The 144,179-nt window shown below is 37.6% G+C and overlaps 1 protein-coding gene across 2 annotated transcripts; it reads left to right on the forward strand.

Annotated features, from left to right (window-relative positions):
* The first annotated feature begins 21,802 nt into the window (after positions 1-21,802).
* Positions 21,803-113,462, forward strand: UGT8 (UDP glycosyltransferase 8). Of its 2 annotated transcripts, none has more exons than XM_059923505.1 (7): positions 21,803-22,078; positions 46,799-46,827; positions 48,021-48,844; positions 102,318-102,460; positions 103,916-103,992; positions 106,540-106,759; positions 110,846-113,462. In XM_059923505.1, exons 3-7 carry the CDS (start codon positions 48,023-48,025, stop codon positions 111,207-111,209), a joined length of 1,626 nt encoding a protein of 541 aa, XP_059779488.1. In that variant the 5' UTR covers positions 21,803-22,078; positions 46,799-46,827; positions 48,021-48,022; the 3' UTR covers positions 111,210-113,462. The 2 variants fall into 2 exon arrangements, with proteins under 2 accessions (XP_059779488.1, XP_059779489.1); XM_059923506.1 differs by lacking the exon at positions 21,803-22,078 and adding an exon at positions 22,473-22,888.
* The last annotated feature ends 30,717 nt before the right edge of the window (positions 113,463-144,179 follow it).

Raw genomic sequence — 144,179 nt, forward strand, 5'->3', positions numbered from 1 at the left:
AAGAGACAGATGGTCAGTAACTTGTCTAGTAAAATGATCTAGGCTCTAGAAAACTAAGATTTGGATCCAGGCATCCTAATTCTAGAGCCTGAGCTTTTGACCAGGAAGATTTATTCCATCACCATTTGCTCAGTCTGTATAATCAAATTTCATACATATCAAACTGCCCTCAAGCAATATAAAATGTTAATTTAATGAGATGTCATCTGATAACTGTAAGACAGGACTGTCTTATTCACTTAAAGATCAGTATTATGGCGAATATGAAATCCATTGAAATATCTGATGATTGCTGGAACAGAGAACATAAAAATTATTTTTTGCCATATTACTTACAGGTGAAGTAATTCTGCAAGATGTTTAAAGAGCATGATGGAGAAAAAAGTATAGATGTTTTCCTGAAATGAGTTGTTTTGCACAAAGAAGTGGCTACAAACCAACAAATTACCAATTACAATAAAAATAGAGTCTGACTGCCATGGAGTCTATCCTACCATGTGTTCTGTAATGACTCAATTATCCTCCCACTTTTCTTTACTTGAACTACAGTAAGTCCCCTACATACAAACCTTCAAGGTGCAAACTTTCAAAGATGCGAACGTGAGTTCACATGTCCAATCACGTAAGTTAGTTCACGTGTCTGGCATACATTGTCACGTTCGTGCATCCTCTACAAGTGGTTGTACTTTTGTGTACTTTACTGTACAGTACTGCATAGAGTACAGTAGTACAGTATCTTTATTTCGAGCCCAGGATGTCCGGAAGCAAGCATAAAAGCAGCAATGATGTATTTGGTACTGCTAAGAAGTGCCAAGCAACAACAACGGAAACAAAAGTGAAGATAATTGATAGGGTAGAACGAGGTGAAAAAGAGATAGATGTCACTCGTTCTTATAACATGAATCATTCAACCATTGGCATAGTTCTAAAGAACAAGGACAAGATCATGGAACATGTGAACTCTGCTGTGCCAATGATGTCGACAATAAAACTGAAGAAGCATGGAAAAGTGATGAAGGAGATGGAGAAAATTCTCAGTGTGTGGATGCAAGATAAGCATCAGCGTCAAGTTCCGCTCAACTTAATGCTGATTCAAGAGAAAGGTAAAAGCCTTTATGAAGACTTGAAGTAGAAACACGGTGAAGAATCAGAGGGCGCATCTTTTAATGCCAGCCATGGCTGGTTTCATCAGATCAAGGCTAGAGCCAACCTTCACAACGTAAAAGTAAGTGGTGAGGCAGTGAGTGCAAATAAGGTAGCTGCCCGGGAATTTCCTGAAATGCATTGAGAAATTATTGATGCAGGTGTATATTTACCCTAGCAGGGTTTTAATGTGGATGAGATGGATTGTACTGGAAGAGGATGCCAGACTGAAGTTATATCAGTAAGGAGGAAAAGTTGATGCCAGGCTATAAAGCAACAAATGATAGGCTAACTCTGTTGTTTTGTGGCAATGCTTCCAGCGATATGAAGCTGAAGCCTCTCTTAGTTTATCATCAAGAGAACCCAAGAGCCCTTAAAAACATAACCAAGGGCTCTCTTCCTGTTGTGTGGAAGAGTAACCCCCAAAGCCTGGGTTACACAGGCCATTTTCCAGGACTGGTTTTTCCACCACTTTATCCCTGAGGTAGAGAAATACTGCTTAGAGAAGGATGTCCCATTCAACATTCTTTTGCTGCTTGAGAATGCTCTGGGCCACCCTCCATTCATGGACAACTTTCATCCCAACGTCAAAGTACTGCATCTGCCACTGAATACTAATGTCGCTCATCCAACCTATGGACCAGGGAGTTATAGTGATTTTCAAGAAATATTATTTATGTCACCCTTTTCATCAGGCAGTAAAGGTGAGTGACGCATCTGGAACAACCTTGTGACAATTTTGGAAGCACTATAACATCTACAAGGCCATAAAAAACATTGACTTTGCTTGACGTGAAGTTACGGCCATCACCATGAATAGGGTTTGGAAGAACTTTTGCCCGCAGTTTGTTCACGATTTTCATGGATTTGAGAAGGTGGATGAGGAGTCCAAAGAGGTCTTCAGCAACGTAGTGACCCTCAGCGAGAAGCTGAAGCTAGATCTACAAGAGGATGACTTCATTGAACTCCTTGCTGTGCAACACGAGGAGCTGACGAATGAAGACCTGATGGAATTGGAGGCCCAGAGAAAGGACGAAGAGAGACAAGAGGAAGAAGAAATAACTGAAGAAGTGAAGAGATTCATGACGCAGGAAATGACAAGGGGATTTTCTTTATTTGAGGAGACACTGTTAGTTTTGAGGCACAGGACCTGAAGGTAGAACCGTACACGAAGCTTGCAGCAGCCGTTCAGGATGCAATCCAGTGCTACCTTGTCATCTATGATGAGAAAAAAGAGCTACTACCCAGACATCACTGGATCATTTTTTCAAGAGGGTGGATAGAAATGAATCCAGCAAGGAACCAGAACCTGTGCCATCAATGTCAGGTGTGAGTGAAATTGCAGCTTGCCCTCCGTCTCCTACTGCTGATGATCCTTCAGCTCTACCATCTCCCACCTCCTCTCCCTCCTCCAGTCAGGAACTCTTCTTGCCTGTTCACTCAGTGCCAGCCCCTGTATGCCAGCTGTTGTACTGTACTACTGTATTTTTCAAGGTACTGTACTGTAAGATTAAACATGTTTTCTTTATTTCTTGTGTTTGTTTTTTATGTATTATTTGTGTGAAAAATATTATAAACCTATTACAGTACAGTACTATATAGTCAATTATGTTAGTTGGGTACCTAGACTAACTTTGTTGTACTTATGAACAAATTGGACTTATGAACGTGCTCGTGGAACAGAACTCATTTGTATGTAGGGGACTTACTGTACTGCAAAACTTTCCTTCCTATAGCATCCTGTGCTGTTATTTGGGCTTCATTTGATGATGAACACAACAGAAATGTGGGCACTAGGATAAAAGGTTGTCTTCCAAAAGCTACAGAATGCACTCAAATTAATTTTAATTTCTCATAGAGAATTCTAGGATGCCAAAGAATACATACCAGTTGGAGAAATTCTGGCCTAAATGAAAAACAGGCCATTTCCAGGAACACATACCCTGTTCATGAGATCTTAACATCACAGAGGCTACAGTAGAAGTAAGATGAGCAGAAATAAGGAAACAAGGGTCAAAAGAAAGTGAAATCTCCTTAAAGACTAGAACACAGCTTAATAAATTGCTCATGTATTTATCTTCCTGACTCAGGCCTTGCTCTTACCCCTAAAAGACTCAAGGGAATGGAAAGATAGAAAACCTATTGAAAGGGCACAACACAAAGGCTTTTAAAGCCTTCTGAATCACAGCCAAAGCTCCATCCTCCTAGCAGACTAGTGTTTGTTTTTTTACTCCTCAGAGGTGAAGGAGAAGGAGTGTTAGATCCCCCCTAAATTACTAGAGTTTAGAGTGCTGGTCTAAAGGTGAGTGAGTTAGGAAACAGACTATGTGGGGGGCGGTTAAGAGTCCTGGACTTCAATTCAGGAGGCATGGAAACCAGGCATTAACTCCTGGTGTTGACTGGAGGCAAATTATTTCATTTCTTTGTTCATCATTTTCCTTTTCTTTCAAACATGGCAGTTGGACTAGACCAGAGGTCTCTGTTGTCTAGTTCAGATTTGAGGTCTTATGATTCTGTGAGATAGTTGCAGAACATGATGGAGGAAATCACAGTCAGGATTTCACGGGATGTCCCTGGTGGTGCAGTGGTTAAGAATCCGCCTGCCAATGCAGGGGACACGGGTTTGAGCCCTGGTCCAGGAAGATCCCACATGCTGCAGAGCAACTAAGCCTGTGCACCACAACTACTGAGCCTGCGCTCTAGAGCCCGCGAGCCACAACTACTGAAGCCCGTGTGCCTAGAGCCCATGCTCCGCAAAAAGAGAAGCCACCACAATGAGAAGCCCACGCACCACAACGAAGGGTAGCCCCGGCTCGCCACAACTAGAGATAGCCCGCGCGCAGCAACGAAGACCCAACACAACCAAAAATAAATAAATAAAATAAAATAAATAAATTTATTAAAAAAGAAAAAGATTCATGGATTCAAGCCACAGTGCTACCCTGATGTCTGAGTTGTAGAATATCATTGAGGTATTTTAATAAGTAACCTTCTGCCCTCTTGGGTACAGTTTAAGACATAACCTCTGTTCTGCTGTACTCAGTGGGACATACATTGTGCTCCAGTTTAAGTTTTTGGAAGGTGGGTGGAATCTTTTCTTCTTGGGAACAGGTTGTTCCACTTTGACTTTTAAAGGGCTTTGTGGAAATGAATGTTAAGTTTAAATCAGGAAAGGCAATTTTAACACCACACCCTAAAAAAAAAAATCATCTTTCAGGGAAGTAATATTTCATCACGTTAGTCAAAAAGCAAATCTTATTAAGATAATAACTTGTCATCTGTGTGTTTAGTCCTTATTTCACAATATAAGGGTAAAAATGCTACAGTGTGTGTGTGTGTGTGTGTGTGTGTGTGTGTGTGTATTTAATGCAGTTGTCAGTGACAACTAAAAGTAGGCATTTTGACCCAGGAAATGTCAGAATCATCAATCCCAAATAAGAGAAACTTTATATTATCTATATTACAAACTATATATTTTGAAGTTAGTCAAATGTGCATAGTTATTTCTTTAAATAACTTGAAATATATCTTTGTGTATCAAATTTAATAACTTCCAAACTTTGTGTTCATAAGAATCACCTGTAAGCTATTGCTAAAAATACTGATTCTTGGTCAGTATTTTGACCCTTGATTTCTAAGATCATTCTCTAATCACTCCAACCTTGGCTGCACATTGAAATCACTGGGGAGCTTTAAAAAATACTCATGCCTTTGAAATAAGTCAGACAGAGAAAGGCAAATGCCATATGATCTCACTTATATGTGGAATCTAAATGACAAACAAACACAAAAGAGCTCATAGATATAAAGAACAGATTGGTGGTTGCCTGAGGTCAGAGGCGAGGGTAGGGGGTGAGGTGAAATGGGTGAAGCAGGTCAAAAGGTACAAACTTCCAGTTATAAAATAAGTCATGGGAATGTAACGTAGAGCATGGTGACTATAGTTACTAGTACTCTATTGTATGTTTGAAAGCTGCTGAGAGAGTAGATCTTACAAGTTCTCCTCACAAGAAGAACATCATTTGTTAACCATGCATGGTGATGGTTGTTAACTAGACCTATCGTGGTGATCATGTCACAGTATTTACAAATATCGAATCATTACATTGTACACCTGAAACTAATATAATGTTATATGTCAATTATATTTCAAAAATAAGTACAAAAAAATACTCACACCCAGGCCAAGCCCTAGAGATTTTATCATGTGGCCTGGATATCTGGATTTTTAAATGTTCCCCAGGTGATTCTACAGAGCATGAGAAGTTGGGAACAACTGTCCCAGGAGACAAAGCCAGGAATGATCTGCTTCACGAAGTTCCCCAAAGTTCCCTAAGCATCAGGCAGGTTTGTAGAACTTCAGATGATCATCTTGAATGACGATGATCCTCTTCCCAAGATGTTTTCAGAACCCATGTGGGGTTTAATTGACGTTATGTTCCAGATCCTGACCCCATATCACACCTGTCTTTGGTTCACTCTCACTCTGGTGCACCTAATTAATATTCTAAGCAATGATTCTGTTACATCAGAGCTTCCCAACTGGCAGTTGTTCTTGAAAATGCAGTTAGCCACACCTTAGACCTTTTGAGTGGGAATCTCTGAAGGTGGAGTTCAAAAATTTGCATTTCTAACAATTCAGAAATTTGTATTTCTAAGCCGCCTGGGTGGTACCTGGGTACGGCAAAAGTTACAGACTACGAGAGCAAGAGAAGACAAAGAATGGTGCGAGCACAAGAGGCAGATACTAATATCCTGCTCTCATTTCCTCCCGTCAGGGCACCTTTCATAGAGGCAAACTAAGCCCCTCTGTGGTAATACTAGAGAAAGCTTTTGAAAGTGTTTGGCGTGTCGACTGTGAGCATTGTACATATGAAAGGTAAATATGACTCACAAGTCAATGAAATCACACCTTGTTACTCCACAAACATACTTAACTCTGTGTAGACATTTAAGTGAGAACGTGGCCTAAAATTAGGGAAAGTAGGGTTGTCAATACACAGTCACTTTGTAGCTCCTTGTTCTTGCGAGGTTTCTGTGTAGCACAGACTTGAGATAATAAATTCATTTTCTAGAAAAAAAATCTTAAAATTTTGATTATTATCATCCAGTTGTATATTGAGGTATTTTCTTATGTTCACCAAAGATGCCCAGCCCCCCCAAAAAAAACCCTCAGAAATAAGTGACCTAAAGTTAAATACTTTTTATAAAATACATGTCTACCCCACTAGAATGTGGGGCAGTGCAGGAACTGCATATTCTGTCTTGTTTGCCATTGTGTAACTAGCCCTTGGCGCTCTACCTAGCATATACGTGATTAAAATATTTGATTATTTGAAGGTCAAATGAAGGCCATATATATCACGTGTTGAAAATTCTCCAAATAAGACAAGTTTATAAAAAAATTTCACTTAAACTTATAACTAGAATGGTGTGGAAAACAATAACAGCAGCAGCAGTGACAATCTAGTAAGTTTAAACTTGGAAATACAAAGTAAACTCACAGATTTCCTTATGGCATTTATTCTGGATAGGAAGTACAGACATTCTAATTATCTATTTTAGATGTGAAAAGTGATGATTCTTAACTCCCTCAGCAAACATCTCAAAGCCCAAATTAGGAGTTGGACTAGTTGGTATTTTTAGCTTTATATTAGCTATGTAATTAATATTAGCCTTTTAATATAGCTTTCTATCTATGTAGAGACCTATGTTTATATATCTACAGGTATAGCTGGTTCTCAAGCTAGCAAAATATATAGGAGGGGAGGAGGCAGGGCATAACCTTTGAAAGAATGACATAGCCCGAGGACATGACATAAACTGATTAGAGCCAAATAGATCCAAAATAGCAGACAAGTCGACTTTTTCCACTAGACCTTGAGCCTCAGTATACACTCACGTCAGCAAGCTAAATGACACACCCACAGGCGCCATGACAGTTCCAAGACCGACCATAAGGATCAGAAAGGGGGCGGTGGCCCAATTTTCTGGAAATCCCCACCCCTTCCAGAAATAGCTGGAATACTCCTCCCACTCATTAGCCTATGAAATTACCCACCCCTATAAAAACTGACAACCCCATATCCTGGGGCCTTTTCTCACCTTCTGAGATGGCCCACACTCTACGTCTGTGGAGTGTGTTTCTCTCTAAGTAAATCCACCTCTTTCCTATCACTTTTGTCTCTCACTAAATTCTGTCTGCAATGAGACGTCAAGAACCTGAGCTTCATTAAGTCCCCAAACCAGGTGTGTGATCTCAGTTGGAAGACTGTGGGTGTTGGCCGGCTTCGAGTCCCGGCATGTGGGTTCAAGTCCCAATCTGAGGTGCATGTTTTCATATCTATATATATATGGCCTATATGAGAAGTGAAAAGATTATTTAAAGAAGTCCATAGGGTTGCATGATTTAAATTTGACAATTTCTAAGTTTTATACTTAATTTGTTTTTGTTAATTTATTTCTTTGCTGGTATTATTATTTAGAAATTGATGACAATGAAATTTCATATAGGTTAGCATAGTAATAATAGTATTTCACATGAGATAAGAGCAGTGGCTGGTAGACTGGCCCAATTCTAGTTCCTGACTATCATTTAATAGCTGTACATATGACTTTGTATGGGTCAAGGTCCAGTCAGGACAGAGAACACCAGTAGCTTGACTGTTACTTCAGTGTAAGTTGTTATTTAAGTTAAATGAAGTAGAAGTCCAGATTTCTCAGAGGTTGCAAGTGCTGGAAGCAGCCCTCATCTCTTAATACTAGGGGAAAAAGAGACGAAGTTATTGAAATTTGGAACCACAGGGCATGGGACCCGGACCTCTAAGGAGAAGAGCTTAATGAAGCTGGTTCTGCAAGAGTTGCACAATTGCAAACTGGATTTTCATGCAGCTAGAGAAAGGACTTCTGTTGGAGTGAGAAACCTTCAGGGCTAATACCCATAGCACACACATGCAGACAAGAAGCCTAGAGGAATCCCACATGAAACAGGAAAGAGCATACGCCTTCTTCCTCCTCTCCCTCCTCCCCCTCCTCCTCCCCCTCCTGCCCCTCCTCCCCCTCCTCCTCCCCCCTTCCAGTCACCCTCACACACCCCCTCTTGGCAGAGACTAACATAGACACAGCTGGAGAAGCAGAAACATGGCTTCTCAGCCTGAGAATCACAAATCACAGGGGAGAAAGGTCGAGAGATAAGTTAATAACTGATGCGAGAAGCATAGTGATAAGTGTTGCATGGTAGATAAGAGGAGACTGGTAGGTTGCCCTAATTTAGTTCCTGACCTCATCACTTAATAGGTATGTGATCTTTGGTTACTTATACTTGATAAAATTAATTTGCCCTAGGTATAAAATAGGAAGAGTGTTAACATCTTGGAGTTGTTGTGAGAAGTAAATTCAATAATGAGGTAAACTCCTTATCATACAGGCACAGATGAGTGTGTGACAAATGTGAGCTATTATAAATTTTATTTGCATTATATAGCAAGATAGTACATTGATATATTTTGAGTAAAAACTTCTGACTTACATAACAGATCAGTGGTTTTCAACTTATGAGTCTTTAGTACCTGGGAAGGCTTGGATTTATAGTAACCTTCCTGAAAATTAATATGCATATTTCAAGCAATAAGATTCTGAAGGTATAACTACAGTCATTCATTAATTCATAATCTTCCCATTATGTGCTGTGTCCCTGTCACTGTAGAATTTACAGTTTAGCAGAGGATACAGACAACTGAACAATTACAATAAAGCAGTATAAAGGCCAGGATAGGGAAAGTATAGGGTATAACAGAGATGGGCAACCAACCTCAACAATGGCTCATAGGATATTTTCCAAGGAAGAGAAGCTTGAGACCTGAGTAGCCTAGCCAGGCAAAGTTTGCAGAGAACAGAAGCACTCCACATACTTTATAAAATTAAAAATAAAGAATTTATAAGCAAAAGGTTTTGCACCACTAGTGACAATGGAAAAGCTAGCATTCAAGGAACATATTAAGATCTTCAGATTGTACAGTGAGAATGTTTAATCCTATTTCTTGAAAGGCTTAAGACAATGTCATATAATTTTTTCAATCCTTCTAGAGAATTCAGTGGAGTGCTGAGTAGATAAAGCTCAATATATATTTGTTGGAAAGTACAGGTCTATAGTTTTGTACTGTTATGGCTCAGGGTCTGTCTGGTGAGATTGGTATCCATCATACACAGGGGTTATCAGCTGAGCACCCTGACATTTTAGAACAGAGATTACAAAGTGGGGAAGGAAGTGAATTGTGTTCTATTAATGCATTTAATAGTAATCCAGTTTATATATCATATATACATAATTTCAGAATTCTATTTTATATATATATATATATATGAATAGCTCTGAACTCCTACACACAACAGTAGTGGGCTTATGCTTCTAAGGCTGTTGCATCACATTTTTTTCCCTCTTGGTCCCTGGTTTTGATTGTACATCCATGTGTTATAGAGATCAAAGAATTATTGCTGCGAACATCTTGGTGGAGTTATTGTTTCAGTGTGAAATGACTCTAGATGTTCCTGACTTCTTTTTATAGTTGAAATAACAACTTGACTATACAAGATAATTTTTTGTATTCAGTTTTCATATATGACGTTATTTGTTGTACAATATCATTGGCCAGAAAACCTAGATGTCTTAGTTTAATTGCAGATCTGCCTTTAATGATCTCTTATTCTCTGAGCTCATAAGTCATACCTTGCGTTAGGCCATTATTTCTTTATAAAATACATGTGATATTTATCACCAGCCTACCTCCAAGAATTCTACAAATGATTAGTGAGACAATGATTTCAAAGCTGTCTGGTGTTCTCTGGGGAAAATACATTGCATGAAATTAGCATTAAAAAGAAGAGTTGCATCCATATACAAATGAGAAATAATGATAATCCTTTACATTTTGTGTACTCTTAAACCTTAAGAAGTCAACAGACTATTTTTATAATGTTCTCTATCAAGAGGGAAAACATGATGAAATAGAAATGTGTCTACATATGTGTGTATATATGTTTTGAGCAGAAACTAGCTTGGGGGAGAATAATTGGAAAACACAGAGATTCTTGATGCCTTAATTTCTGTAGAGACAGTACACACATGCAAAGTGGGACTAATCATAGGATACACAGAATAACCATAAATTGTTCAGTAATCAAATGAGGAAAAAAGACTCAGAAAGGGAAAGTTATTTTTCCAAAGTCACACAAATAGAGAGATGGCCAAGAGAGGATACTTTGCTCCCCTTCCACATTAAATCAATAAATAATAAGCACGTGCCAAACATCCTTTTTGGGAAATGCAGGAGTAAGGGACAGTTCCTCAGGAATATACAGTTTAGTATGGTTTCCAGCTCTTCATACATTTATATTGTATTAAGGGAAGCAATTTGAAGAAAGGCATGAATGAACTGGGGGTCCTTGTAATAAAAATACATCATTTTGAGACATCCAGAGTGATATGTTTTATATATTTATATTATATATATTATGTATATAATATATAATATCCTATATACATTGGAAAGTTAACTCTTTTGGGAGAACAAAGTAGGGAAATGCAACAGGTTAAAGGTGAACAAAATCTGTTATGAAGCATTTTTGCACTAAGAATAAATATTCATCAAATTAATACAAGCACAGTACACCAAGATACCATGTCAGTTACACTTTCAAAAAACCTGACCATCTTTCACTATTCTATATTTGTCTGTTTTTACAGTGTACTAAGTTAAAGATAGGGGTAGCTCTGCATCTAGAGGGCACACTCGCCTATACTAATATATACCTTTCTTTGTGGACTAAATTTCCCTTTTCACAGGTGTAGTTAAAATTAAGCCCAGTCATCTTGTTAGATAAACTAGTTACTGCTACTTCCGGGTAATTTCCATAAAGTACTGGTAAGACATAATTCGATACCTAAAGTTCTAAATGACTTAGTGGTCTAATTGCTTATCTTAGTGCTTAAGACATCTACAGGGGAGAGCAAAGCCTTCAAACCATTAGGGCTGTGTCAACTACCTTAGTCACTTATTTTGTAATGTTTTAATGGTTGAGATCTCTATTACAGGCCAAATCCACGGTCAGATTTGCAATCCTGATCTATGTAATCTGTATTGCTTCTAAAAACCTAGGCACTTATTCTATATTACGAAGCTTCTCTCACAGGAATGTATCTTTAAATATGAAAGTAGTAGGCAGAATGACAAATATAGGTTCTATTATGATACAGTTAAGTAGGCTATTCTTCTGTAAGCTCACTTTCTAAATACTCTGTGTCAATAGTAAGACTACGTTTACTACCAGATAATAATCATAAAATCACAATTAAAAAAACTACCATTTCCAAGCAAGTGTTCTTCAACCTATTATTCATTTAAATTGACTGAAACTCAAGTATCCAATAGCATTTATCAACTGCCTATTATGTTCTAAGCAGGACAAATGTATTTAATAATTGCAAATCTCGCTTCAAAGACACATTTTCCAAAAAAATTATATTGACTCATAGGTTTGAGGCTAATATTATTAAAAATTGATTTGATTTGAAAGTGGCTATACATATACAAACTGATTTTAAAAATACTTTCAAATGTATCTGCCTAAAAACACAGTTGTCCTTCAGCTGTGCTTTGGGATGCCCTTCAACTCTGTTTCTATTTCTCAAAGTAGATTTGAAATTTCCCATTTGGAACTGTTTTTAGAGCAGGTAAACAAGCCACATTAAACATGTAAGTGTCAAACAGTAATCAGTATCGAGGCTGCAAAGAACAAAAGAGCTTTATGTGGGGTCTTAAGTATTGCGATGTGAGAAACACAGATTTGGGTAAAATTGAAAGAGTGTTCAGGAGAAGAGAAAAGGTCAGGGTCTTATACAGACAAAAGCCACACGATTAAGGTTGTCTGGCAAGAACTGTGATCGACTCTGACACGAGTCAGGAAATATTTCTCCTTAAAGAATCATGAGTAATTTTAGGATAAGGGTCTGAAAGTATCTCGAGTTTCTGGCAGATGTTCTGGTTGCCTTCATTAGGAAAATAAGTGGTCAAAAGTCAGATTCTGAGATGTGTATAAGTCACCCTTTCTCAGTGGCCTCCCGACTCCATTTTAAGAGAACTCTCCTAGCAATGCCAACTTCATTTTGATTTTCCCTTTACATAAGATGTTTCTTAGTAGTCATGTTATTTTTTTTTTTACCAAAATATGACCTTACCATCTTGACTTGATCCAGTTCACCAGGTTTGCTTGGCTCAGAATAGCATTTATTTCCAACAAGCAAATTCATTCACAAAAGACAAAGATTTCTCATTATTGAAAATGCTCCTGAGAATTGTGCCACAGGCCGTGATGGCAACTTTTCAAGATTAGTTCTAGCTTTCCTTGACTAATGGCTACTGTAGACGGGTACACAGTTTCCCAAGGTAAGGGCTTGGTAGGAAATGATTTATTTGGATGTCTAAGTTCTGGTATTTTTGTTTAAACAATCTGTTTCATTAATTTATGTTACTCGATTAGGCATTGTGAGTTAGTGATTTTCTCTGCTATTTACGGTTATTTACAGATCCTATAAATTAACACAGCTCTTATTGCCACTTCACCCAAGCTTTGAAGGGATCATTTGAAACTCAATAATGAAGCATTAAAGGATTTTCAGGTATTTTTATTAATTAATGAAAACCAAGGCTAACAAATGTCTCCTGTCTATGTCTTAATGATCTTGTGTGATATTACAGACACTAATGGTTTCCTTTGCAAGAGTTAGTTAATGGTCTTATGCCTTTATTAACAGAATCCCTCTCTTCTATGAAACGACCAGAAAGTGCGTGTGAAGAAAGGTGGAATGCTTTAAGGAAATACTTAAGGGGAGGGGACTAAAAGAGAAAAGAAAGAAAGCAAGAAAGAATTTCTTATTCTTTTAAGAATGCATGCTTCTCATTAACTTCATGTACACTGCATGAATGCTAGCATGGTGCAGGAAAAATATTTCAGGAACAAACTTTAATACTATTAATGGGAGCTGATTCTGCAATCCACTCCATTTTTCATTACTATTTTAATGGTTTTAAAAATAAGCATTTGTTTAATTTGAATAATTCTGAAGGCTCTGGGGCATAGGACCTGTCCCTAGTTGTTACCCTGGGGAGAGTAGGCCTGGTGCATAGTGACCAGGGAATGTGGGAGCCTGATAACAGAAGTGGGCATAATGTGTCCTTAATCAGCTGCTCAGGAACGAAAACTGACCAGACTCTAGCCAGGACCTCCAAACTGGGTCAAGGCTATGCTTTTAAAATTTTAAATATAATTTTAATTATATTACAGTAGTAGATGCTTAATATATATTTATTGAATGAGTTGTTTAAAGTTGAATATTATTTATGGTGCATTTTTGAAATTGAAATTTTTTTCATGTTTTGTATGTTCTAGGACATAAATACAGCTTTATACATATGATTAGATTGAACATCAGCACAACTCTATGCAATACACTTACAGGTTATTAGTTTTCACAAATGGATATTCTCCTATGTCCACTCTTTCTAATGGACTTTAAAATAATTTTCTTGAGTGCCAACATTCCTAAAAAAAGATAAGCATTTGTTGTAATTAGCTACAATTATTATATGGCTATTTTTCAGTTATAACTACAGAATCCAAAAATCAGGGTTAATTCTAAGATATTGCAAATAAACTTGTAATCATAATTTACAACAATCATAATTTTAACACTTCTATTATCTCGAAAAATTATTAGAACTACACAAATGCTTACCATCAAATTGCCTCAGTTTTCTCACCTATAACATAAAAGGGTAAAACAATTGATTATTCTGAAATCTGGCTGATCAAAATAAAATTGGGAGCTTTTATTTTTAATGATTTTTTAAATTTTTGAATAATTTTAGACTTACAAAAAACTTGCTAAAATAGTACATCAAGGTTTCATACACCGCACATCCATTTCTCCATAATATTAACATCTCATATTAATATGGTACATTTGTTACAAATAATGAACCAATACTAATACATGATTATTGACTAAAGTCCATGCTTTATTCAGATTTTCTTATTTTTTATCTAATGTCCTTTTTCTGTTTCAGGACCCCATCCAGCATACATTACATTTAGTCATTATGTCTCCGTTGGCTCCTCTCTGCTGTAGTAGTTTCTTAGACTTTATTTTTCCAAGACCTTTACGCTTTTGAGAAATACCAAGTATTTTGTAGAATGTCCCTCTATTGGAGGTTACCTGATGCTTTTTTCATGATTAGACTGGGGTTATAAGCTCTGAAGAAGAATACTGGAGATTTTTTTAAAATATACATTTCTGTATTTATAATTTTGTGGATCTAGGATGGGGCCTGAGAATTTAAAATTTTTCAAAGTCTCCTCAGGGTTCAATCATTACTTCTGGTGGGTGCTATTTGCTCTGTCTAGTAACAACCAGACACCAGTTAAGGATTAAGATCTGAGAATCTAATCTTTCTTCAGTTCTGGAAAATTCTTAGCTATCAAAATTTCTTTTGATATTTCATCCTTTCTTTTCTTCTGAAACTCCAGTTACATGTATAATTGAGTTAATGCATTCTCTAGGTCTCTGAATGTTGGTGCGCACGTATATGTGTATGTTTTTCTCTCCTCCATCCTGAGTGAATTTCTCAGAACAATCTTCAGATCTACTAATTTCTCTTCACAGATGTATAGAATTTATTCCTTACAATGAATTTTTAAGATTTCTATTTCCTTTTGCATGTCCAAACTTTTCTTGAGATGTTTTTGCCTTATAAATTCAGAATGAATTTTTAATTTTGGTTTTTAATAGATGCTATTTCTTTATTAAGTGTATTTTAAAGTCGTTGTCAAATGATTCCATAAATTAACATAATTTACAAAGAATTCATGCTTGGAGCACTGAGGTTTTTGTTTGCCTTTTTTTAACCTTAGAGTTCTTCGTTTGTCTTTGGATTTTAGTATATATTTTATCCTGACTGGAGAGGGACAACTTTTTTCTCCTGGTCTCGCCTTTCTCATCTAAGAGTTTTCAGGTGCCTGTGATTGCCTTCACCTGGCACTCCTGAGCCACCAATCTAGAACCAAGTTTTATAACAGCATTTCAAGTCTCCTGCTCTGGGGAGATATTGAAGACACCAAAGGTCCATGCAACTAGAGTCAGCTAGCAACTTGATTTGATTCCTAGTTTTCGGTCCTCACACCCCCTATAACCACTGTTTTCTATGTAGCTAGGTTTCTAGCCTTTTTATTCAGACTCCATTCACATTTGTGGGAGTTCTGGTCCAGCCCTTAGTTCCTCTTCCTGTATGGAGTACTGAATTAGTTATCTATTGCTATATCACACATTACCACAAACCCAGCAGACTGAAACAAGACACATTTGTTAACTCACAGTCATGGGTCAGGAATATGAACATCGGTTACCTGGGTCTTATAACCAGGGATTCTCAAGGCTACACGCCAGGTGTTGGCCAGGTTGCCTTTTGACTGGGGAAGAATATACTTTAAAGCTCATTCAGTTGTTTGCAGAATTCACTCCCCTGCAGCTGTATGACTCAGGACCCCAACTTCTTGCTGGCTGTTGCTTGGAAGCCACTCTTAGGGCCTAGAAGCTGCTCTCAGTTCTTTGCCATGAGGACTTCCCCCATATGGCAGCTTATTTCCTCAAACCTGCAAGGAGAGTCTCTCCTCTCAAGAACGACCCTCTACTTCTTTTAAGGGCTTTCACCTGATACCCTTAAAGTCCTACCCACACAGAATAATCTACCTTTTAATTCTACATTACCAGATTTGGGGCCTTAACTACATAAAGGCCATATTCTAGTGGCCAGAAGCAAGTCAAGGTCCCACCCACACACAAAGGGAGGGAATTATAGAGAGCATGATGTCAGGAGGTGAGAATCATGGGGTTACCCTGGGGTCTGTCTGCTACAAGCACCTTTAGTCCCCAAACCACCATCGATGCATCGATGTCCAGTCCCAGAAGACACAAACCTTGGCCCCAGCTTGGCCTCCTGCTTTGCATTTCTGTTCTACTACTAGCTCAGGAAGATGTTTACCTTGTTCCTCACTTCCTCTATGTCTATCTAATTGGTGTGTTTTAGCCTTTTATATTTTATCAGGCATAAATTTGTGTTTGAAACAGAAAGGTTTTGTAAAAGCATAAACATATGAAGCCATCTTACTCCATCAAAAAATTTCTACCTTATCAGGGTTAGAACAAGTTTCTGAAACCCTGGGTATGTTTTGTTTTTTTTATATTTTTTAAAAAAATTTTTTGGGTATGTTTTAATGGTAAAGAAGTATTTATCCAAATGGTTTGGGGAAGATGGATTGGTAGACAGGATTATTTTTGGTGTGAAAGGATAGGGAATTGGTCAATATAACTGGGGCATTTAAAAATTAGCCATCACATTTTTAAAAACAATTTTAAAAGTAGTCTATACCTGCTTTACAGCTTCTAATTATACCCTGGAAAGACCCACTCAATCTTCATGTCCTCACACTATAGAAATAGTGCTGTTACTGACAAGGGTTTTTCCTACTTGGCTTGCCCTGTGTATGGGCTATTCCATCAGACAGTTTATTACACCATAGTTCTTTATTACACAAAAGTAAGGGAGGCAGTGAATGAAAAACAAGGCAAGAAAAGAGATACTCAGAACAGGATTCCAACCATAAAATTAAATACACTCAGGTAACATAATGATCTCAACACTAGGGTCAAAGTCCTTAGTGTTTATTGTTTTTCATTGATACAGAAACCTACTTTCTTTGCAGACCTTGGGAGGGTCAGGCTTAGGCCTGACACTTATGAACAAAAATATACTTAATAGTTTCATCTGGGAGTTAAAGCCTGACCTGAGAAAGTGACTATTTAAGCACCATGATTTTAAGATAACCATATTAAATAAGAGTCACAACATATTGCTAATACCAATCTGCCAGGGCAAGTCCTTTCTTTCTTTTCTGAAAATAATACAATTAGTTCTTTATGTTAAAAGGCAGAGTGTATAATTCTAAAACACTTTGTGGATTCTGGGGTTCTTCTTTAACTTTCCCAATAAATGCAAGTTGACTAGGCAGACAAATTAACGTTTACTTAGGGAAGCACACAGACCATGGTACCAGGGGGACATAATCTAGGTCATAAAGTTATGATATTTTAGAATCATGTTCAGTGGATCTGAGAGCCACTGTACAAGGGTGATTAATAAAAAAAATATGGATGAAGATGGGTATCTATGAAAGTATAAAGCAGATATGGTAAACATAACCTCATTCACCTAGTGCTGGAACATTAGAATTAGTTGGTATTGCCTTGAGTTTGCAGGGTATTTAGGTCAAATAAATTATGATGCTATAATTGTAATATATTATGCAGCTCTTTATTCCCAGGAGGCACCACAGGCTGAACATAGAAAGGCTGTACTTTGTAACACCTGCAAAATGGGTGGGAAAGGAAGCTGTTGCGGACCCAGGCTTAGCTATGTATGATGTCATGTAGTACCACCTGTTCTCTTGTAAAATCTTGGCTGGTATCACCGACAGAGACTCAATATAGGGCTACCTAAGAATCCAGGATAGCAAACTTTCCAGTTATGAAAGGCCAAAGGCCTTAAGACAGATATTCTATCTCCATAGTTTCCCACAACTAACTCTGAACAGGGTTCATCATGAAGTTTCAGAAATTATTTTAAAAGATTTAACTTACTGGGTACTAGATTAGAGAGCAAAGTTTTATTGATGACATTTTCTAATCATGAAAAGAAATACTGCTTCAGAAGAACATACAGAATAAGCTGGTGATGTCTAAGCTAGTGATGTCTATAATCATGTAAGCAAAATTATTAAACGTACAAGTTTTTTTTTTTTTTTGGCTTGCCCTTTATATCAGGTTTTCCTTTAGACAATTCAAAAAATATATCTTTTGATGAGAATCGAGTAGTTATCCATCACTTCCACAATTCTAGAAATCCCTCTTTGTTTCTCCAATCCTTCTGTTACAATTTGATCCATAGATCAACATTTTCTAAAGAAACCTATAATGCATAATAAAACAGAATTAAGATGAAAAATGAAAAAAACTGCATATATTAAAACTTATAAAAATGAAAATATTTGCACATATTAAAAAAATGGGATATGGCACTAAGTAGAGTGTATAGTTGAAACTGAAAGCAAGAAGCTGATGTTTGCAAGAAAATAAGAGATGATGGAAAAGGAAAAAGGAAAGAGCCAAAAGGAGAACGTGAAGATGTGATAATCTGCCTACTTTTATCTTATGGACTTTGTGTATGATCTTCATTCTGTTTGTCCTCAGGTTTAGTGTTCTTACAGTAAGTCAGAGTCTATAGGAAACAGGAATTAAACAAAATAATGGCAACAATTTAAAACTGGATACACAGAAAATTAAGCCCCTCTCATCACTAGGTACCTTTGTACTGTGACTTGCCTATTTAGCAGCTGTTCTGGGGTAAAAGAGGAGACACAGCCGGGCAGACTGGGTTTATGTGCTTTTTGAATTCCAAGGGTTCCCCAAATAGTCAGGTTGGATTTATGTACTTCAACATTCTCTCTGACCAAGACTTGAACTCCACTATGCGATCTAGTCTGAATAGACGTAGTGGCTCAGGGCATGATCTTTGACTCAGAATTCAATTCAGTTCCCAGTTTTGCCACTTTCCAGTTTGACTCCCCAAACTTCTGCTACTCTGTCTTCAACAGGAAAAAATAATAGTACCTACCTCCAGGATTTTTATGAAGATTCAATGAGATCACTCATTAACTTAGCATTGTGCCAGGAATTACACTTTGAAAACTCAAGTAGGAGCCATAATAATCATTATTATTATTATGGAGAGCAGCATCAAATTAGGCCTAAAGAGTTTTTGTGTGCATTTAGACTCTCTATGCTCCTCAGAGCTCCAAAGTAGATAATCACATTTCTTGGGAACTAAGCAGAGCTCAAAGGCCTAGTTTGTGAAGTCAGTGATGTTTCCAGTCATAAGGTACCCCACTGCAATATATTCAGATATTTGGGACTATTAGCAAAGGGGTTTTGGAATGTACAGCCACCCATATTTCTCCCCATGATTAAACTTTAATCCATTCTGCTGTATTCTATACTATATGGTCTATATTACAAGGCAAATGATATAAAACTGTACCATTTATAACTGATTGAAGTCCCAGAGTTCATGGTTAATAATCACCAGGCTAAGCTAGTATTTCTCATAAGTTATTGTTTATCTCCCAATAAAATCATACTGGCCCAAATGACTAAAGAACCAAAAGCATTTTTTAAAAATTAAAAATTTTTAAATTTAATTTTTTAAATTAAAATTAAAAATTTAAAACTTATCAGTATACTGATACACTTGGTCTACCGAAATAATGAGGGAATTTTAATATCACATTTCACATTGGCTAGAACTTCCTTACCACAGATATGCTGTTCAATTCAACATTCTATAAACTGAAGCTGATAGGCAGAATTTTGTGTGAATCTGGATGGGAGCTTGGAAGATGGATTAAATATGAAAAATACGCACTCTACCTTCAAGAGAAGGAGCAAATGCTTTCATTATTTACTTTATCCAGCCATTCAGTCAATAATATGAAGTGCTAAGTGCTGGTAGATTTTTTAAAAAAGAGAGAGACACTCACCAATTTTCTTTATACTTTCAAGCTCCCAAAATGCAATTCAACTATTTATACAATGACTGACTTAACTTGTTTTAAATTATGGGATGTCCTTTGTGTGCAGAGCTGTGAGAAATTCGATAATCATTATATAAAGAATGTGGGAGGCAACAGAGAAACCAAAGAAACAACAGACATGGACGTATCCACACATAATAGAGCAATGCATTTTCTTCCCAAAAGTCTGCCAAAATCTTACACAGTGGTCAGTTTACATGACTTTATAAGCAAAGAAATGTGACACAGATTTAAAAAAATTTTTCACACAATAAAAGTTAACGTTTTCACTTAATTTCTAGTAATTTTTTGACCATGAATTTACAAGTGCATTATGCAACAAACAGCTTGCAACTGCTTGAACAAGTGTTTGAAGCTTGACACTTGAGAGAACAGAGCTTTCAAAGTAAATGCTTAAATTCTCTTATGTTAGATTGTTACCTATGTTCACATTTTAGGTTTTTCTAATGAAATTAAATAAAAAATAGAGGACAGTAATCTCCTTGGATTAGGTACGAAGGCTGAAAAAATATCCCCTGTGCTTTTCACAATATTTCAAATTTCTGATCTGCAAAGAAAGTAAGCACATTCTTTTCTGAAATCCACATTTGGAAGTCTATCGGTGAACATTCTTTAGTATAGGACTTCGGACCCTGCACTTATTAAATATAGTCATAAGTAAAATGAGAAATACAGTGTATGTTAGATTTTTCCCCCACTTAACATTAAGTAATACTATATACAATAAAACATAACTTCCGTTTCCTTTTCTAAGGGCACAAAGTCCCAATCTATTTTTGAAATTCGGTTTGGAGCAAGAAAAGGATGGCCTGACTTGGCATTTTTCCCAATTCCAGTGTTTAAACGTATAACGTTCACGTGCAGTGGCGGCATCTTAGCTTCTGGAGCTTACACCCGACATGATTTTTGCTTTTCTGAAAGTTATGTCGTATATATATTTATCGAATACATTACCAATCATGCTCAAAGGAAAAGCCAACAACACTGTTAGATTTTCCTGGTTCCCAGGAAGCTCGCACCCTAGGGTCAGACTCTTAAAGGCGCTTGGGCTCTCGGGTCTGAGGCGCCACAGGAAGGGCCGCTCCAGCAGGCCTGGGTACGCAAAGGTGCTTCCTGGCTGGGACGCCAACTTGGCGAGGATCTGCTGTTGGCAAACACAGATTAGTCAGGATAAAGTCGCCACAGACTCAACCAAGCAAAGCATAAATGGCCCTTTCAGCACAAGCCTGAGAGGAGGGATGTTACCGAGCGCAGCAACCCAATTTCTTTTCTCCGGGATCCCCAAACTCGTGTTTTCGAACGCTTTCCGATTCACGAGGCAGGTGGCTTGATCACCTAAGTGCCCCTCCCCCGCTTTCCTTCGCGTATTTCCTCCCCCTCCTAGCCCAAGTTTGACTTTTTAATGGATTCGGGAGGTCTGAGGCAGACTAGGAGGCTGGGAAGGGAAGGAAGGCGCACGACCACCACACCACGCAGATTCGCGCGGCGCTGGCGTGATGAAAAAAGGCGGGCACGGGGACCAGACGGGAGGTGCCGGAGAGGACACAGCGCACGCCTCGCCGGGGGAACAGGGGGCGGGGCCACGTGCCGGTTCCAGGGTTCCGAGCTCGAGCGACGGAGGGCTCGCGAGCGTCGCAGCCTGTCCGCCGCCCGCCGCTCCGCCCGCGAGCATCCCAGTCCCAGGACTCTAAGCCCTCGCTCAGCCCGCGAGCGCGTGGCACGAAGGCGCGCCCGCATCCATGCCCCAGCCGAAGGAGCTGGAGGCGCTCGCAGCCCCAGGCGTCTGATGCGAGACTGAGCGCGTGGCTGACCTCGTCGTGCCCCGCTGAGCCAGGCGCGGGAGGAGAGGGGCGCGCTCCAGCTCTGCTAGCCGCGCGCGAGGCGGGGCGTGGCGGGGCGTGGCGGGGCGTGGCCGGGGGGACGCGGCCGCCCGCCGAGAGCCGCGGAAGAGCAGGCGCGCCGCGGACCTGAGGGAGGACACGGTTAAAGCTTTGCCATCAATTGTGAGTCCGGAGAGCCAGTCCTAAGCTAACACACTAACTCTGCAGCCTTCCTCACGACCCCAAGCCACCGAAGGCGGCGACACCTGATCCAGCACACAAACGGGTCCCTTCTGTCCCCGGATACAATTTCGCGGCGGAGACACACTCAAACTCACGCGCGGCAGCCAGGAGCGGAGGTAAGCGGAGGGACCACGCCGCTCCAGAGGGCGGGAGGGGGGCGGGGCGGCAAGAGGAGAGGGGCGTTGTTTGCTCCCGGAGGTGAGTGCCGGGCGGATGGCTGCGACCTAGGGGTGGGGGGGTAGGGAGCAGAAAGTGCGGATGGGGTTGGACTGAGGGGGTTAGGCGTTGGGGGTGGGTAGGCTGTGGGGCGGAGGGGTGTAAAGGAGATCTTTCCTTGCTGCCCTGCTCGCGCCCGTGCTCCTTTCCCTGCCGTATGGCGCCCGTTTGAGGGTCCTCTCGCGTTTCGTGCGTGTAGGCTGAGAGAGGGGATCACCCGGCGTGGATCTGGCCAAGGACCTTGCACTTGACCCTGGAGCTATGGGCACCGCGGAGCCCCCGCCGCCAGCCAGGGATGGGGGCCCGGGAGGTGCTTGGGAAACTCGCAACTCTCCTCTACTTCGTTCTCTCCTGAGGGGGAACTAGACCTGGGTGTATTGGGGGTAGCGCGTGTCTTGGGGCTACACACGCACACGCACAGACACAGGGACCTTTCAGTGCCGGCAAGCCTGTGCGACCCCCGGGAATGGACAGTGGTGGCAGGGTCTCCGCGCGGATGCGGTAACCATATGACGTACCCTTGCTTTAGAGAAGCGTGTGCGGATTAGGAGGCGAGAGAAGGACGCGCTGCAGGAAGTAGGGCGCCTTCCACGGGCCGGAGGAGCGTCGAGGGGCCTGGGATGCGTGGTTTGGAGTTGTACGAGGCAAACTGCATCGGAGTGCGACAGGGCGAAAGGACAGTCATGCGTGGCGAGGGGGTTACTCAATCTGTATGTGTAAATTCGCTGGTTTAATGGAGGGTTTATGAAGTTGAGTACGGGGAACGTGCCACTCTGCAGCACTTCCTTAGGGAATGTACCACCTCTGTACCTCTACCTCTGGTTCCCATCGCCGAAAAGCAACCCCAAGGGGTTGAGGGGGCGGTGAGGAGGAGAGAAAGTGAGAGAACTTCTGAAAGTACTCTAACTCGGAAGGCTAGATTGTGTTAACCAGTCATTCTCACGGGGGAGAGGGCGTATCACAAGGGGGAGGAGTGGGTAGCATTCGAGTCACCTGCATTATGAACCAGTTTTAGCAGTAGAGACAGCCTTTTATTTCAAGTGGGTTCCACCCAGAAACGATAGGAAAAACACTACTCTAAAAACCTTCGGTTTCCCTTGGGCTGTCGTCTCGTACAATGAGTTTTTTAAGATTAATGAAGGTGTGGTAGTTTGGCTAGATGTCAAGTGTGCTGTTGTTTCTATTTATGATAATTTCATGTTCAAAGAAAAAAAAAGTTTCCGCTCGGAATTGGTGTAATTGGTGTGCTTTATTTCCACTTACTCCCAGAAAAAAATGCCACTTGAAGGAAGGCTAGGAAGTGCTTTTTAATTGGTATGTTAATAGTGTTAGGAGTAATCACATTTTATTCCCTGGAGAGTTTTAAATTAATGGAAGAGCCATGCACATCAATATTGTATAGTGAGGGAATCTGAACTTTGCGTTAATTGAATTAGATCATAAACCAGACTATTTTTTCTGTCTCAGAGAGAAACTGTGGACTAGTTTTCTCTTATGGAAACTATCTCCAGGCAGTTTGAGATAATTGCTTTTGGACTGTTTCTGTTCGGCAACTATTCTAGATAATTCTAGAGGGAAACACTCAAGTGCTATTTGATTTGCCTGTCACCCACAAGGTAAGGTTGACATCTTGTGTTGTGTGATTTAGTGCTATAGCAGTGTTTAAAAACTACAATGAAGCACACTTCCGTGATATTTAGTAATAGCTTGATAGTATATTAGTAGCTCGGGCATAACTGGGTAAAAACTGTACTTGTGACTTTCTCTTGATAATACTATTGTAGAGATTCAAACTCTTTTTAAGTCTAAAATTTCCAGAGCTTTATGCTTGTTGTACTAATGCCTGGTGCGCATATTAGAATAAGTAAACCAATGGAGTAAAAAATATTTGTAAAAAAATTTATTTTTTGTAAAATCTTTTTTGTGGGTAAAGAGTTTGACAGTTCACATTTGATTTAAATTACTTAAAACATTTCATGGTACCTTATGAATAACTATCAGCTTAATTACCATGTAAATATTGATGACAAAGGAAGAAAATAACCACACTCAATTGTCAGACTCCTTTTCAAAGTTATTTATGTGCTTATTTATAAGATAGTATTGACTTGATGCTGTTTAATTCACATTAGATTTCCAAAGTACACCAGGAGAGTAAGAACTTTTGATTGTTTTTGCAGTATGTCATAATATCTCATTTATTTGACACTATCTGGGTTATTACTTATTTACATAAGCACATTTTCAAAATAGCTGACCCCTCACACCATTAATTACTGACACTTTAAAAAGTTAGCTATTAAAACAAGTAATTTCTAAATATTACACTCTTACTTGCTCCCTAGGATGTAAGTTAATTTTTTTTGTTGGGCTGTCTTTATGAACATGAATTCATAATGAATTGAATAGTGCTATTCCTTGAGGTGTATAGAGCTGTTTTTGTTTATAGTAAATGGCCTCAGCCTGCCTGGTTGAAATACTAGATTGGGGACAGAAGTACTATTCTTTTTTTTTTATGGTTTTTCTGGGTCCTCTTTCTGTTATCAGCTATCACTTTCTGCTGCTGTCAGGCTGTGAGCGGGCCCTGCTGCTCTATTATGTGTTGTCTTTTTCTTTTTTTTTTTTCTGAAATGATGTGGGCTGTTGCTCGAGTATAAAGCCTGTGTAATTTGTGACAGGTACTTGCTGTTCTCATCCTTTGTTTCTGGGCTAGATAGTGAGCTCAATGGCTGAGGTTCCTAGAAGGGTAACTTCTATATAAATGGTTTTAATGTGTTTTTTTAATTAGAAAATTTTGTATATGAGATCTTTAGAAGGGTGTCTTGATTTCAGACATTCAGTCTTCTGGAAGATCTTTGCTTTTCCGAGAAATTGAAGCAGGCTTTAAAAAAAGTTTACTTTTCTTATGGTAGGCCCAGATTGTCTTTGTTCAGGAATACGTGTACGATGATATTTTACATCCTGCTTTCTGCCGTTGAAATTGACTAGCTGTATGTAATATTGGCACTGTTTCTCTACTCTGGAAGCTAGGAATAAGAAGTGTGATTTAATAAGCCTGGTGCCCATACTTGAAGCTAGGTGAATCATTTCAGTATTACTTTGCATACCCACATATGGGGTTGCATAATCAAATGAGTTTGAATGAAGTTGTTTAATTTCGTGTTGAAAACGGTGATAATCATATCTTCCTAATCTAAAGCATTTCACAAACATCCTTCTTTTTTTCAGCAAATACTTATTAAAAACATACTATGCATTGGGCACTATGGTCCTGTACACTGGGGATATGCAGACACATAAGACCATGGGACGACTCTGGGTTTAAGAGGATTAGATAGATAGAAAACAAGTTGGTTTCAATAAGTACAAAATAGTGCTATATGTTCTTTTTTTTTTTTTAATTTTTATTTATTTATTTATGGCTGTGTTGGGTCTTCGTTTCTGTGCGAGGGCTTTCTCTAGTTGCGACAAGTGGGGACCGCTCTTCATCGCGGTGCGCGGGCCTGTCATTATCGTCGCCTCTCTTGTTGCGGAGCACAGGCTCCAGACGCGCAGGCTCAGTAATTGTGGCTCACGGGCCTAGTTGCTCCGTGGCATGTGGGATCTTCCCAGACCAGGGCTCGAACCCGTGTCCCCTGCATTGGCAGGCAGATTCTCAACCACTGTGCCACCAGGGAAGCCCAGTGCTATATGTTCTTGAGTGCTTTGATAGAGAAATGCAGAGTGCCCTGAACAGGCATTTGGAAGTGGCCAGTTCTATGTGGGGACAGAGACTAAAGAGGCTTCATAGAGAAGGTGACAACAGAGGAGTCAGTGTAGACAAGGGCAAGATCATGGAGGACTGTTTACCATCCTACGGCGTGTGGACCATTTTCTCTTCAAGGTTGTTTTAAACAAAGGAGTGGGGAAAACACAGCTCTCCCAGCAGTCTAGAAGGATGGATCTGAGGTGTGAGACAGGAATAACAGGTTAGAAGGTATTGGGGTGATCTTGCTAAGAGAAGTTGAGGAACTTACATCAAAGTGGTAGCAGTGAGATGAAGAAGAGACTTTGGTCACACAGATGTTAAGGTGGTAGAATCTCTCAGATTAGGTGACCGGTTAGATGGTGGGTGGTATGGGAGGATGAGATAGGGACTTTAAAGGAGAAGCCGATTTGAGGACCAAGGATGATAGAGTTCAGCTTTGGACATGTAGAATATGAAGTGCTTATAGAAAATCCAGCTGGAGATGAGTGTCCGATGGATCATTGCACAGAACTTCTGAGCAGAGAGGTCTGGGCTAGATAGGTAGGTAGATAAATGGATAGATTAACGGATGGGTGGATAGACTGACTGCTTTAGCCATTTTCAACATATAGGTGGTTGCAAAAAAAAAAAAAAAAAAAAGGAAGTCAGTAGATCTTCTAGGGTAGGTTCAGAGAGTAAGATGAAAAAAGAGGCCTGGGGAGATTCTAAAATCAAATTGTTGGCTAGAGATATAGGGAGCAGTAAAGAAGGAAAAGGTACAGAGTGAAAGTCGGGAGGAAAATTAGGGGAGAGTAACTTTTAGTAGCTGAAGGAGGAAAGAATTTCAGGAAATGAGGGGCTAAGTACTAAAGTGAGGGGTATCAGACAGTCCTGGTTCTGCACCTGACTAGTATGTGACCTTGAACTCAGAATTTAGTTCCCTTTCCTCATTTACATAATGAAGATCAAAGTGTGACCTCCCAGGGCCACTGTGAGGATCAAATGAGATAAAGTCTGTCAAGCTCAGTGACTGGAAGTTATCTGGTTTCTGTTCAATAAGTGCTAGCAGTGTTTATGGAAAACAGAACTTGGGTTTGGTGATAGGTCTGTAGAGACTACTGCTTTCAGCAGTACTCGCTCTCAGGGTTTAGGGAGGGTGATTAAAAGATATGTTTCAGATGGAAACTTGATCATATTTATAGCCTTTGAGGAGGAAGCCAATACAATAGGGGCACTTGAAAATTTTAAAGGGAAAAGAGAGAGCCATTGGCACATGTTCCTTGGCTAGGGGGCGGGGTTGGCCCAAGAGCTCTGGGGAGATGTTAGCTTCCTCAGGACAAGCCATGCTTCCACCAGCCTGGAGGGTCCACAGCATCTTTGTTGCTTTTTAAAAGCATCTGGTAATCAAAGCATAGACATTTTTAACGTCTTATTTAAGGTTTCTTGGTATTTAAGTGAGTTTAAGTGAGTTCTAGTTTCTTAGATAATCTAATAAGGACAAAGATTATTCATTTTAAAAGACTCTGAAAACAAAAACAAGATAGGTGATATTAAAACTGAGCACAGTGTAATTTAATGTTTAATTCAGAAGGCATTTCCATGTCTAAGGCATGGAAGGCATTTCCATGGGGTCTTAAAAGTCAACACCATGGAAATCAAGTATTAATCTGTGTAATAGGGGAAGGACTGATTTGTAGATTTCTTAAAAAATTGAGCTGACCATAGTAATATTTTAAAATATCTACTTTTGGGGCTTCCCTGGTGGCGCAGTGGTTAAGAATCCACCTGCCACTGCAGGGGACACGGGTTCGAGCCCTGGTCCAGGAAGATCCCACATGCCACGGAGCAACTAAGCCCGTGCTCCACAACTACTGAGCCTTCACTCTAGAGCCCGCGAGCCACAACTACTGAGCCCACGTGCTGCAACTACTGAAGCCCATGCGCCTAGGGCCTGTGCTCTGCAACGAGAGAAGCCACTGCAATGAGAAGCCCGCGCACCACAATGAAGAGTAGCCCCCCGCAACTAGAGAAAAGCCCACGCGCAGCAACGAAGACCCAACGCACACAAAAATAAAAAAGTAAAATAAAATAAAATAAAATCTACTTTTTTCCTTAGGATTTTCTCTAGTTGGATGAAGTAATGCTTTATATTAGAGATAAACATCTAAAATTAGATTTCTATTTTAATATGTATATATTTTTTTACCCTGTAATTAATGGGTATTTTGAAAAATAACTTATATATGTGAATTGGTTTGGGAACCAATCAACAATTGAACATGGTGCATAATGTTTACTAGTTGGTTTTTAGGCATATTGGTGATTAATTGGTTATAAATATCTATTCCTTTTTAGTTCAAATTAGTAAGTCTGTTTCAATACATGCTTATCAATATTCACTACTTACCATTTGTTTATATATATATATATATATTTTTTTTTTTTTGGCTGCACAGTGCAGCATGCAGGATCTTAGTTCCCTGACCAGGGACCAAACCCATGCCCCCTGCAGTGGAAGTGTGGAGCCTTAACCACTGGACCGCCAGGGAAGTCCCTCATTTGTTTATATAACATGTAGCATAGTACGTAGTTTTTAGGACACCCAATAAATGTTTTCTGAGTAAAATGAAATTAGATGTTCAGTATTTTTAAGGTGAACTGAAGTCCATCATGTATGTGGTTTTTAATCTTTGATGACGTTCTTTCCCTGAAATTCTCTAGCTACATTTTTTGTTATCAGGACCTCTCTATTTTGGAGTTGAGTTTCAGTCTGTTATGCTAACTCCCTCACAGTGTATGGTCCCACTCTTGCAAAACATAGTGGTCTGTACGGGTGATTTTCAGTTTAGGACTTCTGACAGTTCCATGTTACATATTCACCAACTCAGTTCTGGACTCTATACTGTCCTGCTCAGGACTCCCTTACAGAGATGACAGGTGCCACATTGAAATTAACTTAGACGTGAGGTCAGCATTTAGGAGTGCAGAGCCCACACAAAAACAGAACCTTTGGATTTGTGAATGGCAGGGTATGTAGGACAGCCTAGGTCAGTTCCTACTCTGGTTGGAAATTTATGTAAGTATTAAAACATTTGGATTAGATAGAAAGAGTGTGTAGTTAGGAACATTTCAGAGATACTGTGTATTTTGCTAATAGCTTTGTGCTATTTGTCTGAATTATTAACAATAGAAACAGTCACTATATTGGAGGTGTAATTTCCCTTGACTTGATTTAGAGAACAGAAATGAACCTTTAGGGATTCCAATCCACTAAATAAATTTACATTGTAACTGATTTGGTAAATATTTGCTTGATTTGGGAATATTATGAATACAAACATATGTGTAAAATTATTTTGCACTTTTCAATTCTATTTCAAAGAAATTTAATACTTGACACATTTTCAAGAGTTATACTTTTTTAGCTATTACATTGGCTATAACTTGCTTTAATAATAACCATGGGGCTGATTTTCCTTCAAGTGGTATATTTTAGTGTAAACAAAATGTTCCCATGGATTTAAAAACTTTTTAAAAAGTAGAATCAAGTGTACGAATATGCTGTAGTTTTTTATAATATGTTCCTGAAAAGTAGTATAAAATTCAGTTTTTATAAATTGAATCATATTTATAGAATTTAAAATTTTCAAAGCACTTGAAAGGCAAAATTTTAGCTCTTAAAATACAGGTGACGGGTATACAGATGTTTTCTATATTAATCTTTATACTTTTCCATAGGTTTGAAATAGTCGACAGTCCAAAATATATGGGCAATGATTTCAAAGCATATCCTATTTTAAAGGTACCCAGAGACTTTGCTTATTTAAAGCAGTCTCAAAGTCCACCTCTCTATAAAAGGAATCCCATTTTGGTTAATCTGTTTTGCAAATTCAGACTTTCCTAATGGACTTAAGCAAACACACACAGCAACAACAACAACAAAACTTGGGGACACCTCTGTACCACATTGTAAATATAGTCACATCCACCATCTTAAGCGTGTAACATACAGGCTTAATCTGATTCTAGACCTCATCCCCACCTTACTATCCCTTATTCAGAAGAGAAGGCATTGACAGGAAGAATTTTTTTTTTTTTTTTAACTAGCAATGGAATAAGCCATCCAGTGGTGTTGCCTTCCTGCTTTGAGAGAGCTGCCCTGAGACTGGGCGGATGACACAGGCCCTGCAGCCCCTTGGCTGTGGCTTCTCCTTCTGAGGAAGGCCATGTGCTTTACATAGCCTTTGCATGTGTGCTGCTGTACCTGTGGTTCACATGTACTCGTCAGCCAATCAGGAGAGCGGGGCTTAGAGGAAAACTAGTCAAACAGGTTTGTCTGTCTACTTAGAAGGGCGGGGGGAGGCCGGGGAGGGCGGGGGGGGGGCAGTGAAATTTGTGGATAAGGTCAAGGGTGAAACTATTTTAAGGAATATTAATGCTAATCACTGACTCTATTTTTTCCTGGTTTTGAAAATACTTCGGGGACATTTGTGAGAATATATCTTAATGGAGCTAAAGTGAGAGTAAGGGAAACTGGAAGGAGAAATATTTAAGAAACAGGGAATTAGAGCAAGATGGAGAGTGGGCAAGGAAAGACAGTAGTGGAGGGGAAGAAGAAAACAAGAGGAAAAGGACAGGTGTCTCAGTGGCGTATGTGGGCTTTGTGTGAACCTGGAGCATCATAGCAGGAAACCATAGTATTGATCTGAGCATGAATTTAATTAAAACCAATAGCTGTGATCCTCAATATCCCAAAGAAGGAACAGTCTACTGGCTCAGGGCTGAGGTTTACTAAGGATGTTGGTGGGAAAATGTAGTTACCATCTCAGACACTACCTTTATGTGGGAAATTCTCAGTTCCTTTGAACAACAGTAAAATGTTACATTCATACAGCTTTTTTGCAAATTGCTGACTCATACATTCTGTCATTTTATCCTCATTCTGCCCCTGAGCGTTGTCCGGTAGGTAGTCACATCTTACAAACCATGACCTGGGGGTGCAGAGCTCTGAAATCACCAGGACAGTCGGCAGGGGATTTGATGTTCGAACCCAGGCTCCTGGCTATTCATTTTCCCATGGGAATCCTGGCTTTCAGGACTGTCTATCGTCCGGCTGCCTTTTGATCACCCTTGTTTACTTCCTCCTATGCCCAGCATGGTTCCATTTATTGGGTTCATTTCTCTCTTTAGGCATTTGCTGTAGGATACCCCACACCTGAACTGTTCTACTTTTTTTTCGTCTGTGCTTTCACATTCTCATCCTTCATGGTCTCTATACTTGTCGCACCTCAGACTGTTGCTTCCCAGTTTCTTTTGCTTTTCCTTGACTTTCATGTCTACATTTGTCCATGATATTTGAACACTTAGTTACGTTAATTCTCCCTCTAAGAAGAGTATGCGCAGTTAGAGTGTGGACTTTCACTCTTAGTTTCCCTATAAGGCCTTGGACAAACATATTAATCAGAGGTAAGATATTTAAATGTAATTGAATGATACCTTCAGTGACTCATAAAGCAGGCAAGGAGGTAAATTCTCTAAAATGCTGTATGTATATTGATGCTTTTTTCCTTTTGTTTTTTTTCAAAACCACATATTCAAACTTGAAATGTTCCCTTCCTTTGTTTTTAAATGAAATGTTCTGTATAGACTGCTGTATCATTTAGTTACAACAGAAGAAAACAGTTGATCTGTAGAAAGGTTATATATAGTTCTTTGAACTCTTCATTATAAAATTTATAATGGTTTAGTAGATTTTTCTTTTAAAATTTACCTGGGGCTTCTAATGGATGGAAGTATATTCACAGCTAATTCTAGGAAAGGCTAGTAAGAGGAAATAATGACAGAGATAATTATTTAGTTTTTAATTTGTATTTATATTTGAATATAAATATGTCTGATGTCAAGGAATAGTAGTTGGAAAAGAGAATGATTACACATATTAGGAAGCTCTGACTTCAGAAGCATTTAAATGCTCCCTTCTCCCCCCACCCCCCAGATAAGACCTTTTATATCGATTAACCAAAAGCACAGGCCGAGTTCTTTTCCCTCTTACCAAAGTTCTCTGGTTTAGAATGTCTCCTCTTCCATCTCTTCTGGGCAGGGCAGTAGGAGTAGGAATAGGAATAAGAATAGATTTTAAGAAATCTCTTCAAAAAAAGGAAATTAATGGGTTAGATAAGACTATTATTAATAAGAAGTGATGCCTGACTCTTATTTGCCAGTTTAAAATAATTCTTGAGAGCATTGAGAGGTGACTGTTATTTTAACCAGCATATGCTTTAGAGTATACTTTTTGTTCACATTTCTAAACAATGCTAAATATGCAGAAACAAGGTCCTCTGGCTGTCCTGCTCCCTCTTTTTGCTGTCTCACTCTTTCATTTGTCTGCCTCTCTGGAGATAATGTCCTTGCCTTTGGTGGGGAGTTCAGAAGAGAAATCCCAGTGACTGGCTTCCAAATTGTCAGTAAGGATGTGGGTAGAGGTGTGTTTGGGGGGCTGGGGGAGGGTGGTAGAGTCTGCCCATCACTAGAGTAGGATCTGGTCATTTTATTCAAATCAGCCTGTATAGTAGTTGTCCAGCCTCTATACGAGCCCAACTGCTTTATGCTTTCTCATCATTATTTTTACCAGTAAAAGTAATTTAGCTTATCATTTTGATACTACATAAATGCAGTCCTACTCTTATTCCTACTCTGCTCACAAGGCATGGAAGGGGAGACACTTTGAACCAGACATGTTGAATTCCTGGAGGTTTGTCTAGTGAGCATCTGTAACATAAGAATTAATCCAGGGACTTCCCTGGTGGTGCAGCGATTAAGAACCCACCTGCCAATGCAGGGGACACGGGTTGGATCCCTGATCTGGGAAGATCCCACATGCCGCGGAGCAACTAAGCCCGTGTGCCACAACTACTGAGCCTGCGCGCTAGAGCCCGCAAGCCACAACTACTGAGCCCACGTGCCACAACTACTGAAGCCTGCGGGCCTAGAGCACATGCTCCGCAACAAGAGAAGCCGCCACAATGAGAAGCCCGCGCACTGCAACAAAGAGTAGCCCCCGCTCACCACAACTAGAGAAAGCCCGTGTGCAGCAACAAAGACCCAACACAGCCAAAAAAATAAAAAATGAAAGAATTAATCCAACCATTCGTTCACAAGCGGCCTATTATATCATAGAACTCCTCTGCCTTAGAGCCAAAATATACGGTGATTTTTCAAATCTAGTGTAATATTGAAAGGTTTTTATGTATAAAAGTGTAAGAAGGTCATTAGTAAGGCTTTTCAAAGACTGCTGATTTGCTTTGTGGATCCCAGAATTCAAGAAAAAGCCTGTTATCTGACATGTGGCAGTGGCAACTTTGGAGAGTCTTTATGTGGTATAGATAAGAGACACTGGATTAGGACCCAGGAAACCTGAGTGCTAGTTCCGACTCTGCCAATGAGTAACTACGAACTAGCCGAGTGATGCTTGGCAACCACCCGCAGGAGACCTTGTCCCTTTCTCTACAAACGAGAGGGTTTGGACACAGTTATCTTTAGTTTTTAAATTGGGACTCTGATTTATTTCATAAAATATGAAAATACATATTTTAAAATATAATTGGCATCATTTCATAACAAATATATTAAGTACCAATATTTAAGCATATTAATATTATGTTTGCAAGACTATTAACAATGGCAATGATATACAAAAAGACTTCTTTAGACTTGCTTTGTTGTGTTGACTATCAAGTCTAATCCTAGATGCTTAGAAGCCACAAAACTACATTTTTACTTGTTTGTAAGGGAGTATCAGAGAAATGCATTCTCTGCCTACCAAAATCTTCCTCTTCTGGAGAACAATGTAAGGTTGCTGTTTTATCTAATACTCCGTAACAACCTTCTCTTTGTGATTTGACTAGCGTTTTATGAGACAGCAGTGGGGAAGTTTGCTATTTGTTCACTCTACAGAACTTGCAAGGAATTGAATAGGGATATATCCAGAATTATTTTAAGTTTGTTTTTTGGTTATATTTGGCCAGACATTTTTGGTCGTAAAACATGTTTAAGATATCACATGGGGATTTATTTTGTGACTCTTAAATAATGTTAATGTAGATAATGTTAAAAATTCGCTTAAACTAGTGATATTAAAGAAAGGATATTATTAATAATAAGAGAAACAATCCCATGATCTTTTGTGATCCTAGTACATTTTTGAAGCCTGAAGATTCTCTAAGAAATGGTGTATTGAAAAGCTGTTTCCCGCACAGGTGATTTTGTCCCATTGTGGGAGAAGATAATTTGATCTGCATTTCCTCCACGTTCATTGTGGTATTCTGCTAATTAAATCCCAATGAAAGAGTTATAAAAAGTCCTAATGAAACATTTTAAAACATTAATCAAACATCAGTTTTCTTAAGAAAGCATATACCTATGAGAACCTAAAGCCTCATACAAACTCAGTTGTACGATTTATGAAACTTGTCTCATTTGTTTAAGGATGAGATCAGAACCAAAACAAAGAATTTCCTTATTGTTTGCTGAATGTTGATCACATGATGCAGAAGCCTGGAGATAACTGGTACCAGGCTGGTCTTGAGGAGGTGCAGAAAAAGAAATCCACACTGTATCTGTGGATATGGATATGGATATCTATAAAATTGCGGTTTTTAAAACCGCAGACTTTTTTCTCTATCAGTGATTCTCAAAATGGTCCCTGGAACAGCAGCATCAACATCACCTGGGAATTCGTTAGATGTGCAGATCCTTGGGCCCCTCCCAGATCTACAGAATCCGAAACTGAGGACAGGCCTAAAAGTCTGTTATAACAAACTCTTCAGGTGATTCTGCTGCATGCTAAAGTTTGAGAACCACTGATCTATGATACTAAATATAATCAGTTCCAATTTTCTCATGTGATGAAAAAATTTCTTATCATTCTAGGGACAAAAGAAAAATCTAGTGTAGATTTCAAAATGTTTTCCTGGTTAACACTTTTCCTGGTTAGTTTTTTTTTTTTTTTTAATTAATTATTTATTTATTCATTTTTGGCTGTGTTGGGTCTTCGCCTCTATGCAAGGGCCCTCTCCAGTCGCGGCAAGTGGGGTCCACCCTCCACCGCGGTGCGCGGGCCTCTCACCATTGCGGCCCCCCCCATTGCAGAGCACAGGCTCCAGACGCACAGGCTCAGTAGTTGCGGCTCATGGGGCCAGCTGCTCCGCGGCACGTGGGATCCTCCCAGACCAGGGCCCGAACCCATATCCCCTGCATTGGCAGGCAGACTCCCAACCACCGCGCCACCAGGGAAGCCCTCCTGGTTAGTTTTTATAACCTAAATTCATGATACTGTATTTTATTTACTAATTGGTTGTTTAGGGTTATTCAGGTATTCTTAGTTTTGCCAACACACACACACACACACACACACACACAAGCTCCTCAATTTATTAAAAGACAACAACAAAAAGTGGGTTGGATTAGTTTACTTTTGTGTATTTTGCTATGACTTTGTGAAAGTGCAGCTCACTGGTTCTCAATATCATAATCCCTTGGGAGCATCAAAAAGAAAACAAAAAACTCTTAAGACCTAGGTAGGCCTCACCTCCAGAAATTCTGATTTAATTGATCTAGGTTGGGAGCGGCAGGTTTTCAGGTGTCTCTAGTTTTCACAGGCTCCCCAGATGATTATAATGAGCAGTCAGACTTGAGAGCCACTGGAGTGTAGCTGTGTGTTGGAAGATTGGCTCACCTACCAAATATCAGTTCCTTAAAAAAATTGCATATTAAGTCCATTAGGTCCTTTCATTATTTTAAGCAAATTGTCTTTTGTTTATGTGTGATTGAAAAATAATTTGTTTTCCAGTAGGTTATTGGTATTGTTGACTGGTTGATCTCATTATTGATCACGTTTTATTATTCTTCGTTCTGCCTCTCGACTTGCCTCTAAATCTTTGCTTACTCACAGTGCGGTGTGCACACCTACAGCATCTCATGTCACCAGAGAGCTCGTCAGAAAGAAATCATTTGGGGCCCCATACCAGACATACTGAATCAGAATTGCATTTTACAAGTATCCCTATGAAATTTGTCTTCACAGTAAAGATTCTCTAGAACATAAAGTTTAAAATCAGGGTGAATTTCATTTTTCTTCATTTTTTTCCTCAGCATCCATTGATCTGGTCTTAATTACTTTTGTGAACCAAATCATATCAGTCTCATTAAACTTATTCTTAATCCCATTTTTCAGTAAGCTTTAGAACTGTAAGCGATGTTCCAGACCATCTAATTTAATATTTTCACCTGGCAGGTGAAGCAAATTAGGTGCAGAGAAATTAAATAACTTGGCCTAAATTACAAAGGCTGTGGATTTGGGCATCCATAGATGCATGCCATATATATATTTATTTTTTTCCTTTAATTATAGGGACTTCATGATAGGGTCACTTAAAATGATTTTATTATCATAATATAAACAACTTGAAATGTGAGCTACCTGAAAAGACAATCTTAGGTTACCTAAATATGACACATATCCAAAACACCAAAATTTTAAATACACGTTGACATTTATTTAAAGTATCTATCCAAAGGGACATTGCTAATACTTTACTAATACACTAATATTTCAAATTATCTTATAATTTGTATAATTTAGTCATAATGGGAAAGTAGAATATGTGATATTAAACTGAATGCAAATTGAAAGGTACCGCATGTCTTTATAAATTACTAAAACTGTATTCACACGCTCCTGAGAGACTGCAGGCACTTTGTCACAGGACATTTAAAAATATTTGGGGAGTGTTTATTTGTTTATTCTGGGTTCCTCAGGATCTGTGGTTGGGCATTGTCATTTTCTGAATCCCCAGGACAGTTGAGCTTTATCAGGTCTTTAAATTTCAGATCCACACGTCCACTGCATCACTTGTATTTCTCTTATTGCACATAAGGATTAAGTATGAGATCCTTGTCTCTCAATCTGGTGGTTGAATTGCATCAAAATCTCCAGCTGCTTCTTACAATTGCAGATTTGGGGATTTCTCCCCAGACTTCATAATAGCCTGTGTGTTGAAAAGACCCTGGAATCTGCATTTTTAGTTAGCACCATGGGTGTTTCTTTTGGATGTGAACATTTCAGAATCGTTTCATTAGGCGATTAAATTTGTGCTTAATATAGTTAAATTTAATCACCATCATTGAGCATTAATTGGATACATATAATTTACTAGGTACTGAGTGCAATGTCTATTGGTATCCATATGATCCTATTTTTCTTTTCTCTCTTATTTTCTTGCTTTTTATCTTACCTTCCCACCTGATGATTTCAGAGAAGGATCCCAAGTGGGGCCTGGGCCAGCTATCACTGTTAAGCGAATAGCATCGAGTTTCTCATTACAGCTTCACCACCCGTACTATAGATGTCTGGGAAGAGGTAACTGCAAATGCTGGCAGTGTAGACAAGTGGTAAGTGCAGCTAGCCTGGAGTGTTACAACAGCAACAGCAACAATAAATGACAACAAAAACATTCCTTACAACTTCTCCTTCAAAAGGAGGCTTTTCCTGTACCCCTTGGCACTCATCAGAGGACCAAGTGCAGAAATGAATTTTTTGAACGGTATTGCTAATGGTTTATTTCCTTCAGTAGTTTGCATTTCTCTAGTTAAGCTGTGCACTTCCAAACAAATAAATGTCTTTAATTTTTCTGAATGAATCAAAACCATTAATTTGATAAAGTGGCAGATTTTTAAAATCTGTTCTCTCTCTTTATTAACTGCCAACAGCCAACCGAATGTAGGGTTTTTACCCAGATTGCCCTCTTGATTAATTAAAGATGCCAGGCTACTGCCAGATCACCCTTTTTTTCCGGTGGGAATCATTAACCAACAGCAGGTGGCCTTAACTTCCTGAATTATCTCTCCCCATCACCCACCCCAAGTCAAGGTGTTCCCACTTCACAGTGTGATTTTAGGGGACTCCTTGCTTTCATAGTTTAATTGCAAATAGATGGTCATAATTAACTTCAGAACACAAGATATTGTTTACATATGAAAGATGAATGTTTAAACCTGGGCCATTTAACAACTCTATAGCAATAAAGCTGAGTTTTCCCCCAGTGTGACCACAGTTACAATATGTTTTTTCAGCTTTGTTTTCTTCCTCTCTTCGCGTGGTGGGATGAAAGTGGATTAAAAATGGATATGAAGCTCTGCAATATACTAGATAATTTCTTATCTCAGTCTTACTCTCAATCATATTCTCCTCATCTGTAAATGGGAACAACTATTTTTGCCTTTATCTCAGTATAAAACGAGATAATACTCATAAAGCCTGTGATGCAGGGAAGGTACATAATACAGCTCTTTTTACAGGCTGCTGTTTATTGATAGTTTTATGTTAGGATATAGATTTCAAGCTATGGGGTGACCAGCTCCTTCTGGTTTGCCCAAGATGTTCCCAGTTTTAGTGCTGAAATTCTACATCCTGGAAATGCCGTCAGTTCTAGGATGGTTGGTCACCCTAGTGCTGGAAACAGTGTCAAAATAACAATGACTCTAAGAAGGTAGTTGAGTTGTCTCGCAGATGATGGTTACAATGGGCAGAAGCAGGCAGAGCTGATATTCTGGTTCCACAGTGTCAGGTGTCTTTGTTGTTACACCTTTCCTGGTTTGTATTTCTGTCCCGTGGTCCAGGATGTTAATCATTACCACGTCCTCATTCCAGCCAGCAGGAAGGTGAAAAGTGAAATCTCGAAGTGTATAAATTAGAATTGCACCTATCACTATGCTTCCATCCCATGCCCATTTACTAGAACTTACTCACTGTGGCTAAAACTAACCCCTAGAGAGGTTGGGAAATGTCGTCGTTAGTCTTTTTGGCTATGAGCCAAGCTAAAGTAGAGGATTCCATTACTCGAAAAGAGAAGGAAAATATATGCCACAGCTCTCTCTTATATGCCCATACATGGCATCCAACAAATTCCAGTTTCCTTTCGTATTCTAATTGTTATTTAATAAGTGGTAATTTTCTTGGCCATTCACAACATTGCTGTGAATGTGTAGGAAGTTAACAAATAAGATGAAAAAAGACCCCTAGACTTAAGGAAAAGCTGTAATGAATCTGTGCTTTAACTTGATAACTTTCTCCAACTGCAGTATCCATTACCCCAGAAATTTTCTCCATGATTGAGATGTGTAACTAACTCCAATGCCTCAAGCCAACCAAAGCTTTTGATTTAGAATTTTATTCAGAAGTAAGGCAATAGATATAATTATAAGTTCGTTCATTTAAAATTAAAGGACAAAAGCGAGGCCATTAGTGGAGGTGCCTGTGGTCCAACTACATATCCTGGTTCAGAATCACAGTCGCAGTCATTCATTCAGTAAATCTTTATTGAGCACTATGTCGTTAGGCAATGGGAATAAAACAGTTGTCAACTTTTACTACAGTTTCTACCCTTTCGGAGCTTAAATTGTGCCAGAGAAAAATAGATTTTTAAAATAAAATTTACATTTATTTAAAAGCACTAGTAATGATGCCCAATTAGTTTTTACTTTGCTGGATTTATTTTAATTTTACTAGATGGCATTTTTCCAAGGCTTTACTTGTAGAAGGTGCTTTGAAGAGAGATGAAATTACTCAACAATATTTCGTATACTACCAAGGTCAACCTGTGGTGGCAGTTGTGACTGATATATTTTCTCTTATGGCAGTCCACATAATACTAAATGCCAAGGAAACTTAAAAGCACAAAGAAATTCAGCTGTTCAGCTTGCTAGACTACGTAATCCGCTTTGAGGACTGTCACTCACTTCATTTTTCTAAATAGCCCAATTCACCACGTACCGACATGATCTTAAATTTCCCATTAGCTCTTGTTTTGTTTTTCCTTTAATGCGAAAACACTTTGATTAATTCTCGTTTAAAGTGATAGACTGTGAATCGCTGAGCTGCTGGGATGGTAGGCTGTCAAAACCTAAGTTCTTTCCTTTGGTTTATGTGCTTGTCATTTTTTCTTCCTATATAGTTCATCCTCATGTGTGCTCAGTTCAGAGTTATTAATGATCCAACTTCAAATAGAAAAAACCAGAGAAATGATTCTTTCAAATGGTGGCCAAAGGTGATGCCCCCACTTTTTTTAAAAAAATAAGGAGATGGAAATAGTAAGGTTGCCAGAGGTCTAGTATGGTGTTAGGCTCTGGTGTTTGCGAAAATGGGAGCAATATGGATTCATGAAGTCTATCTGTCATCTTTAAAAATCTCAGTGGTGTGCTGCGGTGTTCCTGTGTTAAATGTTAACGTATGTGAACCATTGTTGCTTAGGAGCAGGAACAATATATAGCTAATCTGATTTTTTTTCTGGTGCTCTTAAGGGTTTACAACCATTTTGGGGGGCTTTGGAGGGATCACTTTTGCAAATAAGTGTTTTGCACATGCAACATTTAGGTACACCCCGACATCTGTGTTGTTTTGCCCCAGTTAATTCACTCTTAAATGTTGAGTGGCTTCCATATAGTGAGGGGTGGGCACACTTATTAAACTTGGCATTGTTTCTTGTCTTGAATGCAGGCCTAGGAATAAGTTTTATGTAAAGAAGGAAGGGCAGACCGATGTGCAAAATGAAATTTGTTTAGAGTCTTTGCATTGTGGATTTTCTTCAGTAATCTGGCAGTGAGGTACCGTCAAGTAGCCGTAGCATCTCAGAAGCCAAGAGAGAATTTGGAGCAGGTAGGGGATCAGTAGTATTTAGGATGGGAGAGAAGTCCAATCAGATAAGTGCCGGGAAAAAAAGGGCATTTGTGTGAAAGTTAGGAGGTATTTAGTGCCCTTGGCAATGAGTGTGCAGGCAGAGTTGTGGGGCAGCCAATGGCAGGCTGTAATCATCTGGAGAGTAAGTAGGGCCCAGCAAACAGAGACTGATGTTTTACGACACTCGACTCCAAAGGGAGAGTGAGTGTAAGGCATGATCAAGGGGCATGTAAGTTGAAGGAATGTGTCATAAATATTATATATTTTTGGTAGAAAACTTCAAAATCTGGAAATATATAAATAGGAAAATAAAACAATATCACTCAATCTGACAATCCAAATTTACTCTTGATAACAGTTTGATATTTACTTTGTTGTCATTATAATCATTTTATGTATGCATATATCGAGTATATGCATGTAAAATTTTGTTTTCTTGCTTTCTTATTATGTTATATATATATATTATGTTATAGGCATTTTCTCAAAACTGTTTTGCAAATCATGGTTTTTGATGGTTCTGTGGTTTTCCATTGTAAGATATACCATACTTTGATCAATCCTTTACTGCTGGATTCTTAGTAGTTTCTGCCTGTTTGCTGTCGGAAGTGAATGCAGGGAATGTCTTCGTACATACTTGTTGGTAATTCTGATTCGGGATAGTTTCATAAATGTAAAATAATGTGCCAGTTGTTTTTCAGAACACTCGTGCCGATTTACATTTTCACCAACTGCGTAAGACTGTGCTATCCCTTTGCAAGGACTGAGCCTTATCATTAAAAATGACATCCTTGCTGACTTCATGAAAGAAGAAATCTCGTTTGTTCATTTGTTCAACCATTCAGCAAGTTTTAAGCTCCTTGGACTAACTGGGAGGTTGAGTTCAGACTGCGTGTGGAGGGGTGGCGTGCCCAGTGCCACCTGTAGGGCGCACGGGCGAGGAGCCGTCTGCCACCTCCCATACGCCAACATTAGGAGGGTTTTAGCCCGAGTTATCAGTTCTCACTGCTCTTTAGGCAGGTTATCCACTTTTTCTAGAGAACTGGTCTTCATTTTTACTTTTGGGGGTAAATGCAGCAGCCCCTGCTTTGCCTCTGCAGGAGTGAAGGGGAGATGTGATGGGTGGGGAACTGGTTCAGTTCCTCTTTAGAGAGCGCCTCCCCTTCATTTCTTGCTCTTCCAGTGTCCTCTCAAGCTCTCAGCCATTCTGGAAGCCGTTTTCATCCCTGCTGCAGGCTTTCCCTCTGTGTGCCTGGGCCATGACTTCCTGCATTCTTTTCTCTCAATAAGCTATTTGTCAATTTTTGACACAAACAGTGTCACAACTCCATTCCACTGATGACTGTAGTTTTGCCCATACCTCACCTCCTCATGTCAATTCTCAGAGATATTAGGTATTTATTCCCTTTTATATTCTTTACTATAATTCCAAAGGAGCTTTGGGAGGAAAGGAGTAGAAACACTTGGGTTCAGTCAGCCCTCTCGGGCTGGAAACCTCTGCACCAGATGTTTTAAACATTCTAAAAATATTTAATGATTATGTAATAGAATCAAATAATAGTGATTTTTTTCCTGTGCTTTATGCGCAGAATTATCTTTCTCTTTCCAGAGATCATTTAAAGCTCAACACTCTTAACGGCTTTATTAGAAAAAAATTTTTTGACGTTATTCTGTCTGATTTACTTTGGGGAAACTCTAAGGTAAAAAATTTAGTGATTTTGTTTTGCAAATATAAAGCCAGTTTTTAACACTTCATATTGAGTGAGTTGTTCTTTCTTCGTTTACTTGTGGTACTTCCTTCATCTCATATTATGTTCATATTCAAGAAATTCTTACAGGCTACCTACTCTGATCCATTGATTTGAGTTAGGATTCTGGGGCTAGTTCCGTAGTGTTTTTATTTTATTTTATTTTTTTATTGAAGTATAGTTGATTTACAATGTGTTAATTTCTGCTGTACAGCAAAGTGATTTAGTTTTCTCTCTCTCTCTTTCTATATATATATATATATGCACATCCTTTTTCATATTCTTTTCCATTATGGTTTATCTCAGAATATTGAATATAGTTCTCTGCGCTATACAGTAGGACCTTGTTGTTTATGCATTCCATATATAATAGCTTACATCTGCTAACTCCAACCTCCCACTCCATCCCTCTCCCACTCCCCCTCCTCCTTGGCAACTGCAAGTCTGTTCTCTATGTCTGTGAATTTGTTTCTGTTTTGTAAATAGGTTCATTTGTGTCATATTTTAGATTCCACGTATAAGTGATATCATATGGTATTTGTCTTTCTCTTTTTGATTTACTTCACTTAGTGTGATGATCTCTAGTTGCATCCGTGTTTCTGCAAATGGCATTATTTCATTCTTTTTTATGGCTGACTAGTACTCCATTGTATATATGCACCACACATATACATAGAGTGTTTTAATTACAAAATGTATTTTAATATTTACCTTTCTGTCCCAAGTCATTATTGTTTCTTTTTCAAAAGTGTATTCTCTCTTCTTGCCTGTTCTAACCAAGAAACATGGCTATAGTTTGGTCAAATTCCAAACAAAACAAAGCCATCCAGTGGAATTTTGAGAGGAATTTATTCAGTCTATTTATAATATGGGAAGGATTGGCTTTTTTAGAATATCGTATTCCATTAAAATAATATAGTTTTTCTATACACTTAGTATTATTTGCATGTATATCTTCAGGGAAAGGCTTGCCATACTTAGTATAGCCAAAATATATATATCCTTTTATATTAATTTTAAAGGTATTTTATGTACTTTATTGTCACTGTGAATGAGATCTTTTTTCATCACATATTATTTTTAAAAAATACTTCCCATTATTTTTATTAAGAGAAGAGTAACATGTGTCCAATGTAGAAAAAGTTAAATTAAAATCCCTTATAATTCATACTATCCAGAAAAAACCACTGCCCTTTGGTGTTTAGCATTCCTATGTATATATACATATATATCTTTTACAGAGTGCTACATGCTATAAGCATGTTTAGTAACCTAATCTTGAACATCTTTCCGTGCCGTTAAATGTTCTTTTACAGGGTTGTTTCGGGGCTGCATTGTATGCATGAACGACAATTTATTTAACCAGTCTCCAATTGTTGGGAATCTAACGTACCTCTAAATGTTTGCAATTAGTAACAGTCTTCTCCTGCCCTAAATAATGGCTTCATGAAAATGCTTATAGAAGTTAAATGTCTATTATGTATATTGCAGGCTGTTTTTCTAGGATATCATTTATCATTTACTTTTGTTTATAGTGCGTTTAATACATCCACATCCTTTTTTTTATCATCTAGTTTATTTTCTTTTCATTATTTTTTTTAGGTTGCTTTAAAATTTTTTCTTAAACTAGTAAACTTTACTTTTTAGAGCAGTTCTAAGTTCACAGCAAAATTGAGCAGAAAATGCATAGAGTTTCCATATCCTCTCTCCCCCTGCACATGCACACCTCCCTCCGCTATCAACATCTTGCACCACAGGTACATTTGTTTTGATCAATGAATGTTGGCACATCGTTATCTCCCAAAGTCCATACTTTACAGGGTTCATTCTTGGTGTTGTATAGTCTGTGGGTTTGGGTAAATGTATAATGACATGTATCCACCATTGTAACATCTTACAGAACGGTTTCACTGCCCTAAAAATCCTCTGTGCTTCACATGTTCATCCCTCCCTCCCTTGCAACCCTTGGCAACCACCAATCTCTTTAGAGATTGCCTAAATCTCCATAGAGATTTGCCTTTGCCAGAAGGTTATGTAATTGGAATCATACAGTATGTAGCCTTTTCAGATTGGCTTCTTTCATTTAATAAATATACATTTTAATTTCCTCCCTGCCTTTTCATGGCTTCATAGCTTATTTCTTTTTTAGTGCTGAGTAATATTCCATTATATAGGGGAACCACAGTTTATTTATTCACTTTACCTAAGGTGGTGTACTTGGTTACTCCCAAGTTTTGGCAATTGTAAATAAAGCTGTTATAAACATTCCTGTGTAGGTTTTTGTGCAGACATCTGTTTTCATCTCCTTTGTGTAAATACCAAGGAGCACAATTGCTGGATCATATGGTAAGAGTATGTTTAGTTTTGTAAGAAACCGCCAATTTGTCTTCCAAAGACTGTTTTGCATCCCCACCAGCAATGTATGAAAGTTCCTGTGGCTCCACATCCTCTCCAGTATTTGGTGTTGTCAGTGGATTTTGGCCGTTTTAATAGATATGTAGTGGTTTCTCATTATTGTTTTAATTTGCATTTTCCTAATGACATATGATATGGAACATCTTCTCTTATGTTTATTTGCCATCTGTATTTTCTTTGGTGAGGTGTCTATTAAGATCTTTGGCCCCTTTTTATTTATTTATTTATTTATTTATTTTATTTATTTATGGCTGCGTTGGGTCTTTGTTTCTGTGCAAGGGCTTTCTCTAGTTGTGGCAAGCGGGGGCCACTCTTCATCGCGGTGCGCGGCCCTCTCACTATCGTGGCCTCTCTTGTTGCGGAGCACAGGCTCCAGACACGCAGGCTCAGCAATTGTGGCTCACGGGCCCAGTCGCTCCACGGCATGTGGGATCTTCCCAGACCAGGGCTCGAACCCGTGTCCCCTGCATTGGCAGGCAGACTCTCAACCACTGCGCCACCAGGGCAGCCCCCCTTTGGCCCCTTTTTAAATCAGGTTGCTTGTTTTCTTATTGTTGAGTTTTAAGAGTCCCTTCCTTACGTATCTTGGATAACAATCCTTTTTTCAAATATGTCTTTTGCAAATATTTCTCCCAGTCTATTGCTTATCTTCTCATTCTCTTGACCTTATCTTTCTCAGAGGAGAAATTTTAATATTAATGAAGTCCAGCTTATCAGTAGACACATTCTGATACTTCTGGACTAGCAAGAATCTCACCGTTTGTTGGTAGTTGCGTTAGTCATTCTGTTATCCATGAAAGTGATAGTTCTGAGATTAAAGTGCTGTTGTAATCCTTCATAATGAACTTTGTATTTGAACAGCGAATAACACGCTTGTGCAAATGATGCTTCTTTGTTGGTGATCAGTCTTTTTTCATGAAGACATGTGCAGGCCTAGTAGACATTATTTTTAGAAGATATTTTATCACATGAATATTGGTATTTCTGAATAGTTACTTTTAGAATTTTTATGTACAGAATCTATGTACTTTTTCTAACCTTATTTTGGTACAGTAGCCAGTAGTAGTAATTTAAAATCAGTTCCTCAGTCACACTAATCACATTTTAGCTGCTCCCTAGAGGCTACCATATTGGACAGTAAGGAGATAGAACATTTTCATCATCACAGATCGTTCTATTAGATAGTGCTGCTCTAGAATGTAAGCAGTTGTGCATTAAATCGTCATTTTGTGCGATTTCTTTTTACTTTGCAGTAGTTACTAAAATAAAATAAAAGGAAAAAAATAAGAAACATGGTAAAAGGATTTGTTTCCCTACTATTATTTTTTGTTTTCTTTCTTAGTGATTTATGATAAAGTAATAGTTTTAACTGCAGCTGAAGGAACTGAGTCTGCTCAGCTAAATGCAAAACACAGTCAGCAGAGCAGTTGCCTACCACTGGTCCATCATCCTGCATGTCTTCTTGGACATGCATGTAGTAACAGGCACTATTAATCACAGCAGTGGACAGTTCTGCTGTAATAGCTGTTTCTACATAAATCTCACTCCTAAAATTAATAACATGTCTACTTAAATTCCTAATTTTTCCTCCTTGGCATGGGAAGGAGGCTACACTAGGGAGACACATTGGAGAGACAACACAGGAGAATAAAGACCTGGAAAGTTTTCTCCAAGATTGGCTACTTAATTTTCTTCCTTCAGTGACCTTGTAATTATAGAATAAACTTACTTTATTGCTACATAAACAGTGTTTTCTCCAAATTTATTTTTTTAAAGCCCTCACATTAATTCAAGCAACATTTAGCATAGACTTTTATATGTTTATAAAGCATATTACTTCCGTTTACTCTTAATGATGTAGTATCATTTAGAAATGGTTTGAAATTTTCCTTGTAATGAGAGAGGGAAAAAGCACCTGGAAATATTTATAGTTTAATCTTGGTATTGGAAGAATCTATCATTGCCTGCTATTGATTTCTTCTTTTTTTTTTTTTTTTAGGTTGCTTGCAGTGTTTGAATGTTGAGAAGGTATAGTTGTTTAAACTGCATTTACGTGGTGGGAATTCGTACAAGTAGGATGATTAATATATGATAATGAGTAAAAATAGATATTGATTTGGTGATTGCATATAAATCTATTTTGAGTTGTTCCTTGAAATAAAAGTGTCCAGTTCTCTTGGGTAACTATTGTTCAGATCTTTCCCTATTTGGAGGCTAATTTAGAGTCTAAGTAAAACTTATTTTGGATAGGTAGGGGGAGTTTGCACACTCTATGGCCCCCATAGGTATTATTTCTAAAAAATGATAGAGGATGAATCTATCTATTGTATATACTCTATTAACACAAAAGAATAGAAGAAGCATTAGCCCTCAAGGATACAGCCATCATCTGACTTGCCCTTTGCACCTGAGTTACAGGTACAACACAGGAAGTGTAGTCAAGGACATAGTCATTCATCAGTCACTTCTTTCACAAACATTTAGTGAGATCCAGTTAAATTTCTTGAACTTTTCTATTAAAAGTTTCTCTTGTAGATAATGCCCTGAAATGAATCAGCAAATTGATATAAATTACATAAACAGAGTCTGCCAGGATACTTAAGGGTATTTAGATAAAGGAGAAAGTCACATTCAAGGTCATCTTTTCCTGTGGAAAAATGTATTTTCTATAGAATTACTACTTGAAATAGTTGTTTTCTAAAACATAATCTTTCTTTGGTGTGCTTTAGTCATAACTGGGAATGTTACTGCTGTGATAAAATGATTTAAAAAGAGATATACATGCTGATATACCTGGAAATAAAAAGTCTTGGCTCTTTTTCCTGGGATTAACAGTGATGTTCAATTAAAAGATAAATAGATGTTTCATAGATACCTCATAGCTATTATTCAAAGAAGAGAGATCTTCTGTCATTCAATCTTACAGGTTTCATTTCAAATTTAAAAAAAATTATTTCTCCATTATTGATGCAATTGTGTGTTCCAAAACTGATACATTTTAAATATATTTCAGTTTATGCCAGTTTTGCTGTCAATTCTATACTTTAAAAAATACCTTTCAAAAATAAAGAGGCAACTAGAACAAACATTGGGATAATTTTTAAAAGCGATCCTTAGGCAAAGTACTGGATCAGCAGATACTTTGAAAAAGTGTCTTTATGGTTGTTTTGAATGGTAAGGGTTGCATTCTGTTTTCAGTAGTTTTCTGGTTGTCATTTCAGCTATGAAGTCTTACACTCTGTATTTCATGCTCCTGTGGAGTGCTGTTGGGATAGCGAAGGCCGCCAAAATCATCATCGTGCCGCCAATTATGTTCGAAAGCCATATGTACATTTTCAAGACACTAGCCTCTGCCTTGCACGAGAGTGGGCACCACACAGTGTTCCTCCTCTCTGAAGGCAGAGACATCACGCCATCTAATCATTACAGCCTCCAGCGCTACCCAGGGATCTTTAACAGTACCACCTCGGATGCTTTCCTGCAGTCCAAAATGCGGAATATTTTCTCTGGGAGATTGACAGCAATCGAACTGTTTGACATACTGGATCACTATACCAAGAACTGTGATATGATGGTTGGCAACCGTGCCCTGATTCAGGGTCTAAAAAAGGAAAAGTTTGACCTGCTGCTGGTGGACCCCAATGACATGTGTGGATTTCTGATAGCTCATCTTTTAGGGGTTAAATATGCTGTATTTTCAACTGGCCTTTGGTATCCTGCTGAAGTGGGTGCTCCTGCCCCATTAGCTTACGTCCCGGAGTTTAACTCACTCCTCACAGACCACATGAACCTGCTGCAAAGGATGAAAAACACCGGCGTTTACCTCATTTCCAGATTAGGGGTCAGCTTTCTGGTTCTTCCCAAATACGAAAGGATAATGCAGAAGTACAACCTGCTGCCGGAGAAGTCCATGTATGACTTGGTCCACGGGTCCAGCCTGTGGATGCTGTGTACAGACGTAGCACTGGAGTTTCCGAGACCCACTCTGCCTAATGTTGTCTATGTAGGAGGGATCCTCACCAAACCGGCCAGCCCACTACCAGAAGTAAGGTTTGCTGAGCTCCTTGGGAATCTTTTCTAAATATAAATGTCAATTTGTCAGCTTTGAGTTTTAGAAGAGATAAGAGTTGGGCATTGTCGGGTAACAAATGCTATTCTAAAAAGTGGTTAAGACACAGAGCCTACCAAGGTCCCTTTATCTGTGGGTGCCTCACTCCCCTGGAACGCGTTCCTATGTCAGAGGAGCATTTCGGTAATCCCAAGAGGCCACTCTGCCATATGGTCAGTAGACTGGAAAGTAGAGTTTTGATTAAGTTATAACTGTACTATAACAGAGAATGTAGTTAGATAGTTCGTTTTAATGAGTGTAAGTGATTTTGCTTTTAATTAAACACAGAGATCCTTCTGATCTCCCCCAGAAAGCACAGACACAGTTGCCTGCATCTCGGTTAGGTCCCGTGAACTCAAATAAGTAGGATGACATGAATAGTGGTTCTTCTTTCAGCCGTCCTGACCACTAGAAAGTTTATATCCAGCATTGAAAATGAGGTAGTAACTTCCATTAGCCTAGGAAGCTAACTAATTTTAAGTTAGTAAGCAAATGTAACTGTTTAAAGAAATCATGCCCCATCGTGATTTCATTTCAAAGATGGAATTAATTATGTTTTAACAAAACCCTTCTGCTCTGAGTCAAACCTGAATTCTTTTTGCTGGCTGAGCTGTCAGCACACACCCTTGTGTTCTGTTCTCCATCCTAGTTTGTTTTTTAATGAGGTATCTCAAACTGACAGGAGCCATATTGCGTATCGGTTGTTGTAGGGGGTTTTCTAACCTCAGGTTGACTCTGGATTTAATCTCAACATCTAATGGCATTTACCAGAAGTGTAGGGCCTGTTCTATGATTTTTGCTATTGCAACCATTTCTACTCTTAAAATTCTTAAAGTAGCCACTCACAACAACTGTTAAATTGTTCATCCCTAACTCTGGTCACTACATTTAAGAAAAAATCTGCCAGGGCCTTGATGAAGAGTAAATCTAGTTTTTCTCCTATAGGTATCAGGTAAGCACAATCACTAGGCAGAATTTTCTCATGGGGAAATAAGGTGATTGGAATATACAGCCTGTACACTTCTTTAACACCTCCATTAGAAGCATGTTTAATAAATAATACTTTGATATAGTTCACGCAACATGAAGAAATAGAACTTGCCAGATCTTTGGCCCATAAACCCTAGATGCCGCTGGTAGACGCTGTGAGAGTGAGCTCAGGCTTTCTCTCTGACACAAGCTGTGAAGGATAGGGGTTCGTCTCAGCATGTCTCAGCCATTTGTGAATTTTACTTAAGCCCACTTTGAATCCCAGATAGTCTCTGCCAGAGTCACTGTGTGATGTATTATCCCTTTCCTAAAGGTAACTAAAATCAAACTTCAGAATCAGCTTCCAAGAGACCTGGAAGCAAGTCTGCCTCTACTTTAACTGAGTCATTCGTAATGTCAGGCAGATCAACCGTACTCCCTCAGATCTTCATCTTTTCCCAACCAGGGTACTGCCCTTCTGCTTGCTCCTTTGGGTTTTTGGTCGAATGCTATCTCCCTTCTTCAGGTTGAAGAAGGAACCAATGATAAGGAATCTTCTGATTGCCTTTTTTTTTTCCTTCCATCCCTGTACATTTTTCTTGAGTTGCAGCAGCTTGAACTGTATAAGTACAGAATACTATTGTACGCTTAGTCAAATAGCTTAGGTCCTTATGCCTGTTAGTTTCACTATGGTAGTCCCCCCTTATCTGCAGCTTCAGTCATCCTCGGTCACCCACGGTCTGAAAATATTAAAATTCCATAAATAAGCAATTCATAAGTTTTAAATTGCACATCAGTTGGAGTAGCGAAGCTTGATGAAATCTCACATAGTGTAGCTCTGTCCTGCCCAGAATCCCGAGCCCTGCACATGGTCTGCTCCTGACATCATTGCCATCGTCCTGGCTCCATGATCCAGCATCGCTTGGAGCAGATGATCCTCCTTCTGATGTGTCATCAGAAGGTCAGCAGTAGCCTAACTCTGTGTCACAGTGCCTACGTCATTCACCTCACTTCATCTGATCACGCAGGCATTTTATCATCTCGTGTCCTCACAAGAAGGGTGAGTAGAGCACAATAAGATATTGAGAGAGAGAGAAACCACATTCACATAATTTCTATTACAGTATATTATGATCTCTTTTATATTAGTTATTGTTAATCTACTGTGCCTAATTTATAAGTTAAACTTCATCATAGGTATGGATGTATAGGAAAGAACATGGTATGTATAGGATTCAGTACTATTCAAGATTTCAAGCACTCACTGGAGGTCTTGGAACGTATACTCTGTGGATAAAGGGGGGGGGGCTACTGTACCTTGTTTTACTTTAAAAGCATCTTTTGTGTGGTTTTTGGAGCCTCATATAAGGTTATTACCCAAAATGTTCTCTGATTTGCCATGATTTCTAGTTTGACACTGGCTTGACCTACTTTGTGGGCTTTCCTGTTCTTTTTTCCTCTTTGGGCTTTTTGTAATGATTCTTTTGAAAATGTGCTCTTTATTTACAATTATTGCTTTAGCTGTGACAGTTAGGTGTCACACTCAGATACATACACATCTGGCATGTGCATGTGTTATGTATGTGGACCAGATAAGTATATTATTATCATGGAAAATCTGTTAGGTTATAAGTGTGAAGGGCCTTTTTCACTTCAGTGTGCCATTTACAAAGTTCTTCAATAGGGAGTATTTTGAAGAATGATGTGTCTTTTCCTTTCATATATTCCTCACACTAATGAGGCTTTATATGTGTAGGAACACGTGTGTTCCTATTGCGATTTCTCTAGTAGATTTGTCTGATACAGTAAACTGTACCTCAGGTTTCTAAAAGTTAATGAGTTTCTCAAGTGCCTGTATTACTTACAGGTCATGGTTGTGACACTAAAATAATAGAGCCCAGCAAGTGGCCTCCTAGAACACATGATTCACTAATAACAGCTTAATTGTTAACTGCCTTGGTATCTTACACTGGCAATGGATTAAATTTTCCAGATGTCTGGAAATGATTTGACAGTGGGATTTCATTTCACAACCTGGGATGAAAAGATAGAGAAAATGTCTAAAAGACATTTTCCAGGAGCTTTCATAATGTTTGAGCCCAAAGAAACTCTAGAGAGCATCTAGTTCAGCTCTATTTTTCCTCCTCAAAATATAAAAATTCGTTTGTCACATAGGCGATTAAAAGAATTTGAGTGTTTTGTCCAGGCCAGAGTTTGTGGCACAGCCAAGTGAATTGTTTTGCTATTAAACAAAGCCAAGTGGATTGTTTTGCTATTAGTTAGATATTTTGTCAAGATGCCTGCATCTCTTGTCACTCATTTTACTCATTTACACATTTATAGTGTATACAAAACTATGCAGAGACAATTTTGCTAATCTTGATTTGCTGTCTCAAAGATTGTGAGGACTTAATATAAGAGTCACATTACACCATTTGGACTCTTCCTTGTGCTTTAGAGATTTAATGATAGAAATCAGGCAGAATCCAAATGCTTTTGATTACAAAATGTTGCATTGGTGTAGAGTGAAGAAATTGTCTGCCTTGATAATAGAATCATTTCTAAATGCATGCACCTAACTTATCATACTATTTACTACTGGGCTGCCTACAGTAGGAGGCCTTAAAATGTCCTTAAGGGGGAGAGGTTTAGTTTGGATTATATCCATATAGTGGCTTATCTCTATCTTTACAGGGTGGTAGAGAATATGGAAACAAATTAAAAAAATAAAAAGCTTTTCTTAGGTCAGGAAGGAGGTCTGTAAATAGATCCCTATTTGATTAGGTCCTTCAAGTATTAAATGTGAATGAAATAATAACATCTTATAGGGGGTGACTGTAGCTTTTAGTGGTTTGATTAAGGGGTAATAACAATAATACTACCAAAGAATAGTACATTTACTTAGGGAGTCTTTTGATGATTAAAATTCACATGTTTCAGGTGATAATTTTTAGATGATTTACCATTGGTGGGAAGTGGTCTAGCCCTGCCAAGCAGTTGACCTCAGCCCCTTTTCAGCTTCGATAGCCCTGAACTGTAATTGCACCTAATGGATTGTACCTTAATTATTGGTTTTTCACATGGCTTTCTCCCTAACTAGGGTGTGGATGCCATAAAGGGTGGGCAACAAGGTGGGTAACCTCTGTACCCTGAGTGCCTGGAAAATGGTAGCCACTCAATGAATGTTTAAAATTAAATGAATTGCATCAAAGAGAAATAGTTGCCAAAAAATAGGTGATTGAACTAGTACAACAGTGTCGTTAATATTATAACCATTATTTGTTTATTCCAAATTATGTCCAGATGCCATTGCAGCCATTAAGTAACCAAACATTCCAGGTTAAGTTATTTTAATGAATTAGAATAGCCACTTAATGATACTGATATTGAGAAAAGGAGATCATCATACATTACCCAACTGGTGAGCTAAATGGGCTCTACTGTGTTCCAAGTATACATGTGAACAGGGCTAGTAGTGCAAGTCAGGCCAGCTGTTGCTGTGTTAAAGATGATTTGGGGTGGTATGGCACTCATTTGGTGGACCTCAGAGGTGCTTTATGGCCAGGCTAGGGGTATGAAAGGCATTTTCGTTTCACCATTTGTAGAGACATTCTTAATTTAGGTAAACACAGTCCTGGGGAAAGATACAGATAAGAGATAAACAGATAAGAAAGAGCAAGAGACCAACGACAGTGTCATGAGATACTCACTGTTTTGTCATTTTGTAGTTTGCCTGAACTCCCTCACAGAGAAAGGTTTGGGGGGAAAAAGAGATATTGTGCAATGGATTCATTAGATTAACCCCCTTGTGAGCAGATCAGGTTATGAGAAGAAGAATAAATCCAAGAAGCAAGACAGTGGCTTTTTTATTTAGTTTTCATTGAGTCACCTAGAAGCCATTACTTATTATTACATATGGAAATGGAAAGCTGACCTCCCCAAGAGTGAATGGATGTCTAAGCTGAGTTATGGGACCAGAGTCCTTGGGGCTAACAGATTGATCCAGGGTTGCACAGCAGATGTGGAAAATTAAGGCCATTTTAATAGTATGTTGCATATAAGTTATCTCTTGAAATATAAAGCTAGAGATAAAATTATAACCATTGTATCATATTGATTAAAATGTCCCCTTTTAAATAAGTATCATTTAATCAAAATATATGTCTTTTATAGTAAGTTCCTTATTTTGGATACCATCACTCACAAAGAATTTTTTAGGATGTCTTCATCCATGCAGTACTACTGTGCTATATTGGTAGCTGTGCAGGGATCAGAAAATTGAGAACTCTAATATTTGGAAGAGATGAATGATTTAATTCCAATTACTGATTCTTAGCTTAAATATTCACCACAACATGATAGTTGGGCACAAATAATAGATTCCCTATGGGAACTCAGTAATGTAAAATGTTGTTGCAGATATTTCTTGCAGAGGTTTTGTAGGTTGATCATATATTTTTGTCTTTATTTTGTAGTAAGAAACCAGATTACCTGGCTAAGTGAATCTATCCAAGAAGTAAATCAGGCACTGTTGCAAACATCAATAAGTTACTGTTTAGTTCACTGATGTGGTAATTTTCTAAGAAGCACTGTAGTTTTAAATAGCTTATCAATTGCTTCTGTAAGCATCATAGGCTTACAAGGGTTTCCTGATACATTAGGAGACCCGAATATAATTGAAATTGCAGAGTCTGACATGATTTTTAAACACCTTCCTCCCTCTGCTGTTAAGTATTTAAGCTTTAAGATGCCCTGCAGAATTGTTCATTTAGATATTAATTCAAATGCTGGCGATGTCAAGGGAAATATTTTTTAACTGGTCATTTTTTTACAAATGATAGTTCTCATAATTAAATTGCTGTTGGCACCAGTTTTTAGAATGATATTCTTCACAAATAGTCTCATTCCAAGCCGAACAGTTCTAGTTTTGAAATTAAAATTGCTACTGTCAATGAGTTTGTCAGATCTATTCCTGAGTGCAGATTTTGACAGAGAGGATGGAGTGGGCATGACCTTCTGAAGAAGCAGTGGCACTGGAGACAAGCTACCTATTTCATAGTTTGTTTACGGAATTTTTTATACCAACTTTCCAGGGGCTGCGGCAAAGTAGCAAAGTGGAAAAACATGGGCCTTTTCAGCCAAATGGTCCTGGCTTTTAGTCCTGGCCTTCATAAGACTCTTTCGGACAAGGGAGGGAGTCAGCCTCATTAAAACGAGGACAACAGTGCTTACCTCAGAGGGTTTCCATAAATGAGCGCAATGGCAATAACTAGTGGTGGTAGTTGTTGCTCTTATTATTGTTGTGATAACTCGTTATTTAAGATGCGCTATAGTTACTGAATCACTGTCACTTGCTGTCGTCCACCTGGCAGATAGAAGAATGGTTTCAGAGGCGTAGGGAGTACGTGGAGGAAGTGTCTATGGCGTCACCTCTACTCATTTTAGGGGTTGGCACTTGGTACTTCTACTTCCATCTCGGGGATGTTTATTTCCCTTTCTTTCATTGTCTTTCTCACTGAAGTAGAATGAAAATGACAAGTGAGATAGGTGCCCCTTAGACCATCTAAGTGTCTTAAGAAATGAGCAGAAGCTGACAGGGATGTGTTGTAAGGGCAGGAGAATTAAGGAAGTAGCCCTCTGGTACTTGCGAATGCTGGCTTCTTCAGGTTCAGTGATCCTATCTGTGGTTTTTCAATCCTTTAAATGGAGGAGCAGGGATTCCAGCCCCTCTTCTGCTGCCTCCAGGCTTGTTCCTTCTCCTTCTGGGCTTCTCATTCCTGAGGGACCTTTGGGGAAGCTCCAGACAAATAAATACCTGCCTTCTAGACAGAGATTCTACCCAGATTCTCCTCCACGCTCAGGCCCTGCTGAATTAGATTATTAGATTAGATAACCCATAACCCTCAAAAAAAAAAAAGTTTGAGATTTTCTTCTAAGATCTAGAGTGCAGACTGCAATCAACCTCAGTGTTTATCCTTACTTCTTCCTATATCTCTATAGCCTGCCCAAGTTGTAGCTTTTGTATACTGTAACTCCTTCACTCTCCGCAGTATTGTTTAGATCAGAATCTCATCACATTCTTGTTAAAACATGGATTGTAGGGCCAGTTAGGAGATCTGGGATGGGCCTACTAATCTGTAACAAGTTCCTGGGTGATGTTGATGCTGCTGTTTAAGGACTAACCACACTTTGGGAACCACTCATTTAGATTCAGACAGTAAGTGTGAACTGTACATTTTAATTACATTATGTAATATATTTTGTATGAGAGTCATTTTTTTCCTGATCATTATAGATTTTTTCCTTCTAGAAAATTATTTTCAGTATAAATTGTACCACCATAAATGTATGTACACATCAAGATTTCCCTTGCTTTAGGAAGCAGATCTACATAGAATATCCATGTGCAACCATGTTAATAATAGGTAAGGTCTTCAGTACTAAAGTCCTTTAACTTTTCTCCCTATTTTCCTTTATCTCTATCACTGTTTTTTGTTTTTTTTTTTAACATCTTTATTGGAGTATAATTGCTTTACATTGTTGTGTTAGTTGCTGCTGTATAACAAAGTGAATCAGCTATACGTATACATATATCCCCATATCCCCTCCCTCTTACGTCTCCCTCCCACCCTCCCTATCCCACCCCTCTAGGTGGTCACACAGCACTGAGCTGATCTCCCTGTGCTATGTGGCTGCTTCCCACTAGCTATCTATTTTACATTTAGTAGTGTATATATTTCCATGGCACTCTCTCACTTCGTCCCAGTTTACCCTTCCCCCTCCCTGTGTCAAGTACATTCTCTACGTCTGCATCTTTATTCCTGTCCTGCCCTAGGTTCTTCAGAACCATTTTTTAATTTTTTTTTTAGATTCCATATATATGTGTTAGCATACGGTATTTGTTTTCCTCTTTCTGACTTACTTCACTCTGTATGACAGACTCTAGGTCCATCCACCTCCCTAAAAATAACTCAACTTCGTTCCTTTTTATGGCTGAGTAGTATTCCATTGTATATATGTGCCACATCTTCTTTATCCATTCATCTGTTGATGGACACTTAGGTTGCTTCCATGTCCTGGCTATTGTAAATAGTGCTGCAATGAACATTGTGGTACATGACTCTTTTTGAATTATGGTTTTCTCAGGGTATGTGCCCAGTAGTGGGATTGCTGGATCATATGGTAATTCTATTTTTAGTTTTTTAAGGAACCTCCATACTGTTCTCCATAGTGGCTGTATCAATTTACATTCCCACCAGCAGTGAAAGAGGGTTCCCTTTTCTCCACACCCTCTCCAGCATTTATTGTTTGTAGATTTTTTGATGATGGCATTCTGACCGGTGTGAGCTGATACCTCATTGTAGTTTTGATTTGCATTTCTCTAATGATTAGTGATGTTGAGCATCCTTTCATGTGTTTGTTGGCAATCCGTATATCTTCTTTGGAGAAATGTCTGTTTAGGTCTTCTGCCCATTTTTGGATTGGGTTGTTTGTTTTCTTGATACTGATCTGCATGAGCTGCTTGTAAGTTTTGGGGATTAATCCTTTGTCAGTTGCTTCGTTTGCAAATATGTTCTCCCATTCTGAGGGTTGTCTTTTCGTCTTGTTTATGGTTTCCTCTGCTGTGCAAAAGCTTTTAAGTTTCATTAGGTCCCATTTGTTTATTTTTGTTTTTATTTCCATTTCTCTAGGAGGTGGGTCAGAAAGGATCTTGCTGTGATTTATGTCATAGAGTGTTCTGCCTATGTTTTCCTCTAAGAGTTTGATAGTGTCTGGCCTTACATTTAGGTCTTTAATCCATTTTGAGTTTATTTTTGCGTATGGTGTTAAGGAGTGTTCTAATTTCATTCTTTTACATGTAGCTGTCCAATTTTCCCAGCACCGCTTATTGAAGAGGCTGTCTTTTCTCCACTGTATATTCTTGTCTCCTTTATAAAAGATAAGGTGACCATATGTGTGTGGGTTTATCTCTGGGCTTTCTATCCTGTTCCATTGATCTATATTTCTGATTTTGTGCCAGTACCATACTGTCTTCATTTCTGTAACTTTGTAGTATAGTCTGAAGTCAGGGAGCCTGATTCCTCCAGCTCTGTTTTTCTTTCTCAGGGTTGCTTTGGCTATTCGGGGTCTTTTGTGTTTCCATACAAATTGTGAAATATTTTGTTCTAGTTCTGTGAAAAATGCCAGTGGTAGTTTGATAGGGATTGCATTGAATCTGTAGATTGCTTTGGGTAGTACAGTCATTTTCACAATATTGATTCTTCCATTCCAAGGACATGGTATATCTCTCCATCTGTTTGTATCATCTTTAATTTCTTTTATCAGTGTCTTATACTTTTCTGCATACAGGTCTTTTGCCTCCTTAGGTAGGTTTATTCCTATGTATTTTATTCTTTTTATTGCAGTGGCAAATGGGAGTGTTTCCTTAATTTCTCTTTCAGATTTTTCATCATTAGTGTATAGGAATGCAAGAGATTTCTGTGTATTAATTTTGTATCCTACTACTTTACCAAATTCATTGATTAGCTCTAGTAGTTTTCTGGTAGCATCTTCAGGGTTCTCTATGTATAGTATCATGTCATCTGCAAACAGTAACAGCTTTACTTCTTCTTTTCTGATTTGGATTCCTTTTATTTCTTTTTCTTCTCTGATGTGGCTAAAACTTCCAAAACTATGTTGAATAATACCGGGGAGAGTGGATAACCTTGTCTTGTTCCTGATCTTAGAGGAAATGGTTTTAGTTTTTCACCATTGAGAACAATGTTGGCTGTGGGTTTGTCATATATGGCCTTTATTATGTTGAGGTAAGTTCCCTCTGTGCCTACTTTCTGGAGGGTTTTTATCATAAATGGATGTTGAATTTTGTCGAAAGCTTTCTCTGCATCTATTGAGAAGATCATATGGTTTTTCTCCTCAGTTTGTTAATATGGTTTATCACATTGATTGATTTGCGTATACTGAAGAATCCTTGCATTCCTGGGATAAACCCCACTTGATCATGGTGTATGATCCTTTTAATGTGCTGTTGGATTCTGTTTGCTAGTATTTTGTTGAGGATATTTGCATGTATTTTTATCAGTGATAATGGCCTGTAGTTTTCTTTCTTTGTGGCATCTTTGTCTGGTTTTGGAATCAGGATGGTGGTGGCCTAGTAGAATGAGTTTGGGAGTGTTCCTCCCTCTACTATATTTTGGAAGAGTTTGAGAAGGATAAGTGTCAGCTCTTCTCTAAATGTTTGATAGAATTCGTCTGTGAAGCCATCTGGTCCTGGGCTTTTGTTTGTTGGAAGATTTTTTTTTTTTGATGCATTTTTTTGTTTTAGAATTGGTCAATTATTATTATTATTTTTTAAATTTATTTTTGGCTGTGTTGGGTCTTCGTTTCTGTGCAAGGGCTTTCTCCAGCCGTGGCAAGCGGGGACCACTCTTCATCGCGGTGCACGGGCCTTTCACCGTCGCGGCCTCTCTTGTTGCGGGGCACAGGCTCCAGACGCGCAGGCTCAGTAGTTGTGGCTCACGGGCCTAGTTGCTTCGCGGCATGTGGGACCCTCCCAGACCAGGGCTCAAACCCGTGTCCCCTGCATTGGCAGGCAGTTTCTCAACCACTGCGCCACCAGGAAAGCCCTGTTGGAAGATTTTTAATCACAGTTTCAATTTCAGTGCTTGTGATTCGTCTGTTTATACTTTCTGTTTCTTCCTGGTTCAGTCTTGGAAGGTTGTGCTTTTCTAAGAATTTGTCCATTTCTTCCTGGTTGTCCATTTTATTGGCATATAGTTGCTTGTAGTAATCTCTCATGATCCTTTGTATTTCTGCAGTGTCAGTTGTTACTTCTCCTTTTTCATTTCTAATTCTATTGATTTGAGTCTTCTCCCTTTTTTTCTTGATGAGTCTGGCTAATGGTTTATCAATTTTGTTTCTCTTCTCAAAGAACCAGCTTTTGATTTTATTGATCTTTGCTATCTTTTCCTTCATTTCTTTTTCATTTATTTCTGATCTGATCTTTATGATTTCTTTCCTTCTGCTGACTTTGGGGTTTTTTTTGTTCTTCTTTCTCTAATTGCTTTAGGTGTGAGGTTAGGTTGTTTATTTGAGATGTTTCTTGTTTCTTGAGGTAGGATTGTATTGCTATAAACTTCCCTCTTAGAGCTGCTTTTGCTGCATCCCATAGGTTTTGGATCATCGTATTTTCATTGTCATATGTTTCTGGGTATTTTTTATTTCCTCTTTGATTTCTTCAGTGATCTCTTGGTTATTTAGTAGTGTATTGTTTAGCCTCCATGTGTTTTTTCCCCCTGTAGTTTATTTCTAATCTCATAGCGTTGTGGTTGCAAAAGATGCTTGATGCAATTTCAATTTTATTAAATTTACCGAGGCTTGATTCATGACCCAAAATATGAACTATCCTGGACAGTGTTCCATGAGCACTTGAAAAGAAAGTGTATTCTGTAGTTTTTGGATGGCATGTCCTATAAATATCAATTAAGTCCATCTTATTTAATGTATCATTTAAAGCTTGTGTTTCCTTATTTGTTTTCATTTTGGATGATCTGTCCATTGGTGAAAGTGGGGTGTTAAAGTCCCCTACCATGATTGTGTTACTGTCTATTTCCTCTTTTATGGCTGTTAGCATTTGCCTTATGTATTGAGGTGCTCCAATGTGGGTGCATAAATATTTACAATTGTTATATCTTCTTCTTGGATTGATCCCTTGATCATTACGTAGTGTCCTTCTTTGTGTCTTGTAACAGTCTGTATTTTAAAGTCTATTTTGTCTGGTATGAGAATTGCTACTCCAGCTTTCTCTTGATTTCCATTGCATGGACTGTCTTTTTCCATCCCCTCACTTTCAGTCTGTATGTGTCCCTAGGTCTGAAGTGGGTCTCTTGTAGACAGCATATATACAGGTCTTATTTTTGTATCCATTCAGCCAGTCTATGTCCTTTGGTTGGAGCATTTAATCCATTTACATTTAAGGTAATTACCAATATGTATGTTCCCATTACCATTTTCTTAATTGTTTTGGGTTTGTTATTGTAGGTCTTTTCCTTCTCTTATGTTTCCTGCCTAGAGAAGTTCCTTTAGCATTTGTTGTGAAGCTGGTTTGGTGGTGCTGAATTTTCTTAACTTTTGCTTGTCTGTAAAGGTTTTAATTTCTCTGTTGAATCTGAATGAGATCATTGCTGGATAGAGTAACCTTGGTTGTAGGTTTTTCCCTTTCATCACTTAAAATATGTCCTGCCACTCCCTTCTGGCTTGCAGAGTTTCTGCTGAAAGATGAGCTGTTAACCTTATGGGGATTCCCTTGTATGTTATTTGTTGCTTTCCCGTTGCTGCTTTTAATATTTGTTTCTTTGTATTTAATTTTTGATAGTTTGGTTAATCCGTGTCTTGGCGTGTTTCTCCTTGGATTTATCTTATATGGGCCTCTCTGCGGTTCCTGGACTTGATTGACTATTTCCTTTCCCATATTATGGAATTTTTCAACTATAATCTCTTCAAATATTTTCTCAGTCCCTTTCTTTTTCTCTTCTTCTTCTGGGACCCCTATAATTTGAATGTTGGTGCATTTAATGTTGTCCCACAGGTCTCTGAGACTGTCCTCAATTCTTTTTTCTTTATTTTGCTCTGCGGTAATGATTTCCACTATTTTATCTTCCAGGTCACTTATCTGTTCTTTTGCCTCAGTTATTCTGCTATTGATTCCTTCTATAGAATTTTTAATTTCATTTATTGTGTTGTTCATCATTGTTTGTTTTCTCTTTAGTTCTTCTAGGGCCTTGTTAAACATTTCTTGTATTTTCTTCATTCTATTTCCAAGATTTTGGATCATCTTTACTATTATTACTCTGAATTCTTTTTCAGGTAGACTGCCTATTACCTCTTCATTTGTTTGGTCTGGTGGGTTTTTACTTTGCTCCTTCATCTGCTGCGTATCTCTGTCTTCTCATTTTCCTTAACTGACTGTGTTTGATGTCTCCTTTTCGCAGGCTGCAGGTTCGTAGTTCCCATTGTTTTTGGTGTCTGCCCCCAGTGGGTAAGGTTGGTTCAGTAGGTTGTGTAGGCTTCCTGGTGGAGGGGACTGGTGCCTCTGTTCTGGTGGATGAGGCTGGATCTTGTCTTTGTGATGGGCAGGACTGTGTCTGGTGGTGTGTTTTGGTGTGTCTGTGAACTTATTAGGCAACCTCTCTGCTAATGAGTGGGGTTGTGTTCCTAACTTCCTAGTTGTTTGGCACAGGTTGTCCAGCACTGGAGCTTGCTGGTCGTTGAGTGGAGCTGGGTCTTAGCGTTGAGATGGAGATCTCTGGGAGAGCTCTCGCCGATTGAAAATACGTGGAGCAGGGAAGTCTCTGGTGGACCAGTGTCCTCAACTTGGCTCTCCCACCTCAGAGGCTCAGGCCTGACACCCGGCTGGAGCACCAAGACCCTGTCAGCCACATGACCAGGTACGTGGTGAGTTTCTTGCCTTTTGGGAAGTCTGAGGTCCTCTGCCAGCGTTCAGTAAGTGTTCTGTAGGAGTTGTTCCACACGTAGACGTATTTTTGATGTATTTGTGGAGAGGAAGGTGATCGCCACATCTTACTCTTCCACCATCTTGAAGGTCGATCCTCTAGGGACTTTAACATTTGTTATTATGGTTTTTATTTTTTAATCTTCCAATCTTTTTGCTCATGAAGGGAAGACGCACACAGGACCTTAAGTATGCGGAAGAAGTGGCAAGATTTAGGTATTGCCAAATTTGGGGGACTATCCTTCTGGAGAAGATGAAACTATCACTGTTTTTTTTTTTTTACAACATTCTAAAAATACTTTATCTCAGGTTAATATACAGCACTGGATCAAAACAGGCTATGATTTTAAAGTCATATTACAGAAATGCCTATTTCTAAAATCCTAAGAAGTTATATGCTGAAATTGTTTTTGTTCTTATGTACAATCTTATATCTGAAATCTAGTAGCAAGCAGAATGTCATTTACTTTATGTAGCATTTTATAAATGCTCACTACCCATTAACATTTCTTTGTATTTATAACATATCAATATTATAAATATAACAGAATGAGAAAGGGTTTGTTTTTTAGTGTCCAGTCTTTACATTAGCTTGCTTACTCAGAAAATACAGTTCACCCTTGAACAACACAGGGGTTAGGGACATTAACCCTCCTTCCTCTCAAAAATCCCTGTGTAATTTACAGTTGTCTCTGTATACACAGTTCCTCTTTATTTGCAGTTCCTCATTCGCGGATTCAAGCAACCATGGATCGTGTAGTACTGTAGTACTTACTATTGAAAAAAATCCATGTGTAAGTGGATCCATGTAGTTCAGACCCATGTTGTTCAAGGGTCAAGTGTATTTTTACGCTGCGACAACCACTTTTATGTTTTTACTTTGAAGGCATCTCTCTTGCAAGTTAACAAACCCTGAGCATGCACGTAAGGCAAACACTGGCCCCTGCCTGATAAACCCAGTATTGTCCTGGAGCTGAGAGTTGCTTTGTAAGGGGTATTTTTGTAGGAAGAAAACAGGACAGATAGCCAGAGAGAAATAGGCATTGAAGTAGTGGGATGGAATTTTTCAGGTACTTCTTTTTTTTTTTTTTTTAAAGTATTTATTTATTTATTTGTGCCTGTGTTGGGTCTTCGCCTCTGTGCGAGGGCCCTCTCTAGCTGTGGCAAGTGGAGGCCACTCTTCATCACGGTGCGCAGGCCTCTCACTATCATGGCCCCCCTTGTTGCGGAGCATAGGCTCCAGACGCGCAGGCTCAGCAATTGTGGCTCACGGGCCCAGCCGCTCCGCGGCACGTGGGATCTTCCCAGACCAGGGCTCGAACCCGTGCCCTCTGCATTGGCAGGCAGATTCTCAACCACTGCGCCACCAGGGAAGCCCTCAGGTACTTTTTTTTTTTTTTTTTTCATTGCAGTAGTATTTTTTTTTTTTTAAATATCTTTATTGAAGTATAATTGCTTTACAATGGTGTGCTAGTTTCTGCCTTACAACAAAGTGAATCAGTCATACATATACATATGTTCCCATATCTCTTCCCTCTTGCATCTCCCTCCCTCACACCCTCCCCATCCCACCCCTCTAGGTGGTCACAAAGCACCGAGCTGATCTCCCTGTGCTATGCGGCTGCTTCCCACTAGCTATCTATTTTACATTTGGTAGTGTATATATGTCCATGACACTCTCTCACCCTGTCAAATCTCACCCCTCCCCCTCCCCATATCCTCAAGTCCATTCTCTAGTAGGTCTGTGTCTTTATTCCCGTCTTGCCACTAGGTTCTTCATGGCCTTTTTTTTTTTTCCTTAGATTCCATATATATGTGTTAGCATACTGTATTTGTTTTTCTCTTTCTGACTTACTTCACTCTGTATGACAGACTCTGACTCCATCCACCTCATTACAAATACCTCCATTTCATTTCTTTTTATGGCTGAGTAATATTCCATTGTATATATGTGCCACATCTTCTTTATCCATTCATCCGATGATGGACACTTAGGTTGCTTCCATGTCCTGGCTATTGTAAATAGAGCTGCAATGAACATTTTCGTACATGACTCTTTTTGAACTATGGTTTTCTCAGGGTATATGTCCAGTAGTGGGATTGCTGGGTCCTATGGTAGTTCTATTTGTAGTTTTTTAAGGAACCTCCATACTGTTCTCCATAGTGGCTGTATCAATTTACATTCCCACCAACAGTGCAAGAGTGTTCCCTTTCCTCCACACCCTCTCCAGCATTTATTGTTTGTAGATTTTTTGATGATGGCCATTCTGACTGGTGTGAGGTGATATCTCATTGTAGTTTTGATTTGCATTTCTCTAATGATTAAGGATGTTGAGCATTCTTTCATGTGTCTGTTGGCCATCTGTATATCTTCTTTGGAGAAATGTCTATTTAGGTCTTCTGCCCATTTTTGGATTGGGTTGTTTGTTTTTTTTTGTTATTGAGCTGCATGAGCTGCTTGTAAATCTTGGAGATTAATCCTTTGTCAGTTGCTTCATTTGCAAATATTTTCTCCCATTCTGAGGGTTGTCTTTTGGTCTTGTTTATGGTTTCCTCTGCTGTGCAAAAGCTTTTAAGTTTCATTAGGTCCCATTTGTTTATTTGTGTTTTTATTTCCATCTCTCTAGGAGCTGGGTCAAAAAGAATCTTGCTGCGTTTTATGTCATAGAGTATTCTGCCTATGTTTTCCTCTAAGAGTTTGATAGTGTCTGGCCTTACACTTAGGTCTTTAATCCATTTTGAGTTTATTTTTGTGTATGGTGTCAGGGAGTGTTCTAATTTCATACTTTTACGTGTATCTGTCCAATTTTCCCAGCACCACTTATTGAAGAGGCTGTCTTTTCTCCACTGTATATGTTTGCCTCCTTTATCAAAGATAAGGTGACCATATGTGTGTGGGTTTATCTCTGGGCTTTCTATCCTGTTCCATTGATCTATGTTTCTGTTTTTGTGCCAGTACCAAACTGTCTTGATTACTGTAGCTTTGTAATATAGTCTGAAGTCAGGGAGCCTGATTCCTCCAGCTACATTTTTCGTTCTCAAGATTGCTTTGGCTATTCGGGGTCTTTTGTGTTTCCATACAAATTGTGAAATATTTTGTTCTAGTTCTGTGAAAAATGCCAGTGGTAGTTTGATAGGGATTGCATTGAATCTGTAGATTGCTTTGGGTAGTAGAGTCATTTTCACAATGTTGATTCTTCCAATCCAAGAACATGGTATATCTCTCCATCTATCTGTATCATCTTTAATTTCTTTCATCAGTGTCTTATAATTTTCTGCATACAGGTCTTTTGTCTCCTTAGGTAGGTTTATTCCTAGATATTTTATTCTTTTTGTTGCAGTGGTAAACGGGAGTGTTTTCTTAATTTCACTTTCAGATTTTTCGTCATTAGTGTATAGAAATGCGAGAGATTTCTGTGCATTAATTTTGTATCTTGCTACTTTACCAAATTCATTGATTAGCTCCTATAGTTTTCTGGTAGCATCTTTAGGATTCTCTATGTATAGTATCATGTCATCTGCAAACAGTGACAGCTTTACTTCTTCTTTTCTGATTTGGATTCCTTTTATTTCTTTTTCTTCTCTGATTGCTGTGGCTAACACTTCCAAAACTATGTTGAATAATAGTGTTGAGAGTGGGCAACCTTGTCTTGTTCCTGATCTTAGTGGAAATGGTTTCAGTTTTTCACCATTGAGGACAGTGTTGGCTGTGGGTTTGTCATATATGGCCTTTATTATGTTGAGGAAAGTTCCCTCTATGCCTACTTTCTGCAGGGCTTTTATCATAAATGGGTGTTGAATTTTGTCGAAAGCTTTCTCTGCATCTATTGAGAAGATCATATGGTTTTTCTCCTTCAATTTGTTAATATGGTGTATCACGTTGATTGATTTGCATATATTGAAGAATCCTTGCATTCCTGGGATAAACCCCACTTGATCATGGTGTATGATCCTTTTAATGTGCTGTTGGATTCTGTTTGCTAGTATTTTGTTGAGGATTTTTGCATCCATGTTCATCAGTGATATTGGCCTGTAGTTTTCTTTCTTTGTGAAATCTTTGTCTGGTTTTGGTATCAGGGTGATGGTGGCCTCGTAGAATGAGTTGGGGAGTGTTCCTCCCTCTGCAATATTTTGGAAGAGTTTGAGAAGGATAGGTGTTACCTCTTCTCTAAATGTTTGATAGAATTCGCCTGTGAAGCCATCTGGTCCTGGGCTTTTGTTTGTTGGAAGATTTTTAATCACGGTTTCAATTTCAGTGCTTGTGATTGGTCTGTTCATATTTTCTATTTCTTCCTGGTTCAGTCTCAGCAGGTTGTGCATTTCTAAGAATCTGTCCATGTCTTACAGGTTGTCAATTTTATTGGCATAGAGTTGCTTGTAGTAATCTCTCATGATCGTTTGTATTTCTGCAGTGTCAGTGGTTACTTCTCCTTTTTCATTTCTAATTCTATGGATTTGAGTTTTCTCCCTTTTTTTCTTGATGAGTCTGGCTAATGGTTTATCAATTTTGTTTATCTTCTCAAAGAACCAGCTTTTAGTTTCATTGATTTTTGCTATTGTTTCCTTCATTTCTTTTTCATTTATTTCTGATCTGATCTTTATGATTTCTTCCCTTCTGCTAGCTTTGGGGTTTTTTTGTTCTTCTTTCTCTAATTGCTTCAGGTGTAAGGTTAGGTTGTTTATTCGAGATGTTTCCTGTTTCTTGAGGTAGGCTTGTACTGCTATAAACTTCCCTCTTAGCACTGCTTTTGCTGCGTCCCATAGGTTTTGGGTTGTCGTGTCTCCATTGTCATTTGTTTCTAGGTATTTTTTGATTTCCTCTTTGATTTCTTCAGTGATCACTTCGTTATTAAGTAGTGTATTGTGTAGCCTCCATGTGTTTGTATTTTTTACAGATCTTTTCCTGTAATTGATATCTAGTCTCATAGCGTTGTGGTCGGAAAAGATACTTGATACGATTTCAATTTTCTTAAATTTGCCAAGGCTTGATTTGTGACCCAAGATATGATCTATCCTGGAGAATGTTCCATGAGCACTTGAGAAAAATGTGTATTCTGTTGTTTTTGGGTGGAATGTCCTATAAATATCAATTAAGTCCATCTTGTTTAATGTATCATTTAAAGCTTGTGTTTCCTTATTTATTTTCATTTTGGTTGATCTGTCCATTGGTGAAAGTGGGGTGTTAAAGTCACCTACTATGATTGTGTTGCTGTCGATTTCCCCTTTTATGGCTGTTAGTATTTGCCTTATGTATTGAGGTGCTCCTATGTTGGGTGCATAAATATTTACAATTGTTATACCTTCCTCTTGGATCGATCCCTTGATCATTATATAGTGTCCTTCTTTGTCTCTTGTAATAGTCTTTATTTTAAAGTCTATTTTTTCTGATACGAGAATTGCTGCTCCAGCTTTCTTTTGATTTCCATTTGCATGGAATATCTTTTTCCATCCCCTCACTTTCAGTCTGTATGTGTCTCTAGGTCTGACGTGGGTATCTTGTAGACAGCATATATATAGGTCTTGTTTTTGTATCCATTCAGCCATTCTGTGTCTTTTGGTGGGAGCATTTAATCCATTTACATTTAAGGTAATTATCGATATGTATGTTCCTATTCCCATTTCCTGAAATGTTTTGGGTTTGTTATTGTAGGTGTTTTCCTTCTCTTGTGTTTCTTGCCTAGAGAAGTTCCTTTAGCATTTGTGGTAAAGCTGCTTTAGTGGTGCTGAACTCTCTCAGCTCTTGCTTGTCTGTAAAGGTTTTAATTTCTCCATCAAATCTGAATGAGATCCTTGCTGGGTAGAGTAATCTTGGTTGTAGGTTTTTCTCCTTCATCACTTTAAGTATATCCTGCCACTCCCTTCTGGCTTGCAGAGTTTCTGCTGAAAGATCAGCTGTTAACCTTATGGGGATTCCCTTGTGTGTTATTTGTTGTTTTTCCCTTGCTGCTTTTAATATGTTTTCTTTATATTTAATTTTTGACAGTTTGATTAATATGTGTCTTGGCGTGTTTCTCCTTGGATTTATCCTGTATGGGACTCTCCGTGCTTCCAGGACTTGATTAACTATTTCCTTTCCCATATTAGGGAAGTTTTCAACTATAATCTCTTCAAATATTTTCTCAGTCCCTTTCTTTTTCTCTTCTTCTTCTGGGACCCCTATAATTCGAATGTTGGTGCATTTAATGTTGTCCCAGAGGTCTCTGAGACTGTCCTCAGTTCTTTTCGTTCTTTTTTCTTTATTCTGTTCTGCAGTAGTTATTTCCACCATTTTATCTTCCACGTCACTTATCCGTTCTTCTGCCTCAGTTATTCTGCTATTGATCCCATCTAGAGTATTTTTAATTTCATTTATTGTGTTTTTCATCGTTGCTTGGTTTCTCTTTAGTTCTTCTACGTCCTTGTTAATCAGGTACTTCTTAATCCAGAATGTATTCTAATTCCATCTGAAATCATGGAGTATAGAAAATTCCTCCTCACACAGTGTAGAGGGTGGCAGGACACTCACAATGCCTGTACTCAGTAATAGAAATTGGCACCAAAATAAAAATGATAAAAGTATGCAGACCAGAACTCTGAGTATTTGTGGTGGAAGGCCTGTTCCTTAAACCCTGATCACGAAGCAATTGCAGCCCAAGAGACCTTCTGTACAATTAAAAGCAGTTGTGCTGCTAGATGGGCACTGAATGGACCAGAGTGGGATATACATACCTCCACCATTTTCTTTTGGCTTTCTATCAAGGTATATTTGTGTAAAGCAACATTTATTGCTGTTGTAGGAATCACTTTTAGTCGGAGATTTAAGAATTCTGATTCTATCAGTATAAATGTAGTCAGTTAATTAGTCTCTTAACAGAGCATTCATTCTAGAAAGTGCTGTGAGAGAGAGGCATGTCTTCTTTTTTCCTAAAAAAGTTTGCTTCTGAGAAGAGTGCCTGTTAAAGTTAATACTTAGATTATTTCACATGGGTGGCTTTTTGTCAGGGTGGCCTTTGGGAAAATTGGTGTTCAAATGCAAGAAGGGAAAACTTAATGCCATGTTCAGGATATTATTTATTTCTCCTCGATTTACTTCTCTTCTTTTCCCCTAGATACATGATATAGTAAAAATAAACCTGTCAAAGTAAGCTGACCTCATTTTATACATCTTTGAATATAGCAACTACTTAATAATTGTCTGTTGCATTGAATTGTTTTATGCTCAATTAGATCTCGAGAAAAGTCCTTTTGATAGTAACTGAAAAGATTTCATCTGCGTAGATCTTTAAGAAAGTCATTAGGCTCTGAAAAACTGAAGACCTTTCAGAAAGAGTAATGCAAGAAACTCTTTGACAGCAGTGCTCTCGGCTCAGTCATCTTTTATATCCCACCCACTTTCACACCTAGTATTGCAGCACTTTGCGAAGTATAGGCCCTCATACATACATTTTGAATTAATATAATTTCAAGTTGTAAAAGCTGATGCATTTGCCCAATTTATTTTGCAAAAGTGGGATAAAATTGTTTTTACATTGTAAATTGCCAGAGTTTTTATCAGTGAAAAGCAGCTCAAATGGCTTGATAAATATTATTAAAACCTTGAGGCTAATAACTAAATTCCCTGCCTACCACTGTCAGCCCGGTGTGAGGAACAGCTAAACCAGCTTGATGTTTTCTTTTTCACTGCAAAGTCCTTTGAGAACTTTTCCCTGCGTGTGGAAGGGAAAAGGTTTTGCAAAACACAAAGGGATGGCCACTCATAAAAAGGATAGATAGCTATTTAGTTATATATTCAGTGCATGTTTATTGAGTTCCTAGTATGTGCCTGGCACCGGGATAGTAATGATAAGTGCTAGTTAGTTTCTTTGTGCTGCTTATAGTCTAATGGGAGAAATGACTAGTAAAGATGTAGACAGATTAATAAGATGTATAATTTCGATGCTGAAGTGCTGGGAAGGAAACCAACAGGGTGCAATGACAGAGAACAAGGAGACGGGGTAGGGCCTTAGGAGAAGGTGGAGCCAAGGGGAGGGAAGCTTTCCAGGCAAAGGACACACCCGTCCTCAGGGTGGAAGGCACTTGCACTTTGAAGACCCCAGAAAAATCAGTGAGGCTGAAGAGCTGAAGGCGTGAGGCTAGGGCAGTGGCTCAGCTGGGTTTGGAGAGGTGAGCAAAGATCCTGCCACTAAAAGGGGCTTGGATTTCACTAAATGAGTTTAAATGTGATTGGATTTGTGTTTAGAAAGACTCCCTCTGGATGCTTTGTGGAGAAAGTATTATAGGAGAGGAAGAGAGAAGACAGGAGGACCAAATGAGTGCATGTTGCTGTAGCTCAGGAAAGAGGTGGGTTGATGGATGCGGAGGTGGTGAGCAGAGGAATGATTCCAAGTATACTGGGAGGAAGAATTAACCGGGGTCGAATTTGGGGAGTGGGGATACTTCGAAAACAGGCAGATTTCTTGCTTAAATAACCAGTAGGTGTCATTTCCTGGATGGGAAAGAGTGGGGGATGAACAGATTTTTGAGGGAAAATGCATTGTTCAGGTCGGGACATACTGAATTTGAGAAACCTGTGGATGTCTTAAGTGCAGATGTTCAGCTGACCTTTGAACATGTGAGCATGTAGTTGATAGGAAAGGCCAGGGCTGGGTATTCAAAGGTGGGGGTGATCTTCCAGAAGACAGTACTAAAGTGGTGGGAATAAATGAAATTACTTACGGAGAAGTGTAGAGAAAGAGGAGGACTTAGGTTTGAGCACCTGACACTCTATCATGTAGCAGCTGGGTAAACTCAGAGGAGCCTCCAAGAACTCTGAGAAGTCAAGTGGTGTTTTAGAATCCAAGGAGTGGGTGTTTCAGGAAGGGAAGGTCCATCAGTTATCATTGCCACCAAATCAGATGTTTCCATGTGTTAGTTGGGGACATTTACATGTGGTCGTATGTCACCGGACAACTTTAATTGTTGCTAAGTAGATAATAGCAACAAAAGACTTTAAATTCATGCTCCCCTTTAATAATCAGGCTTCCATCTGCTGCATCAGTCCATTGGTAACGTTGAAAGAGCACCCACTGGGAACCGGACGAATATATACAGCTGACCCTTGAACAACAGGGGTTTGAACTGCATGGGTCCACTTATGCGCTGATACGGAGGAACCGTAGATACAGGGGGCCAACTGTAAATTATACTGGGCTTATTGACCACGGGGAGGGTTGGCACCCCTATCCCCCAAGTTGTTCAGGGGTCAGCTGCGTATTCAAAGTCTCTGGCTAGGTCCTGGAGAGATCGATTTCTCTTTGTGGGCTCCTGTTTCTTTATCACTAAGCCGTGGGTGGGTGAGTGGATGGGGATTGAACTGGTTTTTAAAGGTTTTTCCACTTCAGTGATGGTGTGAAATCGAACATTTTGAGCACCATACATACATTAAAATCCAGACTTAGATTCTTTTTTTTTTTTTTTATAACTGCGCCTTTATTTATTTATTTATTTATTTATTTATTTATTTATTTATTTATGGCTGTGTTGGGTCTTCGTTTCTGTGCGAGGGCTTTCTTCTAGTTGTGGCAAGTGGGGGCCACTCTTCATCGCGGTGCGCGGGCCTCTCACTATCGCGGCCTCTCTTGTTGCGGAGCACAGGCTCTAGACGCGCAGGCTCAGTAGTTGTGGCTCACGGGCCCAGTTGCTCCGCGGCATGTGGGATCTTCCCAGACCAGGGCTCGAACCCGTGTCCCCTGCATCGGCAGGCAGACTCTCAACCGCTGCGCCACCAGGGAAGCCCCAGACTTACATTCTTAAATTAAAACATTTTTACTTTTGGTGCAATTAATGTTGACAGAATCAAAGTCAAGCAGACGTCTCTGTAGGTGTGTTTTAAGTCCTAGTTCATGGAAGTGGAGGCTTGCAGAGAGTGGACAAGGGATAGGAATGAAAGAGGATTGATTTTGCAGTTTACATATGGTGAAGCTTTGATTGTCTGGTAAATCATAAAGAATAATTAGAAATAGTATTAAGAGAAATAATTTTTGCTTTTTAAAAAGCTGATTAAAATTCAAATCATCGTTTGGTTTTATTTTGCACAATACACAAAATGCATTTTTTTCAGGGAATATAATTGAATTACCACTTTTATTGAAGGATATTTTCCTGAAGTGTAATCTTAAAGAGAATTTTAAAACACATCAAGTCATACACATAATATGGTTTCTTCTCACCTTAAAGATTATATCTTTTAGTTTTTTATGAAAATTTGTGAACAGATTTTGTAAAATATCCTTCTCAAAGGCAAAAATTGAAATGATAGGAAAATGCTTAAAGCCTTTGCAAATTTGATTTCATTTTGGTAGAGTTCATACTTAGTTGAATATCATGGAGAGCAGTAAAAAAAAGGAAGGAATTTGCCCACTATGTTGCCAAAGCTTAGATGCATGAAAACTTGGGTTAGTTATAAATAGAAATACGTGTAAGATTGAGAACTGTCCGTCATGGGAGGCACGAAACAGAAACCTGTTTTCTGTTAACAATGCCTTTACCAAATAAGGTGTTTTTTTTCTCTTTACAACTTATTTCAATAGAGTTTTAAGTAACTTGCTTCATAAATAAAACTTCAAACGAGGTTTATTTACTGGATCTTTACAGATTGAAAGGGTAGAAATTTATGCTGACGTGTAATTTGGATCACTTTTCTATTATGAAGATAGAAAAGTCTCCATTGTTTTAAACTATTTAGATAGGTAGATGTTATAAGGACTAAAGTTAGGTAAAGATAAAAAGTGGAGTTATTTATCTACTAGTTTATTATGTACAACTTATTTTCAGTTGAACGTAGAAAAATTCGTTTTATTCAAAAAAGTGTATAGGTTTCCTATAATAATGTTTGAATATTTATAGGTTATCCCTCTAGACTTGCTTAGTAATTAAGTCTTTTTAAAACTGATGATTTAATGGCAATCATATATAATATGTTATTTATGTGAGTTAAACTAAACCAGCTACTTAGCTTAGGCTAATTTTGTTCCTAGTCCAAATAACTTTTCAAGAGATGAAAAATAGTACATAGCTATTAGCTTTATGCACACATTGTACATAAACAGTGCTTATATTGATAACTTTACTTCTTTCAGCTGAATAGGGCCTCAAAAATTTTATATCCAGTATTTGAGTACTTTTGTTTTTCTCTTTAAAAAGTCAGTATTAGGCACTACTGGTTACTACCAGCTGAAGCCTCACACAGCTGTGTATTTAGCATTTAATCATGCTAAGAATTGCTAATTAGAACATCAAACTGGACAAAGCATACCCAGTGGAGTCGAGACAATGCCATTTTTGTTTGAGAAACATAAATAAATAATCTTTACGCAGTAGTGGTTTCATTAATAAGCTTTTGTGCCGAGTATGGAAAGTAGGCAATCTTTAGCAAAATGTTTTAACCCGCTGGGAATACTTTATCAATATCATCCTTTCACAGAAATCTATAATCCCTCTAAAATGTGGCCAGCTTTAGTCAGAACTGTCAAGTTTACATGTGGCTTTTCGACTTCTCTTTCTATTCTTCGCTTTCCTTATTCTGTTCCCTTTCAGTAACACCCCCCAACCTGACAGCCACCCCCCACTAAACACACACTGACTTTCTACTGCTCTCCTCTCCTCTGCTGTGTTTTACCTCTGATTTGAACCCCGCTGTAGCCCCTTTAGTCAGCCTTACTGTGTCTCAGGCTGCCCAATGTTCCCAAATCAATCCCCTTCTCCTTTTCTTTTTATTAAAAAACACCTTGTTTCCAAAACTTAGATGCAATTAGTTAGCTGTAGTGTAGATGAGAACTAAGAAGTTTATTCAGTGCTGTGTTAATGGCTGATAGCAATTTAACGTATTACCTTTCTAGGAGTAGTGAATATTTTATACTGAAATCGGAGGTCTCGTGTCAGTAAGACATCAAGTCAGATGAATCAATACCAGCAGCATAACTAGTCTGGTTAGGAAAAGGGAAAGATAATGGTTCCAGAGAATGAGGGGCACTTGCTGGGTGTTTTACCCACTCACGTGGGTGATTATACTCTTAAAAGTTCTAACTTATTCTGGGAATGCAGCCATTTTAGCTCTTTACGGCACTGGATCTCACAGTCCTCGTTAGTTAAGTGGTAATAGGAGCGTTTCGGGGCCTGATGTGGTGCTAATACAATGGGTGCTTAACACTCTTGTAGATTTCACAGATTAAATAAGCCAGACAAATACTATGTTGAGAAGCAAAGATGTGCAGAAAATATTTAAATGCATCGAAAATGTTTAAATGGCACAGATTTTGTTGAAAACATTTCCTGGTTTAGAAGGATGCATTCGGGGAAGTACTGAAGTTATGATTGTCTGAAATTCAACTAATACATACTTCTTAGTTTTTTCTGTTGTTTGTTTTTAGCCTTTGCAGACTAGCTCTGCTCCACTAATTCATATTATTAAACCTATGTCCTTGTAAGTAGCTGAAGAGTTCTGGAATTCGAGAGACTGAAGTGTCCCATGACTGCCACTTACTAGCTTTGTCACCTGAGCTTTCCACTTGCAGTTATTTGTAAAAGGAGGGGGATAATAATATTTTTGTCTATGTCAAAAATGTTCATTGAAGATCTGTTGAAATGGTATTTGTATCTATAAATTACAGAGCATTATATAAAAGTAAAGGATTATTGAGCCATTTTATGGGAACTATACATTATGGATTTTAAAAGATATATATTAAGATGAGCTGCATTTTTAAGAGAACATTTAGTGGAGAACCAAAGATCTGAGTTTTAGTGCCATGTCCCCCACTAACTTCAATAACAAACAGGCTTTTTCTGGCAGTTTTGCTTATCTGGATGAAAACCAAGAGCTAAAATCTAAATCAAAAAGACATTTGGGAAGCCAAAATGTCTGCCAAAATGTCCGGGAACTAAAATTCATACACTTGACTCACAGTAGATACCCTTAGACCTTCTTCCCCCAGAGTTAATTCACTCTAATTATATACCTGTAAAACAGCTGGATTATTTTATTTCTAAGACTATGGAAGATTAAAAAAGCAAAAAAATTTTTCGTGTTGGCATGCTGAAAATAGTGAAAAATAACAATCGAATAATCTGGCAGAAAAAGGAGACCCCTTCCGAAACAACTAGAAGAAGAATATAAGTAACTCAAAGAACGTAACCCTCTTGGGCCATTTAGTGTTACAGACGCTAAGGACATCACTCTGTTACAGTGACACAAAAACAAAATTAAGTTCATATGTTATATATTCTCTGCATAATCAAAGAATGAAGTGTGCATAGCACCTTTGTAAGTCCATCCATCAATAATAGGCTCTAGCTATCATGTAAACTAAAGTACCCAGAAAGATGCAAATTCACAACAGGCTTCATTCAGATAGCTTGTATTTGTACTTAGGTTAAGGGATCCAGAACTACTTCATCAAGATAGGCCCAATGTATTCATTTGCAAAATGAAGAGCTTGGGCTAAACTAACCTTTAGAATTACAAGCTAAATATGTAACCTCATCTATCTCTTCTACCAGAATAATATTGTATACTTTAAAACTCAGCCACATTTCTTGAAATCAATTCTTACATAAACTATATATATATATATATATGATAAAGACAGAATAGCATGCAGTACTTGCTTTATTCACTTAAAAACACCAAAAAATCCTTTTATCTTTAAGATCAGACCATAAAATAACACTTAAAAATTTTTAGGTTGTTTATTCATTTATTTAACAAATATACATGAAGCACTTTCTTAAATCCAGAGACTGTGTTAGCTCCTGGGAATAAAAGAAAACTTAAGTGTGGTGGAAGAGACAGATATTAAACTTCTAATCACATTAAGAAATACTTGGAAATGCTATGAAGGAAAACATAGGTACCTAAAGAATGTGGCATTAGAACCTAGGAATAACAAATAGTTGTCCATTAGGAGCTTTTTACCTGGGAGTCCCAAGGATAGTCCACTGCAGTTTTTCTATCCCTGGGTTCTGGATCTGTGCTATGAAATGCTTACAGGATAAGACCACTGCCTTATAATAAGACCCTCTGGGGAACGCAGAACTAAAGCTCCTTCAAAGGAGTAATAAGGAAAACGTCAGGCTGAGCAGATTTGGGGGCATTCATTTCTCCTTCCCTCCCTCCTTCCTTCCTTCTGTCACTCTTTTCCTTCTCTTGCCATTCTTTCCATAATTTATTGAAGGTCACCATGTGTGAGGCACATTTTAAAACTCATCTCCTTTGACAGGAGCAAGGACCTCCTTCTGCCACCACTGTGGCTGACATTTTAGGTCTTTTTTTTTTTTTTAATTTTTATTTATTTATTTATTTATTTATGGCTGTGTTGGGTCTTCATTTCTGTGCGAGGGCTTTCTCCAGTTGTGGCGAGCGGGGGCCACTCTTCATCGCGGTGCACGGGCCTCTCACTGTTGTGGCCTCTCTTGTTGCGGAGCACAGGCTCCAGACGCGCAGGCTCAGCAACTGTGGCTCACGGGCCCAGCCGCTCCGTGGCACGTGGGATCCTCCCAGACCAGGGCTCGAACCCGTGTCCCCTGCATTGGCAGGCAGATTCTCAACCACTGCGCCACCAGGGAAGCCCCCTTTAGGTCATTCTGACCTTTGATTCATGCTGAATGTTCTCTACTTATTGCAAAGTTACTCCTTCCCACTAGCTGCTTGTTTGTCATTTTTCAATTTCACTAAGTTTAACAGGTTGGCTGTCACCAGCACATCCATGCTTAGGTCCAGCGTCATTTTTAGACTTCTCTTACTGCAGAAGGTCTTCCTGAGCTTCCATCCCAAGCTCACTGAGGATCTCTAAGGCTCATAGACTTTCCTACTCCGATGGGGATCTCAGCTGAGGACATTATTCATCCTTATAAAAGAAAATGCCCAGTTCCTTCATACCTATAGCCTTTGTTTATTCACTCCCTCACTGATGGAGCAGTATTTGTTGAGCTCCTGCCTTGTGCAGGACAGTCCGTTAGATGCTGAGGATTCAGAGTAAAACATCATAGGCCCTAAACCTCCAAAGGGTCTTACATGTAGTCTGTCAGTTTTATAGCCCATTGGGATTTCCATGCTGGTTCCACTTGTGAAAGAAAACCCTGAGTGGAAGGAAGTAAAGGACAGCAATCTCTAGCTCTCTGTCACCTTCTTTATAGACTCCATTCACTTATATCATTCGTTCATCAGTTCTGTCAACAAATATTTATTGAGGGTTAGACGTTATTCTAAATGCCATGGCCAAGTAGTATATGAACCATGCCCTCCATTAAAGGAACTGGAAGAGGCTGCCATCCCCAAACCTGACCTTATGGACATTCTGGTGTCCCAGCTCTCTTGCTGAATAAGGATTTTCATATCCCCATTATGCCTAGGCACACAGTTAAGGCAAAGAGTAGGATTGGGATTATGCACTCAGAAAGTGGTGCCAGGAAAGGCAGCCTCCTGTTAATACGGAATGAAGAATCTTTGCCCTGTAATCTTTACCATGTGTTTGCTTTGCCTTTTTTTCTTTTATTGTCCCTTGACTTTTCCCATAAGATCCAAGTACCATTCCATTTGGAAACCGTCTTTGTTGGAACTGATGGAAGGAGGCCTCCTGCTACTAGAATGGACTCAGGCTTTAAGGCCAGGCACTATGTTTTAATCATGGTTTCCCTGTTACTAGTCTTAGGTTATTGGGCAAGTTATTTAATTTCTCTGAACCTCAACTTTTTTAATCCATGAAATAAGAAAAATAATTCCATTGTAAAAATAAACGTGATAAGTTGTAAGTGCCTGGCACATGTAGACTTATTTTTCCTTGGTTGCCTAACATTGTCTCCCAGAAATAGAGCTGATAGGAGGCAAAGGGGATCACAGGTAAGCACTGAACTGGAACAGAGATGACAGATGTTTTATTGGATTCATTGTTGACTTTACTTTCGTGTGGCACTTACTGCACTTTGGTTTTCCCTGTTTTGATCTCAGATGGATCATTTTCATGTATAGAAACATTAAAAAAGTTTTTAAGAATTTTCCTTAGAAGAGAAACATTCCTTAGGTTCCTACATCTATAATATTCTTTAGGATGAATGCATTTATAGCTGTTGACTCCAGTAGCTGCTCACTGCCATCTAAAATAAATAAGAAAGTGTTTAAAAACATAGTGTTAAAAAAAAATATATATATATATATATAATGTCCTAGAGCCATATATTGCTGGATTATATTTAATTTGAAGATGTAGCCTAGAAAATACCACCAAAAAGACAGGATAGTCTCACCTTAAAAGTGAAGCCCTAATTTTTCTGGCACTTTAATCATTATTGTTAATCTTAGAGTAATTTCTGTGGATAAATTCTGGTAAACTTTTGACTGTCACTGTGTTCAAACATGACAGGCAAAATCTAAATTTAAAAACTAAATTAATAGCCTTTAGGAGGTCTAAGGATGAAGTTTGAACTAAAAATTTGCAGTGAATCTTTGTCAACTAATAATCAGTTGCTAAAAAAGGGATCACAAAAGCCCTACTATTGGTGGCATTGTTGTCTTCATAGGTAATAATGTTACTTTAAAATACAGCATCATTTTTAGTTTATTCCTTCCTTTTCTTCCAACCAAGTAAGAAATCTGTCCCTCTTTGCTCAACCTCATTTTGTTTCCATTACTATAAACAAAGCAGTACTTGACTTTGGATCATATTAAATTTTTGTCTGGTGACTGTTCTCAATGACCCAGTCATAGATTCCAATTCATATGAGTGATGAGAAAGCTATGTCTTACGTAAAATATTTGGTCTGGAAATTTTTCATAATGTTAATTAAAAAGAAGAAAAGAAAAAAAGAATATTTGATGTCTGTAAACCTCAGTGGATGTTAGCTACAGCTTTATTCATATACATTTATATGACTGGTGTTACGAGATTAAGACCCCGAGTGTTTTGACAATATTTACTGATTCATTAAATGAGAAATTAACCATTGAAGTAAATTGATAGGAAAATGAGAGAGGAGGATGGAGAAAAAAAATTATTAAATTTTTCAAAGACTTAATTTTTAAGAGCAGTTTTAGGTTCACAGCAAAATTGAGATTTCCCATATACCCTTGCTCTCCCATTATCAACACCCCCCGCCAGAGTAGTACGTTTATAACAATTGATGAACCTTGTGTCACATCATTACATCATAACCCCACAAAGTTCATAGTCTACATTAGGGTTTACTCTTGGTGTTGCACATTCTGTGGGTTTTGACAAATGTATAGCGACGTGTATTCATCGTTATAGTGTCATACAGTATAGTTTCACTGCCCGAAAGTTCTGTGCACTCCACCTTTTCATCCCCCCACACCAACTCCTAGCCACCACTGATTTTTTTTTTTACTGTCTCTATAATTTTGCCTTTTCCAGAATGGCATATAGTTGGAATCATGTAGTATGTAGCCTTTTCAGATTGGCTTCTTTCACTTGAGAATATGCATTTAAGGTTCCTTTATGTCTTTTCATGGCTTGACAGCTCGTTTCTTTTTAGTACTGAATAATGTTCCATTGTCTGGATGGACCACAGTTTGTTTATCCACTTACCTACTGAAGGACAACTTGGCTGCTTCCAAGTTTGGGAATTATGATTAAGCTATAAATACTTATATGCAGATTTTTGTATGGTTACAAGTTTTCGACTCTTTTGAGTAAATACCAAGAGTAATTGCTGGATCAGATAGTAAGAATATTTTTAGTTTTGTAAGAAACTGCCAAAACTGTCTTCCAAAGTGGCTGTATTATATTTGCATTCTCACCAGCAATGAATGAGAGTTCCTATTGTTCCACATCCTCGTCAGTACTTGGTATTGTCAAGTGTCTGGATTTTGGCCATTCTGATAGGTGTGTGGTGGTATCTCATTGTTTTAATTTGTGTTTCCTTGACAATATAGAATGTGGAGCATCTTTTCATATGCTTCTTTGCCATCTATATATCTTCTTTAGTGAGGTATCTGTTCAGGTCTTTGTCCCATTTTAAAATCAGGTGGTTCATTTTATTATTGAGTTTTAAGAGTTCTTTGTATATTTTGGATAACAGTCCTTTATCAGATGTGTCTTTTGCATTTTCTCTTAGTTTGCAGCTTGTCTTCTCATTCTCTTGAAATTATTTTTTATAGAGCAGTAAGATATTAATTTTAATGAAGTCCAGCTTATCAGTTCTTTCTTTCATGGATCATACCTTTATCGTTTTATCTAAACAGTCATTGATACACCCAAGGTCATCTAGGTTTTCTCCTATGTAATTTTCTAGGGGTTTTATATTTTTGTCTTTTACATTTACATTTGTGATCCATTTTGAATTAATTTTTGTGAATGGTGTGAGGTCTGTGTCTAGATTCATTTTTTTTTGCATGTGGATATCCAGCTGCTCCAGCACCATTTGTTGAAGAGACTGTCTTTGCTCCATTGTGTATGCCTTTGCTCCTTTGTCAAAGAGCAGTTTGTGTGTCTATTTCTGGGTTGTCTGTTCTGTCACATTGACCTATTAGTCTATTCTTTTGATAATGCCATACTGTCTTGATTACTATAGCTGTAAAGTAAGTCTTGAAGTTGGGAAGCATCAGGTTTCCAATTTTGTTCCTCTTCTTAATATTATGTTGGCTATTCTGGGTCTTTTACCTCTTTATATAAACTTTAGAATCAGTTGATATCCACAAGATAACTTGCTGGAATTTTGATGGAATTGCATTGAATCTATAGATTAAGTTGGGAAGAGCTAACATCTTGACAATATTGAGTCTTCCTGTCTGTGAACATGCAATATCTCCTATTTATTTAGTTCTTTGATTTCATTCATCAGAGTTGTATACTTTTTCTCATATAGACTTCATACATATTTTGTTAAATTTATACCAAAACATTTCATTTTTGGAGATGCTAATTTAAATAATATTGTTTAATTTCAAATTCCATTTGTTCATTGCTGGTATGTATATGGGAAAGTGATTGACTTTTGTATATTAACCTTGTATCCTGAAACCTTGATATAGTCACTTATTAGTTCCAGGAGATTCTTTTGGCCTTTCTAATCATCATGTCATCTGTGAACAAAGACAGTTTTATTTCTTCCTTCCCAATCGATATAATTTTTATTTCCTTTTCTTATCTTAATGTATTGCATCCCCATACAGTGTCAAAAAGGAGTGGTGAGAGGGGACATCCTTCCTTTGTTCCTGATCTTAGTTGGAAAGCTTCTGGTTTATTTCATTTAAGTATGGTGTTAGCTCTACAGTTTTTTGTAGATATTCTTTATCCTGTTGAGAAGGTACTTCTCTATTTCTAATTTACTAGCAGTTCTTATCATGAATGGGTGTTAGATTTTGTCAAATGCTTTTACTGTATATATTGATATGATCATGTGATTTTTTGCTGTTTTAGCCTGTTGATGTGATAGATTAATTTATTTTTGAATGTTAAACCAGCCTGGCATGGCTGGGATTTTATTAGATTTTTAGAACCTAAACTAGATGCAATTAAGTTTGAAGAAATGACAAGATCTAGATTTCTCCATTGCCTGAATTAGTCTTCTCATCTTCATTTGCAATTTGACAGAAAAAGGAAAAATTGGTAGTCATTATTTTTCCATCCATCTGTGCATATTACAACATGAAGGATAGTTTAAAAAGTGAATTTGAAATGTTACAAGATGAAATTTAATAGTTTTTAAGCATGTGGAAATTTCTATTAAAGGGAAAGAAATAAACATCAATAAGAGGAGGAAATCGGCTCATTATGTTTTGTAAGGGAGTATAGGGGAGTTAGTGCTACCATCAAGCTGAGTAACAGCCTTCTCTTGTTAAAATTGGTAACTTGACCCCCAGGTATTTAACAGAATTGTGAGGTCAGATGCACTAATGGCTGGCAGAAAGATCATGAGCTTTTCCAACTTACATTAACCTTGGTGGAACTTTTTTAAGCCATTTATATCTTTGAAATACTGGCACTTTGAGCCTGCAGGTTTTTCATCTGTATTAAGGGGAAACTAGCTACCTTATAGTGGTATTTTGCAGTTTAAATAGGATAGTAGAGTAAGTAAAGCACATTATTTCATGCCATGCCCAGCATATACTAGGCATGCAATAATCAATAGCAATTAGCTTAAAGCAAGAAAAACATACTGTTACAATATTTTAGTTCAAACTTTATTGATGTATACTTTTCAATATGAGATTCTTTAGCTAAACCTGTTCTTTTTACCAACTTATTGGGCTATGAATATTTTGCTTCCTGAATTCACTTCTCCATTTTCACTTGAATGAGCAGCTGTAATGAATCACCCAGTATGGACAGCTGAATAAACTAGCACTCAACAATTCAGTAAATAAAACATCATTTTATTTCTTTTTTCTCTCTCATCTGCTTTAGTTTGTAAGCAACAGGATTTAAGTTTGCTGTTTGACTTTCTGTTGGTATAAGAGAAAAATGTATTTATTTTAAAAAAAATATGTTGTTTTAAAGTCCCGTAAAAAGATAACTTATAGAAAAATTAATAGGTTGGAATTGTCTAAAGACACTATTTTCCTCTTGCATTTAGAGAAATTCCTTTTCTTAAAAATTTTTTTTTAAGTTTATTTATTTTTGGCTGCATTGGGTTGTTGTTGCTGCGCGCGGGCTTTCTCTAGTTGCAGCGAGCGGGGGCTATTCTTCATTGTGGTGCGTGGGTTTCTCATTGTGGTGGCTTCTGTTGTTGTGGAGCACAGGCTCTAGGCACGTGGGCTTCAGTAGTTGTGGCGCACGGGCTTCAGTAGTTGTGGCACACGGGCTCTAGAGCGCAGGCTCAGTAGTTGTGGTGCATGGGCTTGGTTGCTCCATGGCACGTGGGATCTTCCCGGACCAGGAATCAAACCCGTGTCCCCTGCATTGGCAGGCGGATTCTTAACCACTGCGCCACCAGGGAAGTCCAAGAAATTCTTTTTAATGCAGAATATGGTGTTTTCTTTTGTGTATATTACCGGTGGCCCTCTGAGATAAGATGTGATCTCTGATATGTATCAGACTTTAATCAGAACAGAATTAGAAACAGCTGACCCTTTAAAAGATTGTTTTTCTCCAAAATGGGAAATCATTTTGGGGGGGTGCCTAAAAGAAAAACAAGTTTGCTTTTTGTTCTTGTTATTTTAATGGTGTTTTAGTTTGTAAAATTGTGGCTTAAGGTCCAAGGTAAAAACTGTGAAATGGCAGGACCCAGTACTTAAGATGCACAGTCACATTCTCTCTGACTTTTTTGTTTAAACATTAAGTTATGAAACCAATTCTGGATGCAAGATGATGGCAGTGGCATTGAAAGCAGCTTCTAGGCCATTAGGCACTTATGTTCAGAAGGATGGAAAGAAATACTATAACCGTTAAGTTTAAATTTTAATAGTTACACAGTATTGGTGAATGATAAAGCACCTAAGTAAGGTGCATGACACCTAACTACAGTTGAGACAATTAGTTGGGAAAATCCTTGGGGGCAAAAAAAGTCCTGAGCCATAAAATAACATGTAGAAGTAGTTATGTGTTTTGTGGTATTCCATTCGGTACTGATAAAAAGGCCCTTGTGGGGCTTAGAATAAACGTTATCACGTATTCCTGAGTGAGGTTAGTATTACTTGACTTTTAAATAGCTTCTTCCTGCCATTATTGTAGAGTAAGGTACTATTTCACAGATAAATCATTCAAATTTATTTCCTTCTGACAGTGCTGAGCTCGGTATTTGGCATATACAGAGTAGGTCCTCAGTGGATCTCTGTTGGATGCATGAACACACTTGTAACTTTTATGTTAGTTGCTTAGATGGAAACAAAGACTTTAAGTATAGTACCTACGGAGTTATAGAAAGGGAATCACTTTGGCTAACTTAGGCATTCTTTTTTGTTTGTTTCTTTTTTTTGTTTGGTTTTCAACCAGATGTTGTATTAGAAATATACACCAAACTCTAAATCTTGCACAATAGCCAACCAACCACATGCATTCCTTTTTAATATTCTATTGAAAGCTCTTGAAAGCCATGACACATCAAAAATGAAATAACATATTTCTTAAACTACTTCAATGCATCTTTCTTTCTGGTTTCAGCAAATACTGGTGGTTCTTCCTTGGATATGTTTTCTGTCCCTTTCTGTTCCATTTTATTTTTCCATTCCCATTTTCTGCAAATTGTAATGACCTCATGTGTGACAATTACAAAGGCTGCTCACCTTTTTCCCAGACTTCACCCTTCAGTCACAGTGTCCTTCTTCCCTGAACCTAATCTACCCTAAAAACAATGACTAATTAATCTTCAAACAGTACAGCACTGGTATTTCTCTCTTGATAAATTCTGTGTGGTTCCCATACATAAATGATTAAGTTCAAAAACCTGATACTTGCAGTCAGGACTACCTGCTTACCTTTCTAATTTTATTTCTCACAATTCACTCACAGCTGATCTGGTCCCCATTTTTAACATCACTTCACTTGAAAGACTTCCTGAACCCTTAGATACTTTTATCAGAATTCCATAGTCTGTGTTAGCACATCATATTGAATTGCAAGGATTTATTTACTCATCTTTCCCTCACTAGGCTACGAGCGTGCTGAGGTAGGCATCTTGTTTCATCATTTTGGTGTCCTTGGAGTTGGAATATTATAGGCGTTTCATAAATGTGCACCAAAAGAACGAGTTAATGCAACTTATAATTTGTGGTCTATGCATTTTTAAATCTTTTCCTGCCTAAGATGTCCTATCCTTGCTTTATGCCTATTTAAATCCCATATCTCCTGCTTTCCTTTGTTCAGTTAAAGCTTATTGAGTGTTAAGTATCTGCAAGATACTCTACTGGGTACTGAGTATGCAGTGGTGAACATGCTTCTCTGCCTGGTCCCTCTATAGCTGAAAGCAGTGTGCTTGCCTCTTCCATTAACAATTTGATGTGCCCCTTTACTGGGGCTCATCACATCGCTAGTTATTTATTTGGGTCTTTACATATTAATATTGCTAACGTGCTCTTAGCTCATTAAAGTCACGTCAGCTTCTACTATAATTAAATATTCATAAAACACCTACTACATACAAGGCTCAGAGATACAGACTTCCTAACCATCGTCAAGAACTGAAAGTAAATAAGGATGCTTTGTGGAAGGAATTCAGACTGTATTTATAGAAGAAAAAATTTAATGAGCAATTAAGTGAACAAGTCTAAGAATTGGTCAAAATTGTTAGGAAAGCCATTGTAGAATTCCTTGAATGGGAATAAGCATTAAGAATTTCACTACCAAGGGTCCTTGAAAATAATACTGGTGGATGTCCTTTGGTGTGGGCTTACCATGAAGAGGCATGGCGTTGAGTGATTTACAGGCACCATTTCATCTCATCCTCATGCTTATTACAGGACAAAACTGTGGAAGACCTGTGAACACAAGCAGATATCCCAGCTCATGTATAGCATAGTATTCTTGCTTATTATTATAGTTATGTCAATTCAGTGTCATTTGTTTGCCAACTAGGGAAGTTTTCTACCATGAAGAATCTAAAGTGTAATGAATTTAGCTTTTCTTCCAAAGTCCTTTGCCTATTCAGTACCTGGGCATATAGAACAGAACATTTCTTGGTTTGATTCCCTTTACTTATCTTCATTAGGTAAGATGGAATGTCATTCCAGCATACTGAGCTCACTCTCAGCAGATCAGTATGTGGTGACGTTTATGTGCTTTACGAACATTCAGAAGCATATGAAGAGTATGCACTTCTTACCTGTGCTGAGGAAGGAAGACTGTGTCATGAACACGTATGCTCAGTAACATCACTTACATGTGTCTTCAGACACACAGATAACCTATTTTGTATTCTTTATATTTTTTCAGTCAAGTCAAATCCAGGGTACTATTTAGGCTGTATGTAATGGTTTTGGAGAAAGGCCTTTTTAAAAAAATCTTTCCATTATGACACAAGAATGAGATTTGACACAGGTGTACTTTTAGTCCAATTTTGTCATGTATCATAATTAAATAAAAATACATTTATGAAGAAGAAGCAGTTGGCACATTTTTAAAAACTCCATTGGCTTTGCTTCAGGTGGATTAATACATATGCACTAAAGCAAAAAAAAAAAAAAACTAAAGGAAAGAAAATAAAAGAGAAAATAAGACACACAGTGTTCACCAGTAGCAAAATTAGTTAAGTTTGTTTTTCATGAATATCACTGTTTTTCACTACCTTCCAGTGCACTGCAAAGGGGAAGGTAAAATGTAGTCTTGGTGGATATAATGCAACATAGTATCTTTTCATTGATCAAGTAAAAAAAATTCTTTGTGGATTACTTGGATTAATATCTTCAATTTACATAACATTATTCTTCTGAGGAATTTAAAATAGTCTGAATTGTCTCGTAGACTATATGGCCGTCCCACCATTTTATAATAGAGGGCACTAGAACTTAGGACTGGAACTCAGTTCTAGCTCCACTTCTGATTTCCTGGTTTCAGTTTATGTCTTTCTTCAGTTTCTTCAATTGTAAAATAAATTAGTAGGACTATCATGAGTTTTAGCTCTTCAGACTTTGTGATGCTGGCATAAGGTTGGATTTTCAGGTGCAACTCCTAGTCACCAGGGTACTAGAGATTGATGATATAGTATGGGTAGAGTATTCTAGCTTTAAAGCAACCCAAATGATCCAGAAATTAGCATTCTTATTAATAATTTGCAATGCAGTACTTCTTAAACCTACACCACAGAGTAATGAATTTGTTCACCTGGGTGATACTGGGAAAACCGTATGCAGTCAGCCATAAACATGGACATTTATTTGAAGTCTCCTATTTTGCATTCTTCTTCATAATTGCATTACTTAGGAATTATGTTTTAACACAAAAAACAGAAAACAAATAAATAGTCGTGCACGATGGAAGTGTATTTTTGTGTCACAGAAAGGAATTTCTAAGGTTGGCAGTCCAGGGTGGTATGGCAACTTTGAGACGTCAACAGGGACCCAGCTCTCTGTTCTGCCATCCTGGAGTGCAGCTCTGGTCCTCATAGCCAAGATGGCTGCTGTGTTCCAGCCATTGCTAGGCCCAATTACTTCCTCTTACATCTCATTGTCCAGAACATTGGCTGCTCACCCTTTCATGCTCAGCTTCAGCTAGGGCTGGAAAATGTCCTCTTTACTTGGGCTGCAATATGCCTAGCTAAAAGCTGGGAATTGTTACTAAGGAAGTAGAGAAAATAGATATTGCTAGGCAACTAGCACTCTCTCCTACAATCTTATACCTTCATTTGTTTTATTATTTTAAAAAAAAGGATGTTAACATTATTTGTAGATTAAAATTAACATTCCAGGATGTTGTATTTATTTTATGGCTTTGTGGTGTGTGCATTCCCTCCTACACCTGGGTGTTTCCTCACTTTGAGAAGTACAGATTTATATGTGATTGTTTAAATTCAGTAAACACTGACTTAAAATGGTATATGAACTGTTAATTAAAAGCAGCAGTGTTTTGGACCAGTGGGTTTTGAGTTTTGGGTTTTTTTTTTTTTTTTTTTACCACACTGGATTGGTATGCAGAGATTTTTCCCAAGCTGTGCTGGAGATTCTGCATTTGCCCTGAGGACCTGTTGTGTGTAGGGATCACTGGTTCCTCTTTTCACAGGTGCTAAATTCTTTACTGTGATTCCAGCTGTGTGGTCACATTCGTTGCCTTTTGAGTTGCATTATTTCAAAATGACTGGCAATTGACCAGCCTTGGAATACTTTTTCTTATCACTTTATCTGCATGTTCTCCTCCTGGAGCAGATTACAGTATTACAAATAGCACTTGTGGGGTAATTTTCCCACATTCACATTTCTCTTATGTATGAGCTATTTTTTTAAGGATTGTATGCTTAGAAGCCATCTGTGTACAGCTACTACTTACAAATATATGAAAGCTAATTTGTCCATTTTTACTTTAAATTAATATATGTACATTCTTACATTTTTTTGCAATACTTAGTCTGATATTGTGACTATGATTTCTAATTCCATGAAAATAATTTCTTTCTTGGTGTTGTTTTTGACTTTTGGTTGTTGGTTTTTCATCTATTTTGAGGATTATTCAGTTTGTCAGAATCAACTGTCAGGTAACAGGAATCCAAGATGAACTCACAAAATTGGGGTAGGGGGGTGGTTTGTTTGTTTTTTTAACCTTTGAACCCTCTGGCACCGTGCTGTTTAACTGACCATGTTCATTTCTTGCTTTTCCATAGAAAGGCTTTTTCTCCTGTAGATGTGCAAACTCACCTCTCGTCAAAAAGTCTTTACTTGATCGATCCTTGAAACATCTGATCTCTGTTCTTCGCAGTATTTCTTCTGTACTTTTGTTCTCAGTTTGCCTAGTCTCAGACATATTTTCAGAACTAGGTGAGATAGTTGAGATTTTTGCCAGCAAACTTCCTTGTAGCTGTTAATTTAGAGGGAAAATTGGTTTACCCATTTTTCCAATTTTCATTCTAGTGGATGATCATCATACAGATTTTCCTTTGGAGCCACATAGTGAAATAAATCACATATATCAGGAAAATATGTGAACAATTTGACTTAAAAAGATTTGGCAAGTCTTTATTCTTTCCATTTTTCCTCAATTGAGAATACTTGAAGACTCCTCTTCTAAGAGAAGTATTACTTAAGCCCTTTTCTTTAGCCATGTTTCTCTTTTGTAAGATAAAAGTCTCACATCTTTTAATTTTATGTGAAATTTAAGACAATTTCAAGATTAAAAACAAATACTGGCTGGTTTTCCATATATACATCACTTCTGCTCTCTTGCTGTAATGCTCGGTTACGGGTTTCCTTCATGTCTCCTCTTTTACAAACATATTTCAGATTCATAAACTCTTTAAGTTGCTTACATTTAAAGATATGCAGAGAGATGATTTTTTTTTAACAGATGCAGCAAGTCCATCAGTCACTGATGCCCAGGAATAGGAGCAGAGAAGGTGAATTTGTTGTCCCAAAGTTCCCACTGGAACAATGTTATCCATCACAGCTAGGTTCTTACGGCATCTCCCACATGACCTTTAAGTTAATTATTTATCCATAATATCTTTGAAGTACTGAAGTCAACTTCAATTATCCTAAATTACCATGTATAACAATAACATTTTGTGAAAATGCACATAGATTTCAGAAAAAGATTTACAAATGAACCTTAAGAATAAACCCGTTTATAAGTTGATGGATGTTTGCATGGGTTTGGTTTAGCAAAACAATAATGAAAACTTAATGTAACCCATCGGATAGATATATATACAATGAATATTTATTGAGTGTAGATGAGTCATGGGCCATACAATACTTTGGGTGCTTTGGTATTCAAGGAATTTATAGTCTGCTGAAGGAGATGATATATGTATGCAAATAATTTTATAACAAGTTCAAATGTGGACAGTACCATAATGGAGATGTAAAGTACTATCAAGAGAAATAAAGAATAAATTCTTAAACTTGGCAAGAGCAAAGATTGATGTAGTAGGTGGTGTTTGTTCTGACCTTGAAGGGCCTGTTGAATTTGGATAGCTAGGAGTACCATGATGCAGGGGAAACAGAGAACCCAGTTACCAGTGAGCGCAGGATGGGATAGGCTAAGAGAATGTGGAATGATCTGGTGTGGTTCAGGGTCAGAAGTGAGAAACAGACTGACCTTGCATTGTCAATGACAATTTTAAGATTTTTCTCATGGATAAAGTTAAGAGAAATTGAGTACTCAAGCACCGAGTGGAGAGTACTTGAATAAGACTTTTAAAATACACTGGTTCAGGTTGGGCAGTAAACTTTTGAGAGGGCCCAGGCATTTAGGACAAAAAGCAGATCGGTGAGAAAGGAAATTTGGGGTTTCTTGTTCAAAGATAGACTTCTACTGCAAGCTTCTCTAGGAGCACAGTGGTTAATTGTGTTGATGGAAGGAAGTAATGATAATGGTGAAGTAGAAGAACAGATCAATCCAAGTTGTAGTTCCACAGAATTGACTTGAGAGTATGAAGATGCTGAGGGAGTGCTTCTGGAGGGAGCATGCCTCCCTCATGCCCGCAGGGAGACCGGGAGGCATAACAACCCACACAGCCTTCTGATGATTTTCCTCCATTGGTATAGCCTTTGCTGGGCCCAGCTAGGATTTTCATCTTATTCTGACCTTCCCTTTCTCTATCCAAGCAGAGAGTGAGATTTGTTTCGTAAATTGTCTTTACGTAGGGTAGTGCATGGAAGGTTACACAGTCTAGCTGGCACTGTTACCGTGCTCTGCATGTTTCTGCCCCAGGGGAGAAATGCTTTCCCTGAGATGACTCACCTACTCATCCCAGGATCAATGCGCCATTGCCCAGACCCTTCTGGGTCATTGGCTTTGTTGCATAGGGGGAGTCGTACTTCCTGAAGAGTTGTAAAAATAGATTATCTAAAGGGGGAGTGAGATGGAGGGGAAGAGGTGGGTCAGTTCCTAGTTTTCTAGTCTGTATAGCCTCTTACCCTAAGCTGACAGCCAAAGGAAACCAAAGACTTCTCCTGCCTTCTTCACAGCCATGTGCACCACTCACGTTCAACATGGAAAGACACAAGACTTAATGGAAATATCCATTAGGTCCTAGGATTCAGTCTCATTGCATATTTTGCTATTTGTCTAGCTTCTTATGTATTTCTTTAGACATTTGGGAGAAGCTGACTCAGGTGCACTCTGATGCTGTCATTGACCTGCAAGGACCTAATTGAATGATTTACCCTGGAAGTGATATGAACTAGACTAGTTTTAGCCAGTTTCTGCATTTACTATTCTTCTCTTATAGGTTTAGAATCTAGAAACACCAGTATCAGTATTATAATATCAGAAAAAGGGAGATTTTCTTTGATTTATGAAGGGATTCTTTAGTTGCCAAGGAAATTTTTTTTGACATTTTATTTAATTGAACTATCAATGTGTTTCCAATTGGTTTTGGAACTGTTAGCATACAAGTTTTCATTGCTTGTTGCCACACTCTTCCATTGGAAATTCAACTCTGAAATCAAGAATAAATTTACAGAAATTTAATGTAAATGCATATTCTGAAATTATTTATTCCTAGAGTCTCCGTTTCCCCATCATGGAGGGAATAAATGGGGCAAAAGCAGTGTTCATGCGATGGTGATAGTGAAGCTTGTGCGTCTGACCTGGACAGTGACATTCTGGGCAGGGAACCATGTCTTGCTCTTTTGTATTCCTGGCCCCTGTTACCTGGAGCAAAGCAAGTGACCAGCAACAGTTGAACTGTGGCTGAATTATTGATGACATGAATATGACTGCAGATTGATTAAGGGCACTGTACTCAGTCCCTGTTGCTAAATAATATCAGTACACATCAAAAGGGAATGTGGCTATAAGAATTATTTTGGAAAAATACCAGGTAAATATTACATTTTTCTCTATTGAAGTATTGATGAGGACCACAGGTCCATGGCTCAGAATTAGGTTCTTTTGTATTATTGGGCCTCACCTTTATTCATTATCTTATTTTCTTAGAAGAAGTAATTTAGATGGGTTGAAAGTCACAGAATAGGTATTCAGTGACAGTTACTTCCTATTCTCCCAGTCTTTTCTGAGAACAAAATGCTCTGCTAGGGACTTCATGTGGATCTCTTAGCCCTGTTTTTAGAGTCCATCTGTGACTCTTGAGAAACTAACCAAATGCAGATGTATTGAGATATCCCAGTTACTAGAGCTGTAAAGACAACTTTAGTGACATTTAAACAACCATTTATTTGGCCCACAGAATCTGTAGATGAGGAATTCAGGCAGGACTCAGTGGGAAGGGCTTTCTAGTGTTTCCCATTGTCTGCAGCCTTAGCTGGACAACTTGAGAACTAGAAGCTGGAATCATCTGTAGGTTCATTCAGTCACATGTTTGGCTGTTGATATTGGCTGGTGGCTGAGGCTTTGGTTTTGGCTGTTAGTTAGAACACCTACTTGTGGCCTCTCCATGTGGTTTGGATTTGCTCATAGTATGGTGATTGGGCATCAACGGTGCATGTTCCAAGAGAGAGAAGCAGTTGGCATCTGTAGCCTTTTTTATGACCTAGCCTTGAATGTCACATAACATTACTTCTACTATATCAATTGATCAGGAAAGTCACAAGCCTTCCCAGGTTCAAGGGGTGTGGACACAGCCCCATCGTGAGAGGGAGCAGCAAGGTTCTGAAAGTACGTGCAAGACTGGAACTAGTGCTTGAATTATTGCGGGGAAAATACAGTCTGCCACACCATATACTTCCCATGTCTTTTGCTGTAATTTTCACATATGATTAATAATTTGTATCTTTCTAGGTTGTTTTTACCAAATAGCCTACTTATTCCCTGTATCTAGTTGTTTGTTTGTTTGTTTTTTTAATAACTTGCTGTTAAATGTGTTGATCACATGCTGAAATTGACGAAGGGAAGTTTAAATTAAAAAATAAAAATTAATAGATTATCTAGAATTTTTTATTTGTATTTCCCAGTGAGGCAATTATAGGTTTGTTAATACTTTGGAGAGCAAATAGTTAGGATTTATAATCAAATTAGATTGTAAAAGGAATAAAATGATTTCATCCTTCTCTTGCACAATAATGAATACTCACCTTCTAGGTAATTTTTTCCAGTTTCTTTTTGCTATATGCTATTTCACTCTTCTCTTGCCTTTAATTTTAATCAAAGGCATCTTAATTCAGACATATAGCAAAGACGTACTTGTCAGTGAACTACCATGTCCATTTCTTTATGTTACTAAGCTATATTTTGTGATAGGACAGGGAGTTATACAGATATCTTATACAGGAATTTCTCAATGGAAAATAGTTCTAAGAAAAATAAAAACTGGTATGGACTCCCTTTCTCAAACTTGCTTGTTGTGTTTTATATCACCTTCTTTTAGGCCAGGTGCTAGCTTTGCTAGTCAGGAAGTCATTGTCTTTTCTGCCTGAATAGCACTGAATTCAGTGAGTGAGACTCCAGAGAAAAGCTCAGCTTCTCTCAGCCTGAAGGGCGTCTGGAGAGCCCAGCAGGGGACTCCACGGAATTAAAGCCATCAGATTAAGTAGGACTCTTTGTGGAATCAGAGTAACTGATGGTCATTTCGTGGTTTTGATCTGCTTTGGGATCCTCCCTGAAGGCACTGGATTGAGTATAGGGCCCACTCGACCCTTTGCGGGGTTCCCTGGGCTAGAACTGCAGGCGGGTGCCATGGGTCCCTTGCACTCCTACTTGCTGAACTAGGGGACCACGTTCTAGCTAGCGCTCTGAGCAGAAATGTAACTGATTTATTCTGTTAGGTATTCTAGACCCAGAATCTCTTTTTCTCGCTTCTCCTTAAAGAGGCCACTGTGTCGCCGCCGGTTGTCCATAACACTCATGTGTTTCCTCTTGATGTATTTGAGAGCTCTAAAAAACTGTATCTGCAGCCCAATTTTCCCTCCCAAGTTTTCTGTTTCCCACTGCTTTCTAAGTAGTTCCACTTGGATATTACACAGAAATCTCAATTCATTACGTTCAAATATAATCTCTTCTTCTTCTTCCCCCCTTCAGACCTGCTTCTCCTTATAGGGTTCTTCTCTTGGTTAATTACAGAATTATTCCAAGCCAGAAACCTGAAAATCATGCCAGCCCCATCCTCTCCCAACCCCTCACTGTCTTTGGTTCTAACAAACACGCACCTGCACCCACTGCTTCCTCTTCTCAGCCGTAGAGCCTCATCTTGTCTCCCCCGATCTCCTCATCTTATCTCCCCCGGTCTCCTCATCTTGTCCTGTGACGGTCTCCTCCTGCACCCATCTCACTCTGCTACAGCCATTTCCCTTGTCCGCCTTCACACTAGACATGAATTTTGCCTCCCTCATCATGTCTTTCTGGCATAATATTGTGATTATCACAAAGAAGCTTTCACTTTGCCTTTCCGGGAAGGAAAGAGGGCAGACAGGTGGACCGGCTGACGAACGTACCTTTATTTTCTCCAGGCAGGCCAGGTAGTTAAACTCGAATTTTAAAATGCCCAACATTCTCTTCGTTAGCTCAAATTCTAGGGAAGAGATGGTGTCACTTATCTAAGGAACTGAATGAAAAAATAAAGCAATGCATTTATTGTTTATCTTTTAAGGATGTAGATTACTACTGCCTTTCTTGATTTATGAAAAGAAATAAGTAGTGAGCACCTACGATGTCTCACAACCCAGGAAGAGAGAAAATCTTGTGCCTAAACTCACACACTACAAGGTATGTGATGTGTGTCCTCTGAGAGAGCACATCTCACAGAGTTAGTATCCTTTGTGAGAACTTTGATAAATAACTACGAGGTGAGGAGGATATGCCAGGCACCGAGGGGCAGGCTATATTTGAAGAAGAAAGAGTAGATGAGGGGTGGGAACCTGATGGGAGGTGAGGGTAGAAAGTTAGGTTGTGGCCACGTTATTGAGAATGTAAACTTTCCGGGGACAGGAATTTTTGGTGATAAATGTATTCTTTGGTGTATCAAGTGCCTAGAAGAATGCCAGGTATGGTACACAGCACGTAGTCAGTAGTATTTGCTGAATTAATGAATGGACTCCTCACTTGCCGAGACACTATTTGATAAACAAGTATTTGTTAGCCATGGTCCTTTTTTTTCCCTGCAGGAATGTGAATGTTTAGAGTTGACAGCAGATTGTTTTGGAATGTTCCAGGATCACAGATCTGTACACTACACTCACATGTGCAAAGACAACATACGCCTACTCTTTCTGCATCTTTATCCCTCCCTTTCATACCCCCATCCTCCTTGTCTGTTACAAATCATCATGCTCAAATCTCTCTCATCCTCCCCAAACCTCTGGATTCTTCATTTCCTTTTGTAACATAAAGATTTAGCTGTCATTTTTTGCATTGATTTTTTTTTTTTTCTCCTGGTGAGATTTTCATCTTTTTACACCCAGTGGTTACTTTCCATAGTGCCTGGGTACCTTGCCATGATCATATCCTTGGGACATCCTGACTGTGTGCAGTTTCTTGAAGGTCTTAAGAACCTTGAAAATTTAACTGTCTTCAAAGTCAAATCAGGGTTTCAAATTTTGCTTACTTCTTTTAATTGTAACTGTATTGGCAACAATTAAAAGCCTTATGAGAAAGAAAAAAGATACTGCAGAATCTCAGTGGAAATGAATACACCCTTCTAGGTACTTATTACATCCTCCTGAAAATGTTCACTGTGTTAATGAAGGCATCTTCTGAGATTTTTTTTTTTTAATAGAACCATCTCCTTGACATTGGTCACTGTATTGCTTCTTCAGGTTAGTTGTGGCTTAATAACCCCTTTGGATAATCTTAGAAATTACTTGACTGTTCTGAAAAACTGACAACTAGATTTGATACTGCATATAAAACATTTTTTGTACTTTTTCTCATTTATGTATTTGTTTTAACTGGCTTTATTCTGAAGAATCAAAAACATGGCGAAGAGAGTATGTATAATTCAGAGAAAATGTCTTGGTGCAGAATAACTTTATTTTTTTCCTTTTCTCAATGTGGCTATCATTTCAGACCATCATCTGTGTGTTGCTTCACAGACTTCCTGCCCTGGGAAAATAACACCATAATTTTTATGTTTCAAAGCACTTTTATATATTTGATCCCATTTAATCTTCACAATGTCCCTGTGAAGTATTATCAGCATTTTTTAAGAAGAGAAAGCTGGGCCTCAGAGAAAATAGGCACTTGATGGAGATTGCACAGCAAACTGTGGAATTGGGGTTTAAACCAAATTCTTTGCCAGTTAACTCAGTAAAAACAATGGTTAGTCCATTTTTGTTTTGAATGGTAACTTTTATAGTTTCAATGGTATTTTTAATTATTGTTTGTTTACTAAGTCTTGGCTAACTATCTTAGCAGTCGTCAAAGATCACGTTTGATGTCCCGCGGTGTTTTTAAAACATTTTATATCAAAAATGTTCATTATTCTCTTATCTACTAGATTTTGCAGAATGAATATTTCAGTTCTGTGCAGCCCACCTGACCAAATTGGAGCATTCTTTGTATCAGGCCCTTTAAAATGGGAAAAGAGGCCCATTGATATTGGTGTTGGGAACAAGAACAGAGGTCCCAGCACCCACCCCCCTTCTCCCGTCACCATCTCTGTGTAGGATTCTCTCACAGTCCAGGCATTCTTTGCCTCAGAGTGGATGGGGCTGACAAAGGATGCAGTGTTATTGGTGTCTCCACTGCACTGGCCCCCTCTCAAGGCTCTATTTTGTGGGGAGAAAGGAGTAGGTTTGGGTCATAGGCTGCCGTCAGGACAGATCTGGTGCTAACCTCCACAGCCCAGTCTGTCCCCAGGCTCGGAGCTGTTAAAGATTTCCTTAGGGGTCTATCCAGATGCTGATGTCCTCAAAATTAAGCCTAGACTGGATAGAGGTGGGCCTGTACCATCCACCTTTTCATTAGATATTCTTTCCTTGATTCTGAAGTGATGATCTTTTAAAAGCCTACTTTTACATTTCTGGAATTGGGATGTGTTTTACATTTGTACAATTCAGAGGAAGTTTTGTTTTTGGATAGGAGGCTAAGTGTATAACAAAGGAGAAAGGAGTCACCCAATGACTGTCTTCTCTAAAAGTCTCAGAATCTGCTCTCTACTCCTTCTTAGAATATTTTTTCACTATCCTCCATTTCTCGACATTGACCATGTCAAAATATTACCTGAAGTTATTGGAAGTTTTAAACTTTGGGGGCGTTTGCTGCCCCAGTCTAACTCTGGTATATCTCTTGGCTCCTGTTCCACCCCCATCTGCTGTCTCACAGGGCCAGGTTACGTTACCCACTCATCCTGAACAGCGCTCCAGGGAGGGAAGTGGGGAGGGGGAAGATGATATACTTTTCATTGCCTTATTCTTCCAACAACCAAGTCAAGGCATTTGGTGTATAATTACTCTAGGGAAAGGAATCTGGCCATACCAGGAAACACATCATGTGGACCAGGTCACAATTGTTAAAAAAAAAAAAAAAAAAGCAAATATGTTAGTATATAGCATTTGATTATGATAAATATGTTAGCCATATTTCCTTATTATGCTACTTTTTTCCACAAAGGGCATAAGACGCCTTCCCTATTTAACTCTACAAGAAGATAAAATGATTATTCTTATTGCAAGGTTGTCTTTTCAAAAGCTATGTATATAAAATTATAGCAAAGTATAGGTAAGTATCTAAATTGGTTAATTTAATTGCATAGAAATGGAAGTATTCATGGTCATAAAGTGAGAGAAGCACCTGTGACTATTGCTGCTTTCCTGCTCAGTATTTGTTCTATTCCTGTGACGATTTTGCTTTTACTTACATTGTGGAAATGGCAGAGTTTTTCCCCTGGACAATAAGCAGGAGAAACCATAGAGACAGGCTCTGGGTTTGGGTCTGTGATGATGGCTGAGAGCCTGGGAAACTCAGCAGAGCCCGGACATCCATGCTCTGTTCCTGCCCTGCCATCTAGTGGACCAGCGAGCGTGCAGTGCTGGCCAACTAAGTATAAAGGACTGAATGCAATTACCAAACTCGTATGGTACATGATGTGAGGTGTGTATTCTGTACATATATGCACAAATATCCATAACATACATAAGAAAAAGTGGTACTGCTAACACGTGGCAGTTGATGTGTTTAAAAAACAAAGTCCTTAAATGAAAAGTATTGAGAAATCTATCCCTGCAAATATTAAAATGTATTATAAAATAGCAGTAAGTAAAACCCTTTGACAGGACACAGGAATGGATGGATAGATCAGTGGAAAAGAATAGAATTTAGAAATTGACTGAGAGGGTGGCATTTCAAATAAATGAGGATAAGATGAAATACTCTGTAGTGTTGAGAAGGCTGGCTGTTTGCTTAAAAATAAAGATGTATCGCAGTCTCATTCTTTCCTCCAAAAAAAGTCTGGTGAGGAAAGGTTAAAAATTAAAGACATGAAACTATGTAAAATTACTAAAAAAAAAAGGTAGAGCTATTTAAAAGATAATCTTAAAGTGGGAAAAGTTTGCTAAATAATTGGAAAATAAACCCAGAGTCCACTTAGGAAAAGGCATTTTATCCTTCTAGCAAAACAAAATAGTTGACAGAAAATTATACAGCAATAATACTTAAAGGGAAATACTACAGTCAATTCTTAAGTTAAAATCAATTAAGTAATAGTATATTGACAGCATCTAATAGAGTACAGACTACCGAGAGAACAAGAGATGAAAACAATTTGAATTTACGTTTCTCTGATTATCCATCTGAGGCTAAGCATCTATCCATGTTTTATGCCATTTGCTCTCCTTCTGTGAAAGAGGTGTTTTCTCGTGTTGTTTGCGGGGTTTTTTTCCTCATTATTTTGTTTTAGGTATTAATTCTTTGTTTTGTGTGTTACAAATACTTCTGCATCTATTTATTATTCTTTTGCTTTTTAAAATGTCTTTCATACTCTAGAAGATTTTTGTTGTTCTACAGTCAGATCTGTCAGTCTTTTCTTTATGACTTCTGGAGTCTGTGACTGGCTCAGGAAGGCCTTCCCCACCCCAATACACTAAAATTATCTTTGGGGGTTTTCTTCAAGTACTTCATATATTTTAATTCAATTTAACTTTTTAATCCTTCTGTAATTTGTGTTAGTGGAGGGATCTAACTCACTATTTTTTCTGAATCAGTAGCTGGAGGCCTCCTTTCTCCGCTGATGAAAACGCTGACTTCCTATCTTCCTTCTCCTAATAATGAAGACATGCATTGTGATGGTTCTAGATTCTAGAGTACATTTTAATATCTTGAAGGGTAAACTCTCTGTTCTTTTTCAAAAATTTCTTGGCCTCTCTTGTACATTTTCTTTTCTAAATGAATTTTAGGCTCAGCTTTTCAGGTTCCATAACAAGCCTTTCGGAATGTAGGCTGAGGATGCACTGAACTTAATTTTATAAAAAATCAGCATCTTCATAACTTTGATGTTTCCTTCCCAGCCCATGTTACATCTCTCCATTTGAATAGATTTTCTTTTTTGTCCTTTGGTAAAATTTTCTTGTTTTCTTTATGTGCATCCTTAGGTTTACTCTAGTCTTAAATATGTATTATTTTTGTTGATATTGTGAGGGTTTTTTTTTTCAGTCCAATTTTTTAAGTTGGTATTTGCCCCAGGACAGGGGGTTTCTAAAGTATCTATATTTTTAACAGTGGTAAGTTTCTAGAATTGGGAATTTTTTTTAACATTAATTACATGTATTATGAAGGGGGGGGTTTAGTGAAGAGTTGTTATTAAATCAGTTTATATTTTATAACTGATGGGTTCTTAAATTCCAGAAAATACGGTATGTATATCTAGAGTTGAGATGCCTCCTGGCCTTCCAGCCCTTTGGAGACCTAAGCACACTTTTTGTGAAGTTCTGGTTCCAAAGCCTTCACCACAAGTTGAGCAAATTCTAGATCCCTTCGGCCTCTGGCTCGTGCATCTAGTCATGCTACCAGAAGGTCACTGTATCAGCCAAACCCCAAACCCAGCCCCTTCTATGTTCCCATAAAACATCAGTCCCCCCAGACATTTTCTGAATTGAGGCTGCAGATTGGTGATCACAGATCACGGGGAGGGGTTACATCCCCAAGCGGCCCAGTGGCCCTGCCCCTCACTCTCTGTACTCCCACCTCTCACTCCCCTGTTCCGTCTCCAGCTCAGGACCTAGCAGTTGGGATATCACCTCGGGGCCTCACTCTCCCCTCTAAGCCAAGTGCAGTATTATCTTCTAAAAATGCTGAGTACTTTCCCTGGAGGGAACCATAATGAATAAAATTTTCTCTATTCCCTTCCATACAAATAAAGATTATATACTTGAATATATTCTTGTTACGGCTAATGACTATGGTAGGAAAAAAGCTGGAAAAATAGGTTTATGAATTTCATTTTGTATCATGCAAAACAAAGAACAAACATGTATACAAAGAGTCAGTTGAAACTCAAAGACCTTTTAAGTCCTCGGGAAACGAAATTTAAATAATGTTATTCCCATAACGCTTAGTATTTCTGAATGTAAACATTTTGTAAATGGCATTGACCCTGAAATTTTTGTCTTTAGAGAATTGGATAGTAGGTGATAAATTATTTGAAGACAAACCATAGGCAGAAAACACCATATGAATTCAGATTATTCAACTGTGCAGATTATTCTATTGTTCTAAGTATATCTGGCTTAAGACTATATATAAATTGAAAATTCTAAATCGGTTTGTTTTGTTTCCTACTTTGAATCTACAAGTTATGCTGTTAAATTTTCAGCACGTGATAGTCTTGGTAAATGTGGTAGAATATAAGTTAAAAGCTTTAATCCACAGTTGATATATTCTCGATTTCTTTTATATGTTCATAAACAAATAGAGTTTCCTAGAAAATGAGGTGTTTTGATAAGGTTTTCTTCCCTCCCGAATAATTATAGCCTATTTTACTCACTCAGTAGCTGGAAGGATGTACCTCCTTTCCATCATCACTCTTGGTCATATAATGACACTATTCACTAATTGATTTGAGGCATAAAATGTGGTCCTCTCTTCCCTGCTAAGAATATAAGTGGGATAGAGCCAGTTAACACAGAGTTCATTAAGTGAGAAAAGGAAAAGAAAAGGAAAGAAAGCAAAGAAAATAAAGACATAAAGAGGGCTAACATTCCATATAAATACTTAGTATTGAGCTATGTGGTGATGCCATTGCGATGATACTTCTTACTGTACTTCTTACCTCCCAGCTGCAAATCAGGTTATGCCAGACAGTGGTGTGAAATGCAAAGAGCACGGGCGACACAGTCGTCTTGGTAACTTCTTCATCCTGAACGAGAGACCTACCGGGTCTGCGAGATAATAGCAGTGACAGCTTGCTCTGCACATTATGAATACACAGTGGGTTTGTCCCGTTTCCATGACTATATTATGGCATAGGTGTTGCCAGTAGACAGCATGTTTGTTTTCCTTACAACGGAATTATGTGTTCTTCAGAGTGCTGTGGCTTTATTCATTTTTATATGGGAAACTGAAGCTCAGTGTCTTTGACAAAGACTTATTCAAAGGGATAACTTACCATAAAAACAAGCTGGTGCCTACAGAATAAAATCAAGCAAGGGTGGCATCCCTTAAAACGAACTTCTTTCATCTTCAGTTAAATCAATAATACTGGTAGAAATGTGTCAATGTGTCTTCCTATGAAATGAGTATTCCTGAAATTTGACAGTTGTCCCTATTTAACATCAGATATGCCATGGCCCCTTATCTATTAGCTGTAGATGGACATGTTTGAGAATTTAGCATTTTCCCACTCAATGAGAGAAAGCTTCTGCTCAGAGATTTCCAGAACCCCTGGATGCCTCACTATACAGTATGCATGATTTCTATTCTGTGTGAGTTGAAGAAATAATTAGAGAAATAGTAAAACTTGTTAGGCCTATGGATGTTTGGAACTATTAGCTACTTCCTTCTCTTTCTCAGTCATTAATACAGTATGCTCTTCAGAAATGAAAATTATCAAACTTAGACCAAGATAAAACCAGCCCACTCCTAAAATAAAAGTCTCCCTGGGTGGGTATGGGGGGGTGGTAGTTAATGTCTTTGTCATGTGTCTAATCTTTCACTTATGTCCTCATACAAATTTATCTGACCATGTTTTAAACATGAGTTTCAATTTTTTGTTTTTTTACTTCTGTCTGAGTTCTTAGGTCATTAATTACTGATTTTTTGTTGTTGTTTATTGATCTTAACCAAATGAACTATCTGCCCTCCTTATTTTAGTTAACATCGTTCAGTGAAATTTTTTTTTAAAAAGCAGTTATCTAAAGGAAGATATTATATTATCTTCACTATTTAATTGTTTAAGAAAATTGTCTGAAGGCTTTTTAAAAACTGGGCTGTGATGACACTGGTTATGAACTGTATTACTCCTTCATAAAATTAACTGCCACATTTTGATTTGCAGGATCTCCAAAGGTGGGTAAATGGTGCTAATCAACATGGCTTTGTCCTGGTGTCTTTCGGAGCTGGTGTCAAGTATCTGTCAGAAGACATTGCTAACAAACTGGCAGGAGCTCTGGGGAGATTGCCCCAAAAAGTGATTTGGAGGTAAGGTAATAATATAGATTGTTTCTTCACTCTTGATTTTCCATATCCTCTTACTTGGCCCGCAGGTCTGAGTAAGCACAGCCCATTGATTCCCTGGCAATATTACCAGGATGCCTTTGACTTTTCATTTTGTTTCTTAGTGTATCGAAATCAAAGGATTAACTTATATAATACTCTGTGATGGATAAAAAGACATCTAGCCCATAGCATAAAAAGAAGATCTGATGCACAATGATGTATTTTTGTGATGGGTGCATTTTTATGTTACCTTCATTTATACTTCTATTATTTATTGTCACTTAAAAATGTGTAATTGCATGCATTTCTATATACTCCTTCAAGTCAGTGTTGGAATGAGGAAAAAATGATGGATGAATGATTAAATAGGTAAAATATTTCATGGAACCTTTTGGGCTCCCACTTTGTCTATAAATGCTTTCAATTTCCTTTATCCAAGAGACCAGGCCTATAAAAATACAGTAACTTGCCAGTTAATGCTAGTCAAAACAGACCCCACTTCTTTTGGGAGGCACTGCCAACATGTTTCTGTCTCTGGAGTTTCTAACCCAGTGTCTAAACTTGGATCTGAACACTTATTTAGTGTGTATTTACTTAGTACCTGTCCCCACCATTGGGCTCTAGGGATACAGCAGTGATCAAGGTCGGCCCCAGTGTCAAGCCATTACAAGTAGGCTCTGATTAATAGGGGTTTTTCCTTTGTAACACCTGTGGGAGGATTAGCTCCTACTTCTCCTGGCTAAGCTATGAAATGGATACATATTTTATTGCAGTGGTTTAAGATCTCTCCCTTTGGATTCCAGCCCTATTGGATTTCTTCTGTTAGGCTTAACCGAGAAAGTGCCCCTTCTACTTTATTTGGAAGAGTTTGTATCTGCTCATTTCAAACTCTTGCCATTCTCTCAGTTGATAAGCACTTTATGGTTTATCTTTCAAAGAGCAAGGCAGGAAACAGCCTAATTATGTCCTTTGCCCCACAGAACTGTCTTTGGGGCCCAGCTAGAGAAGAGTACTTCCTGCTTTCTTCCAATTCTCGAGCCTTCCCTCAGTTTCTGGGTGTCCAGATGGGAGCTATTGACTGCCCAGTGGTGGCCCTTGCTGGTCCTTCCTGTTTCACCTTCTAGGTGCTGGTAGAAAATGACTTTCTAGCATAGGGTCATTTGGTTGCTATTTTCCGCATCTCTGTGGATAGGTGAGGAGAGCTGAAGGAAAATAGATCTCAGTATAATCAGAGTGTTTCTTATTTACCCCTCAGTCAGTGAAAATGTGAAAAAGAAACTGAAATTTTTGTTGTTACTAAAACATGGCTTCCCTCTTAAGAATATCAATGAAAGATCATGTAACATTTATTTTAAATCCAAAAATTTAACCAGAGAGTTCATACCAGGAGTGAAGTGTGATTTTTTTGGAAGATTCATAGTCTGGTGTAAATTTCAGGTTTTCTGGAACCAAACCAAAGAATCTGGGAAACAACACCAAGCTCATAGAATGGTTACCACAAAATGACCTGCTTGGTAAGTCAGTGACATGTGGGCGCTTACTTGGCTTTTAGATTTTAATTGTGTAAATGTGAGTTTATACAATACATGTATGGTGTATGATAGAATCATTATGTTATCTAGTGCGTTAAGTCCTAGATTTCAGACCAACAAGTCAAACCTTTAGTTATTGGCAAATAATTTTAAAGTATAATCATTTAGGCCTATAAATTAAAATTTTTAGACCAGTCACAAATTTTAATTTTCTGAAAAATATACTTAATACTATATAAGCTAGTGGTGAGTAAAGTTATACCTAGTTATGCCGATCAGCTAAAAGTAGTAAAATTAAAACAGTGAAAATTTAGATGTATGTCATAGTTTTACTACAGATGTATCCGAGAACCCAGAGAAATTTGAAATTATTCATTTGTTTGAAGCCACAGAGAAGCAGGAAGCCAAAAACACAGTCAGTTTATTTTAACTTTACTTGGATTATCTGCCTAGATTTTACCCTAAATCACTGGGTACTTTGGAACACTTTATTTCTTTTGATTTATTTATTTCTTGGGGTTCTGATCCTCAACTCAAAATTAAAATACCAATTATATGCATATCTTTTAAGATATCTGAATCTAAATCTAATTCTCTTTAATAAGCACAGATAGTAAAATGTAAATTGTTTCATTCATTAAATCTCTAGGAAAATATAAGGCCATATTATCCTTTAAGATAATACTTATTAAGGAAATTATAAAAATGTTACTGATTTTGGCAATATCAACCATCATTTGTTCAATAATACTAATCTAACAGATTATGTAAAAGTAGCTTTAAGTTATATTCTTAAAAATAGACTTTTAAAGAATATCTTTTAGAAGCTAAATTGACCCCCTAAAAACCTGCAAATTGAATTTTGTAACTAAAAAACAGTAAGAAAAACAGTAAGTATATATATAAATAATTCCTTTTGTTTAGTTTATTATAAATGTTATTCTATAAATGGTAAAACTGAGAAAAAAATCATAAGACAGTTTACCTTTTTTGATGTTTGTATTTTTTTTCTTTTTCTTTTTTATGTCTTTACTATTATGACTTCAGATTCCATAGAAGGTAGGAAGGAAGCAGTAAATTTAAATAAGATATCTTGACCGTCAGCCATCTCAGTTCAGCAGGGGACACTGCTGTCTGGGAGCCTCTAAATTGGTCTCATGGCTTTTTTCCTGCGAGGCTCTACAGCGAGGTGTAGCTACACCCAGAGGCCCTCCTCAAGTTCACATCTCTTCTGGGTTCCTCAGAATCTCAGCTCTCTGCCTTTTCTGAGATTAGCATCTTTTTTAACTCTAGCCATGACCTTTGTGGGTCCTCTGTTGGTTTCTAACTATGCTCAGAATATTCCTCCAGGATGAGAAGCAGGAACCAAATCAGTGTGTCTCCCCTCCCCTCCTCTCACGACACTCCCCCCTGCTCTCCATACACCAGCTCTGCATTATTTTTCACTGCTGGGCTTGGTGATAATAAAGTTTTGTTCAAAGAAAAAGGGTCGGTTCTACTACTGAAAAGAAAGTTTGAAATCCACTGCGAGGGTCGATCCCTTAGTTGGGCTGAGTTGAGAAGCCGCTTGTGGGTCAGAGCAAGAGACACTGAGTGACCAGCCGCTAGATGTTGAGGTGGGAGAGTCCTGGAGCCCCACTGAGACCCAGGTTCACACACAGTTCGTTTTTTTACTTGATGTATGTTTATTTTAAATGTTTGTGTTTTTGCAAGCTATAATTCCTTTCTGGCCATATAGCACCTATCCTGAGTGCAGTGTTTCTTTGTCTTACACTTTTTATGCAAAACTTTCTGCTCAGAAGGAGATCTGGATTTTTAAATATCTCATTAATTTTGATGAATTATCTCTTTTATCTCCATGACAGCTAGATATTATGTGATGTCCCATCTCTTACAACTAACTTTTGTAACTGTCTGTCCCTACGTGTTTTTATACCTAAAATGTAAAATCAGACCCTAAGATTGTGTAGCACAGATGCTGATATGACTTGAATGTTGTAAATGCTAAGCACCATACAATGTTCCTCTTTGGATAAGCACAGAAACTCTTCATGGACATCTGGAATCCAGCCCCACATTTTTACATATGTTTTTTTTGCAAAGTGTGTTTGACTTTAATATAGATAAATGCTTGAGTAGCCAGAAAGTGGGTGTCTGTGTTTAGTAGAATGTGGTTGCCCCCTGGTACTTTTTGTCATTTCTTGCTTTCATTGATATCCTGTTAATTATTGGCCATTTGAATGCAGTTGATATTTGTGTTTTGGGAGAAGATATTGTGATAAAATTCTTAAAGTTATAAATGTTAGCTTAAAAATGGCTTTTAACTGATATATATAAATCAGATAATTATGTATATAACAAGCATTGTAATTGGTATAGAGCAAGAATCTGTGAAACTGTGCCTTTAAAAATCCTGTATCTGAAATGCATGTTTATTATAATATCAGCTTTTAAGAAATTTCTGGAAAATCTCTTCCTAGAATAATACACAATATTCTAAGTTGTTTTCTTTTTTTAATCCTTCTTTAGGGCATTCAAATATTAAAGCCTTCCTGAGCCATGGTGGTTTGAATAGTATTTTTGAAACTATGTATCATGGTGTTCCAGTAGTGGGAATCCCACTCTTTGGAGACCATTATGATACCATGACCCGGGTACAGGCAAAAGGTATGGGGATACTGCTAGAATGGAAGACAGTTACTGAAGGAGAGCTGTATGAAGCCCTAGTGAAGGTTATCAATAATCCCAGGTAAGGTTTCAATTAATATTAAAGCAGATGAAATATATATACCACAGCACATTGTCAATAGCTGATTATTACCAGTAGGTTGTTAATAAACCAATTATAGAAATATCCTTTAGATTCCTGGGTATAATGCCTTGTGCATGTTTCTGTCATTTGAAAAATAGAAATAGCAGTCATTTGGCCAGCCTTGTATGACCTTGAATAATATTCTACCAAGGTTTGACAAACTAAGGAAAAACTACCATGGGAACCGGTGGGTCCCTACTGTGTGTCCATTTTTGTGTCCTTTATCTCATTTTGATGCTCATAAAACTATATATCACCGTTCTCCTTATTCATATTATAGAGATGAGGCACTTGAAACTCAGAGAGCTTACGTAATTTGCCCATAGTTACAAAGCTATTAGAGTAGGAATTTGAACCAGGCCTGTCTGATTCCAAAGCTGGTGCTCTTGATACTGCCTGGTGCTGGGTTTCCCTAGTGCGGGGCGTCAATGAAATGCCGAGATTTTTTTACTCAGGTGAATGACTAGTCAGAATCTTTATTTTATTTTTTTTCTTAAATTCTTGATGTGTCTTGAGTTAACCCAGTTCACAACTGAGCCTGAAAGAGTAGAGAGTTGGCCTGTGTAGTTTTAAAACAAAGCAACAATATTTCCCATTTTTATGTGACATTTCATTGATCTTGCCTTTCAAATGGCATTAATGTCTGAAGAGTGTGAGCTTTTTCTGTTTATACCCAGGGTAGATGGCATAACACTAGACTGAGAAACGCTGCCGTATTCTAAGAAACAACCAACAATAAGAACAATTCTTTCATATAAAGCGATGTAGCTTTTATGTAAAAGGCACTGCAGTTCATCATGCTGTCTTATGTGGGCTTAGAGGCGGCCTTCATGTGCTGACCCCTTAGAGGATCCAGTGTCTTGGTCGCAGCTCTTGGCACTTGGATCAGTATGTTTGCTGATCTGAGGTACCTGAATATGAGATCCCTTCGTCTGTGTTCTGTAGCCTTTCTTTTAAAAGTCTAGTGTTTTTCAAAATGTGATGTTCTTAGGGAAGATGATATGTATCATACAGGCTTTTAAAGGAAGATTTGTAAAATGCAGCCCTCAAGGAGAGTTTGCAGAGAGATAGTGGCAGAGCTGCCGAGATTGGGTCGGTTATGCAGAAAAAGCAAAAGTCTGGATTATCCACACAAAATCAGTCTGGCTGTGTTCTGTGAGGTGTAAAAGGGGCCAAATCAGAGACCAGACTATAGTCTTAGGTCACACTGCGATTAAATCCCAGCTATGCCATCTTCAAGTATACATGTGTGCTTGATTTCAAAATAGGTTTTATTTTGTTCAGTGAATGAATTTACATTCTTCCACAAAGTATCCATATAAGATAAATAGTTATTTGCATATAACCCTTGAAAAGTTTAAATATTTAACTAAAGCCTTTTGCACATTCAGGGTAGGAAGATGTCTTTATTCATTGTAAAAATGACAATGATTCAGGTAGTATGTTCTTTGCTAAAAGTAATTATATGTAAACTTAAGGCATTTATCTTTATTTGTTTCAAATACATGATAATGTTCCATATTTAACATGCCATAATTATTGAAAAGGCTGATTTGATTCACTAATATTGTGTCCAAGATATTCTAGTTTAAACCAATAGTGCTAAAGAAGTATTACTTCTTTCTTTTTTACTCAACTTAAACCATGTCTTCCTTCTTCCCATACTAGTTGTTTGGATTTATTTAATGAAAGCTATTGCTTTTGTTCTTTGGAAGGAATTCTTTTGAATCTGGAGATTTTATTAAAGCAAGTTGTAGAGAAAGATGGGTAGTTAATCCTTATGAACTTAACACATATCCAGCCCGTGGTTATTACTTTTGATAGGAGACACTTCCCCTTTTGTAAAATAAAATGTGCAAGTCACATGAGCCCCTTACAAGGTAATTTGTTTTATTAAAAGTAATTTTATCCAAGACATTCGAAAGAGTTTAGAAGTGGCCTTAAGTGACCATTTTAATCACACTGTTCTTTTTTTTCCCCACAAACTTTATATTCCTACTGGAAGAAATTTTGAGTTGTAAAGCAAACTATGCTGAAAGGACAATGCCACTTGCTACCTCTGAAAGGGAGAATCTTGGAAAATTGGGCTGGTTAGTGAGCAGACAGCTTTATGAGTCTGCTCTTGGGGAGAAGTAAAGGTCTGAGTGATGAGTCCTTACTCCATACTCACGTAAGCTGAGGCAGGTAAGGACTGGTTCTGGACCAGTGAACCTATTGGAATTTCATAGGTGGCAATGAAGCCAGATTCCCTGCAGAAGGATCTTTGTCACATGCAGTCTGTTTAATCATCTCTAGAGAATGGGCCATATTCTCATGACATTAAGGTACCTGAGGACCAAGATTGTTTTTCATCCTCCTTCTTCTATGTTAAAATAGAAGGTTGAATTTCATTTTCTAAGATACCATGTTTTACTTCTGTATTTTAAAGATGCCCTTTTATCCTGTAAGAATTTTCTCACAAAACAGAGTAATCAAACGTTTCTAATTTACCTTTTGCCATTGATAAGAAATAATGATAGATTACAAAGCAAGCCCTCTTAATAGTACAAGGAATATTACAAGGATGGCCTCTTAATATTTGGGTGAGGTTTTACACTTTTAAAGCAACTGGGTTTATTATATAACAGTAATTTTGTTGTAAGGCTAGAAAATGTGCTTTTTCTTTTAAAAAATTTACTTATATAAGTATTCAGAATACAAGAAAACAATTAAAAATAACAATAGGTAACAACATTTTACAGTGTTCTATAGTTTTTTCACAAACTTTTCAACACATGGTAGACAGTACGGCTTAGGAGAAAGATCATGGACCCTGGGAGGCAGGAGATTATGGCCATGAGGGCAGTCTTTTGGATGATCTTCCCACCATCAGTCTCTTCCTTTTTTTAATCCTCTCCCCAAAGCTCTGGTTTAAAGCCAGTCTCTCTGATTTAATGGTCTTTGATTCTAAGAACAGGGCTGCATATCTTGTCATTCTGAATACACGCGAAGGAGCCTCACGTTCCAATCTAACTTCCAGCCAAACACCCCTGTGCTACATACTCTTTCCAGATAAATTTGTTCTGGGCATACTCTTGCTCTCCCACCTTTATTACTTAGTTCACACTTCTCTTGGCCTAGCAAGCTTTCACATGTCCAAACTTGTTCCTGTATAAGGCACAGCTCGAGGGCCACACCCTCCATGATGTGTTTTGTAATCCTTCCATGTGGAAATTATTTCTTACGTTTGAACAATGCAAACTCTAATCAGAGATCCATGCTCAAAGGGGCTTTGTGCCAAAGATTGGCATATAAATGTACAGTTAAATATTTTAAATTAAAATGTTTACATTATATTAGATCACTTTTTGTGATGATCCTCTTTAGCTGATTTTTATCAATCATTTAAGAGTGTTTTCTTTATACGTATGTATATACATATACATATATGTATCTCTACTGCATATAATGTCACATATGGCTTCATAGTGTTTGTCAACTCCTTTTCATCTATTTACTAAATATAATAATCTCACTCTGTCACCTAGTGCTGTTTTAAATCAGAACAAAATTAAATGTCACTGCTAAAAAGAAAAGGTGTTGGGACAAAATTCTGCATTTTTTTCCGCCATCCCTCTGTTTCAGAATCTAATAAATTCGCTCCTCTTCCTGGTTGAGACTCATTGATTAATAGTATTTAAAAGCATATGAAGAGAAGGATTACGTGTATATAAGAGGCATGGTCTAGTGTAGAAGGAGCATGGGATTTGGAGTCAGAAAAACTTGAATTTGAATCTCAAATTTGTAATCATGGTTAGGTCACTTGGTCTCTCTGATTTTCATTTTCCTTATCTGTGTAAAACTTATTTTACTGTGTTAGTATAAGGTAATGTGTTGAAAGCACTTATCACAGTGCCTGGCACATACTAGGTACTTAATACAGGATAGCTATTTTTATTATTTTCCCTATTTTTAACTTTAAGGAGTTATGATCCTGAGCCTTGTAGCTACATGATCATTCTGTGTCTTACCTCCACCTCATAGCTACCGTCAGAGGGCTCAGAAGCTTTCAGAAATCCACAAGGATCAACCAGGTCACCCTGTCAATCGGACTGTCTATTGGATCGATTACATTCTCCGTCACAATGGAGCCCATCACCTACGTGCCGCTGTCCATCAAATCTCTTTCTGTCAGTATTTTTTACTGGATGTTGCCTTTGTGCTTTTGCTTGGTGCTGCCTTGTTTTACTTCCTCTTGTCCTGGGTCACAAAATTTATCTACAGAAAAATCAAAAGTTTGTGGTCTAGAAATAAGCATAGCACAGTTAATGGACATTACCATAATGGAATCCCCAATGGCAAGTATAAAAGAAATGGCCACATTAAACATGAAAAGAAGGTGAAATGAGCCAACAGCCCACCTGATAGTAACAAATCTCTTCAGTCATTGAATTTTTATTGCTATAATTTAGTCTAACAACTACTAAAAGGAAAACATCAGTAAACAATTCTAACACTCCCTTATCTGATCTTACTAATGAAATTCTGTGGAATTAAGATGGCTGTAAAAAGCACAAACCTAAAATGCAAAAATGTATTTTATTCGAATACTGATGCAGAGAGTTTTGGCACTGAACCTTTTAGAAGCCTTAATTATTCAAATCAGTTAAGTGACCATGTCAGACTTTAGTTTTAAGTCTTGATATATGTGTGTCCCGGTTAAGGAATGGTTTCTTTTCTCTTAAAAAGATTTGTTTGTGTATGTATGTGTGTGTGTGTGTGTGTGTATGTTTCCTAATTAAGATTATTTCAGCCAGCTGCTTGTTATATTTGTTGATGGTACAACACATTCAAGAATGAAATAGAAAGCCGGTTAGGATACAAATGTTTCTCTTCTAAAATTTAATATATGGGAGCTCAGAACACTAAAATGAAAGAACACTTTTCCCTCAAAACTGAATGCAGAGGAAAAAAATGAAAAGATAGGTGACACTGGTTTTTGTATTTTAGGGTTTTTTTGTTTATTCATTTTAGGTTTTTTGTTTTGTTTTAGTTTTACTTTTCTTACAGACTGTGGATACTTCTGGGGGAAAAAACATACAATTAAGTAAATGTATAAATTGGTTGTCACGTTTTACTTATATTTTCTCCCTACCAATAATTTGCCTCTGGGAGAATTTTATAGTTTTTTTCTATTTCATTTTAATGAGTAACAGTATTTTAAATGTATAATTAAAACAAAGCAACAAAGCTCTGACTTTTGTTCAGAGTACTGAAGATAACTGCTTATATGGCATCTTTAAACAGGGTTGTTATTTGAATGTTTTGTAACTGTTTGATGGCTTTTCTGTAATGTAATTTTTGAATGTTCAGGTGTGGTGTTTCCAAAGTTTTAACTTTAAAAACCCACCTCCTTCATCCTATTTTGTTGTCTGGGCCACACAGTCTGTTACATAGGTGCCAACATTTAATTCTTTTCATTGGAACATTTGCTTTTCTCCATATTGGTACCTGCTTTGTCTGAGAGGTTTGAGATCTGGTTACCAAGTCAAACTTTACATGATATACAGAAGTGACAGAGAAATTGTACTACTTGTTTGTGAAAATGAGTTCCCACTCCCCTCCTCACTGCCTTCACCCCCACTTCAATCCACTGTGGCTGACATGGGACAGGAATAGTATTCATTTGAGGATAGGGGTGCAAGTCACAGATATCACAAAGTCGGGACCTCCCAACTGAACCATTCACTTGCTGGCAACTATGAGTTTATTCCCTGCCATTCTGTTTACTTAGCATTTGCACTACACATGTTGAGTGTATGCTTTATTTATTTGTAGTTTGAAATCTTATGTCTGACAGCTGAGAGTAGAAAAATACATTTACCTAATGACATTCGCTAACATGGAAAGAGTTGTGAAAATTCTAGAATGCTTAAATCCTTATCGTACACTATGACATACAACTTCATCACACTCCCACCAGGAGCCACTCTCCTGTACTTAGAAATAATGTCACAAGTAGTTTTCTAATGTACAATGCAGGCAAATATATTGCTGTCTGAATACTTGAAGAAATGGTATTACACATATAAGCCTATTAGTTATACCTTTTCACAATCTTATAATATTGCCGTTAAAAGGGAAAAAAGACACAGGCAATGAATGGTGGGATGGCAACAGGACTTAGAGTGTATGAATGAGTTGATTTTGCTTTTTTGGAATTGGATAAAGGTGACAGTAGGCATTCACTGGATGATTAAGCATAAATTAATCTCCACTGTGATAAAAACTTAAACAATAAACATTATTTAAAAATAGAGAAATGTTGTTGGAATAAAATTTTTATTCAGATTTTATTTCACAATATTATGTAAATCCATTATAAACATGTTTCTGAGACAGGTCTCCCAACCTTTATATGTGTATATGAGTGTGAAAACAGTGTTACATGTGAGAATTTTTTTTTATTATTATTAAACAGAGGAATTTACCTTACAAGTGCATCAACATGGATCTTAAAATTGTCCCATAATTAAGAATGTTAAGTGTAGGTATTTACTGATCATTGTTGTTTTTTTTGTTTTTTGTTTTTTTAGTAAGCTTATTGTTAGCCAGTTTTGGTAAATAGAGTGATTTTAAATTTTCCACGCTTGGGCTAGATTCTCTAATAAAGTAAAGTTTTCAAGAAGGTATTTATTCATTTATTTTTTTAAAAAGAACCTCTGCAAGTATTTCTATCGCTGGTCATCATATCAAATGCAAATGAGAATTAAGACATCAATCGTTTTTCCTCTAGAGCCATAACTTTTAATATCCCTCCACATAGACGTAGAGGCAGAATTTGAATGTCCGGGATTGGAGGGGAGTGATGTTTGGGTTAAAGCGGTGGTTTATGATTGAAGTTGGAGAAAGCTAGCGATTCTCTCTTGAGGATGTAGACACTTTGTATAACAATCTGGGGACATTCTCAGACTCCCAAATACAACATTGATATCTTCTGGCAAAGTCTCCGGTGGTGTTTATCAACTTAGGTTTGGGAGTACTGTCCTTAATGAATCACCTCTGAACCTTACCTATCCAACAACTTATTGACCACCTCTCCCCGTAGATTGTGATACCCAACACCCCTCTCCAACTGCTGGAATCCACCACACTAGATCCTCAGCGGACTCCAATTCCGAAAAACCTATTCAGGTGATCTGCTATCTGCCCCGCCCTCCTTCCCTTCTAGGAGCCAGTAGTGGTGAGGCACTGCTGAGACAAGATGTAGCATCCTGTTTTTTTCCCACCCGTTTCCTGTTTCCACCAAAACTACAAGAATATTTATGCTCAGATGACCTGTCTCAGTGCCGTGCTCCCAGCTTTGCCTTGTAATTAGGTAGATTAGACATGATAATTCGACATTGTGGGGCATAAAACTTGTGATGAAATTAACATGAAAGAAGTTCAGTTTGTTGTGAAACATTTCGTGGACCATTGTTATTTATAAACGGTAAGAACCTTCTTTGAAATACACAACTGTAGTGAATTGAAGAGAGAATATTTATTTATAAGCAAGAACTCAGGAACTGCCATGGAGGGGTGGGGAGTGGAAGTGACTTGACGTTCAGTGGATGCCTGTCCCATTGCAGACAGTATGCTGGATACTAGGGGAATTTACAGATGATAAGGACAGTCTCTCCTTCAAGGAGCTTGTGATCTAGTGGGAGACATGGACACAGAAGTAACTATAAAGTGCTGGGGCCCATAGCAGATGTATGTGCAGGGTACTGTGGGAACACTTGGGAGGCAAGAATACATGTCAAAGAAGCCTCTCTGTGTGCACCAGAGAATCCACACTCACTACTGGCTTGTCTTGTAACACAATGTCCATGCCATCAATTGCTTCATCAGGAACATCCTCATGAATTTATTTTTTGAATCATGTATTGAATTCAAGCTCTGATTGTCTGAGGGTCCTGACTTTGAAGGCTTACCCCAACATTTACTAATCTTTAACTTTTGAATTTCTTATTTGTATGATGATGGTTACCTCATGGGCTTATCTTGAATACATACACACACCACACACACACACACACACACACGCACACACTATGCTGGCCATTATACTGAATGTTTAATACACTGTGTGTGTGCGTGCGTGCGTGTGTTTAAAGCATTTAGCATAATGGCCCGCACAGGATGAGCCCTCAGATCTGTGGTATTAGTCATGGATATACTGAATAGACTAACTTCTTTCACATCATCGTGCTCTCAGTTTTTGAAAGTTGTTTAAGAAAATGTGTTTTATTCATTTCATTCATTTATTCAACTATTTATTAAGGCTTCTATTCACCTGGTGGTATTTTAGGTGTCAGTGGTGCACTTGGCTCTCACAGTTATATCTTGTCCTCTCTCTTCATAGCTCAGCTATTCACCAGATCCCAAAATGCTGCTAAAATGGAATGACTCCGCTTTGAAAAGGTTTAAAAATGAGAGAACCAGTATAAGGTGACAAAAACGACTTCAAGGGATAATACAGTGATCTGTTTTATTATTGGAAGTATAATTATTTTCATTCTTGTTTCTAAGTAATTCAGGTGGTTTATAAATATAAAATCACATTAGAGAATGCTTATTTGCAATTGGTATTATCAAAAACAATTTGAAATAGAAAACTTTTAAATCTTATATGACAAAGTTTAAGAATTATGTGAATTCCATTAAAGAGCTTCTTATCCTTCTTACTTCTGAGACAGTGAAATTTTTTGCAGAGAGCAAAAACATTTTTCTAACAAATTTTAGCTAGTGGTGTCTTAGAAATCTATACAATTAAGACATATGTCAAAATGACATATTGTCATTTTTCTACAAATTCTGCAAAATGTTACAAGTTCCTAATCACTTGGGTATTTGGGTTTCTGACTTGGGGCCAGGGTGGGGAATGGCATGAATGGTCTTATTTTTCAAGATATGGAAACCAAAAGGCCCACTATAATTATGTAATTCGCACTCTTTACTTTTGGGTAAACAAGACATAATTTAAGAAAGAATTAATTCATATAATCCACAAGATTACTGATAATATGCCTAGTTAGTGTGATAAAACCAGCAGATTTTTTCCAGAAAGCAAAATATTGATATAATCCAAGGTCACATTGAAAAATCTATTGTAAAAAAACTGTTTTTCAAAACATTGAAAAACTACGTGTAAAATTATACTGTTATTCAAATAAAACAATTATAGTGTAAATCTACTCAAGTCTAACACCAACATTAAGTATCTCAGGTATTACAAATCATTTTCATTTATTAAATAATAAAACCTGAAGTCCTCACTGAATTTTATATAACTAAAAATATTTCATTGCTGTGTTAGTTTCTATCTACAGTTAGTTTTGACTCTTTCAGTAACGTATTTTATGCAGTAAGCGATTGTTTCTTACTACAAAGGCAGAATTAGCTTGAATTTAATATAACATCTACACTTTTAAAAGGTAATTTCTACTAAGCCGTAAGTCCTTAGTCCTAATATTAAGGTCAATTTTCCATCCAGGTCAGAAATAAGTAAAAGACAATGTAACAAAAAATAGTTTCTTATTGAGAGCCTAGATGCAAACAAATAATTTTGCTGTTGAAGGATCTATTACTCTTAGCACAGCACTGCATTAGAATGTCAAAAACTAATATGTTAGGAAGAATTTTATATATTTATGCTAATTCTGCTTTAGCTACCCTCATGAAACTGTAGCTGAAGTCCATGAGTATTCCTTACTTTTAGCAGAAAATGGTAACTTCGAGTATAAACATATTAGGTAAATAGCATGTAACATTAAATTTCAAGTTAACGATGATGTGTGGTGTTATATTTCTGAGTGACGTCTAGGCATTTTGTTCTCAAATCGAAGGAACTGGTAGTTAGAGATCAGGCATTTAGAAAAGCCCAAGGCTAAAATATAAAAATCATCAATTCTGCTTCCAATCCTGATTCTGCCCTCTGTATATAACAAGTTCACCTTATGAATAAGAAGGTGCTTCTAGGTGCTTAAATATGCCACCGTGAACAACCGGTTAAAGCCTTGGCCAATAGAAAAAAAGCAAATACAAATGTGTGTATATATATATGCATTATATAAATATATAATGTTAATACTAAGTCTCTGTATGCATATGTGTAGTTAACATTTAAATTATACTAAACAATTCTTTAGAATTAGATTATAAAAATTAACTCAAACCAAAAATTCTTCACCTATTTTTTAAATAATGGTGGTATTACAAACTTAAAAGTTTGTTTCAAAAGACAAAAACTTCTTTGAAACTGAATGATATTCAAAAGAACTAGCCAGTTTTAGCATCTAACTCAGATGGACCTCTGTAACACTTCTTGCTAAAGTATTGTGGAAAACAGGATGAAATTGTTATAAAATAAAATCAAGCTACTGCTCTGAATATATAGTCTTCTTTCTGGAACTTCCATCTTCTTATTTATTCTAGAGTAAAAAATATTTTGAGATTTAGAAGTTTAAACTAGATCCTAGTTACGAATAATATTTTCTCTTACAATGAATTCAACTGACACACAATTTTTCATTTAGGGTCTCAAGGAGATGAGAACAGGAAGAAATTTACTTATGTACCTCTGAATCTATTTCACAGATCCAAGAGAATGGATAAGCCAGCTTTGCTGTTTGTGAAAGCGCAATTAACTTTTTTATTTATTTATTTATTTATTTATTTATTTATTTATTTATTTATTTATTTATTTATTTAATGGCTGTGTTGGGTCTTCGTTTCTGTGCGAGGGCTTTCTCTAGTTGTGGCAAGTGGAGGCCACTCTTCATCGCGATGCGCGGGCTTCTCACTATCGCGGCCTCTCTTGTTGCGGAGCACAGGCTCCAGACGCGCAGGCTCAGTAGTTGTGGCTCACGGGCCTAGTTACTCCGCGGCATGTGGGATCTTCCCAGACCAGGGCTCGAACCCGTGTCCCCTGCATTGGCAGGCAGATTCTCAACCACTGCGCCACCAGGGAAGCCCCGCAATTAACTTTTGAGTTGAGTGTGTTGGCTTCCGGTTCCAGATTTCATACTACTTATTGCATAAACTGCCTTCTTCCCTTCCTTGCTTACCATCTTCTTGCTTCCAAGCTTTCAGTTTCCTCTCTTGGGTTGTCTACTGTTCGATGTTTTCTAAGTTGCCCTAGCATTTCCAGGTTTATGGTGCATAGATTGTGCTTATGTATATAATGATGCCTTTGTTTTTTAACAGAGTATGGAAACCCAATTGGAAGTTCAAGCATTCCAAATTACCAAAGGCCAAATTGAGAAAATGTTCAACTGTGTTAAAAAATATTTTGTCTGTCACAGATGTAGAGAACAAACGTATGGACACCAAGGGGGGAAGGTAGCGGGGGGTGGTGGTGGTGGTGGGATGAACTGGGAGATTGGGATTGACGTGTATACACTAATATGTATAAAATAGATAACTAATAAGAACCTGCTGTATAAAAAATAAATAAAATTCAAAAAAAATATTTTGTCTGAACTAGCTGAATGTCATTTTGGATGGAAGTTCCATTAAAAACAATGAATACACAGGTGGTGCTTCCTCATAGGTTTGGGAAGAATGCTGCACTGACTAGGGCACTGTGTAGACCTCTGGCTGGGGGACCCTGTGAACTGGTTTGGGGTGTAGCTTAGGGATCTTTAAACTGTCAAGCCATGTATACCCCTTCTTACCTCCCACTTGGTCAATCAAAATTTTTATATAACTGGTCTGTACAAATAGAGACCTGACCTTTCTCCCATGGGAGCCTGCCTCATATTCTTTATTGGAGCTTCTAAAAGAATCTTCTGCACCAGGATGCATTTTATCTCTGATTCTCTAACTCTCATTTATTTAGCATCACTCATTGTCCCTGATATTAAAAGAAGATGCTGGAATGCAGCCAGCTGTCAGGTAGAGCCAGAGATAGGCCCAGGCCTGATAGGTGGCAGCCATTCAAGAACTTAGCCTAGGATGGCGGCATGTTTATCTTCCCTGTAGCAGTAAACAGGTGTGGGGAACAAAGCAAGGATGTCCTGGGAAGGAGGCGGAAGTTTCAGATCCATGACTACCTCAGAATGGATGCTTTGGATGAATGGTTCCTCCAACCATGCAATTTGTATTTTGGAATGCTAGCCCATCATTTTTTTTTTTTTTTTTTCTTCTTCACCGAAATGAAGGTGGGATGGGACAAAATCAAGCAAAGATCTTTAAAGTCTTGAATACAGGACCCAGGGAAGTCAATGGGATTTGGCAAATGCAAGACCTTGGCAGTATCCAGGCATCTACAGCCATGTGGGTCCTCTTATGTCATAGATGTTTTCACCGTGCAGCAGATGTGATCCCTGAGAATGTAGCTACAGCACTGGAGGGGCAGGTAGAGTCAGCTCATGTGTTTCCATGCCAAGACGGAACGGTTCAGAGCAACTCTCTGCTGGCTATTGTATATTTTCTCAAATGAGAGGGAAATGACTGCAATTTAATAATTTTTTATTCTCCAGTTTTAAAAGTAAATAGATTGAATTTAGCATTTGATTACATGGAATTTTGTTTTATGGCCAAGTGTGTTCTATTAATCTCCCAGCTTCAGATGTCAGCTCTAATGTCTTCAAAAAATTTAGACCTAAAAACATCTCCTTTTTTTTCACATCAGAATTTTCTCATTTAATTGATTGAACACTTCCTTTCCATAGCCACCCATATTTCCTTCTGCTGTTCTTCACATCACTGGTTAAGAAACTACCCCTAGCTGTTTAATGTAAATGTTTTCAAATTCCTTACACCATGGAGTCTATGAAAACTAAATAGAAAAGAAGCAGATGAGGGAAATAGTATGATTTTAAAAGGTGCTTTAGATTCTGTATGATTTCATGTCACTTATATTTCTTTAACTTTTTATTCTATCAATGAATAGTAAGTAGCCTTCTAGTTTTGTTTTTACCTCATTGCTTTCTACTAGTCAAGCTTTAAAGTTTCAGTCTTACAAGAGTGTCATCCTAAAATCCTTTAAGCAAGTACAGAGGAACACTCATTACTATGTCTTTCCTTAACCTCCAGAAGACATAAACCCTCTACTCATGCAGTTACACTGATTTGTTACCCTATTTATCATTGCATTTGGCATGGGATGCCATGTTTATTTGTTACTTTTGAGGTTTTCTTATCACCTTTGCTTTTGGATTTAATTTTAAACTAAAAATTATAAGTTGTGGGTTACTTAGTTTGGGGCTGTAATACAGAATGCTGTTCAAGGCTACCTGTCCCCTGGCCTTCACCCATGTCCCAGCCCCTGAAGCCCCTTACCAGTCAGTCCAAATGCTCTTATTAGTTCAACATAGGAGAACATCTTATTGTTATCAGCATCAAATAGCTCCAGTAACTCTTGTTCTGGTGTCTCTTCTCCTAGTAGACTATTTCATTGTAAGTCAAACATCCATTGGTATCGTTGTCAGCACCATAGAAAAAGATTTGAAGATCTATGGAAATGAAAGACTTGATTTTTGGTGTCAACTCAAACATCTACCACCCATCAGAACAGTGCTTTGTCCTCATTGGGTTGGTGCTTCTGTTCTTCAGATATACCTAGGTCATTTTTACTCCCCACCTGGGCTTTTGCTGTACATTTCTTTAACAAGTCAATTGTTCCTTACCTTCCTTTTAACACCAGCTTATCACTTCTCTTTATTCTACTCTGAATTATCTGATCATTTACTTTAATACTTATCCTTCTGTTATCTGTGTTCTCAAGGTGTTTTTATAGTTGAACCATAAACTCAGTGTTTTTATTGCTTTCTATTTGCTGCATTCATTAAGCATTTTAATGAAATGATTCTTTTTCATGTATACTAGTTTTTTATGTATCTATTGGATCTTTATTCTCTACTAAAACTGTTATCAAACTGTTACCAAAAATATCCATCTGACTACATTGTAATGATCTTTTTATCCCAAGCCCTTGAATCATTTGCTTATATTCACTTTCTCCCTCCTATTTTTCTAACGCTTCTTAATGTTACATCAAAAGTAGCCTACTCTTTTTGCTACCAATTCTGAACCTACCGACGTCTCCTATGCTAAGTTGGATGTCATCTATAACATTTAATTTACACATAATCAAAGGTTGTTTCTTCATTTATAACACCACTAAATAACATTCCTTTGTCAGTATTCTTATTATCCTCTCCATCTCACTGATCTCAGTACTGCCTTTATTAAAACACAATCAAACATTGTTTTCTGTGTTTCTAAAGTGCCAGGCACTCACTGTATGTGCCACTGGGAATACAAGGATGAAGAAGCCACAGTCCCTGACTTGAAGGAGACAAAACCCGCAAGTAAGCAGCTGCAGTCAACAGTGGAATATATATTGTAATTAGGTATAGACAATCTGCTGTTGAGGCATAGAGAAGAATGAGGGAATGTTCCACCTGGGGCTTGTTTTAGTTGAATTATAAAGAATGAAGAGAAGTTCACCAGGCAGAGAAGTGAGTAGAGGTAATTTTGGGAAGGCATGATCCTATGGTGGATCGTGGGTTACGGAGCAGGGCGGCACAGTCAGAAACTGCAAGTAGTTTGTTCTGACAAGACGGTATGTGTTCAAGACGGGATGGCCACCATACTAAGGAAAAACATTTTCTGACAACTGTCTTCCCTTTGGATCTTCAGTTAATTACTCTCAAATGTAACCTGCATTGCATTAGCTAGGCAGTAACTGCCCCCCCCCCCCCGAGCCTGTGTCTGTGCCTGAGTGCCAAACACCTGGTCTTCTGGCACAGCTTTCAGCACTGTTGGTGTCAAGCTTCTTGTGTTACACATTATTTGACATAATGTAAAGGCCCTTCTATCCTGCTAAATTGTAGAAAAAGACCGGATTCTAACACTCTTAAGTTTACTTGTGCTTGACTTAGGAAATCTGCAAAATAGTTGTAATAAGTCCAACTTCTTAGCTAGTTTGAAGGAAAATGAGTTCTTTTCTGGTAATGAAAGGATTCAGCCAAATTCTGAAATTACATTTACAAATGAATTTATAAATTATGTTTATAATTTATGTTTTGCTTAACATGGTAAAGAAAAATAAATGTCTAGGAATATTGACTGACAGAGTGCTCGAGAAAGACAGTGACAGAGTAAGCATTACGATTATCTAGGCAGTCATGGGTTAAATGTGAGTACAGCAGTTATGAGCTAATGTTGTCCTTGACAGCGAAAGAGAAATTACTATAGCAACAACAGCAATATACAAGAAATATAACTAAATGTTCTATATTACAATTTTTAGAGCTTTTAAATCTACCATGCATATTATCCAATTAACACTTGGTGTTTTGGAATTTTGTTTGGGGCTTTGTTTTAGCAGTTATTACTATTTTTATTAATCTCCATGTCACAAAAGCGTGTATTCCAAACACCAAACCCAGGTCCCAGAATCAGATCAGCTGTGGCTCCTAAAGCTTCCCGAAAGTGCAGAAGGAAAGGATAGGCAAACTCAACTGCAGGACTGTTGAAGGAACTGTGTGTGGTAAATGAAGCAATCATGGCATCTGACTCTTAATTCAATAGTTAGCTCTCTTCTCAGATTCACTTTTCTCTGCCAGTGGGTGAAGATAGTTAGGCTATAAAGTTAAGAAATGTTTCAGGAAAATTTTAAGAAGCGTGTGCGTGTATCTTCTAATGCTTTTTACTAGGGTTCAATTAGCTTGTTCTTGCTCAACAGGCCTATTCTTGCCTTGCAGCTGGCAATAAGCGACACTCCTTTTCAGGGAGGAGGGGAAATTAACCTTTTTTCCTTGATCTTGACTCATTTTTGGAGAGAAAGAAAAAGAGACTGGGGAAGCAAGCAGCTTTAAGTTTTCTTTCGATAGAGGCCGATAATGGTAGAATCTTCTGATAGATTCGAAACTCCAAGGTTAGGTATTGATGTCTTGAATCATGTTTGGTTCCATATGAAGTCCAGGATGCATTTATATAAAGATTAAAAAAATAGAATTTAGCTGTCTGATATGTTGCCAAACCTGGGTATTTAAGGTAATAGAGCTGGCTGAACAAGAGTAGCTGGGCTGGGAAAATGGAGATTGGCTTCATGCCTGTGCATGAAAAGTAATTTAAATGTCCACTCGAAGAGAACCTTAGTTACATCCTTGACTGCTTCTCCCACTAGAAGTTTTGTTCAAGTGGTTTTGACCCAGAGTGAATCAAAATTTCCCTCTCTCCACATTATGTCAACGATTTCTTCTGAAAATAAAGTAAAAAATACAAACCACTGTATGCAAATCATCATTAATTTCAAACAAACAAAAAGTATCACTGATTGTATTTTACACTTGCTTTAAAGAACCGTGAGTAAAATCATTCCTAGAGAATGTTCTATTTTGGGTCACTACTTTATGATTAGGATGACAGCAACTTGGCCAAGATTTATTGAAGGTTATGCCTCAATATAAGTTTCTGTTTAAGGAAGTTGGATTAGTGCCCTTTAAGGGTTTTCCAAGTATTGGGTGGACCACCTGACAAATGAGTATCATATTTGCCTGGTGTTGTCAAAGCCACTGACCTTTTCTTCCCTCCTCTTCAGTCATCACCTCCAGCCAAATCTGGGCTTTTTATCATGGAGACTCTCCATTTCTGAAATATTCTACGCCAGTATCTCACTCTCTGGCTTAGCTTCCTGTTATTCCAGTACCCATTTCTTAACTTTATAGCCTAACTATCTTCACCCACTGGCAGAGAAAAGAGTCCACATTGTTCTTGATTCTCTAAAGATAAACTTTTTTTTTTTGACACTATCTGTTTGTGTAGTAGTTACCATTCTCCCTCATTGCCCTGATTAACTTATAGATGTTACAAATTAAGGTATAAACACACTGGCTTTCCATGTTTAGTGGAAAACATGAATCAAATATATTGTATTTACCACGATTTTATACACTGTATATATAATTATGTGTTATAATATGTGGCATATATATTATATCTCAATAAAGATATTATTAAAAAATAAACCCATGCAAACATATTTTAATGCAAATGGAAAGCTTAAAATAATAACAATTTTAGCCATGTCAAAGGCAGGCAACCTACAGTCATTTTCTTAAGTTCTTTAATCACTATTTCCCCCATGTTGGAAGGCTTTGTTATCTTTTTATGAACTAATATTAACAGGTTACTCATGAATATCCAGATAATATAAATTAATCAAAAGTTTTTATATTTGGACAAGTTTCACTCGTAGTCTTAGTGTGACTTCATTTTATGCTTCTAAAACTTGGATACTAATCATTTAAGTTCACATAATTTTTGCTTTCATTTTATAGAATAAACTATATAGAGTAGTGATGCAGGACAAAATGAAGAAATTACACTTTTCAGTCATCCCTAGCCTTAGCGTTATTTTAGAGTTAAATATACAAAAATATATTGAATGTTTCGGCAAAAGTAAAAGTATATGTACATATAATTAAAATTTGGACATTTAATATTTATAAGATAGATACTACTAAAAATAAGGCAGGTGATTTGGAGACAAACTACTTCTTACTTGTTGAATCTTTTCCAGGTGATATGCATGGGCACTCAGCCTTACATCAAATTGTAAGACTTACCTGTTAAGATTCTTTATGAATGAAATGACTGTCTTGGGTTTCTCTTCCAATATTTCAGAATCTACTACATCTTTAGGATCTCGTGATGCTGGTTCTGGAACAGCTTTTTAAAGAGAGAAAAACAGTCAGTGACCTTGGTCTAAGAGAAGTGGGAAACTGAATAGTCACATACTTGGTGTAGGATATCTAGGCAAACAAAATGTGGGTCTAAATTATCACGCTATAATCATCTCACCAAGTGATCTGGAACAGAATGTTTAATTCCATGCTCTTTTCAGTTATACGTGTTCTCACAAGTTAATGTTTCATTTCCTTCTCCCCTCTTGCACAGTAATGTGTGTGTGGATACCAGGTTGAATAAGACATTGTCTTTCGCACAAAGACTCTACTGTCTAACGGTAAGTTTGACGGCAAGAGGTTTTTTTCGAAGTGTGATGTTGTAGAAGGTGCCCAGGTTGAGAATTCTAGTATAATTAGTATTCTTAAATGTAGTTTCAACCAACTCTCTTAACGAATAGCCATGGTGACAATGACAGACATAAAAAGAATGACTCCAAGTAGTTCAAGAAACCAAGCAACATCTACCCATTCGAGAACTGTAAAGAGAAATTTTGACTAAGTATATTGATAAAACATCAGATGGCATGATTTGAAAGACTTCACTCTGCTGCAAGAATGGAAGATCCCCAAGGGTTTTGCGGGTCCTAGAGAATAGGAAAGGACAACTTGCTGAGATTCACTTTGTGAATGAATGTATATGAACCCATATAAATTCTCATGATATGAGTTAACATCCCCAATTTTTCAAACACGGTACTACTTCAACACTGGACTTCGTGAGAGTGATAGCTCCAAAAGCATCTTACAAACGAAGTGGAAGTTCTCCTACTCAGAGAGGGAAGCAGGGAGTGAAGACAGCAGAAATTCTCACTTTAGTCCAGCAAAGGCGCATTGATGGATATTACACTGCACTAACTTCCAGATGTGGATCTTCATCAAACTCTCCTGGGAAAAACCAACCCCGTCTACTTACTCACCTGGGAAAACTCATTTCCCAGCCCCAAACCTGCTCCAGAACAGCTGAATATTGCTGGAGAAACCACAGGGCTGGTCAGCCTCATTATACTCCCGACCCCAATCTTAACGGGGCTGGCAACACTGCCCAGCCTTCCCTCTATGCTTTCTTGGTAGATTTGCTATTTTTACTTTCTCTTTTATTAATCCTTCTACAGTCCCTCTTCTCCCTCAGGTTCAGATGATGATTTTACATCATACTTCTTTTAGGAAATAGAAATAGTCATGAACTTCCTCACGTACTGTACATCAAATCTACCAGTCTTCCCTGCCTCTGTATCTGCATTCTTTTTGCCTTAGTAATTGTTAAAACGCATCATGTGTCGGTTCCCATCAGAAGTCAGTTTCTCTCTACTTGCAGTTTGGATCCCAGTCTGATTTTTCAGGATTTTACTACTGCAGTTACCCATTATATTTCCTGTGCATTGATTTCTCTCCATATATATCCCCAGCAGAATAACAATATTTCTTGGCATCTCCTGTCTTTTAAAAAAAATTCTTAATACTGTGTTTCCCTCCAATTAATTTGTTTTTTGCTTTCTCTTTCAATGCAAAACTTCTCAAAAAGGTCCCCCTATTCTTTATGTAACCCACTTTTGCTGGACTTCCTCCCTCATTATTCTATTAAACTGTTTTTTCCAAGACCTCCAATGACCTCCATCTCGTCAGACTCAAGGATCACTTTTTGTCTTTATCTTATTCAAACTCAATCTCTCAGAATATTTGACATAATTCCCTCTGCCTTGAAATAATTAATTTTCTTAATTTTTCTGTCTCCATCTCATTTTCTATAAAGGAGAACATAGTACTATGTTTAACCTGTGTCATGGTTGTTGTGGAAGTTAAATGAGTTAATACAGGAACCGAATTTAGAATGGTGCCTGGCATACAGTATTTCTCAATAAGTGAAAGCTACTATTGTTTCCTAAGATGTGCTATCCTCTTTCCCCTCCTATCTCAGTGACCCTTTCTAGGTTTGATTTCTGGCTACTCCTCTGCTGTTAGACCTCCAGATGTGGGAGCTCCCCAGAACTGGAGTCCTGGGCCCTTTTCTCTATCAGAACTCTCTCCCTATATGATCCCACAGAACATCATGCCTTTGATTATCATACATATGTTGATGTCCAAAATGTATATCTTCAGATCTTACCTGTCCCTACAATTCCCAACTTAACTGTCTACTTGGCGTCTTCACTTTTCAGCCTGATAGCACTTCGAATTTAAAACGTCAGAAACAGAATTTTTAGTTTCCCCTGCAATTTTCCCATTTTGTATACAGTACTAATACTTGTCCAGTTACTTAAACACCTCGATGGCTATATTTTTCTCATTCGCCAATCAAACAGTGAGGTCCTGTTGCTCTACCACTGGGAGTTTTCCTGAAACCTTTCACTTCTCTCCGCCTCAGCCATGATGACCTCTAGCTTATTGCACAAGGCTCCTAAAAGGTCTCTCATCTTCCATGCTTGGATTTCTAATATCTAGTTTCTACTCCACAACCACAGTCCTCTTTAAAAAACATCTATCCTGCCGTGTCACTACCCTATTGAAAGCTTCTGGCTTCCTAAACATCTTACTGTGGCCCCCCGATCCTACTGTTCTCACCATGACCTGTGCTTTCAACCAGCTATATATACTACACTTTCCGCTTTCTCAGTGAGCTTCAGCCTTACTAGACTTTCTGTGTTTCTCATGTCTTCCCTAAGGGCTTTGCACTGCTGTTCCGCCCCTAGAAGGCCCCTCCTTCAGATCTTTATCTGATGCTCTTTCTTTTCATGCAGGCCTCTGTCCAAATGCATTCTACTCAGAGAGGACTTTCCTGATCACTCAATTTAAACTACCCTTCTCTGGTGGTTTCTTATCTAATCACTCTTTCTTAATATCTTCATAGCACTTATCATTATCTAAGATCACCTTATTTATGCATTTCTTTCTTCCTTGTTTATGTTTATTTCTCTCAATAAGAATGCAGTCTCTACAAGAGCAGGGATCTTCTCCAATGCTCAGTCCTCAGTGAGCAGAGCTATGCCTGGCACCTGGTACTTGTTAAGTAAATAGTGTTGAATAAGTGCAGGTTCAAGAGGGGATGTTTCTAATAAAATGTGGGAATAATCAAGGACAGGCCATATATTCTCTCTGTTGGTAGCACTGTATCTTATAGATGTCCTTTCCTTAAATATAAGTAAACAATACATTCCTTAGAGCATAACAACCCCCTCCAAACTCTACCCCTGGTCAGCATGGACTTGAATACCAAAAATGTTGAGTTGCAAAGAATATGGAATACCCATACTAAAGTTTCAAAGAAAGGTCTGTTAAATACAGTGACTCGATTTCTCAATTAATTTATCTCAGGCTGCTGTGACAAGTTGGACAATCTCCTAATTTTCTCCATTCATGCATTATTGGTAATAATCTCTGCCTTTTTTCAAGTGTAAGTTGCGCAAATAAAATATTTCCCATGTAAAATGCTTTGTCAGTATGTTGCTGCCATTAATATTACATGTGGCATTTGGATTATCTACAGAAACAGGGATTGGTGTGGAAAAATCCAAAGTCTCTCTTCTCATGATTATTGCCGTGTATCATTCATGTGTTTATTCATTCCTTCAATGAATACATACAGAATGCCAAATATGTGCCAGGAAATAGGTCTGAGGATAGACAATGAGTTACTAAACATGTACTATGCCCACCCTTTTCTCAATATCATACTAAAGCAAATTATCAATATAACCAATGATCAACATATCAGAAATATAATAATTTTAACTAGACATTACATATGAGAGTCCTGTAGTATAAAATTTCTTTTCTTTTTCTTGGAAGGGTTGAGCTGGTAATGTATATAAATTTAAATATTCCATCCTGGTGATATTCAATGTATTCTCCATAACACAGAGATTGTCTTTAAGTTGGGAAAGCTGCAAAAAAAACACCATCCATGTCCTAGAAAGCAAATTATAATTAGTGAGTGTTTAAAGGAAGATTAAAAAATGCTCAATCAAAATAGTTTCAATTACATTGCATTATGTCCGGAAAAAAAAGAGATGCTATTGTAAAAAGCACATCTAGGGAAAATATTTAACACCCAAAGGTGGTTTCTGATAGTATATTATAAAGAAAAACCATATTTAAGATAACTTATTCATTATTTAAATTATATTATTATCAATTTTTCCTTCTTGATCCATTTAGGTTTAAAAGTTTGCCCATCAGGTAAATCTTACCTTACTCACCTGAAACAAAGAAAAGAGATGGTTAGGTTGGATTTTTCCAATAAAATTGCACATGTAGCATGGAAGCTTGCTTTGTGAAGGAATTCTACCATAAAACCTTATGAAGCAAACAATTCCATTATTATTTCTTGAGGAAATAAACCCCATAAATGAAAAATATATATTCAAATACTTAAGGCAATTACACATGTAAAATTAATTGTCAGATTTCCATCTGGGGCTCATAGTAATGCTCATAATGATATGAACAATTTAAATTACAAATAGTCTTATAATTCCCCACATCAGTGAGGTCTCTCATGGGTGAAAGAGGCCAACTTAAGCTTATTTTCTAAAGAAAACTGGAGAGAAAATATACATGAATATGTATATTTGTATATATTTATTATGACTATGTTAATATATAAGTATTCACTACAAAATAACTGTCCAGTTGGCAATGCCTGCCAGCTGGGTCTATTCAAAATTAAAAAATGGTAAACAGTGACCTCTCTATTAATATGTACTTGAGTTATTTTGTGTTGCATGTAGAAACACATTATTTAAGTGTTGAGGTATTAAATATAGTGAAGAACATTTTACTAAAATTAGTTTCCTGGTTGTGTTGAGAAATAGAACAAATACTTTTCTGACAGGAGCTGGGGATCCAATGGCTAAATGCTGGATAGGTAGTGTTATGATAAACAATCCTTTAGTGACATCTAGTGGTAAAATGTAGATTTATCTATTCACTTTTTTCTAACCTAAGATGTCAGTATTGAATACAATCTTCAGAGATGCTGAGATGTGGAGATTGGAATAAAATGGAGAAATTTAGTAAACTTATTTTCTTTAGAAAAAATATCATAAAACTGCTTAAGAACAAAGGGAAAATCATGAAAGAGAAAAAGCAACTTTTACTAAAGATTTTTACATTTTATTGTGAGAAATTTATGTGGAGAATAAAATTTAAAACAATTTGTTCACCAGCTTATATTATAAATATATTTTTTTCTGAAGTTATGTTTCCCTGATGTAGATATGCTCCACTTCTGAGTAGAAGTACCACACTCACTTACTCTGACTGAGCAAATTCCAGAAATGTGGAATTCTAAGAGAATTCAGACAGAACCTGTGTATATATTTTCTGTTTTCCATAACCTGCAATTATTCATTATATTTTATAACCATTATATTTTTAGGATGATGGGGTAAAGATGTCCTTATAATTGGTGGCAGCAAATTTTGTTGACCTAGGTTTCTAATTTATATGTTATTTAAGCAAAATAACTTGCCAAACAATGAAGTGTTGTTAGATATTTATTTGACTATAAGGTACAAAATGATCTATATTTTTAACAAATGAACTTAGAGCTTGAGTCAGCACGTTTCAGTGGCAGAAACACAGTGCTGGAGACAGAGCCTGTATTCAGATGTGTATCTACTAACAGAAATCGGGGCAAATTAGTTAATGTCTTTAAGCTTCAACCTTATTTTTAGAATGAACATATTGGACTAGATAAACTCCAAGCTCCCTCTGAATCCCAATCTCATTTGATTTTTATATGACTATCCATATGCTTTATTTACTCTTTGGAACAAAATTCTATCAAAGAGTAGGAAAAAAATTCACAATTATTCTTCTGGAGGCTGTGTCTACATATTACAAGCGGAACTGGAATTTTCATTAATTATCCAGTTAATTTAATTACTTTAGGCATTTAAGTCCAAACTCAATTTTTCATAGCCTCATTTACCTACATTAATGTGTCTATATTGATTAAATTAAATGTTTAGTCTGCACTTTGCTATGTTGATTTAGCCCCATGAAATGAAAGGGAGATAATGAGACAGTATATAATAATCTAAACTACTAGAGTTTCTCAGGGGAAATACGTGTTTTCTTTACACTAGATAAGTTCCAATGCATTAATCATACTCTAAATGAACAAGGAAATATTTGAAATACATGGTCAAAATTTTAGGACCAGTTATTGGTTTTATTAATTCATTAAAAAATATTTACTGAATGCCTACTACATGCCAAGGGCATTGTGTTTAAGGAGACAGTGGAGAACAGCGGACCCAGGTCTTCACAGAGTGGCCAGCCAGCCTAGCTGGGAGAATTAGCATCGACAGCATTAGAACTAAATGGAGTGGTGTGAGATCCTATGGGCCTTTATAATAATGAGGCCTTAATTTTGTCAGGAAATTTAAGATGCACATTAAAAAGGTATATTGTATCCACTACTTCTAGATGCCTCTAAAACAAAGATTCTCCAGCTATTTTAGTCTGTCTTCTTGCTAGAACTAAAAATGAGAGCATTACTAAAATACAGAATTGAAAGACTTTGGGGGGTATGATCAGTTGCTATGTGTGTCACAAGTAATGGCTTACTTTTCTAACAATAGAGGCAATTCAAAGTCACTCTGCAATAATGCTATTCTCACTCAAGTTTGTTCTGATGTTTTGGTGAGTGGGAGAAGTTGTCTATACCTGGTGCATCAGGACTTTTACAGGCTTGTGAGAGGGGCTTGTTAACGCTGTCTGTCCTAAACATGAAGGTTGAAGAAACCAAAGCCATTACCTTTGCTTTGGAGTATCTTTTGTAATATTTGATTTTCCTCTGATTTGGTGTCATATGATTCTTGGGTTCTTGTGTGTTCCAGAAAAGGGGGCAATTTTTGTCTTCTTGCAAGAAATCTACAGATTTTAAAGCTGCACCTGGCATCTTTGGCTCTAGGATTCAGATCCCACAACTCTAATTGAGACCCTAATAAACACCCACCCCTGCCCAAGTTATGTGATTCCCACAACATGATTTTAAATGTAAAGAAATGGAAGCTGATAAGCAATAGTTCGAAAAGATATATGCACCCTCGTGTTCATTGCAGCGCTATTTACAACACCCAAGACATGGAAATAATCTAAATGTCCATTGATGGGTGAATGAATGAATGGATAAAGAAGATGTGGTGTATATATGCAATGAAATATTATTCAGCCATAAAAAGAATGAAATATTCCCATTGTAACAACATGGATGGACCTTGAGGGCATTATGCTAAGTGAGATAAGTTAGACAGAAAAGGACAAATAGTGTATGTTCTCACTTATATGTGGGATCTAAAAGCAACAACAAGACTAGCTCGTAGATACAGAGAACAGACTGGTGATTGCCAGAGAAGAGGGTAGGGGGTGGGGACAAAAATGGGTGAAGGGGGTCACAAACTTTGAGTTATAAAATAGTAATCATGAGGATGTAATGTACAGCATGGTAACTGTAGTTAATAATACTGTATTGCTTATTTTAAAGTTGCTAAGAAAGTCGATCTTAAAAGTTCTCATCACAAGAAAAAAAAATCTGTAATGCATGGTGATGGATGTTAACCAGACTTATCCTGATATTCATTTTGCAATATACACAGATATTGAATCATTATGTTGTATACCTGAAACTAATACAAAGTTAAATGTCCATTATACATAAAAAAAAAAAAAGAAATGGACACTGTGAGAGGCTGAGTGACATAGAGCTAACAACATTGTAAAAATAAAGACAAAGCAAAACAAAAGCGTGCATAACCCTCCAAATGAGAATGTCCTTGTTTTAGAGTATTCTTTTTTATCTTCATTAAAGTATTTGTAACTTTTTTCTTCAGCGTAATCATGGTAATATATATATAATTTTTCTGTTTCTTTTTTTGCCCGGCATTGAAGAATATGCGTTTTTCCACATTGCTAAGGATTATATTTACATTTGTTGTCCTGTATAATAGTCCATCAGAAGATATGTCATGGCTTAATCATTGTGTGCATGTGTGTATAAATATAATTTTCTGTTTTATATCTTTCTATTGTTTACTATTAAGAAAAATGATTTCAGGAATATCTTTGAGTTTGTTACTCCCATATATTTGCATTCTTTTATTACAATAGAGCCCAGAAACTGAAATTCAATTGATCAGTGGATAGGAATATTTGATGGCTCTTGGTAGGCATTGTCAAACTGCTTTTCAAAAAAACCTTCAACAGTTTACAGTATCATTAGTGCCTATTTTCCTACAACGCATCATTATTATGGGTTAAACTTGTTTTTCCTTCTTTTGCTAGTTTGCTGAGTGAAAATTTTTGTCTCCGTTTGATTTTAATTTTCATTTCTTCACTAAAAAAGATATTTGTGTATGGTTTCTTGTCTATCTGTTAGTATTTAAATTTTTTCTTCAGGTTTCCTGTAACTTTTCATATTTTTTGGCAAAAAATATCTCCTACTGTATTATTTGCCTTTAATGTTTGTAGATAACAGCTTAATTTTTCTCTAATCTCTTTTCCTTTACGAGTTTTCAGACTTACAAAGTCACCTCTGTCCCCTCTAGAGTGTTGAAAGATATTTAGCTCTAATTTCTATTAGTTGTACATTGTTTCGTTTTGAGTATTTTAATTTTTAATCAATATAAATTAGCTTTAGTGTTTAATGTGAGATATTTGCCTAAACTGATTCTCTCCCCAGTTGATAAACAATAATTCCAGCCTTCATTACTATATGCTTTCTTCACTCTGATTTGGCCACATTTTCTTTGTCACATAAAAGTTTTTATCAGCGCCAATGTCTGTGTCTTGTTTAAGGTGTCTATTTTCCTTCTTTGTTCAGGTTTCATCCTGTTACATGCTTTGCCCATCACTGACCTTGACGAATATTCATTGATTCAAAATGTTCCAAATTTGTTCCAAAATGATGTTTATCATTTTTCCTATGATGTCTGCTGATAAGCTAATTGGCACTCGGATCTTCTGACATCAAGTCTAGATGTCTATCTTTTACATTTTGTTCCTTTGCTCATTTCAATGCAATTTTGTTCAAATGTCTCCTAAATATGTTTGATCTCAGATGTGTCATGTGAGGACTTCTGAAAACACAGCTTCATTCTTTTGATACAGCATTTTTTCCAAGAAAAGCTCCATGTCTGCCTATTTGTGAATCACTTAACATTCGATCAATTAGCAACAAGACACTGACTCAGAAACAAAGAAAAAGTTTTAACAAAATGGCATGAACAGATGACAAATCTGGGAAAGAAAGCCTCCTTTTTTCTATTTAGCCTACTGACCCTTTTTTCTGGGCTGGAATAGGGATGATTTCAAAGGTGCTCTTATGCTATTGTATGAAATTATTCTGTGCTGTTTATGGATGAATACAAGCTAGCCGTTCAGTGAAGAAACTCTGCCACTGTCTTAAACCCAAAAGAACAATTCAAGGATAACTGACTTGATATCCTGTATTATATCCTAAGCATAAAATATTCGCAGTCCTGGTCTGAAGTATACACTTGAAAAGTAAAGCAGAAAAGACATGTGAATGTAAACTCAGTTATTAATACTACTCGTATCATTAAACACAGTCTATTTGAAAACACTCCCAGGATATAAGTGGTGATTTATTTGTTTGGGGAGGTATGTATGGAAATTCCTCCTCCTTCTCACTAAACAATCTCATTTGAGTTCTTCATGTTCAGTAAATTCTAAGCACTGGGGAATACACTTTCCTTCCTATAACTCAACGTGGTTTGCATTAGTCCTTAATAAATATATTATGATATGCTATATACCTCCATTTGCAGTTTCAGAAATCATTGTGTAGCTTCCTGCCAACCACCTCCAAAATGAACAAATAGGCTCTTGCACTCAAGGTGAGTAACTGTGTATCTTTTAAAATTGAATTATTAGCCTTTTAAAAAGTTAATCATCCTCACTTGTGCACCAACCTCGACAGAGTACTGACCTCCTCTAAGCGTTTTTGAAGGTTGTTCAAAGTGGTGGTGACATTTTCAAGTCGTGTTTCAAAGGCATTCGTTTTTGAACCAACAGGATTCTGTAGCTGCTAAAAAGAAGCATCACAAAGACAGTATACCAGGCAAAAACAGTGAGATTATTAGTTGGTTTGCAGGTAAAATTACTTGAAGCTGCTTGATTCTTGAGTTTCTCCATAAAGGCTTAATTTTTTTTCAGTAAGGTGCCAGTGGTATTTTAGCGGTAAAATACTGATGTCCAAAGGAGAGACAAATAAAACCTTGTTCATCTCCTTTGAAGAGATAGGAAGGGGTTGCTTATTCTAAGAAATTGTCCACATTGAAGAATTCATTCAATTGTAACTCATAAATTCATATCTCTATATTGTCCATCTAAAACAGAAATTATCAACATAGTTGTATAAATATGTTAAAAGTTTTCTGTTGCAATCTCTTTTTGTTGTGGTTGATTATTGGAAACTAGCTGTAGGCAAATACTTGTTTCTTAGGTCATCAGACTCTCATCACTAAGTAAATATCTATCATTTGCTTACAAATAATTATATTTGTGACGTTAAAATAAACCTATAAAAGATATGTTTTTCATCCTAAAGGGAACGAGTTACTGTGGGCTTTTCCCCTCATAATTTGGTATGGTTGGGCTGAGTCAACGTTTGGCTGATTTTCTAATATTAAATAATTAGATGTGCTTTAACAATTAAAAAACGCGAACGAGCCATTAGTGCTGGTGTACTAAATCATAGTCTGTGTAAATGAGTCTTTCTAAAATACCACTGATGTCAGTGGAAATCAGAACCTTAGGCCTGTAGCATTCTTGTCAGCAGAAAGCAATGTGGATCCTTCCCAACAGGAATGAATGGATTCTTATTCACAACTCAGATAAATTCAATAGCCTAGACTGAGAGCTCAAGAGCCACATTGAAAAAAAATTGAAAAGGGAACCATGATGGACATGATGTGGAAATTCAAATTAACAGCATTTTTTCATTCATTTATTCAATGATTCCATTCAACATGTACTTATAGAATGCCTACTACGCTCTAGGCACTTTGCAAGAGTATTTTTCTTTTATTTTGAGAAAAATAAAAGATATCAATGCTCTATTATTTGAGATAGGAACAGATGAAGGGGGTTGGGTGTTTTTTTTCTTTACATTTTTTTTTCCTTTGAGGTACAGTTGATAATGGGTGGTTTTTAGCATAATTTTAATTAGCACATTTCTCCCAGAATATTGGGTCTCTGTACACAAATTTGAATTGAGCAAGATGGGTGGAACAGAGAAAATGCTAAGAGGAACAGAGTCTTTTCAGGTTGTATTTGAGATTTGCTGCTACTTGAAGACCACTGAAAACTCTCTTGGTGTTTGAGGGAGAGCTTCTCCTTTCCTCACCATAGAGGATAAATAACCTACATTTATTTTATCTGTACAATGTCCCAGGAAACTAGAAATTTCTGGTTTAGTATCTGCTCTTGCTAAAGATTAGACAATGGAAAAATTTCTAACCATCTTAGCGAGATAATGAGAAAGATGAAAATTGGAAGTGATCACTCAGAATCTGATTAAACGTAAAAATGCATAAGTTTACTTTGCAACTTAGTTACACGTGATTCTGTGGGGGGAACCAATGCTGGTGGATATATCCAGGAAGGAGGATAGATAGATAAGCAGACATATCATTCATATATGAACTTGGTAAGTAAGCTGTTGAAGCTCAGATACAAATTCACACAGGAGTGACTTAATTTTCTCAGTATAACATACCAATCCCAACTGCCAGATTCTTGGCTACTCTGTGATTGGGCCATGTATAGTAATTGAGCTGAAATGATAAAGTCTGGCTAAATAGTGTATTGGGGGTGGGGAAGTTGGTTCTTTTATGACTGTATAAAGATTTTTCATGTTTTGCTTTAAAAAAATTATTGGAGTATAGTTGATTTATAATGTTGTGTTAGTTTCAGGTGTACAGTAAAGTGAATCAGTTATACATATACATATATCCACTCTTTTTTAGATTTTTTCCCCATATAGGTTATTACAAAGTATTGAGTAGAGTTCCCTGTGTTACACAGTAGGTCCTTTTGTCACTATTTTCCTATTTGGTATAAATCTGAACATGGTCCATCCTATTTTATAAAAGGCAGCTCTTTATTTCACCCAAACTATGAACCCATTAAGATTTCAATAGCAAATGTGGCTATTTTCTTGCTTAATACAAGTACAAATAACTCAGACCAATATTCCATAGGAAATGTAAGCTGCATTTAGGCACTGCTATTCCAGGACTAACCACTGTTACACTTTGTACCACTTTGTTGCCCAAAATTTCCATGGGAAACTAAAACTGGCTTTCACTGAAGTGTTCTGTCTTTAAATTTGTAGACAGAGATTATTAAGGATTATACTGCACTAATTAACATCAACTAGTTAACATCTAAAGATTTATGTAGTAATACTACTAAGAGAATCAAGTCACTAGGGATGGGCTATTGATGCATCAGATAATGCCTTCAAGAGGAAGGAAACAGATGTGTTCTGGTCACTCTTCCTCCCCCCACCATTTTAACATACTCTATAAATATTTTATGTCTCTAGATGAATAGTCCCCTGCTACAGACAATTGAATGATAAGCATTCTCTTGTATGAAAATGAATTCATTTTATTACCAGGATCTAATAGTGGCCTCAATAGAAACTAGCTCCAACTATCTATTTCTTGGCAGAATAAAGAATTACATATAAAATATTCTAAAGTGAAAGTTAACATAGGGAAAACGTTTGGCTTATTTACAATTCATTGCAAATTAATATACAGAGGCTCATCAGGTGTTCTACATGGTTTATTGGGCATCTTCATATAGTTTAAGGGGCAATGGGTAGAACCCTGTAAACATGTTCCAAGCTAAAATTATTCAGGCATGCACTATGGCTTGGAATTGTGAAGGCTAGCTTGCCCAGTTGTTGCTGTATAAGAAAACACCCAGAATTGCTGTCTGATGAGCATCTTAGTCTTACCCGTGGGTATTACCTGGCTCACCTGGGAGCAGAGGTGATCAGCCCTAGTCAGGTACATGCCCTTTTAAAATTTTTAAAAGAAGATGTCATCCCACTCCCAGCGCACCTGCCTATTGAAGCAGACAGCACTGCACTGACCTCCCACAGTGAAAGCGACTGTACTCAGGGTCCTTTCCAGGAGTATAATCTTGACCTGTCTTTCAATAGCTTTCAAAAGCTTGGTTAAGATAAGCAATAGTCATAAAGGACTGCATGGAGATGGTATTATCCATCCATTCATCTAGATATGTATTTTTCAAACATTTTTTAGTAGCAGGATACTTTTATCAAGTGGGATTTTATGTGCAGCCTGATAAATAAAGTGGATTGAAAAAGGAGGCTACCCAAAGGGAGTCTCTTTTGAATGAGATGTGTGTCTAAGAAACTTTGGGAGTAGTGAGGGATACATATAAGAAACAAAGATCATATCTGAGTGAAAGCCTTTGGGGAGGTATGTGTCTTCTTGTTATAGTATATGTGTGTGTGTATGTGTGTGTGTGTGTGTGTGTGTGCGTGTGTGTGAGTGTATACATCTTGGAGGATAACTGACAAAACTATATAATGTAGGAACATTATTTAATCTCTCCCATTTTTAAAATGGAAATATTATTACATAGCAAACAATTTGTTGGATAATTAATTGATATCATGCATATGAAATACTTATTAGAGTGCTTGGCACCAAATAAGCATTCCATAACTATGTTGTAGTAATACTTATTTTATAACTGGAAGAATACATGCCAATATGAGAGCTAATGAAGATCATCAATTATGTTTTGGGAATTGATAGCTTTATTTTTTACCTTATAATTCCATTTTTTATTCACTGAGCTATTGTGAAATAAATTACATACATCATTACATTTCATCTCTAACCACCTCCAATGTGCATCTTTACAAAAATAAGAGCACACAAACACCTACAGTAACATTAACACATCTGAAAATAAAAATTTCTAAATGCCATCCACTCCCCAGTTCACTGTCAAACTTTGCCATTTGTCCCCAAAAGGTCTTTCACAGTGTTTGTCCAATAAGCAACTTTAAATGGAAAAACACCATTTTTTAGAGTTGCTTTCTATATAGTCTAAACATCATTTGGCCATTTGAAGCAATGAATTTCATACAAGCTGGCTAGTAGAACAGGACAAATGTTAGGCAAATGGAAAGGGCGAGGAAGAGACCTGGCTAGAGCAGCCTGTTAATGTGAGTTGACAGTCAGAGCATGCTGTTCATTGCAATTGGTATTTTAGCAGTTGGAATCCAGTGTCACAGGATCAGGAATCATACTTTTAGAACTGATTTCAGCAAGTAATATGACAATGAACAATAATACGAACCTGAGAACTGACATCATAGAACAGAGAATTCACAACTGTTTCCATAGAAAGAAACTGGTCTGATAAATTATGCATGTAATGGTGCAGCTGGGTGATTTTGTCTTTCATCTCAGGAAGTTCCAGTGTAGTGGACATATGCAGTTTGTGAACACATTCAAATAGAGAGGAGACGTCCTATGAGGTGAGAAACAGAGGAGCATAGAAAGCAAAGAAGTTACTTTTTTAAAAGTTTCTAATATTTTCTGTGTAATTGACTGAATTACAATCTAACTGAAAAGACTCAGTACCAGGAAGATACACTGATGCAAAGGAATAAAATTTTAGTAAAATCAATGCAGTTTAAAATTTAGATCTTCTATTAGAAAATGATAAGGCAAAGTGTTATTTTTTGATTTTCATATGTGAGTGCTGTTTGCTTTGATTTTTGAGCTGTTGACACCTATTTTGAGCTATTTCCACCACTTGTGGTTTTGTACTTTGTGAGAGACTGACAGCAATCAGAGAAAAGATAAACAAGAATACAACTGAGCATTGGTTGTCTAATTTACTTTAGCCTGAGGTTTTCCAAGCTAGCCATTAATTGGAGTGAATTCCCAAAGATTTCTGATCTTTGAAGGTAAGACTAAAATTGTTAGTCATCTCTTCCCCTCTCCTAATTCCCCATCACACACACTCACACACACACTCACACTCACACAGTCCTTGTTAGAAATAATTTGACAACTTCAAGAATCATCAGTATGATTTACTCTATCATAGGAAGCAATTGACTTATTATGGGTTTGGGGAGCTGAAATCAAGTCAGATGTTTCAACCATTCCCTCTTAGTGTCCTTCCTCGTTTCCTCTGCTCCATGTTTTCTCACTCTAAACATTCTTTCTGAGTGATCGCATTCATTATGTTTCAAGTATGTTAGGTTTTCTTATTCAAAAATATGATTAATTCGAGAAATAATGGAGCACCTATTATATATCAGGCACTTTTATAGGCACTAAGGATCCAATAGTAAACAGGACAAACATATCTATCCTCATGGATCTTGCATTATAGAGCAGGGAGAGAGAAAATAACCAAAATCAACAAGTGAGAAATATAATATGCAATGGAGAAAAATAAAGTCAAGAAGGAAGAAAGGGAGTTCTGGTGAAGTGGGAGTGGGAAGAGGAGTCACAGTTATAAATAGGGTAGATGGGGAAGCCTTTGATTATGCTGGATGCCCTGTTTGGGGACTCTATTTACTAGAGCAAGGGGGAGAATTATATGTATATTTACTTTTTTTTTTTTTTTAAAGGAACTCCTTTATTTAATTTATTTATTTATGGCTGTGTTGGGTCTTCGTTTCTGTGTGAGGGCTTTCTCCAGTTGCGGCAAGCGGGGGCCACTCTTCATCGCGGTGCGCGGGCCTCTCACTATCGCGGCCTCTTGTTGCGGAGCACAGGCTCTAGACGCGCAGGCTCAGTAGTTGTGGCTCACGGGCCCAGTTGCTCCGCGGCATGTGGGATCTTCCGAGACCAGGGCTCGAACCCGTGTCCCCTGCATTGGCAGGCAGATTCTCAACCACTGCGCCACCAGGGAAGCCCTGTATATTTACATTTTTTAAGAGCAGTTTTAGATTTACAACAAAATTGAGAGGAAGGCACAGAAATTTCCCACACACCTCCCCAGCCAGTACATCCATAACATCCCCCATTATCAACATCACTCACCAGGATGACACTTTTTTTTTTTTTTACCAAGTATGAACCTACATTGACACATCACTGTTACCTAAAGTCCATAGTTGGGGTTGAGTTTTGGTGTTGTACACTCTATGGGTTTGGAGAACTATATAATAACCTGTGTCTACCACTACAGTGTCATACATAGTTTCACTTCCCTAAAAAATCTCCGTGCTTTGCCTATTCATCCCTCCTCAAAACTCCTGGCAACCACTGATCTTTCTACTGACTCCATAGTTTTACCTGTTCCAGAATGTCATACAGTTGGAATCATACTGTATGTAGCCTTTTTGGATTGATTTCTTTCACTTGGTAACATGCACTTAAGTTTCCTCCTTGTCTTTTCGTGGCTTGATAGTTCATTTATTTTTAGCAGTGAATAATATTCAATTATCTGGATGTACTACAGTTTATCCAGTCACATAATGGAGGACATTTTGATAGCTTCCAAGTTTTGGTAATTATGAACAAAGCTGCTATAAACATCTGTGTGCAGATTTTTGTATGAACGTAAATTTTCAACTCCTTTGGATAAATACCAAGGAGTATAATTGCTGGATCATATGGTAAGAGTACGTTTAGTTTTGTAAGAAACCACAAAACTGTCTTCCAAAGTAGCTCTACCACTTTGCATTTCCAGAAGCAATACATGAGAGCTCCTGTTGCTTCACATCCTTGACAGTGTTTGGTGTCGTCAGTGTTCCAGATGTTGGCCATTCCAATACATGTGTAGTGGTATCTCATTGTTTTAATTTGCATTTCCTTGATGACATATAATATGGAACATTTTATGCTTATTTGTGTGTTTGCTTATATGCTTATTTTCCATCTGTATGTCTTCTTTGGTGAGATGTCTATTAAGGTCTTTGGCCCATTTTTAATCCAATTTTTTGCTTTCTCATTGTTAAGTTTGAAGAGTTATTTGTATATTTTGGATAATCTTTTATCAAATGAATCTTTTGCAAGTATTTTCTCTCAGTTCATGTCTTGTCTTCTTATTCTCTTGATATTGTGTTTTGCAGAGTAGAAGTTATTAATTTTAATAAAATCCAGCCTATCAATTATTTTTTTCATAAATCATGTCTTTGGTGTCGTATCTAAAAAGTCATCACCATACCCAGGGTCATCTAAGCTTTATTTTATGTTATCTTCTAGGAGTTTTATAGTTTTGAGTTTTACATTTAGGTCTATGATTTATTTTGAATTAATTTTTTTGAGGGATGTAAAGTCTGTGTCTAAATTAACTTTTCACATGTGGATATCCAGTTTTTCCAGCACCATTTGTTAAAGAGTCTGTCTTTGCTCCAATGTACTGCCTTTACACTTTTGTCAAAGATCAGTTGACTATATTTATGAAGATCTATTTCTGGGCTCTCTATTATGTTCTATTGATCTATTTATCCATTCTTTCACCAATACCACACTGTCACGATTACTGCAGCTTTATAGTAAGTCTTGAAATCGGGTAGCATCAGTCCTCCAACTTTATTCTTCTCCTTCAATATTGTGTTGGTTATCCTGGATGGTTTATAATGTTTTCTACAAAGGCTCAAATGGGCTAGACTTGGTTTTGACTTTCATCAACTGGGATGAGAAGCCAGTTGAAGGTGGCTGAGTTGAAGCCAGTTAGGAAGTTACTGCCATATGTAAGCAAGCTCTGAGCAGGGATATTGCAGTAGGTGTAAGGGGGACATGGTCAGGTTCTGAAAATGTTTTGAATGTAGAACCAACAGAATATGGATATTAGGGAAAGGAAAGTTTCAAATTGTCATCTGAAGTATTTGACCTGAGAAAATATGCAAGTGGAGTTACTATTGAAAAGTGAGATGTAAAGAGTTCCAAAGGAGCAAGTTGTGTGTGTGTGTGTGTGTTTGTGTGTGTGTGTGTGAGAGAGAGAGAGAGAGAGAGAGAGAGGAAGAGTCAAGTGGGACATTTTGTTTGCAATGCCTGTTAAACATACAAATGGTGATGCTGTGTAGAAAGTCTTGAATATAACAGGCTGAGGTTCAGGGGTGAGTTCATAAGTAGAGATATCAATTTAGGAGTTGTCAGCAGAGTATCTCGAGCCATGAGATTGAATGAGATCACTAAGTGAGTGCAGATAGAGAAGAGGTCCAATGGGTGAGTTCTGAGACACTTCACTCTTTAAAGATTGGAAATATGCTATGAAAACAACAAAGAAGATGAAGAAGGAAACATCACTGAGATAAGAGGAAAACCAGGAAATGATGGTGACCTAGGAAGCAAGTGAAAAAATATTTTGAGAAAGACAACGTAATATACAGGATCAAATGCTATTGATAGGTCAAGTAAAATGATGACTGATATTTACCTTTGGGTTTTGGAATACAGGGTAATTGGCAACTTAACTAAAGCTGTTCTTTTGTAGTGTGTGAGGAAAAACCTACCTACCTGGAGTGGGTTCAAGAGGGCATGAGAGGTGTGGAGACAATGAGTGTAGACAACTCTTTTGAGAAGTTTAGCTAAAAGAAGAAAATGGGACAGCTGTGGAGAGGGTTGGGAGAACCAAGAGAATATATTCAATTTATAAGGTAGGAGAAATAACAGCATGTTCATATATAGAGTGAAATAGTCCAGTAGAGAGGGAAAATTGAAGCTTGAGAGACACAGGAGAAATTTTGGATTGAGTAGATAAGAGGAGACAAGACTTAGTACACAAGTGAAAGGTTTGACTTTAGCTAAAAGCACAAGCACATCAGTTACAGTAATAGAAATCATAAGGCACAGATGCGGGAAGGTGGGGAGATAGAAGGGTGCAAGCATGCAGATGTAAACTTCAGATTGTTTCCTTGCATTTAATGAAATAAGGTCATTGACCCAAAGTAATGGCGGAATTGATGTGAGGTTTTGAGGAAAGAAATACGTATAGCCTAGTTATCAGGAGAGCGGCTTAGCAAATGGGCTAGAGCACTATAGTATTTTAGCGGGGCAGTGGAGCCACCTGCTGGAAGACATGATGAAGTTTAAAGTGGTTGTGATCTGTGTGTGCTGTCATCACCACGTTCTGTCATCGAAGTGCAGGTCTAGAGTGGGTAGAGAGAGCTAGTGTGTGGGTTTTGCTAAGTGAATATCACAAAGGAAGAGAGAGGGATGATTAAAATCATTGGCCAGTGATTTTAGGCTGGTGAATTGACTGAATAAAGTGAAGTGAGAGGAAAGTGGGAGGCAGTGGAAATGTAATACGATCAAAGTATGACTTTTTTTCTGGGGTTAAAGGATTGTTGCCATTGGCGTACATATTAGTTTCCTTCTCCTGCTGTAGCAAATCACCACAGACTTAGCAGTTTAAAACAGTACAAATTTATTGTGTTATACAATCCCATCTTGGATGTGACAGGTCCAAAATATGTCTCATTGGGCTAAAATCAGGGTGATGGCAAGGTTGAACTTCTTTCTGAGGCTGCAGGAAAGAATCCATTTTTTGTTTGTCCATGTTCTGCCTATTATATTTCCAAGGTATTTCCCAGATGAGTCCCCACTTTTCCACCTTCATAACTGCTGACCTATAGTACATACCCT

Source organism: Balaenoptera ricei, chromosome 5 (genome assembly GCF_028023285.1).
Source record: "Balaenoptera ricei isolate mBalRic1 chromosome 5, mBalRic1.hap2, whole genome shotgun sequence".
Lineage (NCBI taxonomy): Eukaryota > Metazoa > Chordata > Mammalia > Artiodactyla > Balaenopteridae > Balaenoptera > Balaenoptera ricei.

Coding starts and splice junctions, on each gene's coding strand:
- UGT8 (XM_059923505.1), top strand. CDS start 48,023: ATGAAGTCTTACACTCTGTATTTCATGCTCCTGTGGAGTGCTGTTGGG. Junction 48,845..102,317: donor CGGCCAGCCCACTACCAGAA/GTAAGGTTTGCT, acceptor TTTGATTTGCAG/GATCTCCAAAGGTGGGTAAA. Junction 102,461..103,915: donor CCCCAAAAAGTGATTTGGAG/GTAAGGTAATAA, acceptor TGTAAATTTCAG/GTTTTCTGGAACCAAACCAA.